Genomic DNA, 141437 nt, shown 5'->3' with positions numbered 1-141437 from the left:
CTGTGTGGCATTTGAAAGGCAATCGTTGCTAAACAGTTGGCATGAGGGTGCAATCTACACAAACGTGGAGATTTAAATGCAGATATTAACACTCAACTTTAATTTAATAAAATGCAAATTATATCGTTTCCAATTCACAAGGCTCAAACCACACTGAATTCCACAAAAAATAAACATCGCCCTTCACATTTATTATAATCTTATATGCTGAATAGGATAAACAAATATATGGTACGGTACTATAGATATTATCAACGAAAATATGAATAGGCGTACTATGTGAATTTAAGACAATATTTAGTATATGAATTGGATAACAATTTAACAATAAAGAGAGTAACGCCAGTTACAGTAAAATGATAGTGTGATTAATGCCTATCCGTTCGGGATCGAAAGGTGTCCCAAATACAAATATCCGTTTACTTAACGGTAAACCACTTTTTCATCATGTCGTTTTGCAGGCTCTAAAAGTTTCCTCTTTGAATGAAATACGAGTATGGATATCAACAGACAGTGATCACTATGCTGAGCTAGCTCCACCAGGTGTTAAAGTGCACAAGCGTTCAAAGGAAACGGCTACAGACAAATCACCGACGGAAGACGTGGTTATGGAGTTTGTCAAAACTCGTCCAGATATTGCTACAGTCGTTATTCTGCAAGCAACTTCATCGACAACTATGTCTCAAGATATAGAAGAAGCGCTGCGACTCAGTGCGTCTGGTAAAGGTTGCGTCAGTGTGCAGCCAGCGCATGTTTATTTATATCACGAAAATAAGCCGCTACGGACAAAGAGAACGCCCAGACAAGACACTGAGACATTTGCTGAAGATGGCAGTATTTATGTCATTCATGTAGCCGATTTTCTCAAAACAAAATTAAGACCAAAAATGCCGTGTCATACTATGGTAATACAGCACCCAGTGTGTGATATTGATACAGAAGAAGATTTTCAACGCGCATCGGCACTAGTTGCTCTCCTGCATACTGCTTTTATTGATATTGATGAAACCTATGTTCGATTAAAATCCAATAACCGCACCGAACAATGGAGTACTCAAACTTTGTGTGGGTCCAAAAACCAACTGAAATCATTTATTTTGGACCAGATAAAACAAATGTTTGAAAGCGAGATCATAAACACCGGTGGAAATATAATCGAAGAAGAAAATTATCTTGCTTTGGAAGCATCAGAAAAAATTCCTTTCTTGAAAGGCACCATCTTTCCCAAGTTCGTGCGACTGTGCTGTCATGGAATTGGCAAGTAAAAATAACATATAGCATAACAGGTACTTGCTTTACTCGTTGGTATTTGCGTTGTCACCGGATTATATATTAATGGAAATATTGTAAAAAAAATGCATAAATACGTTTGCTACTTACTTGAAATGAAAGTTTCAACAAATTTTGAAGTTTCGGATGCCTTCAAGTAAGTGAGAAGTCTTACAGAAATAAAAAAGGCATTGCCATTGGACGACGTGTTTGTCAGCGGCTTTATTCATAAAGTACTGCATCAAAATTTTGAAAGAGCATGGTATCAAATCAGTTTAGTCATATTTTAGCCAGATATATATCAAAAATATATTAATAAGAAATATGTAGTATTTTTTTATATAAAAAGGCTATGGCATAATTTGTTATCTGAAGCTGATTATACATGTTGCAAAAAGCGTAATCCAGTGATCATATGTAACTGTATCTAAGATTTGACTAAAGTAGGTAAAAATGACTTTGCCACGAGAATTTAAACATAAACACGAACTGACATTATTACAATGCACATCACATTACCCATTTCAAGACGACGCGAGACCCAGTTTGATGTCATTCGTACCCATCTACAAACATTTGCAACTATTAAGATAGTTTTTATGTCATAACGAGGGAATGCTGTTGCTGTTGTACTGGGATGCTTAGCGGTAGGAAAATACAAGTGAAAGATTCTTACCACGTTGCGTCATTAAGGATGAGCAAATTATCAATACCTTTTCGAGATAATCGTGAAAAAATCGCATCGATTCGGAAGTGGGATCTAGGTTAAAGTTTTCATTTTGACCTTGGATAAATGGCAAAACCTTGAAAACCTCTGGTCACAAAAGATGGTTTATTATTACACCTGAACATTTTGTGGTAAAAGTGAATTTTAAAACATCTGATGAATGTACGCAGTTGACACAGGTAAAATCTTAGCAATCAAAGCATTTATTGCTGACTTATTATTTTCTACTGATTGACATAGTTTTTGAAAAAAAGATTGTATTGTCACATAATACGAACGAATAGTTGAAATATTTTCAGCATATACGCTAGTGGTTTATTACTTGTTTAGATTAAATATCTACGAAATATGTTTTCATACGTAATAAGCTGTGGTCAGATTTGTGAAAGAATTCGAAAAGCTTGAACTAAGTTCCTTGACGGGCTCTGTTTTCACAAAGCGAATTGATTAGATAATATTGGAAATATTTGAAATCCGGGCTTTTTGTATGCTGTTTGAGGAACCACTTGCAGAGGTACTTGAACATTCCGAGGTAGTGGTCGGCTCAAGTAAACACACTGAACTGAATAACAAAGACTAGTATATTTTTTAAAGACTAGTAGAAGTTATACAAACAATAAAATTGTGTTGTGTTTTTTTGCGTGATTATAAATAACGACCACTAATTTTTCAAAAGTGATACCCAAAATAAATCGCCAGCAATGGTAGAAGGTATTTAATAAATTTGAAACAAAATCGTTAAAGAATTCAGTTGTGTGTCAATGTTGTATATCTCTTTGTGTTGCGTTTTAAACGTATTTCGGTATATTAAAAACAGACAAGTATTTTACGTTTTACAAAAAAAAAAAAAAAAATAAATAAAATAAAAACATTTCCGAGTGTTCTATCCAGCTGATAAATAAGAAATATCAAGGAATTTGTATTCGGAATACATCAATGCTATTTAAGAATAAAGTTTACTCTATATCAGAATTATCAACATAGCGTTGACATATTAAGGACTCTGCTATTCTGTATACATAGTAATACATTTATAGAATCAGTTATGATAATTATACCCCATCCCCTTTTGAAGAAGCAGGAGTAATTGCTTTGCATCTGTCGGTTGCGTCGGTCAGTGTGTCGGTCGGTTGGTCCGTCCATCTGACGGTTAAGCGAAAGATTTCCGCACAATAACTAGAGAACCACTCACCTAAAACATTAAAACTTAAGAGCATGATATGGCTTAAAAAGTAGATGACCTTATAGTTTTTTGGGTCAGTAGGTCAAAGGTCAAAACCATAGGGGCTGACCCTTGAAAACGGTATTCACCGAAGAAATTGAGAACCACTTGATCCAGGACCTTCAAACAAAGAGTCAGGAATTGCCTGAACTTATAATCGAATTCCTTGATGTTTGGTCTTTTAGGATTATGGAGTTCATTCAATAGATGTGTAATACAGTTCCGCTTAAGCCGGTGCTAGGGGGCGTGAGAGGTGTTGCACATTTCATTACCTCTCAGGAACAGACTCAATCAAACCGAGTCTGCTATTATACTGCTTGGTAGCATTCTATGATTCCAAAGGATCATTTTACAGATTTTATAACTACACATACAGAATAAGTATTGAAATAGTTCTAGATAATAATTTTAGAGTTATTGCAGTGTTACATATCACATATACTAGTTAAACTTGCTTTTTGTAATATGATATAACGATTGTAAATCTGTTTTGATTTTCAGCGGGTATGATCTGTATGTTTACATGTTCTTTTATCTATTGTCATAACATGAAAATTCAATAAAAGTTAATAATTGTAATGATAATGTGTGTAGAATTGCCAATTATCATTTATGTCCTTATTTAGTTTTAATTGCTGCGAAAATTGCCATGGCCATCAATGTGCAGTTCAAAAAAGAAATGCAGTGGCTGAAAGCTGGGTATTTGGCATCAATGTGAAATGAGCAGTTAGCAGTTACAGCAGTTCATACAAAATACAACAATGATCATGGATGATAAAATAAATCAATAACCCCAATGATAATATTGATCATTTAATTTAGATCTAGGCAAGGGAGGTATATTAGAAGGAATTTCCCTATCATCTAATTGCCTCCCCTGATATTATAGGGAATACCAGTTCCTCAAGTAGCATATAATATGATAATTGTGGTCTAGGTACAACATTTATACAAAAGTCGTAGATGGATATTTTTCAGGCATTAATATTCAAGAATTAATATATTATGATAGCTCAACTACGGAGAGCGGAAAGGATAAAAAATGTACACCAAGGCAATAGCATGGGTGTCCGGGCATATGTGTCAACCAACTGAGTAAAGGAACATTTAAGTCGGCCCTGAACGGATCTTCGCGATTTTCATAGTCCAGTCCCGTAACTGTAAAAGAACCAGGGCTGCACCGGGTGGGTGTTATAGAGAGGGTGCTGGCCACCACGCCAAAACTTCTGTTTCTTCGTGAATGACCTGAACTGATATGCTCTATGTTTTTCTTTGTCATTTCCTGTACACTACTGTCAGTAGGGGAAACTTGCCGTTCGATAAATCAATTTATGCTTTTTCCTGCTTCCCGAACGGGAAACCTGTTACTAAATATAGTAACTTGTTTCTCGTTTGGGAAGCAAAATCATCATGTTTGACTCGTTTCTTTCAAAAGGGCCGAAACATAAGAGTATAACTGAATTACGCCAAGTTAAACTTAGAACTTAGATTATCTAGATTTCTATCGTTCAATATTTTTTAATGTCCTAATAAAATTTTCATTCAACTTATATATTTCTGAATTCAAAGCTTCCCCAACAGAACACATAACTTCCCAACTGGAAAACACAGATATATACTTACATTGCATTGCATTTAAGACTGTCAGTCAACTAAATTATCCTTCCTCCCAGTATGCATATCTGATCAATAAAATCTGTAAAAAGATCCTTTGGACGAAAAGAATGCAACCAAGAAGAATAATAGCATACTCGGTTTGATTGAGTCTGTTCATGAGATGTAATGAAATATGCAACACCTTTCACGCCCCCTAGCACCGGCTTAAGCTGAACTCTATTACACGTATGTTGAATGGGCTCCCTGATCCCAAAGGACCAGAAAATATAACAACACTGAATCCAGGTACGGAGAGACTTTTTACAGCCGCCACACGGCACTTAAAGCTTGCTGTTGTGATAGTTAATAAAATCTGTAAAAAGATCCTTTGGATGCAAAGAATGCAACTAAGAAGAATAATAGCAGACCCGGTTTGATGCAGTCTGTTAAAAGCAATAAGTTTTAAACAAAACTGAAAGAAATATCATGTTTATGTGAAACATGCTTACTGAGAAGCTTAAAATAAATTTAAAACGATGTAAGGGCACTATTAATTGTATTTTCTAATAACTCCACTTAAATCACTTTGATTGGAGCATACGTATATTTTATGATAAAATACAGAATTTTGACGGGACATTGATAATTGATAATTCTTACCAAATTTAATCATATATGATAAAAATCTGTTCACTTGATTTTGGGCCAGTATTATTTTCATCATGAGCGGGCACCTGGGTAGAACCACCGACCTTCCGTAAGCCAGCTGGATGGCTTCCTCACATGAAGAACACTCTGCCACGGAGGCCCCCGTTTATTTCAAGCTTCATGTTTTGATTAATGGATACATTTTAGCAATCGTCATAGTAGACATCTGGTTGTTCCAGACTAAGGATCATGACCAATAAAATGAGTATGTGATATTGGTAATCAAGCGTAACAATCTCAGTTAATAAAAAGCTGTATTACAGATATAAGGCAGTTCATGTAATAACAAGTTCATATAAAAAATATTTTATTACAGATATCAACGAAAACGTGTGGATTTAAATGCTTGTAGCGAAAGAAGAAGACAATATTTAGTGTATGAAACAAACAATAAAGAGGGTGTACGCCATAATAACATTATATTGATAGTATCATTCACGCCTATCCGTTCGGGATCGAGAAGTGTCCCAAATAAAAATATCCGTATGCTAAACGGTAAACCCCTTTTTCATCATGTCGTTTTGCAGGCTCTAAAAGTTTCCTCTTGTAATGAAGTATGGATATCAACAGACAGTGATCATTATGCAGAGCTAGCTCCACCAGGTGTTAAAGTGCACAAGCGTTCAAAAGAAACGTCTACAGACAAATCAGTGACAGCAGACGTGGTACTGGAATTTCTAAAAAACTTGTCCAGATATTGATATAGTCGTTCTTCTACAAGTGACCTCACGCAAGATATAGAAGAAGCGCTGCGACTCAGTGCGTCTTCTAAAGGTTGCGTCAGTGTACAGCCAGCAAATGTTTATTTATATGAAGAAACCAAAAAAATACATTGAGGACAAAGAAAACGCTTAGACAAGACACCGACATTTGCTGAAGATAGCAGTATTTATGTCATTCAGGTGGCCGATTTTCTCGAAACAAAATCAATACCTACAGTGCCGTGCCATAATATGGTGATACAGCACCCGGTGTGTGATATTGATACAGAAGATTTTCGACGCGCATCAGAACTGGTTACCGCAAAAAATGTAAAATGTTTGGGATTATGGTTACCCCGAGCCTTGTTAAAATGTTGATGAGTTTTTTATTAGACCTTTCCAAAAATGCACAGGTACTTCCTAAATATATTTAAATAATACAAAAGGTTTGAAGATTTTAACAAGTGATAGTCATAAAGTATTGCACGCCAGCTTAATTCGTGTTACATCAGATAAAAGTTTTACTGAGTGACTAACGCTTTTGGCGGAGTTTCTATACAGTTGAAATACTTTAAGATCTGGCCATTGTTGTTTTTACGCTTGACTTATTTTTTTCGAAACAATTGTTATAAATCTCCTAGAGTGCCCCATTTTCATACCAACACATCATGTATATATATGGAAAGAAGGAAATTGAGTAAACATAGAATTGAGACAATTGTTTGTGTAGTATGACCACCTAAATGTCGTCTATGCGTGCAACGATTAGAAATGCTTGTTTTCCTTCAAGAGAAAATACGACTTCAAATTTCCATACACTGCCCCTGATAAGAAGAATAAGTTAATGTTTTCAATTGACATTCCAAACGACCCTTATCAAGAAAACAAGAGTTGTTATAACCTATCTTCATTCGGTAAAACAACTAAAGTCATGAACAGAAGATAAAACTTATTAATCTTTCAAGCAATAGATCCATTTATCAGAGCCTCCTGACAGGAAAAACAAGTAAATTGTCGGTGGATTGTCACGCAGCCCGTAACAACCGACAACTTATACATGTATACCTGAAAACATAGTGTTTCGCAGGCTCGGAATACTATCGTTCGTTTGTATGGGTATTATACTTACTGACAGCCAGTGCATTTGATTTATGGAGGAAGATTAACAGTTCTGGGGAGAATAAGATAAGCCCTCTACAGACGGTAAGTTTTTGTTGTACAACACCAATTAAATTCAAGATGTACAGCCAAATATTACCGTGTGTACGATGCTATTCCTTGATTTTGTAAATCTTAAGTCTTGACTTACAGATTAGGACATGTTCTATTTCGTAAGTTTTGCCTTACGTACCACCCACGTTGACAAGCAACAAATTGGTAAATAATTAGTTGATAAGAGGCAAGTGAATGAAATTCCAGAAACAATTGCCCAAAAAATAAACACAAATCTAAATATAAAATGGCTTCTAATGCATAATAGAAAAAGGATGACACTGAAAAGTTAAATGATTTGAGCCGCGCCATGAGAAAACCAACATAGTGCGTTTCCGAGTCTGGTCCATGCTGTTCCCTAACGGTTTCTCTAATTGTAATAGAGTTTGAAAGCAAACATCATTGATCATGACCAGACTGCACGGATGCAGATGCTGGTCTTCATCCATGTTGGTCGTAAAGCCACTATGTTGGTTTTCTCATGGCGTGACTCATTTGTGTCATACGTAATCAAATTTATGGAACATAAAAGGGTGAATATTATTTTTATTATTAATAGTTACATTTTTTTCAGTACCTGATGCACTATGTTAACTAGGTAAATCTCTGTGATTTTTATGGAAATGGAATACTGTCTGTATGTGAAAAATGTACACTTTCAAAATTGTACATCTTTGAGATAATTAGTGTTGTACAACAAAAACCTACCGTCTGTAGAGGGCTATAGCAATTTTTGTTGAAAATGGGACAGTAGTCATTCAAAAAAATGTGGCACTGGAAATTCAACTATACGTCGCACGCAAATTTTTGCTCACTCGTTTATTCCGTCAGCTTCTTCTTTGTGGAACGATTTAGAATCCGATATAAGAAATTTAGCCACAATCAATGTTTTTAAATCAAAACTTAAAAAACTAAAATACAAATCTCCTTTTGTATCCACATACTTTTGTATTGGCGAAAATGTGTACTCGGTTTTCCATGCTCAAATGCGTAACAAATGCAGTTAATTTAAATGCTGATTTACATAGAAATCATTTGAGAGACAATGCTGCATGTAATTGCGGTCAAACTGTTGAAGATTCTGAACATTTTCTTTTTAAGTTAACGCCAGACGTATTTTTCATCCACTGAATACGCGTACTCTTTTATTTGGAGATGAAAATTATATTGAAGAAGAAAATTCACTAATATTTCTAGAAGTACAAACATTTATCAAACATACAAATCGTTTTCGATAAGATATCTGATTGCTGCTAAATTATTAGCTTAACGCAATTTTTTTCATGACAATACAATGTAATCAATAATATAAATTTTCCTTCAAATATACCTTCAGGGACGGACCGAATTACTAATGTTAGATGAACTTGTGGCCCAACCCTTTTACCTTTCCTAAAATGTTTTGTGTATGTTATGTATATGTACATTGTATATATTGTCTTAAAAATGGAAGAAATAAAATATGTTTAAATCAAAATCCAACTACAAAAATTGTATACCCGTTTTATGAGATAGAATAATTTTACCATGAAATAAAGGTTTGTAAAGAGCCGTGTATGACATCATGCTCCGGTAATGTTCTCACTTTAATAAAAATGTAAGGTAGGTTATCAGATTCAAATACCAACTTAAGATTGTTGTTCAGCAGTCCCGAATACATTAACGCCCAAATCTTAAATTCCTCAATAATATGTCTCCAAAAGTTATATGCACTATGTCATGTCACGTATCATTAAATAAATGATGTGTAATGCACCTGAAAACGTTAAAAATCTTGAAATCAAAGAAAAGCCGCCCAGATGATTCAGCAACTGTGTGTGCTTTGAAAGTACCAATAAAGAATAAAGAAAGGCACATTCATCATTATAAACCACATAATTTGACTTTAAGAGAGTACATATTTTGTTTGATGTTTTTAGATAATATTTCATATTTTTGGTTTATTGTTTTGTGTATATTATGTCTCCTATATCGCATGACTGGCTATGTTCACATGGCATAAAAACTGATTTGCTCTTAAAGGTAATCAATGTGCGTCTTCCACTAAAATTGTTTGGTTTTTGTGGGCGGCGTAGCCGAAGGCTTAGCCACGCCCACAGATTTACCATACCATTGTGGGCGGCGTAGCCGAAGGCTTAGCCACGCCCACAGATTTACCATACCACAAATTTGAGATCGAAAATTCCTTATCCTAAACCGAACAGCATCTATAGACGCAGTTACCTACGCATGAAGTAGTTCCATGACCTCCGTAAATTAGAAATAGAACTTTTAGAAATAGCTTTTGAAATACAATTTTATAAATATTACATGCGTTTAACTTATTTTAAAACATATCTGTCTTAATCTAAGATTGTAAAGATTGTAACAAAAACAAAGTGTATGAAGATGAGCACACTTATATCACTTCGGCAGTTATCGGACGATGTCGGTGTTTTCCGGAATTTTCATTCATGAACTTCAAAAGTTAAAATGTTAGGAAAGGGCTATAACCCAAAGCATTACAATGTAAGTCTATGGGAAAACTGTTAGTTCCCTTTGACCTAAAGGGCACCCTGAATTGCTATATTGCCATGCCATGTGGGTGACTGTAAACAGAGAAATACACGATGAATGTGTTTTATTTGCATGATAGTGCCTGGTTTAAAACTTTTAAAACATAAAACGTGTCTTCACATTGATTTTTCATGAAAATTTATCATAAAAATGGGATTACTACTGGTACTGGTGTGACGGAGAGGTACTTTTCTGCCTCAGAAAGCTATATTGCAGCGTAGATGCTGTTCTATGCATATTCATGATTTCGACTGAATTTCAAGCTTATATATGCACAATTGTGAATACAGTAAGCAATAACTGGAACCAGATAGCTCTGTGTAAATCGGAAATCCGAGAAATGAATATTATTTGGCAAAAAGAATAAAAATAGCGTTCTTCTTTTATAAAAAAGTATAAGCCCAGTGAATGTCTGTAATGATACAGCTGGACCTTGATCTTGATCTTTCTCATACATATTGTGTTAATTTGTATAAAATTTAGACAAATCTGTATTTGAAACAGTCGCTGGTGTCAATTTTACTTTATTTTCTGTACTATTTTCGATAAATGAAAAAAGTATCTCTTTCAAAGGTTTATTTGAACGGTAAATAGGGGGCTTTATAGTTAAAATAACTGCTGATTTATTGAAATATTGTCACGTAATTGCGTTAGCACATCGCTAATTATGTGAGAAATGCGGAATGAACGATACTTCACACTAAAGGGAAACAATTTATCAATCGCGATTGACAATAGAGGATAATACGAATCTGAATTACCTCCCTTTAATAGCAAAATACTTATTTTTTGCCTATTTTTATGGTGTCCCGTTTATTTTGAGTGACTTAAATGACATTTTTCGTTAGATAGTGTTAACACATTGACAAAAATGCATGGTACTTCCCCTGTAATGCATTTTTTCTTTTACAGAAACTGAAAAAGGCATTAAAAATAGTGTTCATTTGAGAATTTTCTTACTTTTATCCTTAATCTTCGGGATTACATGAAGATTTTGTCAGTCTGGTAAAACGTAAATATCTAACGGTGACATTACACTTTTAACAAGTTCTGCACGTCATATTTTCTAATACAGGCTGTAGAATGTAGCATCAGCAGTCAAATTCCTACAATTTCTGGACGTCAGGTGCTTATTTTGACTGTACCCCGGGTTCCGTTTAATGTATATATAGATTTCAATTTATTAATTTTCTTGACTGTACCACTTATTGCTCACTCTTGCATCCTAAAGTTGTCTGATAGGCGCATAAGGTGCAAAATCTATGAAAACACACGATTTTGGTGGTGGGTGGGGTAAGAAAATAAAGAAATAGACCCAACGTCGACATAAATATCTGCGTATTCATAAAATATACACGCAAGCAATTAGACGGGACATATATTAGTACGCATTCCTCATTTGAACCATCTGTGTAAAATAATAGGAGTACGGTGACTGAAATATCATGGATTTCTTGATTCAAGTGAAATATTATCTCTATCTCAGAATGCAGGCAGGTCCCGCCACCAAAATTTCGTCAGCGATTTTCAGCATATGGGAATCCGAGTAAAAAGGTAATCATATCTCGATCAGTTCGTAAATGTTTATTTTATCATTCTGAGCAATACTTTGTTCATATAAAAAGAAAAAAATATCTCTTTAGGTCAAAGGGAAATAACTAACAGGGCCTTTGATTGGTTGAAAAAGTATATGGTATTCCGAGACAAATATTTAAGATGTAAAATGGTCTCTCATTGGTGAAATATCTGTTGAATATGTTTGAAAACTGTTTTATTTCTTAAATTGAAGTTCTAAGCCATGATTAATGGAGGAAAAAATATTTGAAGGTGTATTTTGTTTGAAAATTTGGCTTGTTTTAATGATATAGGGGCCTCCGTGGCCGAGTGGTTAGAGTCGTTGACTTCAAACCATTTGCCCCTCATCGATATGGGTTCGAAACCTCATTTGGGGCGTAGAATTCTTCATGTGAGGAAGCCATCCAGCTGGCTTACGGAAGGTCGGTGGTTCTACCCAGGTGCCCGCTCGTGATGAAATTGTGCACGGAGGGGCACCTGGGGTCTTCCTCCACCATTAAAGCTGGAAAGTCGCCATATGACCTAAAATTGTGTCAGTGCGACGTTAAACCCAACAAAATAAATAAATGATATAGTATTTTCATGAAATGTAAACAAAAATTAACTGCCGGACTGGGGGTTACTGACTTGCGGGTGAAAAAAGTGCACAAAAATGATGGTCAGCATGTATATTTCTAGCTGTTTTCTTTTAGGTCTTGAATAGTTCTTTCACCCTGGGTAGGTGGCATCAAAAGTTTAAATGTTAGGAAAGGGCTATAACCCAAAACATTAGGGTAAAATGTAAGTCTATGGAAAACTGTTAGTTCCCTTTGACCATATGTACAAAGCTGTTACTGCATTGGTTATAGCCCTTTGGCATTTATTCGCCATTTGTAAGCGTCAGTGTTAAATAGATAAGGTAGCAGATGCCGGTTTTTTTCTAGTATTTCGGACTTCCGAGCGATGTGGCCCAGTCAGACGGCTTCTGATATCTTACGAGATGCAGACCTGAAAATAAAAGGCCAGTAACTACAGGCCAATATCTCTCACCTGCATAGCTTCCAAATTATTGGAACACATTCTATTCTCCAACATCATGCTGTTTCCTCAACCTTCTTAATGTATGCAGATGACTCAAAACTTCTAAATGTTTATGATGAAAGTGACACTATACAGAGTGATTTGAATGTACTAAGTAAATGGTCAGAAACTTGGCTTCTGAAATTTAATGAACAAAAATGCAAAACAATACATTTTGATTTAAATAACCCAAGGAAGTCATACTTTTTAAATAATGTTGAAATATCTTCTTCTGAAAAAGAATCTGATCTAGGGGTTATGATAACTGAAGACTGTAAACCAAGTGAACAATGTGCAAAAGTTGCCAAGCAAGCATTAAGACGATTAGGTTTACTTAGACGGATTTTCAAACATATTGATGTGAACAGCTTTAAGGTCATTTATCCAACATATGTCAGACCATTAATGGAATATGCTGTACAATCATGGAATCCCTACTTTGTGAAAGATATTGAATGTCTTGAGAGAGTACAGAAATATGCAACAGGGTTAGTGCCCGAGTTGGCGGATTTAAATTATGAAAAACGTTTAGATCTTTTGAATATGTACAGTTTGAAACAAAGGTGTTTAAGAGGTGACTTGATTGAAACACACAAGTTTTTGACTGGTAAATACAATTCTTATCCTGACAAGTTTTTCAAGTTATCAGATATTTCATCTACCAGAGGACATTCACTCAAGCTTTATAAGCCAACTCTTAAGAAAGGACTCCTTCGGAAATTTTTTTTCTCCATCAGAATAGTAAATGCATGGAATGGATTGCCGGAAAGAGTCGTAAGTGCTCAGACAGTTGAAACATTCAAAAAGAGATTAGACCACCACTGGAATGTAACTAAGAGACATGGGACACAAGAGGCATTGCCTAAACCTTAAACTCCCGTCAAAACTGTAAATGTAAATCATGACATATTTTGACACTAATGACCTCCTAAACCAGTACCAGCATGGCTTCAGATCTAAGCATAGCTGTGAATCAGAACTGATCAGCTTTACACAAGAAGTTTACGACAACCTTGAGCAAGGTCAACAAACAGATGTAATAGTAATGGATTTTAGCAAAGCATTCGACAAGGTTGATCACAATAAACTGATATTTAAACTTAATGAGCTGGGTGTCCACCCTCTGGTATCACAGTGGATAGGGCCGAATCCAAAGAGTAGTTGTAGACGGCTGCACTTCTGACACCCTGCCTGTCCTGTCCGGTGTCCCTCAGGGATCTGTCCTAGGGCCCTGTCTCTTCCTGGCTTACATTAATGACCTACCAGATTCTATTAGAAGTAAGGCAAGACTGTTTGCAGATGATACCATAGTATACCTTACAGTCAAGTCCTCATCTGATGTTCAAACACTACAAAAAGACTTGTACGCCCTTGAAAAGTGGGAACGGAACTCAGGTCAATGGAATTTAATCCAGACAAGTGTGAAGTGCTGAGAATTACTTGCAAACGAAACCCTGTCATGTTTCCTTACACCCTGCATGACAAGGAACTGAAATCTACCGATACCGCTAAATACTTGGGTGTTACACTAACTAAAGACTTAAACTGGTCTGAACATATTAATACTATTTCCTCTAAAGCAAACAACTCTCTTAAATTCAACAAAAGAAATGTTCAGACAACAAACAAAAAGGTCAAAGAGAAAGCCTATAACACCTATGTTCGTCCACAACTCGAGTATTGCTCATCCATCTGGCACCCCTGGCAAAAGTCCCTCTCATACAAAGTCGAAAAAGTGCAAAGATCAGCTGCGGTTTATCTTTAACGACTATAATTATACATGCAGTGTAACCCAGATAATTAACACCCTAAACTGGCAAACTTTAGAACAACGGCGCATACAATCTTCTCTCATCTATTTTTACAAAATCCGAACGAATTATGTATGCGTTGACCATAACCATCGAACTCCGACCAGAAACCTTAACTACCTAATTCCACAGTCCCGTACTCAATGCCACATGAACTCCTTCTTCCCCCGTACAATCAGACTATGGAATGGCCTTCCTCACTATGTACAGTCCAGCCCCAGCCTCAACATATTTGCTGAGCGGCTGGCTACTGTACATCTGCAGTAACTTCCTTCACTATGTTTTTAACTTAGCACCTGTAGTAATTTTTATTCTTTGCACCTAATGAGTTTTCTCATTTTTTAACACTGCCCAGACAGGCGCCTTCCAGTCATAATCGCTAATGATTGTTGGAAGTATCATGTAGATGTAGATGTAAAAAGATACCTGTTTACATCTTACTTGAAGAAGAAATAAAATACATAGTAAACTTCATACAAAGCATAGATTTTTAAATCCACAAGCCACCTGAAAGATAATTTCAGCCCGCGAAAATACATGACATTTCAGCCCAAATTAGCCATATCTCTAACTGGCCTTAAAATGTTAGGGGAAATGATAGAGCCAAATGGCTACTTGCATTCTGCACTCAGTTTCAAGTATTACTTGCAGAGCTGCACAAATATACCTGTCAACCGATTACTTTTTTCACTATTTTCAACTGTGTGAGGCCTATATGACATTTGACAGTTCACGAGAAGCTGAATGACTTGTTGTCATAAAGTAGACTGTCTGTAAAATATTTTTAAAACCTTATATATTATCTTGTCAGTGATATGAGTGATTAAATTTAAATTTGACATAAATCAAACTGTTTGAGTGAATACTTTTTAACCCTACAAATTGCTCGTGTCAGTTTAAAAAAAAGCTGGTGTCTTTAATTACATTGTGTTGCTTGTTTGATACTTAATTGCTGAATGAGTGATTTGCGTCGAATCCAACAATTAGCGGGTGGAAAATCTCGGTTTTCATATATTCTGTTACAGATTTATTTAATAAGAAAAGTATCTATTAAAATTTAAATATGTTAAAAAGCGGTATATTTGCTTTTCGATATAATCAAAAACAACACTGCTGAAGTATCTATTAAAATTTAAATATGTTAAAAAGCGGTATATTTTGCTTTTCGATATAATCAAAAACAACACTGCGCATCCGTGACAGAAAAGGGAAGTAATAATAATAATATTACTTTTAAGTTTAAAAATTATGCGGCAGAAAAAAAATCCTAAAAATTAATTAATAAATTAATAGATTATACATAATAACTTAGTAAATATCTAACAGAATATATGACATCTGAAATGATCATAAGATATGGATAATGACAAAAACAGCAAAATATTTAAAAACATTTGGAAATAATTTCAGGTTTAGCGTCAAATACTTATTTGAGCCGCGTCATGTCAAAACCAACCTAGTGGCTTTGCGACCAGTACAGATACATGGATCTGTACTGGTCGCAAAGCCACTAGGTAGTTTTTCACATGGCGCGGCTATTTTATTGATTTATGAGTAATTCAGCGTACTTATTTACAAGGCATATTTTCTTACAGACTTGAGTCTGCTATGCAGTCAAAAAAGAAAACTGCCCTTAACAATGTCGCAAAGTCTGAAAGGAAACTGCTACAAAGTTACAACATAGCTTTTAGACAGACTGATGTTAAGTACCCATCAAGCAGCGAGGATCAAACCTCGACTGACATTCTTAGAATGTTTCATCCATCAAAAGTAGGGAACAGTGTCCCGATTAAAACCATAGGTGACGGCAATTGTCTTTATAGAGCAGTGTCTCTATGTTTAAATGGCTCAGAAGATCAACACGCATTGTTAAGATTGTTGTCTGCTTTAGAGTTGATAGAAAACAAAAGTTACTACACTTCCAATGAATTCTTGCCAGACAACAGAATAGTCAAACATGAATTTTCAAAACTCCTACATGATGTGATAGTGGTAAATAGTTTTTCTGGCATAGACCAAATATTTGTTTTAAGTGCAGTGCTAAATCAAACCATTAAATCATATTATCCACCCTAAAACTTCTCTGATTACACATCGGAACCACTGACTTGTCGGGTGATAGGTAGAGGCTGTAGAGATATGGCACCAGATTTGTGCATCATGTGGACACAGATGACAATGCCAACGTCACAGTTAGTACCAAACCACTTTGTACCGCTCGTGCCAAGTTCAAAAATAAGAACTGTTGAAAATGATGGAAGTACATGCTCGCTCAACATTAATGACGTTAATCTTTCTGAAGTTCCAATAGACGCTAGCATTATTCATGCCAATTGTAACGAATCAGAAACAGTTGAAAGGTCGTTTGATAATGTACCTCTTGACAGTTGTGATGATACAGCTGAAACTGGTACAGATACAAATAACCGTTCAACTGATTCTGCTTCGGAGGCAGACACAGAAGATCAATGTAATAATATTTTCACTGGGAAACTTGACTCGGCATTTATGGAAACACAAAAGCTGTCCATCTTTTGACAAATGTATCGGGTGAGGGGTTGGGCAAAATTCCAGGGGGCGCTAAAGAAAACTCTTATCTTTTAGTAAACAACACAAAAAATTTTGACAAGCGCTCCCGTAGCAAAAAAAGCAGTTTCTCGGACGATTGTGGCGTCTGGAACACTGAAAGTGGTACTTCTCCCAAGACAATTTATCTTTTAGGCAGTAATGGTGACCTGTCCGTCATTTACAAAAAAAGATAACGTCTTCTGTAGGTTAACACGCGTCCAGCGGAAAAGGGAATATGTACCTATGAATCCTCAACCTGACATATCTCAGGTTGTAGCGGTTCATAGGTATTATACTTCCTTGAAGTTGGACCCAAATTATAAGAAAAAGGTCCCCTGGTTGGGAGAGGGGGGCTTACAAAGTTAGTTAGCTTTAATTGAGTATGTAGGTAAATTTCCGGGTCTTGGTTCCCATGGTAATTCGAGACAGCAAACCGAGTACCTACGGACACCTGACTACGTAATGGATGAAGTCACGGATTTACTATCAAATAACAAACCCAAACAGGTCTTTGATAAAATGAAAAGTAAGCATGACGTATCTACTCGCCCCACTGGTCTTCAACAAATCCGTGACAAAAAAAAAAAAAAAAGAATATGACAAAGACTAACGGGCAACATTCATCTTCACGTAAGAATGTTGCAGACCATATACTGAACTTAGAAAACATGGTGTCAAATAATCATTCCTATGTGAGGTCAATCATCCGCAATAATGGTAAGACACCATGTATCATTCTTTACACTGATGAGCAAATGACGGACTTACAAAACATCTGTTGTCAAGGTCATACAGTCCTAGGGGTGGACAAAACTTTCAATTTATGTGACATGCACGTCACGGCACCTGTTATAAGCAATTTAGTGTTAACAGACAACGGACGGACGATCATCCCATATTCATTGGTCCAATTTATCTGCATGATAACAGTGACTTTGAGTCGTACTGCCACTTTTTTATCATTTGAAAATGAAACTCTGCAGCTCCCCCTTGGACAAATTAGTCATTGGCAGTGACGACGAACGCGCTCTTGTAAAAGCAGTTACAACAGCATTCCCTGAGGCTACCCATGTGCTTTGTACGCGACATCTGCGTCAAAACGCAAAACAAAAACTGACTGACGATGCTGTGACGTTACGGGATCGGACAGAAATTCTGGAAATGATATTTGGTGACGGTGGAATCTTAGACAGTGATGATAGTATCTGCTTTGAAGAAAAGTGTGATCGGTTAGAACGTCACTGTTTGGAAAAATCACAAAACTTTGTACGCTATTTCCAAGACAGACTTAGACCGCAGCTCAAAACGAAGGTCAATGACCCCTCGGTAAATGACAAAATTGACAGTCATTGGACGAACAATAATTGTGAATCCATGAACCATGTCCTTAAACAGGCCATTGACTGGAAGTCTCAACCATTGACAGACCTAGTCGACATTCTACATACCCTTGTTAAAGGTCAACTGGAGGACTTGCGCGGTGCCCTTATTGGGTCCGGCGAGTTCCGCTTGTCCCAAACCCATGCCCAGTTTCAGGTCACTAAAACTGAGTATGTCCAAATGACGACTCAGCAAAGACAGAAACTTTTCAATCGATTTAGGCGCCATCATATCCAAAAACAAGGTTACATGACATCGACAAATGGACAGTCTACCATTGTTGCTCCTCGCACACATGGTTACAGTTATTAGAAATAATTATGATTCTGTAATTTGGTTAAAGTTGGATAAAGTGTTTTTTCATACCGTAAATGATGTATATTTATGCGGTGTTTATATGTGGCCGGAAGAATCACCTGTATATAATATAACTAATGTAGATTTATTTGATATTATTCAAAATGATATATATGAGTATGAAAATAAAGGTACAATTTATTTAATGGGAGACTGGAATAGCCGTGTAGGCGTTAGAGATGATTTTATAGTGTATGATAGAAATATTGATCAGATTGACAATGATAATTATATTCCTGATGTACCCTTACCCAGGGCCTCATTTGATAAAACATGTAATAGTTTCGGTGTAAAACTTCTTGATCTTTGCAAATCTTCGTGCTTTCGAATAGTTAACGGTCGGCTAAGTCATGATTTTGGTAACGGTTCATATACATTCGCTTCAAGGCAAGGGGCGTCTGTTATAGATTATGTACTGGCAAAGGAATGTGATTTTGTTTATATCAATAGTTTTACGGTGCATGATTTCAATGAATGGAGTGACCACTGTCCTATATCTGTATCATTAAAGTGTAATCTAATGTTAGATGAAAATAATGATAGTAGTTACATAAAATATAAATGGTCTGATACGTTAAAAAATGACTTTAGATCTGGTTTAATTGGTAAATTACCGAGTTTCAATCGCTTAACAGAAAATATATGTCTGAATGACAGAAGCTCTATTAATAATGTTGTTTGTGCGTTCACTAATATTGTACGCGAGATAGCAGATCCGTTATTTAAACGTCATATATCAAATAATGAGTTGCCACATTTTATTGATAATCCAGTAAACGATAAAGAATGGTTTGATGATGAGTGTTTGCAAGCAAAGCAGCGGTATTTGGAGGCACAGCGCATATTTAAAAGGTGTAAATCAAATGATAGTAGACACAATTTTTGTGCACTTAAGTCTGAATATAAAAAACTTGTAAAGAAGAAACGTAGATTATTCGAGGTAATACAGTTGTCAAAAATGGAAAAACTTAAATTCTCGAAGCCAAAAGAATTTTGGAAATATTTTAAAACAAAAACGAACCGTTCCGATAATGGAATTACACTCCAGTCGTTTTTTAAACATTTCTCAGAATTAAGTAATGATGTTTCAAAGGTGAGAATCCTGAAGCTGAAAATTTTGTAGCAAATCATGATTTTAATGAAAATATTGATGCTAATGATGATAACTTATTAAATGTTCCTATCTCAGTGGAAGAAATTCTTGAAGCTGTGAAAACTCTCAAAAGAGACAAATCTTGTGGTAATGATTTTTTACTCAATGAATATTTTATGGAATCAATGGATATATTATCTTCGCATATATGCGATATTTTTAATGGAATTTTAAGTAGTGGATTTTTCCCAGAAAATGGACAGAGGGTGTAATAGTTCCTTTACATAAGAAGGGGGATAAAGGAAACGTTAAAAATTACAGGGGGATAACTCTAGTAAGTTGTATGTCTAAACTCTTCACATCTGTCTTAAATAAACGAATTGTGGATTTTTGTGATCAAAATAATACTATTTCTGATGCACAGTTTGGATTCAGGAAAGGTCGGTCTACAGTTGATGCTCTTTTTATACTTTTGAATCTAGTACAAAAATATCTGAATGAGAATAAAAGACTATACTGTGTTTTTGTGGATCTAAAAATGGCGTATGACTGTATTTATAGAAATGCACTGTGGCTTAAAGTATATAAGCTTGGTATTGATGGTAAAATATTGAGAATAATAAAAGATATGTATGAAAAGGTTAAATCATGTGTTCGATCATGTAATACATACTCTGACTTTTTTGAATACGCAGTAGGATTACGACAAGGGGAGGTAATATCACCAGTGCTTTTTTCTTTGTTTGTTGAAGATTTAGAATTATTTATCCAAAATGACATAAACTCGGGTCTTTCTTTTGATGATATTATACTTATTTTACTGTTATTTGCTGACGACATGGTTATTCTTGGCAAGTCTCCTGAAGAAATAAATACAAGTCTAGAATTGCTGTGTACTTATTGTAAAACTTGGTGTCTAGAGGTTAATGCACATAAAACTAAAGCTATGGTGTTTCGGAAACGAGGTGGTCTGCTTGAAAATGAAGTTTTTACATATAACGGAAACCGATTAGAAGTAGTTAATGATTTTAACTATCTCGGTACAGTTTTTAATTATACTGGTAGTTTTGCATTAAATCAACAGCAGTTGGCCGGTAAAGCCTTAAAAGCATTAAATGTTTTAGTAATAAATTGTAGAAAATTTAAAATGAAACCTAAAATACTGTGCCAGTTATTTGATTCCTTTGTTGGATCCATACTAAGTTATTCAACTGAGATATGGGGCTTTGGTAAATCGAAAGAAATCGAAAGAATACACCTAAAATTTTTAAAGAAAATTCTTAACGTCAAAATGAGTACATCAAATGCAGCAGTATATGGAGAATTAGGGCGATACCCACTATACATATCAAGATATCTACGTATATTAAAATACTGGTTTAAAGTACTTAAAACAGATAATATAATTTTGAAAACTGTTTATAATATGTCATATGAAGATTGTCTAAATGGAAAGAAAAATTGGGTGTCAAGTGTTAAAAAGTTGTTATGTGATTATGGATTTAACTTTGTATTTGAAAATCCATCGCTTGTGACTAAAACTTTATTTTTAGACAATTTTAAACAAAGATTGATCGATTGTTTTCTACAAGAATGGTGCAATAGTAAGTCTTCTAGCTCTGTACTTCGTTTATATGATCATTTTAAGGACACGTTTGGTTATGAAAACTATCTTGATCAACTACCTTCTGATCTTAGGAATTGTCTTGTTCGTCTACGAGTGTCATCGCATTCATTAAGAATTCAAACAGGCAGATATGGAGCAAATAGAATACCTAGAAATGAACGTCTTTGTATGTACTGCAATTTAAATGATATAGACGATGAACTACATTTTCTTTGTAAATGTCCATGCTTTGATGATCTCAGACGCATTTATATTAAACGATATTTTTATAATAGACCAAGTATGTATAAGCTTATTGAATTGTTTAAGTGCAGTGATAGAAATACTCTTGTCAAGCTAAGTAAATTCATTAAACTTTCTTTCAATCGTAGAAATTTGTTAATTCAAAGGTAATATATTATTGCAGTAACCAGTTCATCCTCTAAATATTAATATTGTGTGTGTTATTTGTTTGTTTTTTTTTTGTTTTTTTATCTATTCAAGTCGTGACCAATTGTATGTATTTGTTTATATACTGTATGTATATGTTATTTAACGATGTACATGTTGTACAAGTTAATAAAGATTCTGTTCTGTTCTGTTCTGGTAAAAAACCAGGTCAACAAAAACGAAAAATTAACACCTGTACTGTGACTGTGAAAAGAACAAAAAGGGATAATTAGCAATGTACATATTATTTAATAACTACTGATTAGGCTCTAGTGTGAATTACGATATCACTCTGGTGATCATCAGGCTACGGTATAGCCCTCACTACGGCTGAAATCAAAAATTCAGCAGAATGATTCTCGAGTGAGTATAACGATATCACTCTTGTGATCATCAGGCTACAGTATGGCCCTCACTCGAGCTCATTTCCAGCTACTTCATTGCTAGTTATTCTTTCTGTCGGATTTGAGTCCGAATTGCCAATACATAATTTGTGTACATTTTGTATATACAATGTAATATATTTAAGTAGTAATAAGGAAATGTGCTTTACACATCTATTTTAAGTCTCAATCTTATCAAGCTTATATTTAATCAAGAAGAAGGAGGCTCGAGTGTGGCCCTCACTCGAGCTGTGATATGAAAAACATTATGTGTACATGTACAAAATACACCAATGCTGATGCAAATGCTATAGATCTACCATGAAAACGGATTAAAAATGAAATAAAACCAAGCAACTCTATGAAATGGATAATGAAATGTCATTCTATTTACATAATAAATTAATAACTTTAATAACTTATCATTTTGAATAGTTAAATTAAGTCTGCCTCATATTCGATGTCTGTAATTTGTTTTGTGTACATAATTTAAGACAAATGTATTGTTTATATTGTGTGACTATTATATTTCTGACACATGTGGTTGTTTTTATTCTGTGTATAATCATTATAATCATTATAATGTGTTCTTTTATATGTATGTTTTATGTATTAACTTTATTAACTTTGTATATAGAAATTGTGATCCGGAATTACTGACACTTAAGAAAAAGAATAAAACTAATATAACATGTTATTTTTTATTCCTCTATATGTATAATTTTATATAATAAGCATAAAACGCTATATTATAAACATCTTTTAAAAGACGTGAGTAAGCAATATAAAACTACTTTAAGGAAAGCAAATAATACGTTTAATGCTTCAAGAATTGAGAAACTGAGGAAATTAAAAACTAAAGATCCCAAACAGTACTGGAACATAATAAACACGCAAACAAAACAGGTAGAACAAAGTGCTTCTTTAGCTGACTTTTATGATTTTTTCAGAAATATTAATGAAAATTTAAGTAATGAACATGTCCCAGGAAGTAGCACCACCACCACCAACAATTACAACAATGATAATATAATAATATAATAATAATAATAATGATAATAATAATGATGGTGATAATAATAATAATAATAATAATAATTATAATAATAATAATATCAATAATAACAATAATAACAATGATAATAATAATAACAATAATCATACTGATGAAATTAATTGTCCCATAACAGAATACGAAATTACGCAAGCAGTGAAAAGTTTGAAGAATAATAAATCTCCAGGAAATGATGATATCATTAACGAACAGATAAAATATTCACTGCAATATATATTGCCTATTTATATGAAACTTTTCAATATTGTCTTTGATACAGGGATAATCCCAGAAAATTGGACTGTCGGAATAATTAAGCCAATCTATAAAAATAAAGGTGACCCAAAACAACCAGAGAATTATCGACCCATTTCTTTGTTAAGCTGTTTTGGTAAACTATTTACATGTATTTTGAACAATCGTCTAAACAAATATGCTGAAAAAACAAATCTGATAAATGAAACACAAGCGGGTTTTCGAAAACATTTTTCTACTGTTGATAATATTTTTATCCTTAAAAGCCTTATAGATATTGTACATTCTGAAAAGAAAAAATTATATTGTTGTTTTATTGACTTCAAACAAGCTTTTGATTCAGTCTGGCGTGTCGGTCTCTGGCAAAAACTTAGAAACGAAAGTATCAATGGTAAATGTTTTCAAGTAATCTACAGTTTATACAATAATATAAAGTCAAAAGTTTCAACTTCAGAAGGATCAACACCATATTTTGATTGTTTAGTTGGTGTACGCCAGGGCGAGAACCTTTCCCCCTTTTTATTCTCTATATTTTTAAACGATCTGGAACAATTTTTGAATGATAGAAATGTATCTGGTGTCTCTAAGGATTATATAAAAGAGGGTACACGTAAATTCCTGAAACTTTTTATTCTACTTTATGCTGACGACACTGTATTATTTAGTGATAACCATAACGACTTGCAACATGCTTTAAATAATTTTAAGGAATACTGTGACCATTGGAAACTCCAAATTAACACCAGTAAAACAAAAGTTCTGATATTTAATAAAGGGAGACAGTATCACAATGCTAATTTTAAAATCGGTGACACAGAATTAGAAACAGTAACTGAATATAAGTATCTTGGATTATTCTTCACAAAAAATGGCAGTTTCAATAAAACAAAACAATATATAGCAGATCAAGCTACAAAAGCAATGTTTTCTTTGCTAAGAAAAATAAAATCCCTTTCTCTCCCTTATGATATGCAAATAGAGCTATTTGAAAAAACAGTAAAACCAGTACTTCTATATGGAAGTGAAATATGGGGGTATGGAAATATAGATATATTAGAAAAAGTACAACTTAAGTTTTATAAGTATATATTTAATTTAAAGAAATCGACCCCATCGTACTTGATATACGGAGAACTAGAGATTACCCCACTTTCAATTAACATTAAAAACAGAATTATTGCATACTGGGCAAGACTCATTGAAAATATTGAGAGCGACAGAACTACTAAATTAGCAGCAAAAATTTACAATCTTATATACGAACTACACACACAAAATAGTATTAAGTCACAATGGCTAGACAATGTTAAACACAACTTATGTAGTCTTGGGTTTTCGGGAATATGGTACAGTCAGAGCTTTATCAATAGTAAATGGCTTATTAGGGCGACTTTTCAAAAACTGAAAGATACGTTTATTCAAAACTGGTTTTCACAAATAAATAATACTTCAGCAACCAACATTTACAAATATTATAAAACAAGTTTCTCTCGTAGCCCATATATTAGTAAACTATCACCTTACTTCAGTAAAACTTTGGTCAGATTTATAACTAGAAATCATCGTTTACCAATAGAAACTGGTCGGTGGAGAAATATACCACAAAACGAAAGAAAATGTAGAAATTGTCACGAAATAGGAGATGAGTACCATTATCTTTTAATTTGTCCATTGTTTAATATTGATCGAGATAAATATATTGATAGACATATAAGAACAAGACCTAATATGATAAAGTTTATTGACTTGTTTACGACAGATAACCATATCAAACTGAAAAAACTTAGTATAATGTGTGACAAGATAATGAAATATCTAATTAATTTTCAAACATACCTGTGACCAATTGACTTCACACATATATATATCTCATCAGTTAAGTATATATTATTTAGCGCTTTTTAAAAATATACATGTAGAAAATAACTGACTACATCAGCAGTCTAGCCTGACTTTCGATTGTACAGTTAGACTGCTTTCACAGTTGGTCAAGTTATTTCAGACTATTCTCTTGTATTTAACTTTCTTGCTCGTCTAAAGCTTTCGTCTCTTCATTTTTAGGCAGCTAGGAGTTCAATACATATTTATAATAAAGCATATTTATAATACAGTAAACATTTAAATAATAATAATAATGATACGCACAACAACAATAATAATAAGAAGAAACACATACGGATTCTTTCTTAGAGAAACAATTATTTTTCATAGAGCAAAGAAGATATTTTACTGTAAAGTATATTATTGTGTATACATATAAGAAATCAATCATTGTATATAGCCCTATATATGAACAATTTGTAGCCGTTTTCCTTTTTGTCATGTGATATATTACTGAATGTATGTATTATAGAAATGTATATGCTGATGCTGCCCACATAAAGTGGGATTCATGCTTATTTGTAAATAAACTTGAATAAACTATTTTCCGATAAGACCACCGTGATGATTGGATTAACGCCTATTAATTATCGCTAATATACAATCGCTGTGATTAAATTAGCACCTCGTTAACTATAGATGTACAATACACGATGTGACAAGTGCTTTCCGGTAACCTTGAATTTGCTTTTCGGTACACAAATACATATAATATTGAACGTAAACAAATGTAAACATGTCATATCATAAAATAGTTAAAGAAAAAACTGTTTAGTAATTCTGGATCATCGTATTTTTAATGTTTTTATATGTAAGTCTTGTCTTCAATTTGTGATCATAAAAGTTCAACAACTACGATGAATTTTACAGACCGTCATCTGCTTTACGTTTGTATGTATATTATAATATATGTCGTATGTGCTTGTACATGTTTGTATGTTATTTTGACAGTTGTCACAAAAATAAATATGAAAATTGTTTTCAGATATGCTTTGATTCTCTTTATCTGTTTAACAAGTTTATTTATTTTAACACAGTTTTCTCAAAACCAGAAAGCACCATTGAAATAAATATGATCAAATGAACGTAATTATGAGACTTAATTTGACCAAATATTTATCAGTTTTTATTACTTTTTCAATCATTACAAGTTAAACAGATTCAACGCTATGATTAAAGATTGCTTTCCGGTCGTGTTGATATATTCACGAAGTGAATGGACATGTGCGTCGGACATTTAGTTTTCATGTAGACATTGATAAATTCGCTTATAATCAATTAATATAATAAAACTTTAAATAATTATCTGAATTTCTGCTGCTCTTATACATTCGAATTTCCTTCAAATATTATTAATCTCTCATAATTTAACAGGATCGCAGAACCGGAAAGCACTCGCGAAATGTCAATTATCATACTATCCTGATACAAACAAGTTAATTGGTCAACATTTCATCAAATTATATCTTTTTTTCAATAATAAATCGATTTAAACCATTGAAAACTCGCCCAGAACATCCCTTATATGTTTTTTATAAGAAATTTGAGTGCTTTCCGGTATTTCGGTGCTATCCGGTGCTTTCCGGTCATTTTATTTACCCAATGCTGATAGTGGTATATACGCATTTCAAGCAGTTATATGAAAATATTGCCATCAAGCTTACATTCGCATCTGCCAGAATTTCTGCAACATACCATTCTTAAACTTGTTAATCACAAACTCACATCAGCAAATATTTCAAACATCAAAACAGCCTTCACTTCAAGGTTTTATCTCAAATGACAGATTTTGAATCTGTGGCTGGAAACTACCAACTGCTACCTAAGTTGTACTTGCGAAAGTAGTTATTTTAGACCTCAAAAGGTTTGTTAATTTGATTTATTACATGACTGTATTCTATTGTTTCTCTGATTGGGTGAAAACGGTTCGAAAAGTAATGAGTACATATCATATCAACTTACCTTGGGTTATAAATAGTACGAAAATAAAAATAGATCGAAGTAGGTGCTTGGAAAGGAAGTGTCTAGCCGTCCGGTAACCGGACGCCTAGCCTGCGTTCTAGTCGTCCGGTTACCGGACGGCTAGCAAATCCTCGGGATTTTCTAGTTGTCCGGTAATTGATTTCCTAATGAATAAGACATGATATTATATAGTTTTAATGTTATTTACTTGAGATATCGATACTTATCTGTAAACAAAAGTTTGTGTAAATACATACAATAAACAGTTACGATAAATAACTGCATTATCACACTGGCCATAGCTTTCGCAGAAGCGGTGGTTCCAACGCAGCGGCGGTGGAGGATTCGTCGCAGAAGCGGTGGAGAAATATGGCCGACTGACTATATTTACGCTCTCATCGGTGCATTTTCTAACGAGTATTTCACGTTTGACTGAAAACAACCAGTGAGACAGGAGCCCACATGTGTATTCTTCCAGCCACAAGCACTTGTTCAGTGCAATTCTTTGTCATTAATGTAACCACTTCTGTACAGTTTGACGAGGGACTGCCGTTTTTGTAGAATTTCTATTAGAAATGGTAAAATCTTGTACAAAACGACCTCTGACAACGTTTGCATCAAAATGTAAGTCTGACACTGTCAAGCAAAAACTTTTTCTCCGTAATCGGAGATTTTTCATTGCAAGCATACAAAATAATCAACCAAAAATCATCCCAACGCAATGTGCGGTGGATACATTTGCAACGCATTACGGTGGATCTTGTTTCTTTAATGTTCGCTATTGACTTTAAATTGGAGTAAACAGCATTTTCCAAGAATTTTGGTAGGGCCATGAAATCTCTTTGACATTAGATAGCGACAGAAACTGTAAAGAAAAAATATGACATTGATTTGCACATCCGTAAATACATAATGTCAAGTGACAATATTAATTTTCTGATTTGATCACATGTGACTTTTGCATCGTATGATAAACTAACTTGACTAAAGTACAATACTATTACTAATAGGTAGCATACCTTAACAAAATGCCATTGAGCAGCTGTGTTACTGTAGTTAGGACTTTTTACAAGTAGGCAAATCACCTCTTCTTCAACAATATCCTTTTATTTTTAGACGTTTACCACAGACTCTTAGTGACAAGATGAGATTATTTGATTGCCCTTTGTCCGTCGTCCGTCCACAATTTCTTTTGAACACGATAGAGACCTCATTTTCAACAGATTTTAATCCCCGAAAGAGCCTAAATGTTCACCTTATGAACATGATAGCAGTGATATTTTACTTTCGACTTTAACTACATTTACACACAAATTAAGTCACAATAAGATCTCGGTTCCTATTAAAAAAGCCCGATTCCATCATATGTTCAAGAGATACAATCTGACTAAAGTAATTGATCTTGTAAACGAAGATCTGAGAACGACCCATTCACATTCGTCTTCTGTATATTTTGGATTTCCAATATTGCTTTTTATTTTCGCAAATCTGTTTTTATTTGAACCAATCAGACGACTTGTTCGAATGTCAAAGAGTAAGAAAAATTTACAGTTAGTCCAAGGTTCGAACCCAGGACCCCTCGCTAACAGAGCAACTGCCCTACTGACTTAGCTAACTGGCTATCTGACCTCTTACGACATAAGAATTGTAAATATAAACAAGAGCACCGCCTTGCGGGTGCTGACGCTCATCTGATTTTTTTTTTATAATAGAAATATTGTCCTACCCATGATTTTGTAAGTCTAAAAAGGGCCATCACTCTTGCAAAAAGCAGGATAGAGTTATGTTTCTTGATGTACAGTGTCTACTTATGATGGTGAAAAACTGTTGCAAGTTTTAAAGCAATAGCTTTGATAGTTTATGAGAAAAGTTGACTTAAACATAATATTCAACCAAGAAAATGATTTTTCTAAGTCCAAAAGGGGCAATAATTATTGCAAAAAGCAGGATGGAGTTATGTTGCTTGCTGTACAGGGTCAGCTTATGATGGTGAACAAGAGTTGCAAGTTTCAAAGCAATAGCTTTGATAGTTTAAGAGAAAAAGTTGACCTAAACATAAAACTTAACCAAGAAATCTGATATTTTCTAAGTCCAAAAGGGGCCATAAATCTTGCAAAAAGCAGGATGGAGTTATGTTTCTTGCTGTACAGGGTCAGCTTATGATGGTGAACACGTGTTGCAAGTTTTAAAGGAATAGCTTTGATAGTTTAGGATAAAAGCTGACCTAAACATAAAACTTAACCAAGAAAACTGATTTTCTAAGTCCAAAAGGGGCAATAATTCTTGCAAAAAGCAAGATGGAGTTATGTTTCTTGATGTACAGGGTCAGCTTATGATGGTGAACAAGTATTCCAAGTTTCAAAGCAAAAGCTTTGATAGTTTAGGAGAAAAGTTGACCTAAACATAAAACTTAACCAAGAAATCTGATATTTTCTAAGTACAAAAGGGACCATAAATCTTGCAAAAAGCAAGATGGAGTTATGTTTCTTGCTATACAGGGTCAGCTTATGATGGTGAGCAAGTATTCTAAGTTTCAAAGCAATAGCTTTGATAGTTTAGGAGAAAAGCTGACCTTAACATAAAACTTAACCAGGCAACGCCGACGCCGACGCCGACGCCGACGCCGACAACCGCTCAAGTGATGACAATAACTCATCATTTTTTTTCAAAAAATCAGATGAGCTAAAAACCAAGGCTTTTTAAGCGTGCAGAATGTTGTAAGGCTAGCGGAAGGGTCGTCATAACGAGGTTATCAATAGCTCGTGTTCAGATCCTAAGCGTAGCGTAATAGGATATGTATTGTGCTATTTTTTAACCTGTCAAATGTGCATACATTACACGCTCTATGCATTCGATATTATAATATTCGGCCCACCTTCGGTGCTATCCGTATGTTTTACAGAAAGAAATTTTGGTTAGGTGTCCACATTTCATCATTAGTATTGTAAGTGAAACACGTACTGGTCGTTCTTTCTTTCCGTATACTGTACGGAATGTACCGAGTATGAACCGAAGATTAAAATATTCTGTGCACCTCCCATGTAATCAATATGCATTTGACAGTTCAATAAAATAGTACAATACTTTAGTCAGATTGCAAGAGATACTACCCCTGAAAGGGGCAAATTTTCTGTTCTGGCCCTCTCAGCCATATAAGGTTTCATTTATGCTTGGATTTGATACAAACTTGCATATGTGTGCCCAATCACATGATCGCGCTATGTCATTTAAATTTGAGCCCCAAAGTGAAAGTGGAAACGTAAACAAAAATTATAAATCAGGGCGTAAGTTTATTATTCAATATATTGTGTTAATATCATGTACATCGTCCGAAACCTATTTGAAAGTGCTAGCCCCGTTACTACAATCGTCCCGCCAAAACTTTCTCGTTTTTATTCCTGTTCAACCACTTTCGGCAGTATGCACTCAATGTGCAAGTCAATTGAACAGGAATAGCATTAAAACGAAAAGCTTTTGGTGGGGAACTCGCGGGGATAGCACTTTCAAATAGGTTTCGAATCATATGCACGATATAAACTCAATATATAGATTAAAAAATACGCCCTGATTTTCAATTTTTGTTTACCTTTCTACTTTCACTTTCGAGCTCAAAATAACGTAGCGCGATCACGTGATTAGATACACTGTGCATGGAATTTTTATCTTAATAATCTCTAGGTCAAGTTCGAAACTTTGTTATGTGGGGTCAAAAATTAGGTCACCAGGTCAAATCAAAAGAAAAGCCTGTTAACGCCATACGCCACATCCATGGTCTTATTTTTAGTAATCTTTATCTTGATGATTGAAAGATAAACGAAGAAACGGAGTACAAATCACTAACAACGGATAAGCAGAAAGAAATGTTACAAAAAATGAAAGACAAAAACTTCATTTTCCTCTGAAAACTGTCACAGGGCCAATAAAATATATTAAGAGACCTTTAACTCCTTGTTCTAGTGCCAAGAGGACGACAAGGAATCAACTCATTTGAGTTATTCTCATTATAACAACTGAAGAGAAACTACAGCTTGGAATATACTTAAATATGCTAAAACATGATTAAAAAAAACCCTAAAAAAATGACAAATGGTTGCAGCATGCGCAGTGTGTTGGAGAATACTCCCCCGCCCCCACCCCAATGCGAACCTGACTTCGATATTATATGGCCAAAACAAACAAAGGGACAGCAGAAACCCTGTCAGTTTGTATATTAGATAAGTTGGTCTGTTCTATGATGTAAAAGTCGCATGTGGTAAGCATTTAATCAAACAATCGATATTGTCAATTGATATTTTATATATAATAAGGGAATGGAAGAAAACCTTCATGCTTTAATATTAATAATCATAATTTCGTGTGTGCATTCAACAGAACGGAAGTGAAAATCAATAGTATATTATTATTAAACATTAAGTTTCTGTTGCTGTCCTGATGTCAAAGTGATTTCATGGACCTACCCATATCAAAATCCCAGGAAATGCTGTTTACTTAAGTTAAAAGTCCATAACAAACATTAAAGAAACAAGATCCACCGTAATGCGTTGCAATTGTATCCACCGCACACTGCGTTGGAATCATTTTTGGTCGATTTTTTCATATGTTTGTAATGACAATTCACCTATTACAAAGAAATTGTTTTTGCTTGATAGGGCCGTACTTACGATTTGCTGCAAACGTGCTCAGGGGTCGTTTTGTACAAGATTTTACCATTTTTAATGGGAATTCTACAAAAACGGCAGTCCCTCGTCAAACTGTACAGAAGTGTTTACATTAATGACAAAGAATTGAACTGAACAAGTGTTTCTGGTTGGAAGAGTACACATGTGGGCTCCTGTCTCACTGGTTGTTTTCAGTCAAACGTGAAAAGGTCATTAGAAAACGTACCGATGACAGCATAAATGTAGTCAGTCGGCCATATTTCTCCACCGCTTCTGCGACGAATCCTCCACAGCCGCTGCGTTGGAACCACCGCTTCTGCGAAAGCTATGGCCAGTGTGATTATTCAGCTGATAAAATGGAAGTTTGCCGATCTCAATAATGGCGAAATCGACGTGACGTCACTTATTAAAATTTGTTCATCTTGAGGCTTTAATGGGATCGGAATTTTTAAAGTTTAATAACTTTTTCACTGGATTTTCAAAATTAAAACAGTTTTGAAGAACTTTCAATTTTCATATTTTAGTATTCAAATATTTTTTAATGAATTACAGTTTTAAATGACATCTAATTTCAAAAGCGGCAGCGTGATGTTCAAAACTTTAAGAAAAACAGTAGTTCAGCGTTCATAATTAATCCATTTTAATTTGAAATAATCATAGTCAAAATTAATGAATGCATTGCCCTTTTTTAAGCTTTCCATTCTTCAAAAAAAAAATAAAGTTTAGGCCGTTAGAAAAAAAACAATAGCATATGGACGTTCGGCGATCAATTTTTTATCATTTCTAAAAATAGAATATCAACGGATTTGTAAACAAACACGATCTCTTGCGTTTAATTGACTTAAAAATCAGATAAGTATTGATATTTTAAGTAAATAACATTTAAAACTATATAAAATCATTACTTATTCATTAAGGACTATGCTATTTCGACAATGCAAAATTCGTATGTAAAACTGAGATTGTCGTAACAACGCGAGAAATGCACGGGGATCAAAAAGAAACTAATAATTATAAGAAAATGTATCTCCGAATAAATTATAAAGTATCAATGACACTCAAAAACATGTCCCAACAGTGCACTAGAAGAAAATGCATAGAAATTTTCGGGGTAAGTATTTGGTACCGTAAGTCTCTCATATATATACAATATATATATTCTTCAATCAAGGATATGTCAGTGTAAATGAGCTGAGCGTTAGTTTTCTAAGAAAACGCCGTTAAACTATGTTACACGAATCACACGTTCACCGCTCTTTTACAAAACTGTGTCCGCCATGTTTTCTTCAGTGAACGAAATAAAAGGAGTATTTTACCTTAGATTTCCTTATTGTAGAGTACGATTGACTTTCTAATCTAAATAAAACATCACTTTTTTATAACATCCCACTGTCCGATCTTTCTGATCACTTAACGATCACTCACAATTACAAATAAAACCAACGTGTCATCAAAATTATCACTTTACACGGCTTCATGGACATCACGGCCTACTAACATTAAATTTGTAATCATGCGCCAACCAAACAAATGATGAAAGATCGGTACTTTTTCAAAGACATGTTTTATTTCCTGTAATTTTCTGATATTCTAACCTTCAAACAACCGAATTGTATGCACAGAAATAACGAAACATTTATGCAATATAGCTTTTAGTATAAATTTAAGATCTATCTTTGTCCAGCCCAACAACAGACATGTATATGTCACAAACCCGGTCTGTCCTCGAAATCAGTGTCAAAGGTTACTAGAACATAAATACAATAAATAAACAACCGCTTACTATGTTCTTGTAAGTCCTGTAAGATGAAACGGCTCGTGTTTATACATTCATATATATTCCGTATCGGGAACATTGACAATCACAAGTCGATCCTTACCACAAACTTGAAAACAGTTACTTTTATGCCTTTGTTTACATTTCAAAAGTAACTATTCACATATACGTTCAAGAACGTAAATTTCATGCTTTCAGACCCACATCGTGTGTAAACTTCTGTATTTAAAAGTATGGTGTATTCGGCAAACCATTTGTAATTTCCGACGTGGTAAATGTCATTGTCAGTTATGTTTACGAAATTTAATTGAATATTTATGTTTTATACTTGCAAAAGAAAAACTTGATGGTCATGGTCGCTGGCTTCGAATTCCTCGCCCATCACCGACGTGGGATGAAAAACCCACTTGAGGTATGAAACTTTTCACGTAAGGAAGCCATCCAACTGAGGTTAGTGTCTCGATCTAGGTACTAGTCTGAGCCTCAAAAAATGTCTGGAGGGACCCCTGGAGCCTTTCACCACCAACAAAACCTGGGAAAAGTTCATTGTGTCGTTTCGGTGTTACTCACAATCAAACAAAATAAACATTGTTCCCGTTTTTGTTTGTTTGTTTTATATAAATGAATATGCAAAAAGGGTTTCAGTGTAACGTCAAAATATAATATTACAATTATATATCAACAGTGAACGCCACATGCATTATTTGTTCACGAGGGGTTATGCTTTAATCTTACAGGTAAAACAAATATATTCCTATTGTATAAAGGGTAAAGGTAAATATATATATGTATATGTGTGTGTACTCGTGGAATTAAATGTTAAGTGTAAAAAGTATATATTCACAGTTCAAATCATCCATGCTAAATAATACGTACGATATGTTTGCTTTCTCACTGTTTTACATGTTCGAAATGATTTATTCGATTTTTATCACAGAGTTCTAGTTTATTTTTCACCTTAAATTAAAGCAAACGTGTTCAATATAATTTTAAACAAACTCTGAAGTTTAGTAGGTTGTAGCATTCTCTAGGTCAATGGTATTTTTATTACCTTCTGTAGTCAGTCATTATCTATTGTGAAAAAAACTATTTTTAACCAAAGTGGAAAAATTCAGGTACTTGAAAATGCAGCTTTCTAAAGTTAGAATTCTCGATGTCATTTGTCAGACATACCTTGTAAATAAATAATATTATTACAAAATTAATACTGCTATTTCTTTTGTTGCACTTTGCGGACTTATGATAAAGTTATTTATGTGCATCTGTTCACAACGAAGCACTGACCCTGAGGACTATGTATGGGAAAATATAAGAGTGAACTAAGTGTTGACTGAAAAAGGGCAATATTTATTTTTCCGAACAATACCTTAACAAATATATATTTTCACATATCTGGGCGAAAAAATACCGCTTAACAAATATATATTTTCACATATCTGGGCGAAAAATACCGCCATTGCAAAACAATACATTAAAAAATATATATATATTTTCACATGTCTGGGCAGAAAATACCGCCGAAAAATACCTTAACAAATTTATATTTTCACATATCTGGGCGAAACATACCGTCCTTAACAAATAGATATGTTCTCATATCTGAATGGAGTTACAATCCAATACCATAACAAATATATATTTTCACATATTAGGGCGGATATAACCGCCGAAAGCATATCAAGAAATGTAGATGAATTTGCATATTAAGAGAAATCTTTCAAAATTAGAAAATTGTCACTTGAAAGAGGAGGCGGAATGGCATGTGGTGGTAAGATAAAACCAGAAATTAGCCAAAATAAAATTAAAGAAAGAAGCGTGCTATTCACTCTTGAATGCTGACGAAGAAGGAAGATGCCGTTTCACGATTGGTTCAACGGTATAAAAGGAATTCATTGATTGGCTTTTTACCGTAGTATATAAATAACATATTTCAGAATAGGACCGATTTGCTCCAAATGTACAACAATGACATAAATAATTTTATCTACCTATAAAATTCATATATATATGAGCAGTACAATTCCTGTAAATGAGCACTACGTAAGCGCTCAGGCCCCTCTCGCACCCCATACCTATAGTTCGGACTTCTTTAATGTATAAAGGCATGTGCACAAAAATGACAAATTTTGCCAACACCTGGTAAATTGTAATGTGTTTTTTTTAGAAAAGTAATAAACGGAAATAGAAAAATAGCTCTCAGCTCATTTACACGGATAGTTTAGCTTTATTATGTATGTTATAGTTTTTCGCAGTTATGCACGATGACATAGAATACTTACCCCGAAAATTGTGACACGAACATACTGATAACTTTTCCCACTTTACTTTTTAAATTAAAGTAAGAGTTCAGCACTTCATGGTTTTGATGTATTGTCACATTGGAATAACGTTTGTTTTACAGTAACTTCGAAATTAATCAGAAATGATATCATGTACCCCACCCACCTAATTCATAATTTCAAAATAGCATAGGCCTTAATGGTGAGTTGTCGACGCCTGTATTGATGAAATACAGTGTGCCCCGGGGATCAGTACTTGGTTCAAAGAACTATATCATGTACAATAAAGCCTTGGGTGCCATATGCAGACGCCATTTCTACGCCGATCAACTATACCTGTCCTTTAAGTCGATAGAAGCTGTGGCAAGAAGTGAGGCTGTGTGCCGCATTAAGATCTGTTTGACTGAAATTGTCTCGTGGATGCATTGCAACATGTTGAAGCTCAATGCTGATAAAACGGTGGTAATGTTATTCACATCAAAGCATTACTCCAAGTACATTAATGACGTCTCGGTGAAGATCGATTACTCTGTGATAAAATCCACAAAATGTGTTAGGAATCCTGGTGAAGTATTTGACAACATTATGGATATGGAACAGCAAGTCAACTCTGTGTGCCGGGCTGGATACACAACTACGCAGAATAGATCACACCAGACGGTATTTTACCAGTGATGCCACAAAGACCCTAGTTACCTCACGGTTAGACTACTGCCTTGTTAAGTGGTATTCCAAACAGCACACTTAACAAGTTGCAACATGTCCAGAACACAGCAGCTCATGTCCTCACTAAGACGCCCCGTCGCAATCATATAACACCGGTTCTGAAGGAGCTCCATTGGTTGCCAGTAAATTACATGGTGCAGTACAAGGCTCTGGCCAACACCTTTAAGGCATTACACAATCAGTCTCCTACATATATAAGGGATATGATAGAAGTGTATAAACCCGTCAGAAGCGGTTTTGCCAAAATCTAAAACCATGATGTATGGCAATCGCAGCTTTTCATTTACTGCTTCAAAGCTTTGGAACTCCCTTCCCGTCAAGATCAGGGAAACTCACACGCGAGCTGCTTTCAAAAGTCCGCTAAAACCCTTAGAAAATGGGATATTTATTTTTAAAAGGTAAATTGCTCCATGAATAATGATAAATTTACATTAGGAAAAGCCACATTCCTAGAACAAAGCCACCATCCATCCTCTAAAACCGCAACATCATGACTATCACAACAGCAGTCTTTAAGTATGGCGGCTGCGTACTTGGATACGGTGTTGTTATATTTTCTGGTCCTTTTAAATCATAGAAGCTATTAAATTTTCACTGTTTAAACCTTGGGGGTCTTGTATATTTCATTACCTTTCATAAACACGAAAACCACAGGCGCTTGAAGCTCTGTCAATAAATACATATATATGCATTATCACATCCCGCCAACTTAATATACTATGAGATCTAAGCTGCATATATATTTTACTTATTAAGCTTCAAACACCTGAGTCCAAACCGAGTCTGCTAGTATTTTTCTTGCTGGTTACATGGGTTTTGACCAAGCTATACTTCGCTTTTTTGTGATTTTAGTGTTTTGCCATGTTTTGAGGGTCGTGAGGTGGAAAGCATCTTTTTATGCAACTGTTGTGGAAGTTTCAAGGTTTCAAGTTAGTTGTTCTGATATTGTTAAAGTTGTGAGCAATTAGCTATTTGCATATTTTTCTGGACTTGAATTACAGTTGCTGTAAAAACAAATGCCTGCTCCTAAATTTATTTCTATATCTCGAAAATAAAATTTGACAATTAATATTGAGTCCGTTTGATTTGAAAAGATCAATATCCGACACTTATGTTCTGATACTCATGAAAGGCAAATTACTTTTTTTGTAGCAAGCAACTGTTAAAAATGTAAATATAAGAATTGCGTGTTATTTCTTTAGGCGGATATAACCTATGCTTGAACCACATTTAGTCAAAACCATAAATCGCTAAAGTCCCAATGAGGTTATTACATATCTAAAAGCATAAATCTTAAGTGACTACATCGTATTAAATTTTACCGCCGTGCTGACTTTCATTTACACCTTGAAGTTTTTATTGAATATCACCACAGGCGTAACTTTATTCGCATTATGTTAACTTTAGATTTTACAACTGATATGCGATATCCTCCGCCAAACGCTGTAAAATACTTTGTTACACCCAATACACGTAAAAATGAAGAACATTTAGTTATTCATTGGGGTACAATAATAGGACATGATATGACGTGTTTCATTGAGGAATGGGTATATTCAAAATATTGAATTGCTGTTCGTGAAATGAGCTTCGGAATGCTTTTTAAAAACTTTTTATGATTATGCAAACCACACAAAACGAAATGGGTAAAAAACTAAAACCACAATAAGCGCTATAATTTACTATTGTTGCAATTTCAATATTGAAACAAATCATTATTCCTTATAACCCACAGCGGCAAGTAAAATGGTCCAGACTAACACCTGACACGAGTTGACGACACATGAGAGAGTAACACGCAAAAGAAATCACATTAATAAAAAAGAAGAGAGGTATAAGCACTGGGTGCTGAGGAACACCAGCTGAAACATATTTTATCAGAGAAAGAAGATCCAATAAATACTCTTTTGATTACGTTCTTTAAGATGGTTTTTATCCACAGCAAAAGATTACCATCAACTTAATTTTGCTTAAGTTAAAATATCTGTATAGAGATTCCGTCTGATCAAGGGAAACAACTTGGAACATTATTGGAAAAACATCGTCCGCAATTGTCGTTACTTTTATTCAAAGAGAATAAGGCAATGGTACGGGTTTCCATGGTGTTCCGTTTGGACCATTGATATTTTTATTACTGAATCCCATAACTCGAAAGTGGAAATAACGAAACTGCGATGATGAAAGTCGAAAACACTATGTTGAAAACTCGAAACTACGATGGTGAAAGTCGAAATCACGAAACCACGAAACCACGATGATGAAAACGCGATATCGATTTTTTACCATCGTGATTTCTTGTTTTCATAATCGTGCTTTCCACTTTCGACTTTCGTCATCGTAGGTTAAAGTTTCAACGTCGTTGTTCCGACTTTCATCATCGTGGTTTCGCTATCGAAAGTCGAAGATCGAAAACACGATGATGAAAGTGGAAAGCACGATGATAAAAGTCGAAAGAACGATGGTGAAAGTCTGAACTATGATGAACAAAGTGGAAAGTCGAAAGTTCGATGGTGAAAATCGAAATTACGATGATGAAAACACGAAACCACGATGGTGAAAATGCGAAATGATATCGCGTATTCATTATCGTTCTTTCGTGATTTCGTCTTTCACCATCGTAGTATTGTGTTTTCGCCATCGTGATTTCGACTTTCACCTTTCATCATCGTTTTGTGAATTCGACTTTCGAGATATGGGGTTCGGGAATAGAAATCTCAATGGTCCAAGCGGAAAACTGTACACTAGAATGAAAACGAAATCAAATAAAAGAAAACAAAGTAAAGAAAATTAATTAATATGTTTTTCCAAATGCTTCTCTTTTAAATTTTAAATGACAGTCTTGCTTGTACTAGTTTATTTTGTATGTATAGGTAGAAACAAAGTACCCACCCATGCTTGAGGTAATGCTCAATCGGAGTCCTCCTTACAGATTTCATCAGTGACAGCACCCGCTCAGAACAAATCTTATAGGGGGACGTAAATCTTGTTCTTAATATCAAACATATCACCTTACAATCTTCCACTTTATGATATTTTTGAAAGTTTTTCTTACGTACGTTAAAATTTGAGATAGGGGACTCTTACATGTGATACAGAGTCTTGTAATTTCGAACGTCAGTACAGTTTATTTTAATACCAGTCCATGCGACAAGACATACAGAACATTACTTCCAAGTATGACCTTCAATTTTAGCTAGGGGTCTGAGTTGTGCACGAAACATGTTTTCATTTTACCAAGTCTTGTTTACACCCGTCCATGCATGACATTAACTCTTTCACCTCTGGAGGTGACCTTGACCTTACACTTAGGAGTCTGAGTATTGCACGCGGCAGTTCGTCTTTTTACAATGGATGTGTATACCAACTTCCTCCAAGTATGGTAAACTTATTGACGGACGGAATGACAGACTGGCCGACACAGCGAAAACAACTGTATAAAAATCTCGAGGCGCTGTCTCCTCAGTTCAAAGACATTGAATTGAGGGCATGTTTGTTTTACTGAGGGAACTTTCAAAACAGTTCTGAGTTGTTGCAAAAATGAAAACAAAATTGCTGAAATTTTCTGGAAGAAATAACTGTAACTGTAACTGTTGTGCAAGTTTGTTTATTTTACTTGTTGTCATTTGTACATAAAATTAAGTTTCATGCAAAAGCTTTGTAATAGTGATTTTGTTATTTCTTGTATAGTAAATTAAGTAAGCTTTTCACCAAAACTCGATTTAAATAAAACAAAATGAGCCGCACCATGAGAAAACCAACATAATGCATTTGCGACCAGCATGGATCCAGACCAGCCTGCGCTACCGCGCAGTCTGGTCAGGATCCATGCAGTTCGCTTTAAAAGCCTATTGCAATTAGAGAAACCGTTAGCGAACAACACGGATCCTGACCAGACTGCGCGGATCCGCAGGCTGTTCTGGATCTATGCTGGTCGCAAATGCACTTTGTTGGTTTTCTCATGACGCGGCTCAAATTAAGAGAATATTAGTCTAAAGTCATCTGAGATTCATTGTACGAGTTCGGACTGCTTTGTTGTAAATAATTGTCATTTATAAAAAAAATGGTATTTGCAGTAGTTTGTTTAAACACGAATTATCACAAATTAAAGAATACATCAGGTAATGATTTCCTTTGTACGATTTAATCTAACTACTATGGTGTGAATTTGCAATAGAATATAAGTAAAAAAGGACTCTATACCTAAGGTGGAAACACTTAATGTATTTATTTGTAAACGTTCCTTCTTCTTTAAAATGTTCCTTAACAATGTTACCGATCCATGATTTCTAATCAAATACTATATACATCCGAGTCAGAAGACTATATCAATTGTAAATAAAAAGTAATTTTAAAACAAACGGGTATTTAGTTCTGGTTGAATTATAACATATTGTCAAATAACATGGTGAAGTCCTTATACTTTGACGAATAGATTAGATATTCTAGAGGTAATTGAGGTCTGTCATTATGTCTCTAATATTCTAGAGGTAATCGAGGTCAGTCATAATAGCTCTAATATTCTACAAACCGTTAATATCAAACATACACAGTTGTTGGTAATCTGCTAATGTAATTGTATCACTTCCAAATCAGAATCTGAAGAAAAAATTCTGTTACGTACATCTTTGTTCCATAAGAAATATGTCTGTTTCAAATATGAATCTGATGTAATACTTTATAGAAACACAACTATCATATACACAGGATTTGGTTATGTAATCAAGTCTCCTTTAGATCACAAGGTAGAGTAAAACTTTATACAACATAATGGGGATGCAAAGATAATAGGTAAATGTCATTTTGACACTTATCAGCGAAGGTCAAAGTAGTAACTATTTCATGTATACGGGCGCGGGTGTTCGAGAAGAAAATCGAGTAATGCAAGTAATTAAGGCTGTTTCAAGTAGTCTAAAGTGATATATTACAAAAATGAATTCCTATGTACACAGGCGTTCCTTATATAACATGATTGTGGCAACGTTAAATGTCGCAACGCCGCTAAATGTCGCAACAACCGTTATGAAATGTCGCAAGGTTGACGTTAAATGTCGCAACCACCGCTAAATGTCGCAAAATCGTCTGCCGCTAAATGTCGCACCTTTAACGTTAAAAGTCACAAAAATTTGCTCACCGTTATATGTCGCAACACCAACGCTAAATGTCGCACTTCCTATTTGACACTATGGTTATCAATTCCTTGTGTATATTTACTTTTTTGAGGGAAGAAAAATTAACAGGTTTATGTAATACAAATAATTATCTTAATGGTAAGTGTTGTTATGTATAACAACAAGAGGGCCTTATGTGTGGGTAGGCGGAAAAGTAGGATAATGAGGGGAATGAGACTAAACCAAACAATTTTAAGAGATTAAATGTAAAATAATATCAAAATTCCCGCTTTACCTGAAAGAATGTACAGAGGGCCACATAGGATCTTTCTCTGCCATTGAAGCTTGATAGTTACCTTATGACTCTAAATGTAAACCTCCAAACAAAGAAATAGAACCCATGGCTGATTAATAGAAAATCTTCGTTTTCTACAGCTGGTACAACACACAGTCTTCGTGTCGCGTAGTTGAACATCCAGTTGTATAACAGGCCTGGATTGTTGCCCGAGCCGATTACCCCACCCCAAACCCCACCCTTGTTGGCTTACTAGTGACTTATACTCATCAAAGTTGCACCCAGCTATTTTGGAAACTCATATTTTCTCAAAATGTAGACCCAGAACGCCCCAGAGGCGAACATTTTATACTTATATTTCAAATTTCCCCAGGGGGAAGAACCATTGACCCTTTAAAATGGTGGGGAGTACCCCTCCAGTACCTTAAAATTAAGAAAAAAAAATGCACCAGAGACAACCATTTTATACCTGTTTTTCAAACTTTCCCGGGGAGGGACCCTGAGCCCTCGAAAATGACAGGGATAACCCCTCCCATACACCGAAATTTTGAACAAAAAATGCAATTAAAGTCCAGCATTCCATACTTGTATTTCAAAATTGTCAATGGGAAAAGACCCTAACCACCTAAAAAAAGGGGAGTGCCCCTTTACTTATAGACAAAAATGCACCACAGGCCAACATTTCATACCTGTATATAAAAAACTCCCACAAATACGGACAGTGGTACCCCGTACCTACCGCACGTCGCCGGTGACGCTTTTGTTTTAAACTGGTGCCCCCCACCCCCCACACCAGCCCCCCATCAACAATTTCTTGCCCCCGGCCTGTTGTTAACGAAATTCAAGTCGACTAAAGACATGCGATACAACGCGCGACAATACGGAGCGCGAGCTTAATGTCTCATGAGCTAAACAGGACTCCAGAGAATTACATAGTTCTGTCCTGAAATAAATCTAGTACTGTGGCGAGTACCACGTTAGTGCTCAAACCTTTAGATATGATATATATAACGTATGTATGATGCGGAACCACTGAAAAGCAAACGTGCAGATTAGAATGAAAGGTCAATTCAGCCCTTCCCAAATCAAGCATGCATTATCCAGTCTTATCTCTAAGTTTTAAAGACTGTTTAACTTACCTTATTTTGCTGTGCGACATTTAGCGTTGGTGTTGCGACATATAACGATGGGCAAATGTTTGCGACATTTAACGTTAAAGGTGCTACATTTAGCGGCAGACGATTTTGCGACATTTAGCGGTGGTTGCGACATTTAACGTCAACCTTGCGACATTTAACGGTGATTGCGACATTTAGCGGCGTTGCGACATTTAACGTTGTCACAACGTATATTCAACATTGTTACTTACGTGTGCGCAATTTAAGTGAGTCGTTACGCAAAAATAGCTCTTTATTTTAAAATAATAATAACTAGAATGTGTCTGTAGGACACAGGGTGTGCCCCCCACTGGTACATTTGTCACAAATAAGGGGCAATAATTCAAATGTTTGCAGTCTTAATGGGGTATAGCCTCAACAAACATTTTATGAAAAGGATTCATTATTCTAGGTCCTATACTTTTTGAGCTACGAGCATCAAAACAAAAAATCCACTATTTTGGCTATTTCAAGAGCCACAACTCTGTAATAAGAGCTAAGATTCTCAAGAAGAATGCCAAGTGTGCAAGGTCACATGATGATAAAGACTCCAGCAAGGTTTCCTGAATTTACATCTAACACTTTTTGAGCTAGGCACATAATTAGGTGAAAAAGTGCATTTTTTTACTATTTCAGGGGCCATAACTTTAAAAATAGGAGGTGGAGCCAGCCAAAAAATTAGAGGTGTGCAAGTTTATATCATGAGAAAGACTTATGCAAGTTTTCAACCATTTATATTAAATACTTTTGAGCTAGGAGCGTCACAAGGTGAAAATGTGCATTTTTTACTATTTCAGGGGCCATAACTCTCAAAATAGGGGGCGGAGCCAAACGAAAAATAGGGGGTGCGCAAGTTCATATCATGATTAAGACTCATGCAAGGTTTCATGAATCTATATCAAATACTTTTCGAGCTAGACGTGTCACAAGGTGAAAAAGTGCATTTTTGACTATTTCAGGGGCCATAACTCTGAAAATAGGGGGCGGCGTCAGATTAAAAGTAGGAGGTGCGCAAGTTCATATCATGATTAAGACTCATGCAAGGTTTCATGAATCTATATCAAATAATTTTTGAGCTAGGCATATCACAAGGTGAAAATGTGCATTTTTGACTATTTCAGGGGCCATAACTCTGAAAATAGGGGGCGGAGCCAAATAAAAAATAGGAGGTGCGCAAGTTCATATCATGATTAAGACTCATGCAAGGTTTTATGGATCTATATCAAATATTTTTGTGCCAGGCGTGTCACAAGGTGAAAATGTGCATTTTTGACTATTTCAGGGACCATAACTCTGAAAGAAGGGGGGCGGAGCAAGACGAAAAATAGGAGGTGCGCAAGTTCATATCATGATAAAGACTCATGCAAGGTTTCATCAATTTATATCAAATACTTTTCGAGCTAGGCGCGTCACGAACTTCGGACAGACGGACGGACGCACGCACGGACGCACGGATGCACGGACATTTATTTATTTATTTTGTTGGGTTTAACGTCGCACCGACACAATTTTAGGTCATATGGCGTCTTTCCAGCTTTAATGGTGGAGGAAGACCCCAGGTGCCCCTCCGTGCACAATTTCATCACGAGCGGGCACCTGGGTAGAACCACCGACCTTCCGTAAGCCAGCTGGATGGCTTCCTCACGTGAAGAATTCTACGCCTCAAATGAGGTTTCGAACCCACATTGATGAGGAGCAAATGGTTTGATGTCAACGACTGGATGCACGGACAAGACCAAATCTATATGCCCCCACCACTCATGGGGGCACAATAATAATATAAAAAACAGTTGTATAATTATAAGTATAATACCTATCTAATATCAGAATTTCTGGAGAAAATCATATTACAACAACTTGTGTTTAGGTGAGCATGCAAGTTACCATCCTAAAAGCTAAATGAAATGACGTAAATATAGTGGCCGATGTGATATATTTTAATCAATTTACCTCGGCAACGAAACTGCTGGAGACGTAAAGATTTCGAATTGAATATAAGATAACTGTATGTTTGCTACAAAGATGCTGTGAAGTGACGCTTAAATGACGGTCAAAAAGTAGATGCACAGACAATTGCAACAACAAAAGTGGACAGCAGGCAATGGAACCCGTCGCTGGAGATTAAAAGTTTGATAATGACAGCCATACCCCCTGTCACCTTTTCCATTTTGAACGAGGCGATTAAGTAACTATTCATGATAAAATAATGAGTTTTGCGCTCTACAGTTCTTTTATGTCAATAGTCAATATATTCCAGTTTCATTAAATTCATTTCAGTAGTACGGATAAAAAAGAAATGATTGTTCCTTAGGCTATTTGTAGTCTATTACCATGCCAGTTGTTACCAAATTCTTTAAGCTTCATTAATGTTTGATGTAATGTAATGTACAAAATGTATTCTAAAAAAACTATAAAAGAATAAATAAATAAATAACAAAAAATGGACAGTAGAGGAGATATAAAGCATCATTTCTTTTTCAGATTGGGTCAGGGTTCTTATGCTTCTGATGCTACTGCTGTGTAAATGTATCAAGTGTAATAAGATTTAGAAAGTTCTCGGTGAAAGAGGCGATAAACTAAGTTGTCCTCCGTTCGGAAGCTCCCAGTGGTGTTTTGCCACTGACCGTTCCAATGCGGTGCCCTACTGTTTTGTTCCTTCTACATGAATGTGTGTGTGTGTGTGTGTGTGCGCGCGTGCGTGCGTGCGTGCGTGCGTGCGTGTGTGTGTGTGTGTGTGTTTGTTACTTCTTTGTTATTAATGCGTTCTTTTGTTTTAGTAGATATGCTCAGTAACTGTGTGCCTGTATACATTTGCACATACACATATTTCCATGTGCAGTGCAGTATGGGCGGCTGCGCTCTTTGCGTGTGGCTGTTCCTGTTGGACTTTTGTCCTTGTTGTTTTTTTCTTTAAATTATTGTCCATTCATGTTCTCACAAGAAAGGAGATACATCACTCATTACACAATTATGAGTTAAAGATCTTACATCCTGTAATTTCTGTTGTTACAATCTACCATTATGTGAACGCCTCTTGCTGCTGTGTGACAGAACATGCATGCTGTCAGCTTATTTTCCTGTAGAGGGGTACAACCCTCTCGAAAATTGGGGGGGGGGGGGGGGGGGGGTAGTACTGTTTGCCCTGGGTGGTGGCCCATAAGCCGGCGAGTTGGGTTTATCAATGTTTAAGTGTCCCATAGAAACCGGGAAAGGTAATGCTTATTTGCTTATTATGTACAGACGTTTTGCGGTTATATTTGCACGATAAGATCAACCAGTTCTGCTGTAACATGCCCTGTTGAGGTTCATGAACAGATCTGCGTTAGCTAGATAAATATCGAGATAATTATCTTGTTCTATAGTTAATCCGAAACTTTACTGGAAAATCATAAATCATAAAGTTCAGACAGCAGGCAGAAACAAGTGCAAGTTAAATAACATTTTTTTAGTTTTACAGCAATTTTAATACAAATAATTTTGAAAACGAAACTGATTGTCCGTTCATTATTGAAATCAATGACATTTTAACAGAAGAGACTAATTTGGCAATTACTAAAGCTGAAATATCAAAAGGTATTAAATCACTTAAAAACAGCAAAGCTCCAGGTATTGACAATATTGTTAATGAACAGATTAAAGCATCATCTAATATTATGCTTTCATTATATTACAAATTGTTACTTTTATTTAAATTTGTTTTTGATGCTCAAGTAATTCCAGATTCTTGGAGTATTTTTATAGTTAAATCAATATACAGAAACAAAAGTGACCCTTACCTATCTGCAAATTATAGACCTATATCATTCCTAAGTATTTTTGGAAAACTATCCACATGTATCCTGAACAACAGGTCAAATCTATATGCTGAAAATGTACGGCTTACAAAGTCACCACATGCAGGTTTAAGAAAATATCACTCAACTTGGTATAATCTATTTATACATAAGAGATTGTATAGCCTGGTAAACAGAAATTGTATTGTTGTTTTGGAGATTTTTTGCAGGCATTTGACTCTGGTTGTGGTATACATTGCATAAATTGCAACAGGAATAGATAAATGGAAAACGTTTTAATGTCGTACATAACTTACATACATTGTAGTAATATTAAATCGAAGGTTGAAATTGACGAACAACACTATGAAAAGGGAGCTTATTCTGTTAAAGCGAAACCAAGAGTTATGGAATCTATGCAGTTCTATTGTAGTTATGAAAACGAGGAAATGTGTAATTTTCCTTCAGTTGTAATTTGTAACTAATGAGATATTAACTTGGTATATAAAAAGGGCCAAAATTTATTCAAAATTATATAATCTACGTTATACTCTTTGAACTCTGACGATAAATCTGTGTTTGAAGTTTCCGTCAGTTTCGACTTGTACTTAATGAGACACAAGTTTACTAACAGAATGTGGAAACTGGTTAGTTTCTTGGTATGATAATGGACAATGCATGCCTTGTTATCTGCAGTCAATGAGATACTTACTCGCTCTCAAAAGCAAACAGAATGTAGAAAGAGCAATGGAATTTATGTTTGTCTTATGATATGATAATTGGCAAGGAATACTTATACCCTGCCAGTCACGAACAAATATACTTGAAAACGATGTCTAAAATCATAAAAGACACAGTTTCATCACAAAAAACAGCAAGGGTGATGGAGCCTTTGCCATTCCCTTGATCATTGATTGGTATATGAATAAACACAAGTTTGCATGTAATCTTAAAATGTTGTCTGCATCCGACGCTGACGTCGAGAATATAGCAATATCTCCCCAGGCTTCGTGACGGCGAGCTAAAAATTACCAACATTTGTTACATTTCACACAATACTTCCGCAAGAACGACGGGAATATTTTGATTATACACGAAGAATGTGAAAGCCTGGTGTGCATTGTATTAAAATATTGTAATGGATTTTGACATCAAGCTGCCGAAGTAGTGTCTCAAGCTGTTATCACATCACCTCTATGGTCGCAGTTTATATTAAAGATAAAAAAATAGAACAATTAATTAATAATATTGTGCCCTTTTTCACTTGAGCTACCACTGAAGGAAAAACGAGCCTTCACTCAAAGGCTTATTTGAAAAAGCTGTGTTTGTAAAAAATAAAATTTTATAATTCAGTCAGCGTTCATTCCTGATATTGTAATGTTGACATGTTATTTAGGTACAAATAGCTTTATGTAGACTGTGCGTCATTGACTCTCCTGGTTCTCAAACAACGTTGCAATACACCACATTTCCCAGACCACACTTAGTTTTACACAAAATCATCCGTATTATCATATGGAGTCCAAGTTTAACATCATTGTCTGGTCTTTGGGATTTGACTCTGAATTTCTTTGAAAAAGGCAGAATTGTTAAAAATTAATTATTTCACTAAATTGTTGAAACGAGAAGTTTTCATAATGTTTTAGTAATTCTCTAATATTTTATTCTTTGTATAACAGAAAACAATTTGACCAGTCAGTAGTCCTGACAAACATACTATCCTGTTAAGTCCAGATATATATACTATCCTCTTAAATCTGGATATACATACTATCCTCTTAATCCAAAGTCCAGGCATAATATCCTCTTAAAGGCCTAGATTCACTACTATGTAAGTGCCCCCCCCCCCCACAATCCAATATACAACTCCCATCTTATCTGCTGCTTATCAGCGATTATGTAATAGCAACTGATTAGAGGGCAATTAGCACAGCAGGGACCCCAACTAGACCATGAAGATATGTGCAGTGGAGTTGAAAGAAATTAATTTTTCTTCAGTAAATGTGGAATGACAATTATAATAATTATTATTTTGATATTATGTAGATGATAATAACTGTTACTTTAATGTTATAATAATGATATTAATAATAATAGAAAATCATAAAATTTTATTATTATTATCATTATATTATCACTGGTATATTATTATCATTAATTATTATTATATTACATATAGGATGATAAAAGATACAGTAATAATATTGAAAATAATAATGATAATAAAACACAAGTATAGCGAAAACTTCCTGAGTTCTTTGAATATAAAATTATTGTGTTCCATCTATACTCAATTTTCATTTTCAGTATGTTGCCAAAAGGGACTTTTTTCATGCTTTGCTTTGTAACTTTGAAATTCACATTCTGTTTTCAATTTAGACAAATGTTATTTACAGTATTCTGTAAGCTTTAGATGAGTGAAAGTCACATTTTTCAGAAATATCACAATTCTCCAGACAGAATTTGAAATAATAAAAACTTGCATGTTTCTTTATGTAAGTTTCTCATTATTTCATTATTGTGAAAATAAGTTTCTGATTATTTTATTATTGTGTTTGATCAACAAATATTTTTTACATAGAAATGCCAAAAAAAAAACTAGACTAAATAAGTATAACTCTAAAAGTTATCAATTATTCATTAATTCAAAATAAATTACACCGTTTCCCCTTCTCACTAATAGATACACTTGTAAGGTAGACTGACTCTCCAATAAACAATGACCCTTGTTTATTGGAGCCATACTGTGATGGTCATTAGCCCCCAACTGTGCTGGTGAAGACAGAAATCCCTTGACCCACTGCCAAAATCTAGGCCTTTAAAGTAAAATTTTGGGCAATATTAATAAGTCAGTGAATTAATAATGTAGCATGATGTTCCAGAATCACTCCTGAGAAAGAAAACTTTCTTTTTTAGGTTTCAGACGTGATATTCATCATTGATCCCTGTAAGCTGCAAGGTCTCATATTTGTGACGGACTGGATGAAAATCATAATTTAAATCAAAGGCCTGAATGGCCTGAGTCGGCTAATGATTGATGTACTGACAGTATAGTCTACCAGTTTCAGATTGTTTTTAGTTTTTTTCTTAAAATTTCATAACACAGCTCGATATTTACCCAAAATATTATATCCGGATACGATTACACTTTTCTCCAGTTTGAACAATATATTTTACAAATTGTGATGATACGAAGACATTTAGCAGCAATTGGCAGTATCTGACACTGAAGTTTACGGTTAAATTACCTCTTATTTAAATCTTTTCATAAAACAGTTGTTTCGTTTCGCCAAACTTTCGATTTCAAAAACTACAAGAAAATACAATTTAATGTTTCGCCGATTTGTTTATTTCTCGAAAAATAAGAATTAAAATCATTTTTAATATCAGTAGTAACTAAACAAACCAGTAAGAGCTTCTTCTTCCGATAATTTATCCGTTCACTGACTGCAAATTTCAACCCACGCAAAGTTTATAGAAATCATACGATGCGTGTTTACGTTCAGTGTGGGAGAATTAAGGCTGATCGGCTATGTTACCTAACGCATCCAGACGATTCAGATTTTGTTTTTAAAAAAGCATTGTGTGCGTTTCTGTAATTTTATATACGTTATTATACGCTTAGAAATTATTAGACATGCGTATTTGCATTATTTCTATACGTAATTTACGCTAATACGCATCTTATCTGGAGCCCTGCTGGAACTATTTTTTGTCTTTCGCTGGATGTTACCCAAGCTTTGTAAGCCTGCGCAATTCTTAAAATGCACATTTATGCTTAACGAGTTACATTCGAGAATTGCACAATTACAAGTCATAAATATGACAGATTACATCGTATATTGGTCATTGCAAAGGGAATTGACACAACTTAACTTCATTCATGCAGTGAACTGTTTGAAGTTTGAGAAATCTAATGGAACTACATCCCTTCACTGTGTTATTTGGTCCATTTAGAGAATCGTTGGATAGCAAGGACTCGTCAAAAGGCTTTCAGCCTTTAGCCGACTCAAAAATCGGAGGTCTTTTAAAAATAAACAAAATAGAGAATCTAGCTCACCTAATTAGGTTTCTCCATTTTTTCACTTTTCTCGTTCTATTTTGTAGCCTGCCATTAGTTCTGAAAGCCAGATAGCTTAAACTGTGGTGTCAAAAGTGATTCAGTCACGCCAAATTTAATTAAATCAACAGCTCTTACCTAAATTCTGATTCGTGTGAGATTTAATGAGGGGTGTCATAATTTAAAGCTTAATGGTACATTATGCGTAAATACTGGAGAAGGGATTTTTTCTTCCTCGAAACGTATCAGGATTACAATAAAAGATCTGTATCTGCATTTACAACACAAAGGGATTTTTTTATATGTTACAATCGTTTTAAATGTCATACGACATCTAGAGCTGCTGTGTTACACGTAGAGATAAAATGATATATAATAACAGCATGCTAGCTTCTTTTTTACGAAAAGCCAGGACGTATAAATAAATTGATGACTTCATGCATACTTTTATTTTATAATTATACAAGAAGTACATCGGTACGAAGTCACAGACAGTATTGTTTCGCACGCTTTTAACATTCAATGAATGTGCACATTGTATCCTTTATATAGTATCTCATATTGTACAAATAGCTACAAAGATTATCCTTGAGGGAATATTATTTAGAAAATTCTGCATTTATGCCTTTGATTCTCAGGGCAGGTCACACTGCAAATAATATTGATTGAATCTTAACTGAATGATAATTCTTTTGTTTTGTTCACTCTCGCATTGCTATGCATGTTTAGTATGTTCTGTTCTATTTACGAAAATACTGATCTCTGCTTTGTAGTAAATTGTCAATTATTTAAAACTGTGAACGATAATTTGCATCCATATTTTTTGTTAATTGTTAGACTGTCACAATTTGACGCTAAAGCTTCCAAACCACCCCCAGTACGAAATCTGTGTCGTACAGGAAATTACGTTCGATCGACATTGACTCATTTCGAGAAGACATACGAAGAAAGATTTCTTTAACACACAATGCACTCCATCTGATACCGATATCGATGAATTTGTGGAGGAATATTCAAATCAGCTAATTCTATAGTAGACAAACACGCCCCTTTAACTACCAAGACTATTGTGTTAAGACCTTCATTTCCTTGGTATACCGAGCAACTCCACAAAGCAAAACATCAGATACGAAAATTAGAACGGAAATGGCGTGAAAGTAAGCTCACAATCGATCACCAAATTTACCGAATACAGTGTGCTGAAGTGAATAAGATGCTAAAACAAGCTCGTGTTGAATACTATACAGGCAAAATTGACTCATGTGGGAGTGATCATAAGAGTTTATCAAAGATTACCAAAAATCTTCTTGGCGATACAAATGAGGTGATTTTACCATCACATTCATCTCCACAGCATCTCGCACAAGATTTCAGTGACTTCTTTACTGGAAAGATCGAAACAATCAGAAACGATATAGCATCGCAAACACAATCTGTATCTGATTTAGATGGCATAGAAACTGAATACACAGGTGTCAGTTATGTAGAGTTTACTCAAACCTCAGAAGACGAAGTGAAAACAATTATCAAAAAGTCAGCGAACAAATCATGTGAACTAGATCCTATCCCAACATGGTTATTAAAAGAATGTCTTGGCGAACTAACACCAGTGATAACAAAAATTATGAATGCATCTGTAGATGCTGCGTATGTGCCCAAAGCGTTAAAACATTCACGAATAAGACCTCTTCTAAAAAAGCCAAGCCTAGATTCTAATGTCCTAAAAAACTATAGACCTGTGTCAAACTTGCCGTTTCTGTCTAAAATCTTAGAAAAAGTGGTAGATGTTCGAATTGAAAATCATCTGAGGAACAATGAACTCCATGAAGTTAATCAATCTGCTTATAAAAAATTCCACTCAACCGAAACCGCCCTTTTAAAAGTCCAAAATGACATTCTTCAGTCGTTGGATAAGAACAATGTGACTATTCTTGTGATGCTTGATCTCTCTGCAGCATTTGACACTATTGACCACGGGACGTTGATTCATCGCCTTGAACGTCAATTTGGTGTTACAGGCAAGCCACTCGCATGGATGATATCATACGTTAGTGACCGCTACCAGACCGTATGCATAGATGGCGAGCTATCACAACCAGTGCTAATGAAGTACAGTGTACCCCAAGGGTCTGTCCTGGGGCCAAAGAACTACACAATGTATACAAAACCAGTCGGAGCTATCTGCAGAAAACACGGACTGAACAATCATTTCTATGCGGACGATTCGCAGTTATATCAATCCTTCAAACCAATAAACAAAATGGCTACTGAAGAGACCATTCATCGCGTTGAAAGTTGTTTAAAGGATATAGTAAGTTGGATGAATACTAACATGTTGAAACTCAATGCTGAAAAAACAGAATTAATCATATTTTCATCTGAACACAAGACACAATTTGTTTCAAACATATCTGTGAAAGTGGACGGCTCTGAAATCAAACAATCAGGCAGTTTCAGGAACCTCGGTGCTTTCCTGGATTCGAACATGAGGATGGAGCAACATGTGAATAGTGTGTGTAGAAATTCCTATGCACAGTTGCGGCAAATTAGTCACATCAGACAATATATAACCGCAAACGCAACCAAATCTCTAATCAACTCTCTTGTTACATCACGTTCGGATTATTGCAACTCTCATCTATATGGAATTCCAAAACAGTCAATGAACAAACTGCAATATGTTCAAAACACGGCAGCTAGAATCGTAACCAAAACATCCAGATACGACCATATAACGCCTGTTCTGCGTGAACTCCATTGGCTTCCTGTGCAATGTAGGGTAGAATACAAAATTATAACACATACATATAAGGCACTCAAAGATCGTCACAGCTATGTAGCGAACATGCTAGAGTTAAACACCATCAAGAAATCTGAGATCGCGAATAATGCATTTAAAACTAGTGGTTGCCCAAATGTCGAACATACGATAATGGTGACGGTGCTTTTCAGACAGCTGCTGCGAGGTTATGGAATGCCCTCCCATCTGGCATAAGAGAGCGCAAGACCGTGCAAAGTTTCAAAAAAGCGCTAAAGACGCATTATTTCATACAATTCTTTGGGAACTAACATCTCACTGATTACCTGATTTATAATGTAGGTACTTTGCCGGCCAATTAATTACTTTAATTAAGAACTCCAGTGTGACAGGATAATGTTGGCGGTGTTTTTTCTGTGGGATGTATCATGGATGTTCTCCGGACCGTTTAGGTGGGGATTGACCCAATCATCCGGGACGGTTTGCATGCTGTGATGCATTTCGCAGACATCATACCGTTTAATTCTGTCTGTTCAAAATGTAAGATATCTTCTGTTCTATTCTGCTGTGACCTGTATCTTTGATAGGTCAGTTAATGTTTTATGATATTGTATTTTTGTTTCATGTTTTGATCTGCCTACCTTCCAATTTAAAATGCTTTGTATCTTATTACCGTAATGTAATTTTAAGTTCTTCTATAATAGTTCAATTGCCATTTTTTATTGAACATTATATAAATGTTTTTATGTAAAGCACTTTTGAACGTATTTTTACGAGGAGTGTTCGATATGAATTGCTTATTGTCCTCTAGCTCGATATCCTCGTGGGGCACGATAAAAACCAATACCTACCTGTATAGGTTATTCAATACCTACACAACGGGGTATAAATGTACATGTTAGACTAAATGTAAGACATAAAATTTGCCATTTGAATACACGCAATCATTGACCACTGTAGTAAAAATGGTTGGTAGAAGCGTCGACAAGAAAGATGAAATACGGGCTTACATCAAAGCTCGCTCAAAACTTGGTTGTTCTTTGAAGCAGCTGATGACTGAACTTTCTACTGCTTATGGACCTTCTTGTGTGTCTTATGACACAGTTCGGCGGTGGAAAAACAAATTTGAGTCTGGTGTAGAGTCCATCGAAAATGCACCGAAATCAGGTAGGCCAAAATCTGCATCTCGTATAGAAATCGTTTCCAAATCATTGAAAGAGATGCCAGATTTACAGTTCGAGATATTGCACGAAAGGTAGGCATATCACTATCAACGGTTCACCTTATTTTGAAGAAGCATTTGAAAGTCAGAAAGATTTCTGCTATATGGGTGCCACATCTGTTGACTGATGAGCAAAAGAGGCAACGGGTTAAAGTGGCAAAAAAGCTGCTTCAAATGTTTCCAAAATATGACAAAAAGCAGTTTGCCAATGTCGTCACAGGTGATGAAACCTGGGTCCATTATTTTGAGCCCATCAGAAAGGTAAGCAATAAGATCTGGGCCACTAAACACAGCAAACGCCCAATAATTGCCAAACGTTCTTTGAGTGCAAAAAAAGGTTTTGTATGCAATCTTCTTCTCTGGTGAAGGAGTCGCAATAAAAGTGCCGGTGAAAAAGGGCAAAAGCATCACCGGAAAGTACTACAAAGACGCAGTACTGAAGAAACTGAAAAAGTATTATCAGAAACGACGCCCTGCCACTGGTTTTAAACATGTCCATCTTCTACATGACAATGCCCCACTTCATACCTCCGCAATAGTTACGGCGTTTTTGAAGAAAGAAAAAGTAACTGTTTTGCCTTACCCCCCGTATTCCCTAGACCTTGCCCCATGTGATTTCTTTTTGTTTCCGAAATTGAAATCATTCCTTGCTGGGCGGAAATACCAGTCCCGACAGGCACTTGGATCTGCCATTCATCAGTACCTTATTACTGTGCCCAAATCAGCGTACCGTGACGCCTTCAAGAAGTGGATACATCGGCTAAAACTTTGCATTTCTAGCCACGGGGAGTACTTCGAGGGCATGAAATGAGCCCTTTTGGGCTAACTTGAAATTTGAAGTCTCCAGATAGAAATAAGCAATTCATTTCGAACATCCTTCGTATATGAAAAGAGTGCTATATAAATGTGGTATATAATAATAATAATAATTGACTGCTACCATATACCACAAATTTAAAGCATTCATTCCAGTCATAAGTCATAAATCACTATGGAAACCAATCGGTATGTGGTATATTAATGAAAATCAGTTTTGACCAGTTCCTAATGACTATCACTAATTAATAGATTGATTTCCTGTTTGTTTTATCCCTCTGATGTACGTCTTCGGGGCCTTCTGGTAATTTCCTGTCTTATCCGTTTGATGTATGCCTTCAGGGTCTTATGATATTTGGAAGATGCACATTATTGTTAATTGCGTGTCAGTTGACAAAGGGATTAATAGAGCTACTACATAAAATAACATTAATTAATACACATGCCCGAGCATATAGTTCATTTGAAATTTTAAAATCAATTCACCAAACTATTTTTTGACTGAAATTAAGGACATTTCTTCAAAAAAAAAAATGACTGCAATAAGATTACATAGAATAAAGTATAAGTTTTCAACTTTATTTAAATGACTTTCATACTTAATGTACTTCGACATTATAGCATTTTACATAAAACTAAATAAAATATATCGCACAAAGTACATTTCAGAAAATGGCATCAATATAATTATTTCAGAGCATTTAAAAATTTAGAAAGTTGAATAAAAAAACTGTTATGTTCTCAGATATTTAGTTTAGTTTAATATTTTATATATGCAAACTGAAAAAATGTTTAATAAGCTTGGAAACTTGTTTTAATTATAACTTATCCGTAGCGCCGAAGAGCTGACAATACATAATGTGTCACTTTTTCCAGACCGTTTTAAAATGCCACATAAACGATTATTACAAAAACCTTACTTTTTTGAAAAATATATCTTCTTCTCTTCTTCCAATACTGTACATGGCCCACTCTGGAGCATTGTCGTACAAGTGCAACTTTACAAGGTGGATGTGAGGCGCAAAACAAGTGCAGGTTAAAAAAAATGGTAAATTCGCAGGAGTACGTATTTACAGTGGATTACAGACAATGCCCGCCTTGAAAGCCTCTATGGTAGTGGCTCCTGTCAGGTGAGATGGCAGAGTGTTCCATAACCGTATACTGGATGGAAAGAAGGAGTGCCGGTATGAATCTGTTCTGCAGAAGGGGACCATGAATCTTGTGGTGGTAGCCCTATTGATGGCAGCTGAAATGTGGTAGTGGGAGGCAGGGTCTATGTCCACAAGGCCGTACACAATACGGTATACCATAAAGGCCTTTGCGTACCGTCAACGCTGCAGCAATGTCTGGCAACCTAGTTGGTTGATCATGTTGCTGGTGCTGCTGGTAGTGTGGTAATCCCCAGTTACAAAGCGCGCAGCTCTTCGCTGCACAGCTTCAAGTGACTGAATACACATCTGAGTGTGGGGATCCCAGGATGGGGCAGCATATTCCAGTATGGGCCGGACCAGGGACAAATAACATCTATCCTTGATGTTACTTGGGCAGCTTTGTAAGTTGCGGCGTAGAAAAGCTAAGCTGTTGTTTGCTTTCTTGACCACTGTCTCAACATGTGGTTTCCAGGAAAGGTCCTCAGAAAGGGTTACCCCCAAGTATCTCCCAGTCCTTGCAACCGCTAGTGTGTGACCGCGAATCGTGTAGTCTGCGCACAGTGGGTTTCTCTTGCGAGAGAACCTGATGACTTCACATTTGCTGGGATTGAAAGACATTTGCCAGTCCTCTTCCCATTTTTGGAGTCGGTCAAGGTCCTTCTGTAAGGTCAAGGAATCCTGCGAAGTTTTAATCTTTCTGTACAGTAGACTGTCATCAGCAAAGAGTCTAGTGATGGAGGAAACTGTTGCTGGCATGTCGTTAATGTACAACAGAAAAAGGAGAGGACCGATCATGGACCCCTAAGGGACACCGGAGGTAACAGGTGCAGATGCGGATGACTGGTTCTCAACAACCACTTGTTGGCTCCTGTCTGACAGAAAACTTTGTATCCACTGGAGAACGTTACCCCGGATGCCATAGTGATGTAGTTTGTACAGTAACCGCCCATGGGGTACTTTGTCAAATGCCTTGCTAAAATCGAGCAGGATGGCGTCTATCTGCTCCCCGTCATCTAGGGCTGCAGATTGTACCATATCCAAAGGACTGTAGATAATAAAAAAGTAACTCTTGATATGTTTTATTTGAAAATAAAAACATCACAACCCACACCGCTAGTTAATTCGCTACGAATTGCCGGGTCCTGCTTTCACCTCCAAGGTGATTTGCATAATCGATTGCTCCGGATGTGACGTCATGCCGACCTGATCAATTGAAATCGGCATGTTCCTATCGCATGCTAGGTAAAAATGGCAGCGTAAGAATTTAATGTATCGAAAAGAGAAATTGAAAGAAGCGTAAAGTAGTAAATTCAGCGGGTTGTATTTAACGAACTGTAGTTTTCTTATATAAAAGTTAACAAAGTAGCGATCTACTTTTTTATGGGAATATATAACGGTTTTTCGTCATTTTCTAGCATATCTGATTTTCAGAAAATCTGATATGCTAGAAAATGTCGAAAAACCGTTATGAAGTAAGTGGATTTTATATGAAACAAAGAACAGCTGGATTTAGTGGTGTTCAGCCTAGAAACGGAAGCAATTTGGAGTTACCTCTCTTACACGGAAGTAGAATTCAAAGTTGCCACTAAAAATAAAAACAAACCAAAACATGTTGTTTATTCATAATTTACCAAGTAATCGGTTGCTTTAATTATGGATAGCAGCTTAGATTTGCAATACGATCGCCTTCTTGGTGAAGGTTCCTATGGGAAAGTGTTCTTGGTCAAACAGCAAGACGGACAGCAGGTATAAATCTGATACAGTCTACAGACCAGGGCCAAATTATACCGTTTTAGATATTTGTTAATTTATAAATGATATTCTCGATATCGACATTATAGGATAAATCCCATTTTCCTGTATTAACCACCAATAAATGCCCGTTCCCGGTTTTACGGTGAGGGGGGTATCGGCCATTACGCCATATGATTACGCTATATGGCGGTAGTCCAGTAACGTCCGGAGTCCCACAGGGCCCCCTTCTATTCTTACTCTACATTAATGACCTGCCTGAAAATCTGATTTCACAGGTTCGTTTATTCGCCGATGACACTGCTGTCTATTTAGCTGTAAATAGCTCTGCCCAAGAAAACATCCTCAGCAAGACTTAAATAGGTTACAGCTATGGGAAAGTAAGTGGGACATGGAGTTCAACCCCTCAAAATGCACTGTTATGAACATAACAAGGTCAAAAAACCCTTTTAAATCAAAGTACACACTCCATGGCCAAGTCTTGGAAACAGTTCCTGATGCAAAGTACCTTGGGGGTCACTATATCCTCAGATCTAAATTGGAATAAACACATCAATTTAGTCACGTCCAAAGCTACCCGAACACTAAACTTCATCAAACGAAATATCCCATGCAAGAACCCAAAAGTTCGAGATGTAGCTTATAAAGCCCTAGTCAGGCCACAGCTAGAATATGCTAGCTGTGTTTGGAACCCTTACACCCACTGTCCCAACAAAACATCCACCAGATCGAAATGATTCAGCGGAGGGCAGCGCGATGGGTTAATCATGACTACTCCCCTTACAGCAGTGTCACAAACATGCTATGTCAGCTGAGATGGCGTACCCTTGAAGATAGGAGATCTGATTCACGACTCCTTATGTTCTACAAGATAGTGAATGGTTTGGTTGCTGTGCCACTCCCCCCTATGTCAGCCCCCCATCCCGTCTAACAAGACATATGCATCCTCACTCCTATACTCAGATCCTCACTCACTGTAATTACTATAAGTACTCTTTCTTTCCAGCCACCATAGTGCTTTGGAATTCCCTTCCAGTACAGCTTGTGCAAGCCCCCACCCTGAATCAGTTTAAGCAGGGTGTGACCAAACTTGTACACAATGCTTAACATGATAGACCTGTTTTTAAACTGCTTTTATCTGTAAATCCTTCTTGTTTTTAACACTATCAACTGTATTCATACTGCAATACACACCGTGTATTACTTTTATCCTCCTGTCCAATCTACTTTTAACTTCTTGTACAGGCGCGCAGCTGCACATAATACTCGCAGAGAGGAGCGCTGTGCACAGTATAAATAGATAGATAGATAGATAGATAGATAGATAGTGTTTAGATTATCCTTTTTTGAAGTTTTAAACAAAGGAAATGAATAAAAGAGTATCACAGGTTATCATTAAACATTGTTGTAATTAAGATGTAGCAAAAATATCCTCAAAGTTTACTTTATTTTTGAAATTTTATCTTTTATTCTATACTGTCGCTTCCGTGGCTTGATTGACTATATCAACATTAAGGATAAATCCCGTTTTCCGGTATTTCCGTAAATAGGGTCAGGGGGGCTGGCGAGATTAACCGATATAAAGACCGTGTACAATATCAGCGATTATTTTTGCTAGACGATAAGGATTTAGGAAAGTTCTTACTTTCTCACAATGGAAATACTATTCTACGACCTCACTCCTCAGCAACATTTTTTTTTCAAAAATAATCTGTTTACCTTGAAAAATGCGAATAATTTCACACCTTCGGTATCGAGCCACGGAAGCGGCAGTGTAGAATAAAAGATAAAATTTCAAAAATAAAGTAAACTTTGAGAATATTTTTGCTACATCTTAATTACATCAATGCTTAATGATAATCTGCAATGCTTTTTTTATTCATTTTCTTTGTTTAAAACTTGAAAAAAGGATAATCTAAACACTTATTAACGACATGTAGCGTAATGGTCGATACCCCCCTCACCGTAAAACTGGGAACGGGCGTTTATTAGCAGTCAGGGGTGTAACTGTTTCAAGTTATGTAACTTATTTCAGTTATTTTTGCAAGCATTTTATAACCTGTATTAGTTATAAAAGTATAGTTAACTCAGGTAAGTTATTCAAAAAAAGTTGTTTTGCTGTTCTCACAAAGTGACCTTTACTGTGTAATTAGTAGCAAACTGTGGCAAATCAAATTCTCTTTTAGTGTGATCATGACCTGATAAAGATAAAAGGATGTTAAGAGTTTTATAGCTTTAAAACTTCTGTGTAAAACTTTATCAGCCTTGCGTAAACAAATTTATTGCATAGCTGGAAAGATAAAAGTTCAAGGGTTCAGGAAATAATTGCATTAGTCTCATTCATAATGAGGAATTGGCACAGGAGGGCTTTGTAATATTTTATGATAACTGAAACAAGTTATGAAAGTATAAGCAGTAACTCAAATGGGTTATAAACTGCGATAACTTTAAACAGTTACACCCCTGACTGACTAGTGGTTAATACCGGAAAACGGGATTTTATCTATAATGTTGATATCGAGAATACCGAAGGTGTGAAATTATTCGCAAACTTCAAGGTAAGCAGATTATTTTTGCAAAAAAAAATAGTTGCCGAGGTCGTAGAATAGTAATTCCATTGTGAGAAAGTAAGAATTTTCCTAAATCCTTATCTTCTGGCAAAAATAATCGCTAATATTGTACAAGGTCTTTATATTGGTTAATCTCGCCAGCCCCCTTGACCCTATTTATGGAAATACCGGAAAACGGGATTTATGCATAATGTCGATATGGTCAATATAAATTATATTAAAGATGGCATTACAAGTACAATTTGTATGTTCGCAAAGTGTTTGTAGACCACCCCTCAGGTGAATTTTAATTTTTGGAAATTTATAGAGTAGGTGCATGTATTATCGTCAGTCTACAGTTATCGACAGTTCTTTAGATCTTAATTGATTTTTAAATGAAAATAACGTTGCGGAAACCCTATAATATCACAATGTACCAGAAATATGTTTTATGTGTTTGTTTCGTTGTTTTTAAAAGCTGTGTGCCATATTTTTGACTGATCAGGGACAATTTCGTTAGGCACTGTTTGTTATTGTTTCTAAAACTAGAAGCGCTTACGTCACGCAGTAAGAGCACTGGTGTCCTAAATCTTGTTACTTGTAATTTTCGCTGTAGTTTTGGCTGGTTATTTATCATGTTTCTGTTAATTTGACCTTATGACGTATATTTGTAGGTTGCATACCACTAAATATTAAATGCATCCATTGCGGGTGTCATACTGGGGGGGGTGTTGATAACTATCTCCAAATTTCAGTGATGTCTACAGTTATCGACGTGGTCCCTAATAATATTTTATAAATGTTACAAAGTGAATATTTGAGTCGTCAAACCTCTTTTCTTATTTAAATTGAGTATAGGAAAATGGTTAATCTATAGCATCTGAATGCTACAAACCATTTTATCCCAGATTTTAGATGTCATTTCAAAATAACAAGAGGTTGAAATATTCTCCCTCAAAAATGAGGGCAGCCATTGAAATATTGCAAGATGGTTTCGCTGCTTAAGTGCCTTTGCTGTGGCCAAGTCGTAATCGTATGCTGTGCCCTGCACAACTTTACTAGTAAAATAGCAGGTCGGGTACCAGAAGAGCCGACACGACTGGGACCACCATCATTTTTGACACCCGCATAGGAAAAACTGCTGTTCCGTTACGCAGACTTAATGGCGAAAACGGTACATAGACAAATTCATCTAAATGAATGAAAGCTATATTTTCTTTTGCAAGTTTTGAAGGAAATGAAAATGTCATGATTGGTAATTTTCCAATCTAAGACGCCTGACCTATCTATTATTATTCACTTATGGAAAAATATCATTTAGACTCTTCACTGATAGTATTTCTGCTTAATACTCTCGGCGATCCGATAACATTTATTTCAGTGTCATTAATTGAATCAATTAAACAATTAGTGTTCGATTAATTTGTATATGTTGTTGTCGTAACCATCTTATTTGAAATAGAGGCTAGGTGGCATGTCGTCTGCACCTTTTTTTTTTATTAAGTGAATAAGACCTTTAGTATATTTATTTATAAAACACTGCATAAAATATTTAGAAAATCAAATGGTCATATATAGCTGTCGATAACTATATCCAGATGTAGATAGCTATGTCAACAGAGGAGATAGAATTTTTGATTATCGTAACATGATTTGTAATAATATCAACAATGGGAGTGCCTGGAGAAATATGTTAGGCACACAGTAATTATAGACATAATGTCAAATTTTTTTTTTAAATGAAGTTTGATATTTTCTACAAAACAGAATGAGGACAAGCAGTGTACATGTGATGCACATTTGTAAGAGAAACTTTATTATTCCAAACAGAACAGCATCTCTTGAAAGACACTTCTACTTATTCTGAACAGTTCGGTATACGTTTTATGAAAAACAAAGGGCTTAAGGCCTATATGGCCTAAAAAACAAAACAAAATTTCACAAGAGGGGCAGTTTCAAAACACTTTACATTTTGTTTTGTTTTTGGTTTAACATCATTTTTCAACAGTATTTCAGTCATGTAATGGCAGGCAGTTAGCCTAACCAGAGTTCCAGGATTCTGTACCAGTACAAACCTGTTCTCTGGAAGTAACTGCCAACTTCCCCACATGAATTATCAGAGGTAGAGGACGAATGATTTCAGACACAATGTCTTTTATCAAATCGTCATGGAGAACATAAGCTCCGCCCGGTGATCGAACTCGCAACCCCTCGATCTGTAGACCAACGCTCACCCTACTCAGTGCTGAGCTAAGCAGGCATGCTTCAAAACACTTTACATGAACCTTAATATCATAAATGATGAAAATAAATGCACAGCATTATACTCTAACTCCATATTATAGGTGCATCCATATTATGCGCCGGCAGAAAGTCCTGAGTGACTGCCAAGTCGGACATAGGAATTCCACACCACTGTCACATTTTGTTTTGAAGAAAATATCTAAATTCTTTTTCTAAAATATTTTAACATTATATGTATACTGGTACTTTTTTTGTGCCTGATTTATTTTTCCAGGCCACAACACATTTTCAGTCTCAGCTGAGTTTGATAATGAAACTTTATTAGTCATTTATATCTAAATAGCATGTTTAAAACTGAATTTTAAATTAATAAGTATTTTCAAGTAGCTATTCGGTATTGATGGTCAGTCTCAGTTGAAATTGAACCTAGAAGTTTTAGTAAAATTGATATTAAAATTTCAAACTCAGCTGAGACTGAAAACTGTTTTGTGAACAAGGGGCCTGCATACTCCCAGTGTTGAAAATGCAACAAAACATGTACATTTCAAATTGTTGCAAAACTGAAAAAAAAATTATGAAAGTGAAAGTAGAACTGTCAAAATGACAAAATACTGCTATGTTTTACTTTAAGAAAATGTATAACTTAAAAACATTTTCTTACTTAAAAGGTGTACCATGATAGATACAATGTATGTTATACACACTACCAAAGTTAAGAAAAAATACTTTTGAAAAAAAAAGAGTTTGATATTTTCTTAGATAGAAAGTTGACTGTCTAAGTACATGTAATATTAGATTTAGACAAAATATAAAAAGGTACTGGTACGGATGATAAACTCGAACAGAAAATGAGTTTTTTTACCTGTAACTTTTTTATTTCTTTTTTATTTCTGCAATCTGTAAGCAATGGTCAGTATCAAAATAAAGCTTAACATTTGCTGAAAACTTTACATAATTCCAATTTATATTTAGTTAGCAAACTCAAACGAAGTGAGGCCCTGAAAGAGGTTTGTAAAATGGGGACTGTACGAAGGTTGACTGATGATAAATTCATCCACTTTGTCATTTACAAAATTTCCTTCGTAGTATTATATTGAAACTTTCCCCAAAAGGCTGCAATAGTCATTTCTGATCAAGTAATGAAAAGGAACCCAATGTCAGGCCTTCATGTGGCGACAGTGAGCATGCGGAAAAAACACCCTCTTCCCCAGTAATTTTGTATAAATATTTTTTATACAGATAAATGTAAGTCATTTATTTATACAGAATATTTACCAATTTTGTTTTTATTTACACCAGTTGGTATTGTAAGTGAAAACTACTTGATGGTGTGTTCAATTTTATAAATAACCGATTGCAGTCGAGTATTTCCAAGGTGGTCAACTTTATCATCTGTCCATGTTTACGTGTTTATCATCAGTACCAGTAAGCACTTTGGGAATATATATACATATATATATATATATATTATATTCCCAAAGAAGCGTACCTTTTTATAGTGTTTCCTGCTTCCTCTGAACAATTCAGTATATTTATTATAAATAGTAATTGTCTATGAGGTACAAATTCAAATTTTCAGAAATAAAATTCACCTGAGAGGTGCTCTCCAAAACTCTTTTGATGAACCTTAATTTCTAATATCACTCGTTTTTAATTTTCCAAAACAATTGAAACACAACAAAGTCTACTTTACAAGTATATTTTCAGAATAAGTGAAAATTATATTTATATCACTTTCATTAATTTAAACAAAATCCAAACTTCAGTGTTTCTAATTATGATTGCAGTACATTAGATTGATATGCAGTGCAGCTCTGCATTGACCAACCCTGGTATTAACTTTCACTGTTATTTAATTTAAAAACAAATTTCATTACAAATGTACTATAATCAAAATGTCACGCATCTCATTTGTATGTTTATTACTTTCCATATAAATATGGTACATTTGTCTGTGGCAGTTTATCTGTTGTACTGAACAATGTCTTGTTGCAGGAATCTAAAAAGTAATACAAAGTTTGAAATGTAGATAGATCTTCATTTTTGTAACATTCATCTTAGTTTAAATAGTGGCAGTCATTTTAGTGTTAATTGTCTTTAATAAAATAGGTAACAAAAACAAGGAAACTTTGGGAATTTAGTGTTTAAGAATACAAGTTTGTCAATTTATTTTACAGATGTAGAGAATACGCAGTTAGCAACAATACAAGAACCATGACTTTCAAAGCATTGTGAAAAATTCTTGCCTTGTTTGTAGCAGATTTTATATCAGGCATGAACTTAAGAATGGGGGTCAGGGACAGAATGATGCTGTGCTTATGTGAAAAGCATCTGTACAGGTCACTTTCTTGTCTATTTTTAGTTTGCTGTCAAAGAGATTGATTTGGCAAAATGTGACGAAAGTGGACGTGATCAGGCTCACGGCGAGGCTAATCTTCTATCACGTATCAAACAAGACAATATTCTGATCTATGTAGAGTCTGTGATCTGTGACGAATGCCTTTACATTGTGACAGAATATTGTGAAGGTGGGGATTTAGAGGACTACCTGCAAGTTGTCTCCAAAAAAGGGGCCAGTATCCCAGAATCCCTTGTCTCTGACTGGATCTTGCAGCTTGGTGGAGCTCTTAAGGTTTGTATTTTCAATAAACACTAGCTTATAGAAAATGAATGAATAATTGAAAAAGATTTTGATATCTAAGATAATTTATGGTATGCCTTAGGTTTTATCATTTAGTAAATTAATACCTGTCATAGTTTATTTGAAACTAAATCATTCATGTTTAGTTTTCCTGTCATTTCAGTTTCACACATGTCTGCCTTTATGTTTTTTCACTTTGAAAATGTCATTCCTTATTTACAGTGTCATTGAATATTTTTATGCCCCGAAGGGAGGCATATTAGTTTTCAACTGTCCGTCCGTTCGTCACAATGTTAACTTTTTGCATGAAGGCAACATTAACTTTTTGCATGAAGGCACTTCACTCGCGAACCACTGCACCCAGGACCTTCAGACTTCACATGCTAATAGTAGTTATTGAGTACACAACCCCTATTGACGTTGGGGTCACCAGGTCAAAGGTCAAGGCGCTGCGGGGGAATTTGTCACCATTAGTGACAACTCTTTGTTTTAAATTGGTTATTTATGAAGTGAAAACATCTGCTGCATGTATATACATGTAGCACATGGAGCCTGGCAGTATTTAAGGTGATAAAACTGTTTTTTGTGTTCAGTCTTTTTTTGTGTTCAGTCTTAGAATGCAGTCTTGCCATTGGTCAGTTTAAAAATTAACCTTTACCCTGCTAAATTTCTGGTCCATCATCAGTTTGGGCAGTACCATTTAATATTTGAAGGGATGTTCAATGAAATTTTACTGACTGAATAGGGAACAGTGCAGACCATGATCAAGTGCAGGCTGATCTTGGTCTGCACTGGCCACTTACAGACAGCAGGCTAAAGGTTAAGGTCATAATACACTAATCAGGGTTTTTGAGACTGGTCTCTGGTTTTATTTTACTTCAAACCCATGTTAACCCAGTAGAAAGAACAGAAGCCATCCACAGTTGAAATGTTCTTGATGACAATTTGAGTAAAGACAGTTAGTAATTTTCCCATCACCTCTTGTTCATATGGGGGAATGCTGTTTGTAACCAGTAGAAAACAAGATAGTGCTGTCCTGGTAAGTAATGTCCCGGTAAGAAATGGGAGAATGATGTGTAAGGTAACTTGACCATGGAAGCTATAAAGAATATATTGTGTTAAGTGAGGCTACACCCAACAAAGCCATAGCAACTGTAATCTGTGTACACAACTTGACGAAATATGACCATCTTAACTGGCAGGGTACTAGATTTTCCGTTTCTTGAGCTCCGCACAACCAAAAGGTTAAGTGCATGGTCTGTTATCCATTTCTTGTCATCCACAATATTACTGAAACAAAATTATAATTCAGATGTACACCACACTTGATCTGTAGATCAGGTGAGCATCTTAGAGTCATGTCCCTCCTATATAGTGTCCAGTATTTAGCTTGACTATACCAAGTATATGGAGAGCTATACTCACTCTGGCGTAGGCGTTTTTCCGCATCCCCACCTTGGTTATAGTATTTTAGCTCACCTGAGCTTTTATGACCGCTCAATGTCCGTCATCCGTAGTGCGTCATCAGTCGTGCATCGTCCGTCTGTCAACAATTTCTAAAAAAATCTTCTTGAAAACCACTAGGAAGAATTACACCAAACTTTACAGGAATGATCCTTGGGTGGTCCCCTTCCAAAATTGTTCAGAGAATTGAATTCCATGCAGATGGCTTACAGAGGCTGTAAACCATTTTGAAATGTCCAACAAGCTTCTAGTTTAATAACCGTTCTTGAAAACAAAAATGTGTGCAGAAAAACTTTGAAAATCTTCTTGTCCAAAACCGCAAGGCCTAGAGCCTTGATATTTGGCATGTGACATCATCTAATGGTTCTCTATGAAACTTGTTCAAATTCTGCCCCTGGGGTGAAAAGAGGCCCCGCCCCGGGGGTCCCAAATTTTGCATAAACTTATATAGGAAAAAAACTTTAAACTCTAAAACCACAAGACCTAGGCCTTTGATATTTAGTATGTAGCATTGTCTTGTGGTCCTCTACCAAAATTGTTCAAATTATTACCCTGGGGTGAAAAGAGGCCCTGCCCTTGGGGGGTCTCAAGTTTTACATAGACTTATATAGGAAATTTAAAAAAAAAATCTTCTTGTCTGAAACTGCAAGGCCTAGGCTTTTGATATTTGGTATGTTGCATTGCCTTGTGGTCGTCCACCAAAATTGTTCAAATTATTACCCTGGGGTGAAAAGAGGCCCTGCCCTGAGGGTCTTAAGTTTTACATAAACTTTATATAGGAAAAATGTTTAAAAATCTTAATGCTTGAATTTCTTTACTGCAAGGCATAGGCTTTTGATATTTGGTATGTTGCCTTGCCTAGTGTTCCTCTACCAAAATTATTCAAATTATGCCAATGTGATGAAAAGAGGCCCTGCCCCGGGGGGGTCCCAAGTTTCAACATGAATGTGACCTACTGACCTACTTCCTTTAATTTTAGCATCAGTTTGCAATTTGAAACATGTGGACCCTTATTACTCAGGTGAGCGATCCAGAGTCATCATGACCGTCTTGTTTACACTTTCTCTTTTACCTCCTTATCTCTGTAATTATTTGATGGATTTTATTCAAACTGAAAGTAGTTGTTCCACATCATCTCAGACATCATATTACACAAGGCCCATAACTCTGGTACCAGTATTTAATGAATTATACCCACTTTTACTTAGAATTTAAGGTTAAAGTTTTGGCTTTCACTATATCCCAGTTATTACTAAATGGATTTGATTCAAACTTAAAATAGTTCAACATCATCACCCACATCATATGACACAAAGGCCATAACTCTTGCACCAATATTTTATGAATTACTCCCCCTTTTTACTTAGAATTTCAGGTTAAAGTTTTGATACACTTTCACTTTATCTCAGTTATAACTAAATAGATTTGATTCAAACTTAAAATAGTTGTTCACCTTTATCATGCACATCATGCAACACAAGGTGCATAACTCTGGCACCATTTTTTCATGAATTATGCCGCCTTTTACTTAGAATTTAAGGTTAATTTTGATGCAAATGCATTTGATTCAAACTTGAATTAGTTTTTCCACATCATCACCCACATCACATGACCTAAGGTGCATAACTCTTGCAGCAATATTTTATGAATTATGCCCCCTTTTTGATACACTTTATCTGTACCTCTCTTATTACTTAATATTTTTGACACAGACTCGAGCTATTGTGCAATATCTTCATCCACCATTGGGGTCATTAAACACTCCAATGACAGCTCCAGTTTCCTCAGTTGTGCCCAGTTTCACTATCCAGCGTCGAAATAGATGTAGTTGAGCGTGCTGTCTCCTGTGAAGCTCTTGTTGATTGATTTCAGTGAAATCACAATTGTTTTTTTCAAAATTGAGCTCCATGTTTTATAGATCACTGCATCATGTGTGCATGATATTTAGACACAGTTTTTCACATGTATGTTTATATATTGCATGTTACTTACAGTATTTGCATGATCAGAAGATTCTGCACAGGGATATGAAGACAAAAAACATTTTCCTGAAGGAAGATTTGGCTGTAAAGCTAGGAGATCTGGGGATTGCAAAGTATGTGTTTTGTAGAGAAATTAGTGCTTTATATTTAATCATTTATTTTGTAATTTCTTTTTATGCATGAAATAAGCTATGGTTTATTTTATAATATCTTTTTAATAATGTTAGTTACTGGATGTAGAAAGATCCAAATATGGAAAGATTATTACTACAGGTCCTTCTTTCTTGTATGGAACAGAGACCCTAGCTTAATTATTTTTTTGAAATATTAGTGCAGTTAATGCCTATAAAATAATACTTCTGAAATTGGTATTTAAAAACTAGCAGTTGGTTCACTAATATCTTAATTAAGTGATTTACCTTGTGTTTTGATAAAGGGAGTGTTTTGACTGAAATATTAATAAAAAAGATCGGGAATTATAATTGAGCCACGCCATGGGAAAACCAACATAGTGGCTTTGCGACCAGCATGGATCCAGACCAGCCTGCGCATCTGCGCAGTCTGATCAGGATCCATGCTGTTTACTTTCAAAGCCTATAGCAATTAGAGAAACCATTAGCGAACAGCATGGATCCTGACCAGACTGCGTGGATGCGCAGGCTGGTCTGGATTCATGCTGGTCGCAAAACCACTGTGTTGGTTTTCTCATGGCGCGGCTCATATTTTCTGTTATACATTGATTTAGGATTAGGAAGCATCTGTTAAAGAAGAAAAATACAGAAACACAGAAAAAGTAAAAAAAAATTTTAAAAGGTTACAATAAATCCCAATCTACATCGTCTTACAAAAACATGTTTCTAAAAACAGATATAATTTTTTTTTTATTATTATAATTGAGCATGGAGTTATAGCCCCATTGTATGTCTATCATGTGCATGGGAGATGTCTAAATATAAGTATGTTCTTTTAATGAATGCAATTTGTTATGTTTTATTCATTTATTCAGTAACAGGTATTTTTTTCAAATCAACAGTGAAACCTTTATTAACCTTTTAATTTTAGCCCTTGGTGGCTAGTGATTCTGCTTTTGCAACCAGTGCAGACCAAAATCAGCCTGCACATCCGTACAGGCTTATCATGGTCTGCACTGTTCGCTGTTCAGTCAGTAAATTTAAGTAAACACCCCTTCAAGTAATAAATGGTATTGCCCAAATTGGACGATTGACCAGTCCATTTTAGAAATTCAGCAGGGTGAAGGTAAAGCTGCCAGCCAAGGGTGTGACATAGTCTGACTGCTTAAGACAGGAAGCTGCTTAAGTCACGTTAAAATTAGAACAAAAAGTCAATTTGGGAAGCTAACTGTTCAGTTTGCTTAAGGCATACATATGTGGTTGTTTAATACAGATGGCTGGTAAAGAAGGTTCATTATAAAACTGCTGTTCTTGTCACTTTTCGGGGATGTTTTAACAGGAGAGAAAACATGTGTTAACAGAGAGATTCTCACACTCAAGTGCTGTTAAAACACCTTTTATATAATAATTTTTATGTGTGTTCCATGAAAAAGCGTAAACATATTTCATGGAAATTGCTGAAAATGATGGATAATGCATTCATTTTTTTTAGATTTTTACAGATTTTGTGCTAGAATAGCGTTAGCGCATGTTCATTTTGTGTTATAACATTTTCAGAATCACTTGGATACGTTGGTACCCTCGCCCTGCCGGGATACGGCAGCCAAAAATCCCTTGGTATTCTGCAGATGTTATAACACAAAAAAACATGCGTTATCCCTACATTTGTATGTTTTTTTTACACCAGTAAATTCTAATCTTGAAGAGAACATTTGTGTTGTGCATCATTGTAAAGAACACTATGCTGTTAATCAAAGTTTTTTCAGGGGAGTGGGGATGCACATAGAGTATCCCTTGTTCATACAATTCAAATTTTTGTTATTCAGTCTCAAAAAGTATTGAACCCAGAGTCATCAGACCTGGACATAGGATTGTCATTCAGCATGTGGTATTTTAATTTGGAGTAAAATGCCTAAAGTTTGTGTTGCATGTATCTCAAAAAGTATTTGACCTTATAGTACAAACAAACATCATATGAATGTTATTTAGCTTGTGAAGTTACTAGTGCACCAATCCTGGGGTTCTGTTTGAGATTTCACATGGCCAGACCAGAGTATGGCCTGTGACATAGTCAAAAATATACATTGAAAGGGCATAAAAGTTTGTGTTGCCTGTATCTTAAAAAGTATTTGACTCAGAGTCATAAAACCTAAAAGGGTTGTTATAAAGCATGACATGCTTCACTTTGTGAAGTTGTGCACCTGGAGTTCAATTTAAGATTTCACTGAGCCAGACGGCAGTTATGGTCCTTGACTACACAGTAAGTCATTAGAAGTTTGTGTTGCATATATCTTAAACAAGAAGTATCTCTAAAAAAGATACACAGCCGCATAAGTCAATGCACACTTTAAGCTACGAAACGTGCACTTTTACATACGATCGGGTATTTATAAAGCAAAACAAAATGTAGATTTTAATGTAAAATTTTCATGTTTTTTATGTAGAACATATTTTACAGAACACATATTTTACATAATAATTATATAAATCATAATCTAGGATACTTTGACAAAAAATTAAGACTAAAAAGGCGGGGCCGAAAAGTGGGGGACGAAATGACCATTTTTGAAATCGTCAAGGGATACAAAATGACCTAAATGGAGAGGAGTTGACTGGGGGACAAGTTGACTAGGTGACGAGTTGATTGTAAATCATTTATTTGAGAGCACTCCGTATCAGAGTGGCAGAGTTGGCAGGTTTGTAGTCGAACTCTGCCGCAGTTTCACTACTGAGGGGATTCAGGTTTATGATGTAAGCTATTTCCACAGGAGTCTTGCAACGGATTATACTGTCTAACAATACAGCTCAGAGCACCTGCACACCCCTTAAGAAAATATCATCTATTCCATTTGAAAACCTGTGGAATTTTTCATCCACCAATTAAAATGTACAGTTTTAATCAGACCTTCACCCCAGATATTTACAGGAAGTAATGATGAAATCAAAACCGGCCAAATATTTGACTTTGAGTCATGAAACCATGTAGAAATATTACTCAGCATATAAATTTCTGCACTTGAGTTTTGTTTTAGATTTCACCCTACAAAACCATAGTTATGGACTTTAACTTTGTCAAAAATATGTGTTACAGGCATAAAAGTTTGTGTCACATGTATCTCAAAAAGTATTTGACCTGGAGTCTGAAAGCATTAGAGGGTTGTTATTTAGCATGTGGTGGTGCACCTGGTGTTGTTTGGGATTGCACTTAGCCACACTTATGGCCCTTGACTTAGTTAAAAATACACCTGAAGTGCTTCAGAGTTTATTGTCCCCCACATTTTTTGACGAAAAAAAGGGGGACATAGAAATAGGCTGTGTCCTTCTGTCCATCCGTCCTTCTGTCCGTCAGTCCATCCATCACACTTTGTGTCCGGTCCATAACTCTGCCATCCATGTAGGGATTTTGAAATAACTTGGTTTAAATGTTCCCCATAATAAGACGACATGCCATGTCTAAGACCCATACCCCTAACTCCAAGGTCACACTTTGAGGTCATTGGTTGACAGTGTCTGTTTTGTGTCCGGTCCATTATAAACTCTGCCATTCATCAAGGGATTTTGAAATTACTTGGCACAAATGTTCTCAATAAGAGGACAACATGTCATGGTTCTCAATAAGAGGACAACATGTCATAGTTCTCAATAAGAGGACAACATGTCATAGTTCTCAATAAGAGGACAACATGTCATAGTTCTCAATAAGAGGACAACATGTCATGGTTCTCAATAAGAGGACAACATGTCATAGTTCTCAATAAGAGGACAACATGTCATGGTTCTCAATAAGAGGACAACATGTCATAGTTCTCAATAAGAGGACAACATGTCATGGTTCTCAATAAGAGGACAACATGTCATGGTTCTCAATAAGAGGACAACATGTCATAGTTCTCAATAAGAGGACAACATGTCATAGTTCTCAATAAGAGGACAACATGTCATAGTTCTCAATAAGAGGACAACATGTCATAGTTCTCAATAAGAGGACAACATGTCATAGTTCTCAATAAGAGGACAACATGTCATGCACAAGACCCAGACCCCAAGCTCTAAGGTGAAGATCACACTTAGAGGTTAAAGGTTAACATGGTCTTTTTCTTGTCCGGTCAATAACTCTACTATTCATCGAGGGATTTTAAAATTACTAGGCACAAATGTTCCCTAAAATTAGTTGCTGTATCATGTGCAGGACCCAGACCTCTAGCTCGAAGGTCATGGTCACCTTTGGAGATACAACTTTTTTTGTAGACTTTTTTATGCATTGGTGTATATTCAAATAACTTGGCATAATTATATTCACCATTACAAGACATTGTGTCATATGCAAAGGTCAAGGTCATAGGCACCCAAGTTAACTTTCTTTTTTTTTGTTCATTAGATTAGCTCCCTTTTATATGATAACATATAATACATGTGTTTTTATATCAGTTTCCCCACTATTTTAAAGGTGACATTATATTTTAAGTAAGATTTTTGAGATTGATAGCTATAATAAAAAGCTGTTATCAATTGTAGACTTGTAGAATGCAAGCCCAGATTCAGGTTATAAGTTAGTGGTAAATTCTTCTGTGAAAACCCTTTTTTTGCCACAAAATCAAAAGGGAAGACAACATTGTTAAGATATTGTTAAGGAATTTGTGAACAAACATTATCATTTTCATGAAGCCAGAAGCTGTAATTCAACCTCTTGGTATTTATTGGGTCATTATATTTTATACCTGAATGAAAAAGTGACATGTATGTAATTGTAAATTATTTGGTAGTAAAAACATAGGTACAGGTGTCTGAATTTCACCTATTACTAGAATCATAAATCTGACATTAAAGAGCTATAAAATCTATAGGTTTTTATATTTTATAGCCACCTTTTCTTACATGAATTTTACATGTGTCTTAACAGCTGTTGTTCCTAAAGAGCGTTATAAATCAAAATTACTGCACTTTCCCTTCAATTTGAAGGTCTTTGCCAGTGAAAATAACTTTAACAATGAAAAAGTTTCAAAAATGTAAATGTTTCACATAAGAAATTTAGGGTCTCTAAATGTGCCAATAGTTGAGCATACATGTATTCACACATTGGATTATAATTCAGCCTTACGGTAGTTGACCCATAAATAACACTCAGCAAATTTTGCCCAATTTGGTATTCTCGTCTTGTTATTGCAGTATTCTTCAGCTTATATAGCTCATTCAAGCAGTGATTTTCGTACCAAAAGTAGAATGCTGAAATCACACACTGAGATAAGGGTTTTCTTGACAACCGGAAAATACTGAAATCAAGTATGAAGAATACGTACTGTGGTAATCAAACAAAAAATAATGATTGTCATAAAGGGGCATCTACATTAAAACCTGGTTAACAGTTGCAGTAGTTTATTAATGTCCTTCCTATATGCAGTAACAACTAACAAGAATCATTCCGACTATGCCCACCCTGCCATCAGTAAACAACTCAAAATTTTATGTTTTAACATGACGAAAAATGTATTTGTAGCTGCAGTCAAAATATATTGAGCTAACTTATATAATACTCTGATTATGAATTATTAGGGGGCTTGAATTCAAGGAAAACACATTTTGGAACTGTTCATTGTATGCATTGAAAGGTTGGTTTTTTTCTGCAGATTTTTGTCTATTTTTCTTTTTTTTTTTTTTACAGGACTTTTGAAATTGTGAAAAATACATACATGGCACCTAAAAATAAGTCAGTAAACTATGTGGAAGTCACTCAGCAGTGAGTTGATATAAAGTTATGAAAAAACTAGCTGCTTCTTATTAGTTCACCTAAACTGTTGTCTATCGTTTTTCGTCTTGCATCAACATTTTTACTTAAACATCTTCTCCTCTGAAACTACTGCCAGTACTGGTCAGATTTACATCAAACTTTGTCAGTAGCATCCTAGCATAGACCTCTATCAAGTTCGTTCAAATGGTGCTGGAGGTAAAAACAGAAATACCTCCAATGAACCGCTTGATGGATCTTCATCAAACTTGGTCTGTACTGCCATTGTAAGGTCCTCTCCCAAATCTGTTCAAATGGTTCTGCTTGGTGCCTTTAGGGGACACCAGAACTAAAAAATAGAAAAAAAATAACTTTGTTCTAATGGTAATTAATTGGTTGTCACAGCAAAATATAGAAAAAAACTGTAAATAAATTTTATTTTACTGAACTTTGTAAAGGATGTTCACCAAACTTGGTCAAAAGCAAGGTCAGGTGATCAGGTCCTCTTCAGGTGAGTGTCTTGGGCCCATTGCAATAGGCCTTTTATACTTATACACTTTAAGGTAATTTATTACACTGTTATATACAATACAGTGATCTGTTTGGGTGAATTCAATGAGTTTCCAAGTTTATGTATAGTTCAGTATAGAATATACTCAGTATCCAATATGAAAATATATTGGACAGTCACAAGGTACAAATACAAATTGCTGATTGGAAGAGAAAAATATGTAAAGAATGATAATTGAATAACAGGCTAAGTAAAACAAGATTTATGATTTACAAGTGGGGGCATGCCCCTTCCACAAATATTAATACTTGAAGTTAGATTTTGTGTGTTAATCTCTTTTTCTGCTCCTGTGTTATGAAATATGTCTATTCTGTGTGTTTCAGAGTGTTGGATTTGAATCAGAGTAAAGCTGACACATTTATAGGAACGCCGTCATACATGAGCCCAGAATTGTTCTCTGGACAGTCCTATAATCATAAGGTAATGTGTCTTGTCATGAGGTTTTTGCAGTATTCATTTGGGATAAACTCATACAATCATGCCACATGAGGCATATAGAGAACCAGTGTTTTTTCCAACCAACTTGGGAATGGGGCGGGGGCCTTTACAATTGGGAAAAATGCGTCGGAAAATGCCTAATTTAAGAATTGTTAAAACTAATATCTTCTGTTAAAATGTCACATTTAAATGAGAAAATGGCTACAATTTATCATTATGCATTAATTTAGCAAACTGTCTGTGTTTCAAATTGTTTATAGTTTTAGTCTTATTTGAAAAAGTTGGAAATAAAGAAAATATAATTAACTTTGGGTGTTTTAGCCTTGAAATTGGGAAAAAAACATACTATTTTCCTTTAGGATTAGGGCCCTATTTCGGCCCCAAACTGGCTAGAAAAAAAACCACTGAAAACTGTTACTCAGCTGTTTTATAATGTTAAGACTTTCACTACCAATGAAAACAACCTCTAAGAATTGATCAGGGCCTCCATGGCCAAGTGGTTATGGTTGCTGACTTGAATCTCTTACCCCATGCTGCTGTGTGATCATGGTTTTGGATGTAGAATTAAGGAAAAGAATGGTGGTTCTACTACCAGCATGTGCCTGAATAATGCTAATAGAGGACTCCGGTCTTCTTCCACTACTATCATTAATATTCAGCATGCGAAGTTGTGCACCTGGATTTTTGTTGGTCAGACCAGAGCTATGGCCCTTTATTAAGTCAGAAATATGCATAATCTTAGTGCTGATAGGTTTCTGTTGCATGTATCTCAAAAGCGTCCATTCTTGCATATAAGACACACTCGCTTATAAAATGCACCCCGACATTGGACACACAATCTGGGGTCTTTTGAACTGACACTTGTTTTAGACGCGGTAATATTTTGACATCAACAATGTCAAAAATTTGTAGAAATGCATTATTTTCTCATACATTGTATGTTTTTTAAAATGAAATGGCAGACAGTCTTCGATTTTATTGTTATAAAATGCAGACTTCTTTCGTAAAATGTTAAAACAGACTTAGTTTTTACTTAAAGTGTTATTTTCAACAATAAAACACATTTAAATGATTTAGAAACGTTGAATTTAGGTATATATAATGTCCGAATATTTTTTACATTATTTCACGATATTACTCAACAAAATAGAACAAATTATTTTAAAAGACAGTTTTCTAGTGTAGATATTTTTTACCAGAATTCCCATCTTGGAAGATATTATTTTATGAATTTTTGAGCAATGTTATTTTTCAAAAGGCTATTGATTTTTTTGAAGCTTTTTGACACACATGGCTTCCCAAAGCAGGGTCATCTTATTTGAGGATGACACTGTGGCATGTGCGATTTCCATGTTTGTAGTTGTAGATAGGATAAGTTCCTTCAAAAGTTTGGAGAGAGCACAAAAGTTAGCATCCAATTGCTTTAGATGAGGACAGCAAAGAAATAAAATGTAATTCTAATATTGAAACATTTGATACTAATAAATTATTTTTTAGACTGATATCTGGGGATTGGGATGCTGTGCCTATGAAATGATGACATTAAAACGAGCATTTCAAGGGAAAGCATTGTGGACTCTAATACGAGAAATAAAGAATGGGCGAGTGCTTCATCTGCCAGACACATACAGTTTAGAGATTCGCACACTTATACAGGAGATGATGTCACAGAAACCAGAAGACAGGCCAAGTGCCAAGGAAATTGTGCAGAATGATTTATTGTCGTATCATATGGTAATTGTTGTAAAGTTCTTGTTAATTATGTCTCCTGCATATAGTGGGGAGAGACATATTGATTTAATGCTGTCTGTCTGTTCATCTGTCACAAAGTTTGTCCATGCAACTCCTCCGACACCACTGGGCAGATTTACACCAAACTTCACAGAAGTGAACATTGCCAAGCCTAATTGTGCATATTATCAGCATTTTCTAGTTTGATGATTTTCAGCAGAGTTATGGCCCATGATTTTTCATATTTTACCTTGTCCCGGAAACTGCTCTGATACCACTAGGAGAAATAACATGAAACTTCAAAAAAGTGAACATTGCCAAGCTTTTTTTTTGCATACCTTCAGCATGTTTCAGTTTGATGTTTTGCAACAGAATTATTGATTCATCAAATTTTATGATGTTTTAGCCACTTCTCTTATATTAATTTGAAAGGCCCCTGATTTATCATATTTTACAGTGTTTACACTTCTTGCTATTTACAATTAGGCTGAATTTCACCAAACCTCATGAGTGGTTGGTGTGAAGCATTGTTGTTCATATCGTCATGATCTGATTAAAATTGAGCCATACCATGAGAAAACCAACATAGTGGCTTTGCGACCAGCATGGATCCAGACCAGCCTGCGCATCCGCGCAGTCTGGTCAGGATCCATGCTGTTCGCTAACAGTTTCTCTAATTGTAATAGGCTTTGAAAGCGAACAGCATGGATCCTGACCAGACTGCGCGGATGCGATGGTTGGTCTGGATCCATGATGGTCGCAAAGTCACTATGTTGGTTTTCTCATGGTGCGGCTCAGATGACTTTCAGCAGAGTCTTGACCCTTGATTTGTCAAATTTTTGATCTGTGCTACTTCTGCTATATATCACTGGTTGGAATATCACCAAACTTCACAGGAGTTACCGCTGCTAGTTGTGTATATCGTTGGAATGTTATGATTCAGTGATTTTCTCTGGAGTTATGGCCCTTACTCTGTGGCATTTTATGGTTTTAGCTCACCAGTCAGGTAGTGACAGGGTGAGCTTTTGTGATCGCCCCTTCGTCCGTCGTCTGTTGTCCGTCGGCATCCGTCGTCTTTCACAATTTCTTGTGAACACAGTAGAGACCACATTTTGCAATTGATTTTAATCAAACTTGCACACAACTTGTATTGGCATAATATCCCGGATCCTTTCGAAAACTGGCCAGATTCCTTCATAAGTTCCAGAGTTATGGCCCCTTAAAGGGCCAAAATTTGCTATTTTGGCTTGTGAACATGATAGAGACCACATTTGAGTCGGCATTCGTCGTCTTTCACAATTTCTTGTGAACACAGTAGAGACCACATTTTGCAATTGATTTTAATCAAACTTGCACACAACTTGTATTGGCATAATATCTCGGTTCCTTTCGAAAACTGGCCAGATCACATCATGGGTTCCAGAGTTATGGCCCCTTAAAGGGCCAAAATTTCCTATATTGGCTTCCGAAGTCATAGAGAGACTTCATTGTGCCCCCCATGAGTGGTGGGGGCATATAGATCTGGTCTTGTCCGTGTGTGCGTCAGTGCGTCCATCCGAAGTTGGTGATGCACCTAGCTCAAAAAGTATTTGATATAGATTCATGAAACCTTGCATGAGTCATGATATGAACTTGTGCACCTCCTATTTTTCATCTTGGTCCGCCTCCGATTTCCAGAGTTATCGCCCCTGAAATAGCCAAAAATGCTCAGTTTCACCTTGTGATGCGCCTAGCTCAAAAAGTATTTAATATAAATTTATTAAACCTTGCATAAGTCTTTATCATGATATAAACTTGCATACTTCTTATTTTTCATCTAGGTCCTCCCCCTACTTCCAAAGTTATGGCCCCTGAAATAGTCAAAAATGCACATTTTCACCTCAAAAAAGTATTACATATAAATTGATTAAACTTGCATGAGTCTTTATCATGATATGAACTTGTGCACCTCCTATTTTTTTGTCTGCCTCTGCCCCATATTTGCAGAGTTATGGCCCCTGAAATAGTTAAAAATGCACATATTCACCTTGTGACACACCTAGTTCAAAAAGTATATGATACAAATGGTTGAAAACTTGCTTGAGTCTTTATCATGATATAAACATGCACACCTCTTATTTTTTGGCTGGCTCCACCCCCCATTTTTAAAGTTATGGCCCCTGAAATAGTCAAAAATGTACATTTTCACCTAATTATGTGCCTAGCTCAAAAAGTATTTGATGTAAATTAATGAAACCTTGCTTGAGTCTTCATCATGATGTGTCCTTGCAAACTTGGCATTCTTCTTGAGAATCTTAGTGCTATTACAGAGTTATGGCCTTTGAAATAGCCAAAATAAAGGATTTTTTGTTTGTGATGCTCATAGCTCATAGCTCAAAAAGTATATGGCCTAGAATAATGAATCCTTTTCATAAAATGTTTGTTGAGACTATACCCGCTTAAGAATTCAAAATTTAGAATTATTGCCCCTTATTTGTGACAAATGTACCAGTGGGGGCGCACCCTGTGTCCTACAGACACATTCTAGTTTATGGTTTGATTTGATACAAACTTGCAAGATATCTTTAGCAACAATAGATCTTGGATTCCATGATAAATCCTTCAGATCCAGTCATAGGTTCCGGAGTGATGGCCCCTAATTGACCCCTGAAAAAGCCAGAATTTGTTAATTTTTACCTTGTGAAAAACTGGTTTTTCTAGGGTCAAAAACTAGGTCACCAGGTCAAATCATAGAAAAACTGTGAACACTGTAGAGGTCACATTTTTAGTCTGGTTGTCATGAAACTTGGTCATGATGTTTGCCTTGATGATTTCTTGCATGGGTTCGCAACTGTGGTCAAAAACTAGGTCACCCTTTCAAATCAAAGGAAAACCTTGTGAACACACTAAAAGCCACATTTTGAGTCTAATTGTCAAGGGAAATTGTTAGAATGGTTGTCTTGATGATATCTCCATCGAGTTCCAAACTGGATCATCAGGGTTCAAAAACTAGGTCACCCTCTCAAATCAAAGAAAAAGCTTGTGAACACGCTAGAGGTCACATTTAAAGTCCAATAGTTGTGAAAACATGTCATTATGTTTTCATTGATAATTTCTCGGTCAAGTTCAAAACTGGGTCATCTAGGGTCAAAAACTAGGTCACCCAAATAAATCAAAGAAAAACCTTGTGTACACTATATAAGCCACAATTTAAGTGTAATTATCATGAGAACTTGTTAGAATGTTTGTCTTGATAATATATCTCCGTCAGTTTCGAAAATGGGTTTTCTGGGGTCAAAAACTAGGTCACCCAGACAAATCAATTAAAACATTGTGAATACTCTAGAGGCCACATTTTAAGTTCAGTCATCATGAAACTTGGTCATAATGTTTGCCTTGATGATTTCTTGGTTGAGTTTGAAACTGGGTCATTACTCTCCACTTTAACTAGGAAGCAGTTATCTTTGTTGGCCATGACTCTCAGGTGAGTGGTGTAGGGCCACTTTTGCCCTCTTATTTAATGGAAAATAGTGGGAGAGACATTATGTTTTTCTTGAAAAACAACCGTTAGTTTTTCTCTCATATTTTATTCTTCACCCTAGAATCATTGAACTAGTGACATAAACATATTTTATTGAAAGTAGACATTTGATTTAAACAGTTCATACAGAGAATATTTGTTTGATTTTTTGTTGATACAGACTACAGAATTAATTTCTTTATAATCATGAATGCTAAGTGCCAGGGTCAGTGTAGAAATTGTTGTGGAGACAAAATTACATGTTCACAAAGTACAAGATCTCTTTGATGAAAAACAAGCTGAGTAATAAACAGAAAATATATTATTCTGAGTGACCTAGATTACATTTCACTGATAAAACTACGCATTTTATCAGTGTGCATGAATTTATTTGTTTTATTGTACCTTTTCAAAGATTAAGAAATATAGATAATAAAATTTGATGTAGAAAACTCATTTACTTTTTTTCTGTTGTAGGGTACTGCACATGATGTGATAAAAACCTTACCACGTCCGCACGAGCAGGTTGAAAAGAAACGGCGGACTCGCTCTTCACGTGCAATAGGTGGCTCAGGGTCAGGGTCATTAAAACAGGTGCTTCTACAAATGAACCAATCGCAAGAGGAAAAGTTTAAAAATACTATTGAAAATGTGTGCGAAAAAATTAACACATTAAGACTATCCGAAAAGGGTACAATGAATGACGAAGCATTTGATACTTTTGTTTATAAAGGTGATAGTGATAGTGAGGAAGAATTAGAAGCTGCCGGTACAATACTCGATAAAAGTTTGTTAAAACAGTATACAGAACAGCTAGATACGTTTGTGTTCAAGGGAGAGGGGATTCTAGATTCAGACAGTGATTATTCTACTGGAGGGTCGGTCAAAAATAAAAGTTCAAAAGACCATATAGAAGACGATGAGGATGATGTTAGTCGGACTTTATTGAAACAGTATTCTCAAACGTTAGAAGAAGATGGTGAGGTGGAGGCGGAGGTGGAAAAGGTTTCTGAGGGTGAGGGTAATGGACAGGTGGAGGATGAGGATTCAGGTTGGGGGCGTTCAAAGTCCCCAGCGACTAGTACAAATTTTGAAGAAACCTTTGTCAGTAAATATCAGTATAAAGGGCTTAAAGATACACTTGCTATAAGACCTGACAAGAGATGGTCTAAGTATCAAAGCGATTCGAGAGATGTGTTTTCTCCTAACCGCATTGTAGAGGAGAAAAGTTCAAAGAAAAATGTTCAAAAATATGAAAGTGATACTGTCAGAAAATCTCCGGGTATACCAAAAGGAATTTCGTTGTCGGCATCAATGTCGAGTACTGACTCATTAAGTGCATCTAGGCAGAAAGTAGCAGACCCTAGATTGAATAGAACTCTTAGTTTAGAAAATAAATCTTCAAAGTCAAAAACAGGAAAAATGAGAACTTGTGACAGAATTGAACAGTCTGCTAAAAGTACTGCAGTAAAACAAAAATCTCCAAAAACAGCTTTTGTAGATATTGAACCCATTTTGTCTGATGATTATGTTGATGAACCGGATGTTAATGTTAAAGATGTTGTTGCACATTTACGTGAAAATATAACACCATATACCTCCGTGGACTTACATTCTGAGACAATCCGGTCACATGGTTCTGATGATATGATGCATAGCCAGGTAGGTTGATCTGAGATTTATTTATTAGGGTCATTGATATGAGAAATTTGCAGTTTCATTGTCTTTTATCTTTATATCCCTGGAAGGAAGCATTTAGTAATCACAATGTCTGGCTGGGAAAACAACTTAACAGTTGAACATATTATTTGCCATTGGGATTAGAACCAAACTGATCTGAAAAAAAAGAAAAAAACCCACTGCACAGACATTGGCACTCGGGGTTATTCTTCAAAGAAACGAGAATTATACAAGACATATGTCAGCTAACAGACAAAACCGCTGTCGAGTAAAGGATAAAGATATAGATAGGGGCTAGTAGTCGAGTAAAGGATAGAGATATAGGTAGGGGCTAGTAGTCGAGTAAAGGATAGAGATATAGGAAGGGGCTAGTAGTCGAGTAAAGGATAGAGATATAGGAAGGGGCTAGTAGTCGAGTAAAGGATAGAGATATAGGTAGGGGCTAGTAGTCGAGTAAAGGATAGAGATATAGGAAGGGGCTAGTAGTCGAGTAAAGGATAGAGATATAGGTAGGGGCTAGTAGTCAAGTAAAGGATAGAGATATAGGTAGGGGCTAGTAGTCGAGTAAAGGATAGAGATATAGGTAGGGGCTAGTAGTCGAGTAAAGGATAGAGATATAGGTAGGGGCTAGTAGTCGAGTAAAGGGTAGAGATATAGGTAGGGGCTAGTAGTCGAGTAAAGGGTAGAGATATAGGTAGGGGCTAGTAGTCGAGTAAAGGATAGAGATATAGTTAGGGGCTAGTAGTCAAGTAAAGGATAGAGATATAGGTAGGGGCTAGTAGTCGAGTAAAGGGTAGAGATATAGGTAGGGGCTAGTAGTCGAGTAAAGGATTGAGATATAGGTAGGGGCTAGTAGTCGAGTAAAGGGTAGAGATATAGGTAGGGGCTAGTAGTCGAGTAAAGGATTGAGATATAGGTAGGGGCTAGTAGTCGAGTAAAGGATAGAGATATAGGAAGGGGCTAGTAGTCGAGTAAAGGATAGAGATATAGGAAGGGGCTAGTAGTCGAGTAAAGGATTGAGATATAGGTAGGGGCTAGTAGTCGAGTAAAGGATTGAGATATAGGTAGGGGCTAGTAGTCGAGTAAAGGGTAGAGATATAGGTAGGGGCTAGTAGTCGAGTAAAGGATTGAGATATAGGTAGGGGCTAGTAGTCGAGTAAAGGGTAGAGATATAGGTAAGGGCTAGTAGTCGAGTAAAGGACTTAGATATAGGAAGGGGCTAGTAGTCGAGTAAAGGGTAGAGATATAGGTAAGGGCTAGTAGTTAGAGTAAAGGATAGAGATATAGATAGGGGCTAGTAGTCGAGTAAAGGGTAGAGATATAGGTAGGGGCTAGTAGTCGAGTAAAGGACTGAGATATAGGAAGGGGCTAGTAGTCGAGTAAAGGATAGAGATATAGGTAGGGGCTAGTAGTCGAGTAAAGGATAGAGATTTAGGTAGGGGCTAGTAGTCGAGTAAAGGATAGAGATATAGGTAGGGGCTAGTAGGTAGATACATGTTGAGGACTTAGTATCACCGCCAAGCAAAAATTACATATAAAACATACTGATTCAGTTATGTAACACCTTCTTTTCAAGGAAAAGATACTTAATTGTGTATTGTGTCATACGTAAATGACTCCCTGTTTTTGTGTAAGTTTAAAGGTTGCAATTTGTCTCTTGGTTAGTTTAAATCTTGTTTTACAGGAACTTTCTCCAAGTAAAGGAAAGAAGAAAAAAGCCAATTATCTTAAGAAACAATCAGAAGGTAAGTCATTTATAGGTAAACAACTTTTTTATCAATAAATATTTGTATGTGTACAGGTTTAGTGTTTTTCTCAACAATTTTTCAGTCATATAAGTGATGGTGTCTACATGTAGCAGTGAGCGCAATGCCCACCTTTATAGTGCTGCCTTACTGGAATATCATGCCGTACACATGCACACACTCTAAATCCTAAATGCAAAGCGAAGAAGTTACTAGAACCATCTCTTACATATTTGATATGACACAGTCAGGGAGCGAAACCTGCAACTTCCAGCACTCAAAGTGGATATTACGAAATATATGCAAGTTGGACTTTTGGAGCGAAATGTTTATACAAGAAGGAAGAAGCGCATATTTCTAGATGCATAGCTAATAATCTTAATATTACATAATATCATTGACATTTGCCCTTATGATGAATAGAACACTACATGAGCCGTGCCATGAGAAAACCAACATAGTGGGTTTGCGACCAGCATGGATCCAGACCAGCCTGCGCATCCACGCAGTCTGGTCAGGATCCATGCTGCGCGGATGCGCAGGCTGGTCTGGATCCATGCTGGTCGCAAAGCCACTATGTTGGTTTTCTCATGGCGCGGCTCACATGCCTTTGTTCTTTAGACAAAGATAAATTGATTACTTCTATAATTGGCATGACAAATGATCTCTTGAAATTTCTGAATATTTGTCTTTCAAAAATGTAAGATTTCATTCCCACTTGAGTAAAGCATGCCACAGATTTTTTAAAACAAAAATTGTTTTTAATTTTATGACCTATTTTGTATTGTAAGTGGCTATAATCCTATGTCACTGCACATATAAGGACATAAAATGAATTTAAAAACAGATAGCAAAGTTTCGTATCAGTTACAAGTATAGGGGATGAAAATCCCCGAGACGGTAACGTCCGTATATAGTTATTTGTCTTTGTTGTCTGCATATACTGAGGCAATGTTTTTGATGTTTTCCGGTTCCAGTTTATGTACACGCCGCAGACTGGTTGTCTGCATGAACATCCGAGCACCCCGAATCAGTCACAGAAATGCGTAAACCGCGTCAACATGCATCTTTTACTTCTTTTTTGTAATGAAAACTGTACATGCAACTGAAAAACACTTTTAAAACAGCAAGGAAGTGTAAAGGTCGTCAAGTTTCTGCGAGAAGTGCAAACAAACAAAAAAATTCTTAAAGCCAGTGCGAGAACGCAATGAATGACGTCACCGTCATGGCTTCCCATAAATTTTACAAGATATGATATATGATGACACTAAATGTAAACTTAAGAGCGAGGTTTTACTTTCTTTTGAGTGTTAAATATTTCTTTGTAAGTTGATATATAAAAGATAAATCCACATGCTAGGCGGTGCCTTAATTCATATTAGTTCTAAATAGGTAATCAAGTAGCACTTTAGGGCTAGTCGGATAATATCCTAATTTTTTCCCAGTTTAAAGTGGCATTTTCATGGTTCCTGTTTTTGTTTCATTGTGGACCTATACTTGACATTTTGGTAACATTTTCAAGTAGATTTTTTGCATTTATAGACATTTAAACAAACCTTATTACACTTGTATTCATACCCACATTTTAGCTCTCAGTTTGGAAGATATTCCATAGTGTTGACCTGTCGGATGAAAAATCTTTCTTGGAAGATACATGACCCCTACTTTTCGTCATGTTTTTATATGCCCGTTTGAAAAACGGGACGTATTATGGGAACGTCCCTGGAGGGCGGGCGGGCGAGCGGGCGGCGTCCACAGACTTTGTCCGGAGCATATCTTCTACATGCATGAAGGGATTTTGATGAGACTTGGCACAGTTGTTCACCATCATGAGACGGAGTGTCATGCGCAAAAACCAGGTCCCTAGGTCTAAGGTCAAGGTTACACTTAGGGGTCAAAGGTCAAATTCAGGAATGACTTTGTCCGGAGCATATCTTCTTCATGCATGGAGGGATTTTGATGAAAGTTGGCACAATTGTTCATCATCATGAGACAGAGTGTCATGCGCAAGAACCAGGTCCCTAGGTCTAAGGTCAAGGTCACTCTTAGAGGTCAAAGGATACAAGAAAGAAAATTTTGTCCGGAGCATATCTTCTTCATGCATGGAGGGATTTTGTTATAACTTGGCACAAATGTTCACCACCATGAGGCGGAGTGTCATGCACAAGAACCAGGTCCCTAGGTCTAAGGTCAAGGTCACTCTTAGAGGTCAAAGGATACAAGAATGAAAACCTTGTCCGGAGCGATTTCTTCTTCATGCATAGAGGGATTTTGATACAACATGCATGCTACATCCAATTATGAGGTGTATTTTGACCAATCTCTACCTGGTAAAGATTTTTGTGTGGACTTACAATTTTTTTTTGGACTTTTTTTTTTTTTTTTTTTTTTTTTTTTTAATATTATCTTCCCTTAGTTGTTACTATAAATAACTTATATTGTAACTTTTTTATAATTGACCGTAGGGAAAAAACAAGACCACTTTTCTGTGGTACAACATAGATGCTACTTTCAAATTTTAGGTGTATTTTAAGGTATCTCTACCTGGTAAGGAGTTTTTTTTGGACTTAGAAAAACAAATGACTTACAATGATTACTAAACAACCACACAATTAAAATTTCATTTGCAAATACAGGTGCTAGAGTAAAGAAATTTGCTGTGACGGGCGTATATTGTGACATTCTGGCACTCTTGTTTAAATTTTTTTTTGTATTTTTTAGGCCATTTAAGAACATAAGATTTGAAAATGACCCAGGCTATGTGTTACTGCTTTCAAAAATTGTTAATTTATAGCTAATTTATTTGCTATTGTCTACTCATCATTTGGGTAAAGGGAGGGCACCCTTAGCATTGTTAAAAATTGATAGTGGGTAAGATTCAATTCCCTTAAGGACTATGATCTGCAGATTGTCCCAAAACTGTATAGCTTTATAATACGCTTTCTAAATATACTGAAATAGATAAAATCGATTGAAATTTGTTGTGAATAAAAATTTATTAATAGGGTTATCATAACAGACACTTTTTATTATGTACCGCTGCATATTTCTAGTTTGTTTTTTTTAGTTTTTTTTTATTTCTAGTTTTATTTTAGTCAAAATTAACTGTAATTTTTGGCAAATAAGACTTGTTCTTAACGGTGAAGTTCTTGACGCCTGAAAGGTCGAGAAGCCATCTTTATTATCCTCTGACAAAAGTGGATTGATACAGATTTGGCATTGTCAGTATGGCTGTTTGTCTGTCCATGCATGCATGTGTGTCTGTCCGGCTTATTATTAAAAAGTATTTTAGCTAGAATAACCAAACGATACATAATTGTTTATTATCACATTACCTTCAGTTAGTATTATCCTCATTGAGCTACAAAAATAGAGTTTGTCCCCTTGATTTGGTAAAAAGTAGGGATTTTTGACAGTATGTAGAGAAGCTATTGATAGATATTCATAAGACATTACACAAATGTAGATCACTACAGGGCTTTTGTGCACATGCAATTTTTGTCAGGTTCTCTTCAGTAAATGCAGAGGTATTGCCTTTTAATTGTTATATCTTTCAAAATATAATTCCCTCATTTGCAAACAACCTATTTGCATGGGAAATTTGCTTGACAACGTCATATTTGTTGTCACAATTTATTTTACTAATGCAAGTAATCCCACCATTTGTTTATTTTTCCATATGATATGGGAGTTGAATACAAGGTTTTATATTTGTTTTTATATCAGGCAGAAATTATAAGTTACTATAATATAATAGACAAATCCAGCAACTTTAAGACTGGTTTTTTATTTCTTTCAGCAAAGAGACAGACACAGGATACTGTACCAACACAGGTATCTCATTTCACTGTGAAATTGTTTATATTAGTTGCAGGACTACTTTTGGTGGATTTTTATGCCCCCGGCATCTACTGATGCGGGAGGCATATAGTGATTGTTCTGTCCGTCCTTCCGTTCGTCCATCCGTCTTTTCGTCCATCTGTGCGAGGTTAACCAAATGGAACCGTTTCATCAGGCATCAATACCCCTTACTAGAATGACTTGATACTAATGCAGATGTAACCTGTGACCATTCCTCATCTTCAAACATCACCTGACCTCAGTTTCACCTTGACCTTGACCTTGTTTTGGGCTTGGGTTGCTTTGTATGGGCCATCTCTTGGTTAACCAGATGGGACCGTTTCGTCTAGCATCAATACCCCTTACTAGAATGACTTGATACTAATGCAGATGTAACCTATGACCATTCCTCATCTTCAAACATCACCTGACCTCAGTTTGACCTTGACCTCGTTTTGGACTTAGGTTGCTTTGTATGGGCCATCTCTTGTTTAACCAAATGGGACCGTTTTTTCTAGCATCAATACCCCTTACTAGAATGACTTGATACTAATGCAGATGTAACCTGTGACCATTCCTCATCTTCAAACATCACCTGACCTCAGTTTGACCTTGAACTTGACCTCATTTTGGACTTAGGTTGCTTTGTATCGACAAGGATGCCACCGGGGGCATCAAGCGTTTATTGAACGCAGCTTCTTGTTTGTGATTGTGTCAATACCAGATTAATTCCTAATGAACTTGTAAAATTTCCATTGATTTTAATTTCAAAAATTGAAATCCAAAAAAGTCATATCCTAATGAAATAACCATTTTGATAAAAAACCATGAAATTTCGTGTCCATGAAATTAAAGGATTTCGCAGTATATCTTGAAAATTAATAAAACCATGACTCACTTAGTTAATACTTTAAAAGATCCTTGAAATAGCAATAGGGGTAGAATGACATCGAGGGGAGGGGTGCGGTCATGACTGTTTGTTATAATAAGGCTGTTATTATTATTATTGTCATTATTAATATTGTTATGAAAACTATTATTATTATTATGTACAATGCCATTGAATATATCATTGTATAAAAATAGGCATTTAATCAAATTATTCAGTTTCAGTTTCAGAAATTACAGATTAAGTTGTTATTTTCAATATTATTTTAGATCCACTTGTTTTGAAAAAGGAAATGACAGATTGATTTGGTATAATTAATCAAATTAAATGTTGAAGAGCTGAAGGAGTGTGCCATTGTTACAGTTGTCATTAACTATGAAATATTATACAATTATTTACTCTTGAGCCATTGGATATGATGTGATATTCGGTGGAAGAGGGCTATCGCCTCGGTCAGTATTACCCTCTTCCAGTGAATATCACATCATAATCAATGGCTCAAGAGTCAATAACTGTTTTATTATATGGGTTCAGGTTTATGAATAAGTAACAAATTTTTGTTGCAACATAGCAACTGTTTGAAAGTAACAATAAATAATTTCCATTCTATTTGTAGAAAGTCATGTTTAATGGGGAAAACCCACTAACCATTAAACATGAAATATATTTTGAAAGATGATGAGTGGTTTCAGCCAATGAAATTTGGGTTATTTTTAGAACATATAATAACAAGATTTATGTCCATGCAGTCATGCAATAACAGATTCATTTGTAAAGAACTAGAAATGATACAGTAGAACAGTTAATACAAACTATAATTACTGATTTATATGTTTGGAATCAAGTTATTATAGATTTAGTTGAGGTATAATCTATGAAATTAAAAATTTACCAGTCTTGAACCAAGTTATTATAAAAACATGCAAATATTTGGTTGGTATCATCAAGGATGAAGATAGTAATTAAAATGATATACTATGAAATCATTAATTTCGTCGGCACAAAATTTTGTGGTTTTGGCCAAAACAGCTGTTTCGTGGGGATGTAAATTCGTGGATTTTCAGTATTTCAAGAAAAAAAAAAATCATAATTTCTACAGTGATTATATCATTTTGATCTTACATATGAAACCTACACGTGTCAAACAACGCTACCATGGTTAGCGAATTTGCAATCTACGCTGCGGAGATTAGCGAGTGATCATGTGCCAATTAACGACTGCGTTATCTTTAATTATACGACCCCTAATTTGCAAAATGTAATGAAACTCTGAAATATTCAATATGAAAAGTCGGCGCCAATTAAAAAGTGTCAAAACTAGACTTTCATCTGATTTTTTTTTTTGCAAAATGAATGCGCGTCTGCATCTAAAATTACAAGCTGTTGAACTTACGCTGTGGTATTTCTTGCCGAGAAACGTGTAATGTGAATAGGGTAATAATGTATCGGACGCAAATCTAGTTATTAATTTATAATATTTAATAGTCCCAAAGTAATAGTAGTTTACTACGTGTCAGTAAAACTAAAGGCTTGTGTAAAACATTGCAGAGCGGGCCTGAAAAAAAATCAAATAACAGCTGCAGAATAGTGCGGTTGGCACGTAACGCTACGTCAAACTTGTTAATTTTTACTAGCTACTTTTACTTTGACAAGCATGTTGTAAACAAACCACGGGTAAATGTCTGAATGAAAGTCGGTTTTGTTCCGACGCATACCTATGTTTATCGTAGATGGAGCTTCCATAAACTACACAAAAGCTGCAGGTCAGTACTGCCGCATGCACACAACTATGAATTAGATCGAATGGCTATGGTGTCTTTTTTGTTGCGTACAACTACTGTAAACCTAGAAATGTTCGCGGATACAATATTTCGCGTTTTTCAAAACATGAACATTTTCGCGGATACTAATCTCCGCGGAATCACATCCATCGCGGATCCCGCGAATATGAAGTCGCAAGTGAACATATTTAGTATAATAAGGTAAGTATCACTGCATAGTTGCATTTATACTATTCTCGAAAACATTCAGTTTTATTGTACCCATCAATTATAAATGCACCCTAATCATTTTCATTCATATCAATGGTTATTCACACCTCCAATTATTGACAGTCAGTAAATTGCTGTTACATGTGTTATTACACTGTCATTTGTTTGCCATTTAAATAGGCGATTAATCCACACTTAGCAGAAATAGACACAATATTTTACTTACAAATAATATATCGTATTGGCTGCCGACTGCAAATTGCATGTATATGTCGTTCGATAGATGCATATCGTTTTTGTTTTTATCTCCTGTTTGCCTTACGGATTGATATTGAAAATGCTGTTGCTTCATAAATAAGTAAATTGTTAATCAGTTGAAATAATGTGGATTTGTGCACTCATGTTATACAATTATGGTACTAGAATATGAATTATAAATATCCAGGTATGTGTAAGCACAGAACCATTTTAAAGCGATCTATATAAGCTGAAGCTAGAATCTTTCACGTTTTTGTTAGAACAGAGTTTTTCGCGGCTATTTAATTTCACGGAAATATACTACCCGCGAAAGGCACTAATTTAAAAAGCGTGAAAACAATTCTAGGTTTACAGTAACATTATCGTGGGCACAATTTGTTCATTGGGACTTAATTTCGTGGTTGAGCTGAACCACGAAATCCACGAAAATTAGTCCCCCATGAATAATAATGATTTCAGAGTATGTCAGATAGTGATTTTTAAAAAAAGAAAATTGTTTCTCGTTCAGAAGCGTATTATTACGCAACTTCGGCTGTGCCCTCATAATATAATTCCTGTGCATCGTAACTTCAAACAATGACTTTACTCAGTGACAAATCACTGTTTGAGATATAGCATTTTTAGTTCGACTTTTTGAAGAACAGTCCTTTTAAACATAAAAACTTCTGGTTAAAGTTTTGCAAGTTCTCCAAAACTAATGCAGATACTGGATTGAAACTCTATAGATATTTTAACATTTAGAGTAATATTCCTACTTCTGGGACAATTTGAATAGTTGAGGATTGGCTGTCTTACAGACAGCTCTTGTGTAAATAAACTTGAACATTTTGTTTATAGGAGAATGGTAGTGGAGATAAGAATGTTCAGTTGTTCACTCGAGCACAGTCGGCGAGGTTCAGCAAATCTAACAGTGCAGAAGACGAAGAATCTGTGTATGTGTTAACAGATCTTGAAATGAGCCGTGCCATGGGAAAACCAACATAGTGGGTGTGCGACCAGCATGGATCCAGACCAGCCTGCGCATCCGCGCAGTCTGGTCAGGATCCATGCTGTTCGCTAACAGTTTCTCCAATTCCAATAGGCTTTAAAAGCGAACAGCATGGAGCCTGACCAGACTGCACGGATGCGCAGGCTGGTCTGGATCCATGCTGGTCGCACACCCACTATGTTGGCTTTCCCATGGCACGGCTCAAATCTTCTTTTATTCTTTATTTCACTTCCTCTTTGTTTTTCCCACATGTTTTAGAAAACACATGCTTTTTTGTTATTGGTTTTTGTCACTGAAGTATAGAACCTTTTGTTGTGTAGCATAATACATGTAGTTAGTTTTGTATATTCCCCCTTCTATGAATATGTATATTTCACTTATGTAGTTGTCTTTCTTCTTTTTAAACTGTGAATATTTTCTTTAACATTAACATACAACAACCCCATTCCTTTTTAAACAAACTTCACCACCAAAAATATTATGCAGTGTTGGCTAGGAACCAGAAGTCAGACAGGACTTTTTAGCTTGACTATTTGAAGAACAGTTCGAGCTATTCTACTCACCCTGGCAATGGCATTGGTGTCACACCCCATGGTTAAAGTTTGCATGCAACTATGTATAGCTATCATATAAAGGCTTATAGCTTTGAAACTTATTTTTTCTTTTTCTAGGTCTATTATCAACCTCACTGGGTCAGGTCCCATAACTCTGAATCCTGGCTAAAGTTTTGCATGCAAGTAATTACCTCCAGAACTAATGCAGATATTGAATTGAAACTTCACATGTGTTTACTGGGTTAAAAAGGCACAGTAATACTAAATAGGTAATCAAGCAGCACTTCTGGACAAGTCGGATAATGGCAGACAGAAGACAATCCTCATTTTACAGGTGTTCATACCCACATTTTAGCTGTCAGTTTGGAAGATATTCCATAGTGTTGACCTGTCAGACAAAAAAATCTCTTTTAGAAGATATATGGCCCCTACTTTTCTTCGTGTTTTTTTGGCAGTTTGTAGGTTATTTAAGAACATAAGGCTAGTAGTTCTTTTTAAAATGGGCCTGGCTATGTGTTACAACTCTCAGAAGATTGTTAATTTTATATAAAACATGCAGATTTATTTACTACTGTACAGCCTAAAACTAGGTGATGGCATCAAGTCCCAGAACTTTGACATGCATTTTGTCCAAATTATTCCCCCATTTTGGACTTAGAAAATCCCGGTTAAAGTTTTGCATGCAAGTACATATAGCTATTATTTAAAGGCATTATTTTTTCTTTTTCTAGGTCAATAACAAACCTTACTGGATCAAGTCCCATAACTCTGACATGTATTTTGGGCAAATTATGCCCCCTTTTGGACTTAGAAAATCCTGGTTAAAGATTTACATGCAAGTTCCTATTTCCAAAACTAATGCAGAAACCGGATTGAAACTCTGTAGATATTTTAACATTTAGGGTAATATTCCTGCTTCTTGGACAACATTGACTATCTTACGGACAGCTCTTGTTCATTGGAATCATTGCAGTTCATTGCAGTTCTTGATTTAGATCATTCTGATATTTGCTTTTTCATATGTAGAAGGAAACTTCAAACAGTTTTTCATAAATCATTTTTGTGCCCTTGTCTGTCCGTCTGTGCTTTGGTCTGTCTGCCCCTCTGTCTGTCTGAATTTGTGTGATGCATATCTCAATAAATATTTGACCCAGAATCACAGGATTGTTATTCAGCATTGGAAGTTGTGCACCAGTCCTTGTGTTTTAATTGGGATCTCCAACAGCCATACCAGAGTTATGGCCCTTGTCTTAGTCAAAAATATGTAAAAAAGAGCCTAAATTTGTGTCACATGTATCTCAAAAAGTATTTCACCCAGGATTAAGAAACATTACAGGAATATTATTCAGCATGTGAAGTTGTGCACCTGGGGTTTTGTTAGAGGTATCACTCAGTCAGACCAGAGTTATTGCCCTTGGCATACTAAAAATGTGCATAAAAGGGCATAAAAGTTTGTGTCACACATATGTCACACATATCTCAAAATGTATTTAAACAGCTCATGAATATAATTCAGCATGTGAAGTTGTGCGCCTGGAATTTTGTTCTGGACCTGTCAGTCAGACGAAAGTTATAGCCCTTGATTGTCAAAAATAAGCAGAGAGGTCATACAAGTTTGTGTCACACGTATCTCAAAAATTATTTGACTTAAAACACTAGGGGATTTATGGGCGGCAGTTACTGCCAAAATTAGTATATATACAATCGATTCATTATCAAGTCAGTCAGTGCAGTGCATTTCAACACCGTCCTGTCTAAAACTCGATCTTGTCCAATAAATTTTAGTCAACGCATTTTATTTTGAAACCATTAATACAAAACTTCATGCTTCTCATTGAAACATGAAACATGCATTGAAAAACTTGTTGCGATGCACTGTAATATGAAATCACTCGACTAAACATGATACCATGCAGTTCAATGTGAAACCGTTTTAACCAACATGAGAACATGCAGTGTGAAATGAAATGATTTATTACACTTGATGCTGTCTAAAACATATTGACACCGCTTTGTGTAATTCGGAGTGGCAAATAAAAACCTGATGCCATGCAGTTTGATGTGAAGACGTTTAACGCAACATGAGTTGCAGTGTAATATGAAACGATTCATTAAGACTTGGCACCGTCTAATGCTTACTGAAATCGTTTTGTGTAATTTGGTGCTGCATATAAAAATTTGATGCCAAGCAGCCCAGTGTGAAGCCTTTTTAATGAAACATTGTAAAATGAAATGGTTCATTACATCTAACGCATCTTGAAACCATTTTATGTGATTTGGAGTGGCATATAAAAAATTGATGCCATGCACAATGTTAGTACATGCAAGTCGGCAAAAGGTTGAAAATATGATTTCTATTGTAAATGTAGTAAAACAGGTTGGGTATATACAGGGTATATTACCTTGATCGGTGGTGTCTTACCAGGGGGTCATACCCTGATCGAGATAATACTATATTTCTATTTACGAGCAAAACCTAGTTCACAACCATACCAACTACATCCACATAGATAAGTATTACATTACAAATGCATTGAATCATACCGCGGATGCATAAAATTACAGTCAACGGATAATACCAAAACGTCACCAATATTCCACCAGTCCTTGGTTTCACAGACAATGGATCGATTGGCAGATCAGTTAGAACCAGCCACATTGTGCAAGTGGACGATTCCTCATGAACATGGATTTAATTATAAAGTCAGTCAATCAATCGCTGATTGACTAGAACAAGCCACACTGACACAGTGCAAGTGGCTGATTCCTCATGAACATGGAAATATACAGTAAACCAACCTACTGACACGATAACAAGTACGTCCACTTTATAACATGATTGAAAATATTAATAATGATATATTAGCAAGTGGAAAATGGCATTGGGCTACCCAGAATCTGTGTCCCAAAGTGAAAGCCACAAGCTGCAACTCACTTGCTGAAAATTAAGACTAATGCTTAACTACAGGTACTTGAATCTCTATCAATAAATGTATGCATTATCATATCCCACCCACTTAATATACCATGAAATGGCAGATCTCTTCAAGAGATATTACCTGCATATATACATTTTTATTGATTGAGCTTCAAACACCTGTGGCTAGCTACCTGTGGCTAAATAACCCATCAACCAAACCACACACACTTGCCTGCTCAAGTAAAAATTATCACAGGTCTAGATAATAACATCATAAGATTTAGAGAAATTACACACTGCATTTAACTAATCTCATGAATTAAAGATACTTAATTAAATATTCATTATTCACACAGTTTGTCAGGTTCATATACTTGAGGCACCTGTATAGCTTGAACTAACAGTGTAAATTTCCAGCAGATTATGTCACGGTATAGGACTTGAATATTAAAATGGGGAGAAAATGTGTAGGCGGCTGGGTAGCTCAGTCGGTAGAGCATCGGAACAGTATTCCGAGGCCCAAGGTTCGAGTCCTGGTCTGGCTGCACATTTTTCTCACCCTGTGACATTTGGCGCCCATATAGTCCAAACCAACACTTCAGTGACATACAATACAAGCACCATTTGGACCAACAGACCATATTTGTCTATCACATAAACTTGACCCACAGGTCATATATCAATCTACTAGTCTTGGTCAATAGTTTGTATAGTTTAAGCACATAATCTGGACCAAGGTATGGTTCATACTTCAAGCACATAATATTGACCAACAGTTCATATATTTCAAGCATCTAGTGTGGACCTGTTGTTTGTATATTTCAAACAACTAGACTGGACCAACAGTGCATAAATTTCAGCATATTTAGACATTTTAGCCCAACATCATCAGATGGTGGGCTATTCAAATCACTCTGCGTCCGTGGTCCGTCCATCCGTCATTCCGTCCGTCCGTTAACAATTTCTCGTTTTCGCATATCCTCAGAAACTACTTGGGGGATTTTGACCAAACTTTGTCAGAATGATGTATTGGTACCCTAGTTGTGTCCCCCTGAAAATCAGACTGGTTCAACAATTATTGAGTGAGTTATGGCCCTTTGTTTATTTTTATAATTTATATAGATTTATATAGGGAAATTTTTTGAAAATCTTCTTGTCCAAAACCACAGAGCCTAGGGCTTTGATATTTGGTATGAAGCATCATCTAGTGGTCCTCTACCAAGTTGATTCAAATTATATCCCTGGGGTCAAATATGGCCCCGCCCCGGGGTCACATGTTTTATATAGACTTATATAGGGAAAAACTTTGAAAAACCTCTTGTCCAAAACCACAGGGCCTAGGGCTTTGATATTTTACATGTGACATCATCTAGTGGTCCTCTACTAAGATTGTTCAAATTATCCCCCTAGGGTCAAATATGGCCCCGCCCTGGGGGTCACATGGTTTATATAGACTTATATAGGGAAAAACTTTGAAAATCTTCTTGTCCAAACCACAAAGCCTAGGGCTTTGATATTTGTTATGTAGCATCATCTAGTGGTTCTCTACCAAGTTTGTTCAAATTATCCCCCTAGGGTCAAATATCGCCCCGCCCCCGGGGGTCACATGGTTTATATAGACTTATATAGGGAAAAGCTTTTAAAATCTTCTTGTCTTTACCCTACAACATACAGATTTGGACCACATGTATAGTTTTGAGCGGCAAGATAAACATTAAGATGAGTTGACCTTGATTTTGACCTAGTGACCTACTTTCACATTTCTGTAGCTACAGCCTTCAAATTTGGACCACATGCATAGTTTTGTGCACCGGAAAAAACTTTGACCTTGACATTGACCTAGTGACCTACTTTCACATTTTTGAAGGTACAGGCTTCAAATTTGGACCACATGCATAGTTCAGTGTTCCGAAATAAAATTTGACCTTGATTTTGACCTAGTGACCTACTTTCACATTTCTCAAGCTACAGCCTTCAAATTTGGACCACTTGCATAGTTTTGTGTACCAAAATAAACTTTGACCTTAAGATTGACCTAGTGACCTACTTTCACATTTCTGTAGCTACAGGCTTCAAATTTAGACCACATGCATAGGATTGTGTACTGAAACAAACTTTGACCTTAAGATTGACCTAGTGACCTACTTTCACATTTCTGTAGCTACAGTCTTAAAATTTAGACCACATGCATAGGATTGTGTACCGAAACAAACTTTGACCCTGACATTGACCTAGTGACCTACTTTCACATATTTTGATGCTACAGGCTTCAAATTTGGACCACATGCATAGATTTGTGTTCTGAAGTGAAATTTGACCTTGACTTTGACCTAGTGACCTACTTTCACATTTCGCAAGCTACAGCCTTCAAATTTGGACCACTTGCATAGTTTTGTATACTGAAATGAACTTTGACCTTAAGATTGACCTAGTGGCCTACTTTCAAATTTCTCAAACTACAGCCTTCAAACTTGATGCACATGCATAGTTTTGTGTACAAAGAACTTTGTCCTTGAATTTGATCTTAAGTGACCTACTTTCACATTTCTCAAGCTACAGCTTTCAAATTTGGACCACATGCATGGACCACATGCACAGTGTTGTGTACGGAAATGAAATTTGACCTTGAGCTAGTCAGTAAGTCTTGAAATTTGGAACACTCAAAAATGGTACATTGGTGGGCGCCAAGATCACTCTGTGATCTCTTGTATTGTTGACAGGAGCTTTCAGACAGCAGCTGTGAGGTTATGGAATGCCCTACCATCTGGCATAAGAGACTGCAAGACCTTGCAAAGTTTCAAAAAAGCGCCAAAGTTGCATTATTTCATACAACTCTTTTGGAACTAATCTCACTAATGACCTGGTAGAATAATGTACTGTAGGTACCAATGGCCAGCCAATCATTGAAAACACTAGTGTGACAGAATAATATAAACAGCGTTTTTTCTGTGGGATGTATCATAGATGTTCTCCAGACCGTTTTATGGGGATTGACCCAATCATTCGGGACGGTTTGCATGCTTTGATGCATTTCACAGGCATCATGCTGGTTAATTCTGTCTTTTCAAATTATAGGATATCTTCTGTTCTATTCTGTTTTAAAGTGAAACTTTGATAGATCAATTAATTTTTTACGCTATTGTATTTTGTTTCATGTTTTGATCTGCTTACCTTTAATTTAAAAAGCTATGTATCTTATTACCGTAATGTAATTAAATTCATTCTATAATAGTTCAATTACCATTTTCTTATTGAACATTATATAGATGCTTTTATGTAAAACACTTTTGAACATATTTTTATATGAAAAGAGTGCTATATGAATGTGGTATATAATAATAATGTTAACTGGATTGTCTGAATGTTATATACATGTACATACAACAATATGGACCACTTGAACAGTTGAACACACATCTCAAAACTGACTTTCAGTGAAGAAATCTTCCCACCAGTAACAAGGTTACAAGGTAATTTCAAAATACAGGGTAAACACAACAATTTACACTATTTGTGCATCTTTGCACATTTTCTCCCTATACAATATACAAATGCAATGTATCATATTTTCAACACCCACGTTCCTCTGACAATAAGCTGCTGTCTGGGGGTATTCTTCACCATTAGTGATAGATCTTGTTACTCCATAATCAAAAATAATAAGTCTTCTATTGCATGACAAAAGCTTGTTATAACACTGCAATGTAATTATTTTTCTTTTAATATGTCCAAGTTAAGAAAGGACTAACCTGAATAATTAAACGCAATTTTCTCTCTTCTGTTTTAATTAGTAGATAATTACTTAATATATAACTTCATAATTATACCTTTATGTAAGGAAAGTCACGTAAATATAATTACTTTCATAGCATGTTAAATATACGTTACTAGTAAATTTGTGCACATAATTACTTAAATCACGTAATATTCCATGTTGCTAAACAAAATATCGGCAAATGCAGGAAACCATCAGGACAAAATTGATGTTTACATGTCTTAATGATAATGTCTAACAGCCTGCAGTGGCCGTTATCAAAATGTAAAACTTATTCACTTTAAGACATCTGAAAAAAGAAATCCAAGAATTTCATTCTTAATATGTTTTAGTTCTAGCAGACAAGGCAGCTAACAATGTTATCATCATTTGACGCCTACATTATATAAATGTTTTACGATACAAACTGAATGGTAATAAAGCTTATACACTGAGTACTTTTTTTGAACAACATTTGATCACTAATCACATCACTGAAGTTTCCAATTTGAAAGTTCGTATAGATAGCCAGCAAATTAAACTTCCTACAATGTATTGGATTCCAAAATTACATAAACAACCTTATTAAGCTAGTTTTATCGGTAATCAAACTCGTGTCATCACAAGTATTTTCAAGTTATTAACATCATGACTTACTGCTGTAAAAGCCCGCATGAAAAGATATTGTGACAAAGTATACGAAAACTCTGGTAAAATCTTTTTTTGGTCGGTAAAAAATTCTGGCGAAATCAAGGATAAGTTTAGAATTAACATTCAGTCAGTACATACGATTTTTTCTACTTTATATACGACTTTACCACATAACTTAATAAATAAAAAACTAACTGCCCTAATTCAAGAGACTTTTGCCAGGGAAAATACTACTTTTCTAGCTTGCAATTTTGATGAAGCACTTATTACTAGTTGCATTGTAAAAATTATACTTTGTAAACCTGCGACAAAGTTTGTAAAGCCCTTTCCTTTTTAGCTCACCTGAGCAATGCTCAGATGAGTTTTTCTGATCGCTCGATGTCCGGTGTCCGTCGTCCGTCGTCTGGCGTCCGTCGTCTGTCGTCCGTCGTCTGTCAACATTTAGCTTGTGTATACGATAGAGGCTGTATTTTTCAATTAATCTTCATGAATATTGGTCAGAATGATAACCTTGATGAAATCTAGGCCGAGTTCGAAAATGGGTCATCTCGGGTCAAAAACTAGGTCACTAGGTCAAATCAAAGAAAAACCTTGTGTATGCGATAGAGGCTGTATTTTTCATTTAATCTTCATGAATATTGGTCAGAATGATAACCTTGATGAAATCTAGGCCGAGTTCGAAAATGGGTCATCTCGGGTCAAAAACTAGGTCACTAGGTCAAATCAAAGAAAAACCTTGTGTATGCGATAGAGGCGGTATTTTTCAATTAATCTTCATGAATATTGGTCAGAATGATAACCTTGATGAAATATAAGCCGAGTTCGAAAATGGGTCATTTCGGGTCAAAAACTAGGTCAAATCAAAGAAAAACCTTGTGTATGCGATAGAGGCTGTACTTTTCAATTGATCTTCATGAATATTAGTCAGAATGATAACCTTGATGAATTCTAGGCAGAGTTCGAAAATGGGTCATCTCGGGTCAAAAACTAGGTCACTAGGTCAAATCAAAGAAAAACCTTGTGTATGCGATAGAGGCTGTATTTTTCAATTGATCTTCATGAATTTTGGTCAGAATGATTGCCTTGATGAAATCTAGGATGAGTTCGAAAATGGGTCATCTCAGGTCAAAAACTAGGTCACTAGGTCAAATCAAAGAAAAACCTTGTGTATGCGATAGAGGCTGTATTTTTCAATTGATCTTCATGAATTTTGGTCAGAATGATTACCTTGATGAAATTTAGACCAAGTTCGAAAATGGGTCATCTCGGGTCAAAAACTAGGTCACTAGGTCAAATCTAAGAAAAACCTTGTGTATGCAATAGAGGTGGTATTTTTCAACTGATCTTCATGAAATTTAGCCAGAATGATTACCTTGATGAAATCTAGGTCGATTTTGAATATGGGTTATCTGAGGTCAAAAACTAGGTCACTAGGTCAAATTAAAGAAAAATCTTGTGTATGCGATAGAGGATGTATTTTTCAATTGATTTTTATGAAATTTGGTCAGGTTGATTGCCTTAATGAAATCTAGGTTGAATTTGAATATGGGTCATCTGAGGTCAAAAACTAGGTCACTTGGTCAAATCAAAGAAAAAACTTCCGTATGTGATAGAGGCTGTATTTTTCAGTTGATCTTCATGAATATTGGTCAGAATGATTGCCTTGATAAAATCTAGGTCGAGTTTGAACATGGGTCATCTAGGGTCAAAAACTAGGTCATATCTAAGAAAATGCTTGTTTTATCGCAAGAGACCAATTTTTTGGTCCAATCTTAATGAAAATTGGTCAGAATATTTGTTTTCATGAAATCACTAGGTCAAACATGTTTTACACTGTTATGGAGTGTTTCTTAGGTGAGCGACCTAGGGCCATCTTGGCCCTCTTGTTATTGAAAAATATTTACCGGGTATGCAACCTTTATTAAGTAATATTAAAAAAAAACAAAAAACGTGTATATATAGTCTGGGGCACAACTGTTTGATACAACTTCTGTATTTCATCGGAAATTGGTGTTTCAGATACCACCAATTGGCTATTTTAGTGCTGCTAATACAAGTACACGCTAATAAGTTGAAACTAATCAATTTAAGGCGTTTGCGCTAAAATTTAGCTGTGCTAATATAAGTACACTTACAGTACTTACAGTATGTTCCTGGCAACAACAATAAACCTTCAGTATTTCCTGAGTTTTAAAAAGTTTCAGTATCTCTAGAAAAGTGCTAATATCTACATTTTTAATATAGCTAATATTTTTTGTATACCTATTTATCACCTGAGAACAATTTTGTCTACTTTGCTATTGTTAAAAAGAATTTGAATTTTAACAACCAACATCAAGATAATCTCACTATATTGTTGATTCTTTATATCTTAAAACATTGTTAAAGTAAGTAAAAAAGTTATCCAACTTTTGTATTTTCCTATTGTTCTTATATTACACGGGTATATACTCCGATCGAGGCAATGTGCCCCGATTGGGAGATGGAATTATCAGATTATTTTGCTAAAACAATTTTACAATAGCTTGAGCGATTTATATGTCATGTGATCCAGATGATCTTATTATAATGTAATGATAAATCTATATAAATACATGTACATACTACTCCTGCATGATAATATAAACGACAGCATGTTTATATTATTGTTTTTGTTATGATTGTCATGCATCGTTGAACTCAAAAAGGTTGTCTATGATAGAAGTTAAGTGCATACAGCATCAATGTTATACAAAAATATTTTCTGTATTGAAACGTTCTAATGATGAAAAATCATAATTATCAAACAATAATAAACATGTTTAGAATATCGTTTGTGTTATCTTGCGGGATTTACATATCAGACAAAGTAGCAAATAAATAAACTTATAGTTACTTCAAAGGTGTTCAAAAACTGCAATAAAATGACATCGGTGTCATATCCTGATGATCCTGTATTATGAAAGGATGTGTTTGAACAAACATTGCAAGCCTATAATTATCACAATGTTTACCAAATATGCACAGATGTTTCATGCAATTCAAATGTCGTATATTTATAGATGTGTAGGAAGTCAGGCATTGTTTAGTACCCAGCCATTTTTAGCAGTAATGTTTTTCCTATTTTTAGCTCACCTGTCACAAAGTGACAAGGTGAGCTTTTGTGATCGCGCGGTGTCCATCGTCCGTACGTGCGTCCGTAAACTTTTGCTTGTGACCACTCTAGAGGTCACATTTTTCATGGGATCTTTATGAAAGTTGGCCAGAATGTTCATCTTGATGATATCTAGGTCAAGTTCGAAACTGGGTCACATGCCATCAAAAACTAGGTCAGTAGGTCTAAAAATAGAAAAACCTTGTGACCTCTCTAGAGGCCATATATTTCACAAGATCTTCATGAAAATTGGTCAGAATGTTTATCTTGATGATATCTAGGTCAAGTTTGAAACTGGGTCACGTGCCTTCAAAAACTAGGTCAGTAGGTCTAAAAATAGAAAAACCTTGTGACCTCTCTAGATGCCATATATTTCATGAGATCTTCATGAAAATTGGTCAGAACGTTCACCTTGATGATATCTAGGTCAAGTTCAAAACTGGGTCACATGCCTTCAAAAACTAGGTCAGTAGGTCAAATAATAGAAAAACCTTTCGACCTCTCTAAAGGCCATATTTATGTCTCCCCCAGGAGACATATTGTTTTTGCCCTGTCCGTCCGTACGTCACACTTCATTTCCGAGCAATAACTGGAGAACCATTTGACCTAGAACCTTCAAACTTCATAGGGTTGTAGGGCTGCTGGAGTAGACGGCCCCTATTGTTTTTGGGGTCACTCAGTCAAAGGTCAAGGTCACAGGGACCTGAACATTGAAAACCATTTCCAATCAATAACTAGAGAACCACTTGACCCAGAATGTTGAAACTTCATAGGATGATTGGCCATGAAGAGTAGATGACCCCTTTTGATTTTGGGGTCACTCCGTCAAAGGTCAAGGTCACAGGGGCCTGAACATTGAAAACCATTTCCGATCAATAACTAGAGAACCACTTGACCCAGAATGTTGAAACTTCATAGGATGATTGGTCATGAAGAGTAGATGACCCCTATTGATTTTGGGGTCACTCCATCAAAGGTCAAGGTCACAGGACCCTGAACATGGAAAACTATTTCCGATCAATAACTAGAGAACCACGTGACCCAGAATGTTGAAACTTAATAGGATGATTGGTCATGCAGAGTAGATGACCCCTAACGATTTTAGGGTCACTCCATTAAAGGTCAAGGTCACAGGGGCCTGAACATTGAAAACCATTTCCGGTCAGTAACTTGAGAACCACTTGACCCAGAATGTTGAAACTTAATAGGGTGATTGATCATGCAGAGTAGATGACCCCTAACGATTTTAGGGTCACTCTGTGAAAGGTCAAGGTCACAGGGGCCTGAACATTGAAAACCATTTCCAATCAATAACTTGAGAACCACTTGACCCAGAATGATGAAACTTCATAGGATGATTGTTCATGCAGAGTAGATGACCCCTAACGATTTTAGAGTCACTCTGTTAAAGGTCAAGGCCACAGGGGCCTGAACATGGAAAACCATTTCCGATCAATAACTTGAGAACCTCTCGACCCAGAATGTTGAAACTTCATAGGATGATTGTTCATGCAGAGTAAATGACCCCTATTGTTTTTGGGGTCACTCCGTTAAAGGTCAAGGTCACAGAGGCCTTAACATTGATAACAAGTTCTGATCAATAACTAGAGAACCACTTGACCCAGAATGTTGAAACTTCATAGGATGATTGAACACGCAGAGTAGATGACCCCTATTGATTTTGGGGTCAGTCTATTAAAGGTCAAGGTCACAGGAGCCTGTTCATGTAAAATCATTTTTTGGAAATAACTTGAGAACCACTTGACCTACAATGTTGAAACTTCATAGGATGATTGAACACGCAGAGTAGATGACCCCTATTGATTTTGAGGTCACTTGATCAAAGGTCAAGGTCACAGGAGCCTGAACAGTGACTTGAGAACCACTAGGCCAAGAGTGTTGAAATTTAGCGGGATGACTGGACATGCCAAGTAGATGATCCCTATTGCAGTCAACCATCAGTGTCTCTTTGACTTTCGCTCCTGACCCCTATTGACTTCTTGCCTATAGGACTTTGCATTGGGGGAGACAGGCGCTTTTTTACAAAAGCATTTTCTAGTTTTCATGGGATCTGTATGAAAGTTGGTCTGAATGTTCATCTTGATGATATCTAAGTCAGGTTCGAAAGTGGGTCACGTGCGGTCAAAAACTAGGTCAGTAGGTCTAAAAATAGAAAAACTTTGTGACCTCTCTAGAGGCCATATATTTCTTGAGATCTTCATGAAAATTGGTCAGAATGTTCATCTTGATGATATCTAGGTCAAGTTCGAAAGTGGGTCACGTGCCGTCAAAAACTAGGTCAGTAGGTCAAATAATAGAAAAACCTTGTGACCTCTCTAAAGGCCATATTTTTCATGGGATCTGTATGAAAATTAGTCTGAATGTTCATCTTGATGATATCTAGGTCGAGTTCAAAAGTGGGTCACGTACCTTCAAAAAACTAGGTCAGTAGGTCAAATAATAGAAAAACCTTGTGATCTCTCTAAAGGCCATATTTTTCATGGGATCTGTAAGAAAATTGGTCTGAATGTTCATCTTGATGATATCTAGGTCAAGATCAAAACTGGGTCAACTGCGATCAAAAACTAGGTCAGTAGGTCTAAAAATAGAAAAACCTTGTGACCTCTCTTGAGGCCATACTTGTGAATGGATCTTCATGAAAATTGGTCAGAATGTTCACCTTGATGATATCTAGGTCAGTTTTGAAACTGGGTCACGTGCCTTAAAAAACTAGGTCAGTAGGTCAAATAATAAAAAAACCGTGTGACCTCTCTAGAGGCCATACTTTTCATGGGATCTGTATGAAAGTTGGTCTGAATGTTCATCTTGATGATATCTAGGTCAAATTTGAAACTGGGTCAACTGCGGTCAAAAACTAGGTCAGTAGGTCTAAAAATAGAAAAACCTTTTGACCTCTCTAGAGGCCATATTTTTCAATGGATCTTCATGAAAATTGATCTGATGTTCACCTTGATGATATCTAGGTCAGTTTCGAAACTGGGTCACGTGCGGTCAAAAACTAGGCCAGTAGGTATAAAAATAGAAAAACCTTGTGACCTCTCTAGAGGCCATATTTTTCATGAGATCTTCATGAAAATTAGTGAGAATGTTCACCTTGATGATATCTAGATAAAGTTCAAAACAGGGTCACGTACCTTCGAAAATTAGGTCAATAGGTCAAATAATAGAAAAACCTTGTGACTTCTCTAGAGACCATATTTTTCAATGGATCTTCATGAAAATTGGTCAGAATTTTTATCTTGATAATACCTAGGTCATGTTCAAAACTAGGTCACTATGTCAAACAAGAGGACCATGATGGTCCTGAATCGCTCACCTATCCCCACATGACCCAGTGTTGAACTGAGTATGACGTCGTTATTTCTATTATTTGACATAGTGACCTAGTTTTTGAGCACATGTGACCTAGATATCATCAAGATAAAAAATTCTGACCAATTTTCATGAAGATCCATTGAAAAATATGGCCTCTAGAGAGGTCACAAGGTTTTTCTATTATTTGACCTAATGACCTAGTTTTTGAAGGCATGTAACCCACTTTTAAACTTGACCTAGATATCATCAAGGTCAACATTCTCACCAATTTTCAAGAAGATTTTGTGAAAAATATGGCCTCTAGAGAGGTCACAAGGTTTTCTATTTTTCGACCTACTGACCTATTTTTTGACCGCACGTGACCCAGTTACGAACCTGACCTAGATATCATCAAGCTGAACATTCTCACCAATTTTCATGAAGATCCATTGAGAAATATGGCCTCTAGAGAGGTCACAAGGTTTTTCTATTTTAGACCTACTGACCTAGTTTTTGACCCCACGTGACCCAGTTTCAAACTTGACCTAGATATCATCAAGGTGAACATTCTGACCAATATTCATGAAGATCTCATGAAAAATATGGCCTTTAGAGAGGTCACAAGGTTTTTCTATTTTTAGATCTACTGACCTAGTTTTTAACCCCACGTGATCCAGTTTCAAACTTGACTTAGATATCATCAAGGTAAACATTCTGACTAATTTTTCATGAAGATCCATTGAAAAATATGGCCTCTAGAGAGGTCACAACGTTTTTCTTTTTTTAGACCTACTGACCTAGTTTTTGACCGCACGTGACCCAGTTTCGAACTTTACCTAGATATCATCAAGGTGAACATTCTGACCAATTTTCATGAAGATCCATTGAGAAATATGGCCTCTAGAGAGGTCACAAGGTTTTTCTATTTTTAGACCTACTGACCTAGTTTTTGACCCCACATGACCCAGTTTCGAACTTGACCTAGATATCATCAAGGTGAACATTCTGACCAATACTCATGAAGATCTCATGAAAAATATGGCCTCTAGAGAGGTCACAAGGTTTTTCTATTTTTAGATCTACTGACCTAGTTTTTAACCCCACGTGACCCAGTTTCGAAATTGACCTAGATATCATCAAGGTGAACATTCTGACCAATTTTCATGAAGATCCATTGAGAAATATGGCCTCTAGAGAGGTCACAAGGTTTTTCTATTTTTAGACCTAATGACCTAGTTTTTGACCCCACGTGACCCAGTTTCGAACTTGACCTAGATATCATCAAGGTGAACATTCTGACCAATATTCATGAAGATCTCATGAAAAATATGGCCTCTAGAGAAGTCACAGGTTTTTCTGTTTTTAGACCTACTGACCTAGTTTTTGACCCCACGTGACCCAGTTTCGAATTTGACCTAGATATCATCAAGGTGAACATTCTGACCAATTTTCATGAAGATCCATTGAAAATTATGGCCTTTAGAGAGGTCACAAGGTTTTTCTATTTTTAGACCTACTGACCTAGTTTTTGATGGCACGTGACCCAGTTTCGAACTTGACCTAGAATTTACCAAGATGAACATTCTGACCCATTTTCATAAAGATCCCATGAAAAATGTGACCTCTAGAGATGTCACATGGAAAAGTTTACGGACGCACGCACGCACGGACGACGGACGCCGCGCGATCACAAAAGCTCACCTTGTCACTTTGTGACAGGTGAGCTAATAATAGAAAAAACGACGTCATACTCAAAACTGGGTCATGTGGGAAGAGGTGAGCGATTCAGGACCATCATGGTCCTCTTGTTATGTATTTGTTACAGTTGTACTTAAAACAAATGTTTTACAAGCCTGAAACCTGAGCCTGGGCTATTTAAAATAAAGGAGCACGTTGGTAAATCAGTTATCATTCTCTGAATAGGTCTGTATTTTGTTTGTACGCTGGCTTGGTTCACATATTCCCTCACAGGTCTATAACCACCATGCAGACCTATTCCTCGAACAATTATAAACTTTAACTTAATCACCACTTTGTTTTATACAAAATGGCTACAATATGCATTAGATGGCATCAAGTTGCAGTGCGTCATTCTGTTTTGCACCGTTGTTGTGTCGGACGGGCATCAAGATTTTATACATGTTACAGGAAGCATTTTCAAGATGCATTAGACGGTGTCAGGATGTGATAAATCATTTCATTTTACACTGCACAAACTCATGTTGCATCGATCGTCTTCACATTGGGCTGCATGGCACCATAACTTGTTGGACAGTTTTTCATTTTAAGGCATCACATTAAGATTCTGGGTCACTAGGTCAGACATGTTTACATGTTATGGTGTGTTACTCAGGTGAGCCATTTAGGACCATCTTGGCCCTCTTGTTGATATAACGTTTCATGTTTAAATGGATAGAAGTTTTGTATTAAATGGTATCTAAATACAATGCACTGAATGACAAGTTATTGAACAGGATGGAATTTTAGACTAGATGGTGTAAAATGCACTGCACCGATTGGCTTGTTAATGAATGGGTTGACTGTTTACTAATTTTGGCAGTATTAATCATCATATTTTATGTTTTGTTTATAAAATGAATTACTTTTAATTCTACACTATTGGTTTCTGTAATTGCAGGATATTTAAAATTTCCCCTCAATGTACTATTACATGTATATCTTTTGAACTTATCAAGTATTTGTATAAGAAAAAATCTGACTTCTGCTTCTTTTGTAGGTGTTTTGACTGTTAAGTTGCCTTTAATATTTATTTTTGAAAAAAAGTTAGAAAAAGGTGAAAACTACATAGTTACATACAACTATGTTTACCTCAAAATTGTAGCCAAACTTAAAATACTTGTGCATCCACTGGTTTACAACACATGGAAAAATACTTCTTTTTATAACCTATTTAAGCCCCTTAGAAAACACACAATCTATGTCTTAATGTTGTTCCTACCAAATGATTTCAAATGGGAAATATTAAATTTAAATTCTGTCTGACTACTGGTTCGTAGCCTTTGTGCACCTTTCCATGCTATTACAGGCATGTCTGAAGTTTTTAGAGACATAAATTGGAATGGTATTGTCTCTTTTTATACCCCCACAAACAAAGTTTGGGGAGTATACAGGAGTGAGCTTGTCGGTTGGTCTGTCAGTCCGTTGGTTTTCATGGTTTCCGGACAATAACTCATGAAAGGCTTGACAGATTTAAGTAATTTTTAGAACACACATGTAACATCATAAAATACAGGTCAAGTTCGACTTTGAGATCAGTAGGTCAAAGGTCAAGGACACAGTGACCCTGAAAAGTTAAACAGTTTCCAGATGATTACTTGAGAACACTTTGGCCTAGGATCATAAATTTTCTTAAACAGGTGTAACATCATAAAATACAGGTCAGATTTGACTTTCAGGTCAGTAGGTCAAAGGTCAAGGTCACAAGGACCCGGAACAGTTAAACAGTTTCCAGATGATTACTTGAGAATGCTTGGGCCAGGGATCATGAAAGTTGATAGGGATGTTGGTCATGCCAAGCAAATGACCCCTATTGATTTTGAGGTCAGTAGGTCAAAGGTCACTTTGACCTGGAAGAGTTAAACCATTTCCGGATGATAACTTGAAAACTCTTGGGCCTAGGATCATGAAATTTGATAGGGAGGTTGGTCATGAACAGCAGATGACCTCTATTGATTTTGAGACCAGTAGGTCAAAGGTCAGGGTCACAATTGACACAGAACAGTAGAACCTTTTTTTTGCAGGGTTGACAGATTTAAATTATTTTTTATACAAAGGTGTAACGTCATCAAATAATTATAGGACTTTGACATTGGCTTACTTCTGTGACATGGCAGTATTGTGGGGGTATAATTCATCACTCCTGTGACAGCTCTAGTTCAACCATCTCTAGATGTAGTTATTTAGTTGTTTTGAAAGTTTATGCAAAATCCCCTCTTCATAGTAAAAAAAACAGACATAAATGAATACAGGTTCCATAAAGTTGTCTAGTCTAAAATGTAAAGAGAACAGTATGTGTCTTTCCAGTTCTGTTTAATTTTTAGTTCAAGTATGTATTTACAGTCGAGTTCAGTTCAAGTGTGTGCAAAGTCTCTGTAATTTCTGCTTTTTTTGCTTAGTACAGTTATTTCTGGAATTGTGTTTAAGTTTTTTGCTGGTCTTTTCTTTCCTTCTGGACCTTTGGATTAAAAGATTTTATAAATTACAATTAACCCTCAATAAATAAAAAAAAATGAAGATAGGTATAACAAGATTATAGTGCAGGATATTCAGTTGCTTCTTTAACAGTCAGTAAATGACAAAAATTGAGCGACATAGAGCTCCTCAAATATGTTCTCCCATTACCTCTGGTAATTGCCTTTTTGGGCCAAAATTGGCAGAAAATCATCAAAAAGGTTACAAAACGAAAATATTTAAAATTTTATAGTCCTCCTTCAGAGATATGTAAGTAAGAAATTGTTTACTTTTCCTGATGAAGAATTTAAATCCTTTTTCTACGCCCGTCTATGAAAGAGCAGGGCGTATTATGTGAACACCTGCGGCGGGTGGGTGGTCCACGTCCAAAAGCATGTCCGCTCTCTAAGTCGAACAGTTTTCATCCGATCTTCACCAGACTTGGTGACAATGTTTGTTGGCATAATATCTCGGCAAGTTCAATAACCAGCCAAATTGTCCCAGGCACTCTTGGATTATGGCCCTTGAATTACTCGAAATGGGTGAATTTAGCTTGTCCACCCACTAAGTTGAACAGTTTTCATCTGATCTTCATCAGACTTGGTGACAATGTTTGTGCGCATAATATCTCAGCCAAGTTCGATAACCATCCAAATCGCCTGAGGCACTCTTGGATTATAGCTCTTGAATTACTCTAATTCTTTTTATGATACGTAACTGAATATTTAGATGTGCGTATTTTGTGACAGTCTGGCACTCTTGTTTATAATAATTTGCAGATTTTCAGCTGAAATTGTCATACCAGGGATATTTCTGCAATTTTCATGTTGAAGATTTAAACTAACATACTGTAGCCAATTTTGTTCTCTTCTTGAATCACATGTACCCCTTTTATGTCACTTGTAATATAAATAAACAATAATACAATTTCACTGTAATAATATAATAAAAATATCTGTCATATAGAATATGCTAGCCTTTGTGATAACATGTAAAAAAACCTCTTCAAATATAATTATCTTCCCTGCGCTATATGACCTGTTTGTGCAGATTTGCCACAAGATCCAACACACTCATTTAAATTTATATCTGAAGGATGCTTCAACCTCATTTCCCTGACTTTTATGTCACTAACAGAAAAATTAGAAAAGAACTAAAAATAGATTTTTTTACAAGTTATCACGTGTGTATATTTTTCTAACTGTCACTACAGTAACTGTATATAGTTCCTGCATGCTTATTTTTGTTTTGTATAGTGTGATATCTGGTCAGAATGGTAAACACTCGATCCAGGATATTATCAGTAAGTTGATCAACACCCTCATTTATAAATATATATCAATATTTTACCACAGACACTTGGGGTTCGGACCTCCACACAACCCATTCTCCTCTGCCCCTGGTTAAGTTTAGCCAATATATTTTAGCATTTTACCATGTATTGAGAATAGGTGACGATCATAAAACGAATTTTGTAACATTTCAGCGTGTTTTTAAAAAATGTATTTTTACCATCAATGCTCTCAATACTGCAAGATATGAAACATCGCACGAACAATGGGAACACTTGCTTGCACTGGACCCTCGCTTTGTGTAGCGCATGTCATAAACCGGGTACCAAAATTGATACTCTTACGGCTGTGTTAAACCAGATCATCACTTCTTTATGTAAACAAACCTCGTGTAACACGTGCTGAAGCGATAATCTGGTATAATGTAGTCGAAACGGTATCAATTTTGGTACCCTGCAACGATATGCGCAGTTCAAAGCAGGGGTCAATTCGCAAGGAAGTGTTCCATAGAATTTAGATTGATTGATTTATCCCTAGTGAAAATGAACATCTGGAATACCACTGGAACGTCAACTGGAATTCCATCTCAGTTCCACTGGTATTTTTCAACGGAATAGTGTTGGTATTCCACTGGAATAGCAATTATTTTCCAGTGGAATTCATTTGGGATACCAGTGGAATCCCACCAAAATACCATTGAAAAATACCAGTGGAATTCCACCAGAATACCAGTGGTATACCATGAAGGTTCCAGTTGAATTCCGTCAAGTTTCCAGTGGAATTCCACTTAAAATACCAGGGGTATACCATCAAGATTCCAGTTGAATTCAATCAAGTTTCCAGTGGAATTCCATTTGAAATACTAGCGGTATACCATCAAGATTCCAGTAGAATTCCATCAGGTTTCCAGTGGAATTCCACTTAAGATACTAGTGGTATACCATCAAGACTCCAGTAGAATTCCATCAAGTTTCCAGTGGAATTCCATCTGAATACAAGCAGAATATCATCTCAATACCAGTGAAATGCTGATGACCCCCACCCCTAAAGGCAGTGGAAATCCTTTTTGTTCTAATTAAATTACATCCACAACTCTCACCTGGAAGAATTCTAATGGAAAATAAATGGTATTTCAATGGTAAGTCAATGAAAAAAAATGGTACTTTAATGATATCTAATGAAAATCAATGGTAAATCAATGAATATAAATGGTACTAATGATATCTAATGAAATTCATTGGTAAAAAATGCACTGCATGGACAGCATTTTTCCCACTGCAACTGGCGGGCATTCAAGGGACACTGGACAGATGACGATTCTGACAGATGGCCCTGTCTGTCAGTGGATATTCATTTATCATGTGACTTAAATCCTTGCGTTAGGTAAATATATATCTTGCAAATGCTTTTAATTGGATGTTGGTGTCATCATCATGTGTAAAATAGGAGATGTGCAAGTTTACATCATGATAAAGACTCATGCTAGTTTTTACCAATTTATATCAAATACATTATAGCCAGGTGAGTCACTAGGTGAAAGTGTGCATTTTGTCACTATTTTAGTGGCCATAGCTCTAGAAATAGGCGATGGCCATGAAACGTAGGAGGTGCCCGGAAGTTCATACCATGTTATAGACTCGTGCAAGGTTTCATTAATCTATATGAAATTCTTTTTGAGGTAGGTGCATCATCACAAGATGAAAATGTGCATTTTTCACTATTTCAGGGGCCATAACTCTGGACTTTGGGAGAGGGGTGCATTGCCAGCTGGAAAATAGAAATAGGAGGTGCACAAGGTCATATCATAATAATTTAGACTCATCAATTTATACCAACTACTTTTTGAGCTTGGTGAAAATGTGCTTTTTTGACTATTTCAGGGGCCATAACTCTAGAAATAGTGAGCAGAGACAGACGAAAAATAGGAGGTGCACACGTTCATATCATGTTAAAGACTTATGGGATATTTCATCAATTTTTATGCCCCCGAAGGGAGGCATATAGTTTTTGAACCGTCTGTCTGTCTGTCGGTCTGTCAGTCTGTCAATCTGTCAGTCTGTCGGTCTGTCCGCAATTTTCGTGTCCGGTCCATATCTTTGTCATCGATGGATGGATTTTCAAATAACTTGGCATGAATGTGTAACACAGTAAGACGACGTGCAGTGCGCAAGACCCAGGTTCGTAGCTCAAAGGTCAAGGTCACACTTAGACATTAAAGGATAGTGCATTGATGGGCGTGTCCGGTCCATATCTTTGTCATCGATGGATGGATTTTCAAATAACTTGGCATAAATGTGTACCACAGTAAGACAACGTGCAGTGCGCAAGACCCAGGTCCGTAGCTCAAAGGTCAAGGTCACACTTAGACGTTAAAGGATAGTGCATTGATGGGCGTGTCCGGTCCATATCTTTGTCATCGATGGATGGATTTTCAAATAACTTGGCATGAATGTGTACCACAGTAAGACCACGTGCAGTGGGCAAGACCCAGGTCCGTAGCTCAAAGGTCAAGGTCACACTTAGACGTTAAAGATCATTTTTCATGATAGTGCATTGATGGGCATGTCCGGTCCATATCTTTGTCATTCATGCATGGATTTTAAAATAACTATGCATGAATGTGTGACACAGTAAGACGATGTGTCGCGCACAAGACCCAGCTCCGTAGGTCAAAGGTCCTAAACTCTAACATCGGCCATAACTATTCATTCAAAGTGCCATCGGGGGCATGTGTCATCCTACGGAGACAGCTCTTGTTATTAAATACTTTTTGAGCTAGGCGTGTCACATTTTTTTTTCCTACACACATATACACAAACTGATGGACGTACAGATGCATGGACGACACTAGACTAAAATTATATGCCCCCACCACTCATAGTGGGGGCACAAAAACACATATTTTGACAAAGTAAGAAGCATGGAAATCAAGAACTGATCAAAATATTTACATGTATAAGAATAAAAGTCATGAAAACCAATGACAAAAATATGACTACATCTGACTAGAATTATATGAATAAAAGAAACAGAAAAAATATCACATTTTATAATTGATTTAAACTTCTTTTGTTTTCAACATATATAAGGCACTTACTGTAGCTGATACCATGCTATTCACATAAATCTGGTCCAGAATTTCAAACTATATAAAAACCATCATTTTTCCGCCAAAACTGGTGCTATTTTATTCACAAATCATGAAATTCAGTTAAGTGGAATTCCACTTGTACTGGTATTCCAAATTCAAATTCCAGTGGAATTCCACCTGTACTGGTATTTCAAATTCAAATTCCAGTGGAGTTCCACCTCTACTGGTATTTCAAATTCCAGTTCCAGTGGTATAGTGGGTAATTTCACTGGTATTCCAGTAACATAGCAGATTCCAGTGGAATTTATGTAGCATTCCACTGGAATTCCATTGATTTTTTCACTAGGGATATTATTTATTGATTTCTCGTCGGAATACAAATGACAGTTGTCGGGACCGGTGTCATTTGACAGAATGGTAACAGATCTGACGATTGATACCAGTGATTCATTGGTAGGGTTTCATTTAAAAGTTTAACTGGCTATTGTTTCCCTAGTGTTTGTGCGATGTTTCAAATCTTGTAATATTGAGAGCATTGATGGTAAAAATACATTTTTTAAAAACACGCTGAAATGTTACAAAATGCGTTTTATGATCATCACCTATGCTCAATACATGGTAAAATGCTAAAATATATTGGCTAAACTTAACCAGGGGCGGAGGAGAATGGGTTGTGTAGAGGTCCGAACCCCAAGTGTCTGTGTATTTTACAGGTATTCTAATTGCTGTATGCTGTAGATATACTGTAAAACCCCAATATAAATGCACCCCCACCCCCTCTCCTTTCAACTCCAGGGCATTGCATGTACAGCATTTTAAGATTTTATTTTCTAAGTGAATAGATAGAGTATAAATTCAACTTCTAATGAATAAATTGTAAAAGTCATTAAATACTGGTAGTTACAGTAATTGTAATTTATACAAAAATAGAAGAAGGCATTTATATGGTGGTATACAGTACCTATAAATATAGTTAAGGAGTGATTTGCACTATGAACAGGCTCAGTCAAACCCAATCTGATTACAGTACTTGATCTTCTAAACGAAGATGTGAGAATGACCCATTCACCTTCGTCTTCTATATATTTTGGATTTCCGATACTGCTATTTTTATTTTCGCAAATCCATTTTTATTTGAATCATTTCAACAAGCATTTGGCTGAAACGTCAAAATAGCGTAGAATGTCACAGGGTGAGAAAAATGTGCATTTAGTCCGGAGCTCGAACCCGGGACCCCTCGCTTATAGGGCGAGTGCTCTACCGACTGAGCTAACTGGCTGCCTTACACATTTTCTCCCCTTACGTGACCCAAGTCCGTACCGTGACATATGATACCTCTCAAAACACGACGGCGCAGTCATGATGTGGCCGTCATAATAAACATGAAAAACCCTGGAGGCTAAATATAGATTTTTTAAACTTCCACTTTCACATACAAAATGTTGTAAGTAAGGCTCTGATTGGCTAGCGGAAGGGTCATCAGAAGGACACTATCAATAGCACGTCTTCAGATCCAATGTGCGTAGCGTTAATTGGAGATGTACTTTAGTCAGATTGAGTCAAACCGAGTCTACTATTACTTTTACATGGTTGCATTCTATGCTTCCTAGTGATCTTTTGTCAGATTTTATTAACCTTTTCAATGCAAAATGTTTGTTGTAGTGTTAATTGAGACCTAATTATTGACTGTTTAAAGTAGTCTTGTTTTGCTTTTATTGAATTGAATTTGAAACATTGCAAACAAAAATCAAGTTCAGTTCTTTGCATTACTGCACCAACATGATTATATAACTGAAAACTTTGTTGTGAGTTTAATCGCAATTTAAGGTCATGGAAAATGTGTATCTGCCGGATTTAAAGGGGGCATACACAGGCCCAGTTTTTAGCTCCACTATTCGGAGAATAGGGGTGCTATTCTACTCGCCCAGGCGTCGGCATGAGCTTTCTTGATTAAAGTTTTTCGGCAACCTTTGTTTTTCTTTGTTACTATTGCATATTTCTTACTGTAACTTCACATTAACATTGTCCAGCATACAAACAAAGTATGTGCAGGGGCTGGGCTCATTATACCCAAGTTCAAGGTCATCAAGGTGTTATACTTAGGTTATTTTTAAGGTTAAAGTTTTTCGGCAACCTTTGTTTTTCTTTCATATCTTTGTTACTATTGCTTATATCTTACTGTAACTTCACATAAACGTTGTCCAGCATACAAACAAAGTATGTGCAGGGGCTGGGCCCATTATACATAAGGACAACTGGTTACCAAGGTGTTATACTTAGGTTATTTTTAAGGTTTTTCTGTCATATCTTTGTTACTATTGCTTACATCTTACTGTAACTTCACATAAACATTGTTCAGCGTACAAACAAAGTATGTGCAGGGGCTGGGCCCATTATACCCAAGGTCAAGGTCACCAAGTTGTTATACTTGGAATTATTTTCATGTTTAATTTTTTCGAAAGCTTCATTTGTGACCGCTAAATGTCCATCGTGTGTCATGTGTCCGTCAACATTTTCTAAAAAAATCATCTTCTTGAAAACCACTGGGCAGAATTACACCAAACTTCACAGGAATGGTCTTTGGATGGTCCCCTTTCAAAATCATTAAAAAAATTCAATTCCATGCAGAACTCTGGTTGCCATGGCAACCGAAAGGAAAAACTTTAAAAATCTTCTTGTCCAAATCAGCTAGACGTAGAACCTTGATATTTGGCTTGTGACATCTTATAGTCCTCTATCAAGATTGTTCAAATTGTGCCCCTTGGGTGAAAAGAGGCCCCGCCCCGGGGGTCACAAATTTTACATTAACTTATATAGGAAAAAACTTTAAAAATCTTCTCGTCTAAAACAACAAGACCTAGACCTTTGATATTTGGTATGTAGCATTGCCTTTACTATTACTTTGGGGTGAAAAGAGGCCCGGCCTTGGGGTCCTCAAGTTTTACATAGACTTATATAGGAAAAAACCTTAAAAATCTTCTTGTCTGAAACTACAAGACAAGTAAGGCTCGAGATCTGATTGGCTAGGGGAAGTGTCATCAGGAGGACGCTATCAATAGCACGTCTTCAGATTAAAAATCTTCTTGTCTGAAACTACAAGACCTGAGCCTTTGATATTTTGTGTGTAGCATTGCCTTGTGGTCCTCTATGAAGATTGTTCAGATTGTGCCCTGGGATGAAAAGAGACCCCGCATCGGGTGTCCCAAGTTTTACATAGACTTACATAGGAGAAAACTTTAAAAATCTTCTTGTCTGAAACTGCAAGGCCTAGGCTTTTGATATTTGGTGTGTTGCATTGCCTTGTGGTCCTCTACCAAAATTAATCAAACTATTACCCTGGGGTGAAAAGAGGCCCTGCCCCGGGGATCCCAAGTTTAACATAGACTTATATAGGGAAAAAATAAAAACCTTCTTGTCTGAAAGTTCAAGGCCTAGGCCTTTGATATTTGGTATGCATCATTGCCTAGTAGACCTTTAACAGGATTGTTCAAATTATTCCCCTGGGGTGAAAAGAGGCCCCACCCTGGTGGCCACTTGTTATATGAGTTAAATAGGAAAAAATACTTCAAAAATTATCAGATTATATTTCCTAGACTGTTTAAGTATATTTACCTGATGTACCTAAGTGATTACGTGTTACCTTACTGTGACCTTGACCTACTGACCTACTTTCTTTTTTTTTGAAAAACAGCCTTGAAATTTGGATGACATGTACAATTTTGCATACCAATCTTAAAACTGACTTTCAGTGACCATGAATGTGACCTACTGACCTACTTTCTAATATTTTAGCATCAGTTTGCCATTTGAAACATGTGGCTCATATTACTCAGGTGAGCGATTTAGGGTCATCATGACCCTCTTGTAGACATATCTTTGGTACTTTAAAAGATAGACTTGAAATTAAAGATATTTCATCATAATCATCATCTGCCTGTGTGGTTACAATCCCCATAACTCTAATTGTATTTTTGACAGAATTATGCCCCTTTCATACTTAAAGTTGTTTTTTTGCAATCTTTGTTTTCTGGTAATAACGTATAGGTCTCTTACTGAGACATAAATTCTTTTTATTGTCAAATTGCCGAATAGTTGAGCGCGCTGTCTTACGGACAGGCTTTCTTGATTTTCCTATTTAGATAGTAATTATGTCTCCCACACTACTGTGGTAGAAGACATTGATTTACTCCTATCTGTGTGTCTGTCTGTCTGTCACAAATCTTGTCCGCTCTCTAAGTTGAACAGTTCTGATCCGATCTTCACCAAACTTGAACAAAATGTGTTTGCCGATAAGTCCTCAGCCAAGTTTGATGACTAGCCAAATCGGCCCAGGCACTTCGGAATTATGGCCCTTGAATTACTGAAAACACAGATGCCAGTGATACAGGGTTTGGTGCATGGTTGACTCAGATACATAATGGAGAAGAAATGCTAATCTAGATGATTAGGCAGTTGTGGGACACTTTTCTCAAAAATTTCTGTTTTCATTCTGTTATATAATATGGAGATATTTTGAGGAATTTACTTATTCAGGTGTGTTTTATCGCTAAATTACTAATTCACCTTAGTTAGAAGTTACACTTATAGATATCTGAACTGTTTTACTCATACCAGTACCAAAGACTTAATTTAGTACATAAAACATTACATACAGTGTCGTAGACAGCAAAAATCTCATGGACTTGTCATGTCTCTATGTCTTTATATTTCAGACTGTATTCAGAAAGGTTGTAGTGATACATTAAGGAATGAACAGATTTTGGTTGTACAACAGTAAGTTACATAATTTCTTAATTATTCCCCCACTGTCTGTCGGTTCACAAATCTGGATCTTCAATTACTCAGAAAGTATTTAAGCTCAGGTTCATAAAGCTTGGTATGTGAATAGAGGGCAATACTGTGAAATCATTAATATTCGTGGGGGACTAATTTTTGTGGATTTCGCGGTTGAGTCAAGCCACGAAATTTAATTCCAACAAACAAGTAAAATTCCCATTCATTTTATGTTCAAAAGTTGAAATCCACTAATTCATATCCCCATGAAATTGCCGTTTTGACCAAAACCATGAAAATTCATGCCCACGAAATTAAATGATTTTACAGTATGTGGATTATGCACATACATTAATTATGCTTTTAAGTCAAAGGTCAAGGTCACAATTGAAGGTCAAGTAACAACTTTTATATGTATAGATGGATTATCTTAGTGCTACCACAAACATTCCCCATGATGAGACAATTTGTCAACGCATGATCTATACTTGTCGGTTAAAGGTCAAGGTCACTGTTTAAGGTCAAGTAAAAATTTGTTTCCTCTCCATAACTTTAATATGTATTGAAGGTTTTAGTGCTCAAAGGTGAGCTTTAGTGATCGCCCTGTGTCCGTCGTCTGTCCGTCCGTCCGTCGTCGTCAACAATTTGACTGTTAACACTCTAGAGGTCACATTTTTGGCTCAATCTTGATGAAACTTGGTCAGAATGTTACCCTCAATAAAATCTTGGACGAGTTCGATATTGGGTCATCAGGGGTCAAAAACTAGGACACCAGGTCAAATCAAAGGAAAAGCATGTAAACACTCTAGAGGTCACAATTTTGCCCAATCTTAATGAAACTTGGTCAGAATGTTACCCTCAATAAAATCTTGGATGAGTTCGATATTGGGTCATCTGGGGTCAAAAAGTAGGTCACTAGGTCAAATCAAAGGAAAAGCTTGTTAACATTCTAGAGGTCACATTTTTGGCCCATTCTTAATGAAACTTGGTCAGAATGTTACCCTTAATAAAATCTTGGACGAGTTTGATATTGGGTCATCTTGGATCAGAAACTAGGTCACCAGGTCAAATCAAAGGAAAAACTTGTTAACACTCTAGAGGTCATAATTTTGGCCCAATCCTAATGAAACTTGATCAGAATGTTATCCTTAATAAAATCTTGGCCGAGTTCGATATTCGGTCATCTGGGGTTAAAAACTAGGTCACCAGGTCAAATCAAAGGAAAAGCTTGTTAACACTGTAGAGGCCGCATTTATGACTGTATCTTCATGAAACTTGGTCAGAATGTTAATATTGATGATCTTAAGGTCCGTTTCTATGTTGTAATAAACAAGAGGGCCATGAAGACCCTGTATCGCTCACCTGACCTATTGACCTTGAGATCATCAAGATTAACATTCTGACCAAGTTTCATTAAGATATGGTCATAAATGTGACCTCTAAAGTGTTAATGTGTACATGACCCAGATTCATGTAGGATCAGAAACTAGGTCACCAGGTCAAATCAAAGGGAAAGCTAATTTACACTGTATAGGCCACATTTATGACCATACCTTTATGAAACTTGGTCAAAATGTTAATCCTGATAATCTATAGCTCAAGTTCAAATCTAGGTTAGGTGGGGTCAAAAACTAGGTCACCAGGTCAAATCAAAGGAAAAGCTTGTTAACACTCTAGAGGCCATATTTATGACTGTATTTTCATGAAACTTGGTCAGAATGTTAAACTTGATAATCTATAGGACAAATTTGAATCTGGGTTAGGTGAGGTCAAAAACTAGGTCACTAGGTCATATCAAAGGAAAAGCTTGTTAACACTCTAGAGGCCACATTTATGACTGTATCTTCATGAAACTTAGTCAGAATGTTAAACTTGATGATCTTTAGATCAAGTTCGAATCTGGGTTATGTCAGATCAGAAACTAGGTCACGGGGTCAAATCGAAGGAATAGCTAGTTAACACTTTAGAGGTCACATTTATGACCGTATCTTAATGAAACTTGGTCAGAATGTTAATCTTGATGATCTCAAGGTCAATAGGTCAGGTGAGCGATACAGGGCCTTTATGGCCGTCTTGTTTATTACAACACAGAAATGTCGACCATGATTAGACTGTCGTGCACATGACCCATGGCTGTTGGTCAAAGGTCAAGGTCACTATTGAAGGTCAAGTAATATTGTTTCTGCTCCATAACTTTTATGTGCATTGATGGAATGTCTTAATATTGCTTACAAATGTTCCCCTTGATTTGACAATGTGTTGTGTACATGATCTATGCATGTAGGTCAAGGTCACTATTGAAATTTAAGTAATAATAGTGTTTGTTTCTTAGCTCCTAAATGCCTTGAAGCATTTTTAGTCCTAACACTGTTGCCAAAAACCACAAGGGATGAACACTAACATAATTTTCCATGGGTAGGGGACTTCTGTATTGCCACTACAATACTCGTTCACTTGTTCTGTTTATCTTAGCTTGAAACACCTTGCCTCTAGATCTATGTCTTTTACCTTTTACTTGAAAATATAGAGAAATCTCTTTTGACTTGGGGTATAAAAGTAAGAAAAATGAAAAATGTTCTTTTCAGTGTGGTTCATTTATTTCAGTTTATTTCATAACATCCTGACATAGCAAGATACTCTGCTTAAAATATGAGCTGGTAAGACAATGTAGTAAGAAGAAAAGTTTACAAAACAAGTTTGGCTGTTTGGTTATCATGTTTGTATTGAGCTTGATTTTTCGAAGGGCAATTTAAAGCTGTTGTAATATTTTCAGTGAATTGACTTCTGGAGTTGGCTATGACAATCTTAGAAAGGTGCTAGATATTATGAGCATGATCAGAGACGAGCAAGAAATGCAGGTATTATTTCTAAATTCAAATTGATTTGGGTCTGTCTGAATGTATTAGCATAATTGATGTTATCCCCAAAATTTTTTATAGCCTGTGAAATGGAATCACCTATAGTAGATGGTCAAGCGGCCTCCAGGCGGGCAGCAACCACTTATGTTGTCTGCTCTCTAACTTAAGCGATTCTTATCCTGATGCTCACAAAACTTGGTCAATATGTTTATGGACATAATAACTCTGCCAAGGGTTATACCTAGCTGGATTGTTCCACAGACTCCGGAGGTAAGGCCCTTGAAATACTCATGTTGAAAGTTGGCAGTGTCCACAATATAACTGGAGTAGTTTTTATCCAGTATTCACCAAACTTAGTCATAATGTTTATGGGTATAATATCTCGGCAAAGTTCGATAACCAGCTGAATTCTCGATGTCTCTGGAGTTGCGGCCCTTGAATTACTCAAAATTGCTAAAATTGACAGTGTCCGCTTGCAGACTTGAGCAGTTCTTATCCAGTGTTCAACAAACTAGGTCCTGAAGTTTATCAGCATAATATCTCAGCCAAGGTTGATAACCAGCTGGATCATACATGAACATCAGGAATAGTGGCCCTTGAATTACTCAAAATTGAAAAAACTGACAGTATCCACAGGCTAACTTGAACAGTTCAGGCATAATTTAGGGCCATAACTCAGGAATGACTGAGAGTATCCAGCTGGTTATCAATTTCATCATGTAATCATCCCCATTGAGTTCCAAGCTTATGAGTATGATGTACAGTTGAAGCTTCCTTAGTCGCCACCTGTGTTTACAGCCACTTGCCTTATGCATCCAGTCAGCTTACTTCCAAAATCAACATTTTGTTCTAATTTTAACTTGGCTTAAGCAGCCAGATTGTGTTGCTTCCTTTGCTGGCTGCTTAATACAGGCCTGGCTGTATACCATGACATATGATAATCAAGGAAAAATACATGTTCTAAAGAAATATGATTGGCTAAATATTTAACTTCAGGAAAGGTGTGTACCATTGTTAAGCCCCGAAGGTGGGCATTTTAAAATTGCACTGTCCGTCTGTCTGTGTAAATTCTTGTCCGGGCTGTAACTCTGCCATCCGTAAAGGGATTTTGAAATAATTTGGCATAGATGTTCAACATAATGAGACAATATGTCATGTACAAGACCCAGACCCCTAGCTCCAAGGTCAAGGTCACACTTAGAGGTCAAAGCTTAAAACAGGGTCTGTTTTGTAACTGCCATCCATGAAGGGATTTTGAAATTACTTGGCATAAATGTTCACCATAATGAGACGACATGTCATGCACAAGATCCAGACCCTAGCTCCAAGAACAAGGTCACACTTAGAGGTTGAAGGTTGACAGGGTCTATTTTGTGTCCGGTTCATAACTCTGCCATAACTCTGTGTAAATTTTTGTCCGGGCTGTAACTCTGCTATTCGTCAAGGGATTTTGAAATTACTTGGCATAGATGTTCCCCGTAATGAGACAACCTGTCTTGATCCAGACCCATAGCTATAAGGTAAGGTCACACTTAGATCGAGGGTTCAACGCAATAAGGGCGTATCTACATATAATTATTATATGTAGATACGCCCTTATTGCGTTGAACCCTCGAGATGTCAGAGGTTAACATGGTCTGTTTCTTGTCCGGTCCATAACTGCCATTGATGAAGGGATTTTAGAATTACTTGGCATAAATGCTCAGGGCAATTTGTCATTAATAGTGACAGCTTTGTTTTAATCAATATATGCCTGCCATTGATAGAGAAGGGATGACCATGTTTTTAAGCATTATTTTTAGCTCATCTGATTTTTTGAAAAAAAATGATGAGTTATTGTCATCACTTGAGCGGTGTCGGCGTCGGCATTGCCTGGTTAAGTTTTATGTTTAGGTCAACTTTTCTCCTAAACTATCAAAGCTATTGCTTTGAAACTTGCAACACTTGTTCACCATCATAAGCTGACCCTGTACAGCAAGAAACATAACTCCATCCTGCTTTTTGCAAGATTTATTGCCCCTTTTGGACCAAGAAAATATCAGATTTCTTGGTTAAGTTTTATGTTTAGGTCAACTTTTTCTCTTAAACTATCAAAGCTATTGCTTTGAAACTTGCAACACTTGTTCACCATCATAAGCTGACCCTGTACAGCAAGAAACATAACTCCATCCTGCTTTTTGCAATAATTATTGCCCCTTTTGGACTTACAAAATCATTTTTCTTGGTTAAGTTTTATGTTTAGGTCAGCTTTTCTCCTAAACTATCAAAGCTATTGCTTTAAAACTTGCAACTCTTGTTCACCATCATAAGCTGACCATGTACAGCAAGAAACATAACTCCATCCTGCTTTTTGCAAGATTTATTGCCCCTTTTGGACCAAGAAAATATCAGATTTCTTGGTTAAGTTTTATGTTTAGGTCAACTTTTTCTCTTAAACTATCAAAGCTATTGCTTTGAAACTTGCAGTACTTGTTCACCATCATAAGCTGACCCTGTACAGCAAGAAATATAACTCCGTCCTGCTTTTTGCAATAATTATTGCCCCTTTTGGACTTAGAAAATCAGTTTTCTTGGCTGAGTATTATGTTTAAGTCAGCTTTTCTCATAAACTGTCAAAGCTATTGCTTTAAAACTTGCAACAGTTTTTCACTATCATAAGCCGACACTGTACATCAAGAAACATAATTCTATCCTGCTTTTTGCAAGAATGGTGGCCCTTTTTAGACTTAGAAAATCATGGGTAGGACAATATTTCTATTATACAAAAAAGATCAGATGAGCGTCAGCACCCGCAAAGCGGTGCTTTTGTTTAAACTTTTTTTTAAGATGGTTAGGGGAGGGTCATTGATTGACAATACAGTTGGTTTACTGTCATATTTGTTGTAAATAGGTGCTGTCATCATGTTCATGTAGGTTTAAATTTTGGCACCAGCTAAAATAATGTTATTTGATCTACTGTGATTTGTTTTTCAGATGCACATCACCCATGTTCTTGGGCCTAAACTGTATGAAGATTATAAACATCATCTGACAGTATTACGCCTTCTAGAAGGTCAAGGTTAAGCAGCATCTGGTAGTCATAATTTCTCGGGTTATGTGTAAATCATTACCTTTCAGTCAAATATTGTCATGGTCACTGCCAAATGTCTAAATGCATTTATTAGGGAATAGCAATAAAACTTCTTAGGTCTTAGTTTATAAAATAGAGTTTTGAAACCAGTCTCAAAATTGCAGCATCTGATTGGTTGTGTTAATTAACAATCTCGAGATTGGCCAATGGCAAGGCTGCATTTTTAGACTGGTCTCAATGCTCACTTCGATTGTAGTTGGAGCTGTGCAATCTGTATAGTGGCCAGTTCTCTGTATAAAACATGTCACAATAAAAGAAATGCTTGTGTCATTCATTTCAACTTTTCAGTATCATACTGAAATTATGTTTTTGAAAAAGGCAATAATAATACAGATTTAAAGACTTTCAATTCTCCCCTTTTACAAAGTATCAAAAAATGAAATATGCAGATGAAGGCTTTTTTTTTTTTACATGAGTCCTTATAAATTACCAATTCATAGTTTGTGCTTTATGAATGGTCTATATTCAACACTTGCCTGCTGGTATATTGTCAAAAATTGGAAAATAATCAATATGTGAAAAATTATTCCTGATAAAATGCAATAAAACACATGTATTGAATGGCCTCTGGGCAGTAGTCAAAACTATTTTCCCTTGGTCCCTTCACAACTCTAGCAATATTTCTTGCTATTGACCAGAAAGTCATTCAGTATATATACTGAAAAAGGAGTATGATAATTAACTTTAATATACCATAATATCTTTTGTTGTGACTGTCGGTAGTGTGTAGAGTCATAAGTTGTCATAAAGTGTTGGACAAGCAAAATCTGTGATTAGTAGAATTGTAGTTAGTGCATTTTTATGAAGGATTTTAATAGAAGAGTTTCATTTCTACCTTCTTGAAGAGGGACATACGAATCATATCATTAGAAAGATTTCAACACTTGTATGTGATAGTCCATTAGTCCCGAAACATAACGATATAAGCATCTACTGAAAATTTCCATACGTGTATCCAGTCATTTACTACACAATATTGTACATGGTTTTGAATGGTGGAATAAGGTTTAACCTTTAGCCTGCTTGTGGTAAGTGATTCTGCCTTTGCGACCAGTGCAGACCAAGATCAGCCGGCTGATCATGGTCTGCACAATTCGCTATTTGGTCAGTAAATTTTCAGTGAACACCCCTTCGAATAATAAATGGTATTGCCCAAATTGAATGATGGATCCATCCAAGTGTTAAATCTGAACAGCTATAGTAAATTGTTCAAACATGTGAAGTTAACATGAAGGTGCTTTTTTCTAGAAAGTGGACATACTGGTGCTTTGATGGTTTTGCACTTAAGACATTTGTCCAGCTTCAGAAAAGATCGTTTGTGTAGCATAGTTTAGCGTTCAGATATACAATGTAACTTAATTAAAGACTTGTAGAATTTTTAACTTATCTCAGTGTTGGCATGTCTGATTTTTAAAACAAATCTCTTAGTTGTTGTTGTCACTTGACCATCAATGTCAGTGTCGGCATTGGTTAAGAATTTTGTTAAGGTTCATGTTTTTTTGAAAACCATAAGTCGCGAAACTTTACAGAAAGGGAAAATTGTATTAGTGTGTTGATCCAAGTATTTGTATCATGTCGAGCTGGTTATGTTAAATTTCTATCTCTCACATCAGAATTGTCCTTTTGACTCCGATGACAGGAAAATCAACACTACCAATTAGATTTGATACAGACACCCAGATCAACATACGTAAATTTCCGTTTTATTACCTACCTGTACATTTTCTACCCCGAAGAAAAGTATGCACATTTCATAAATAACATGTTTTTATTGACAAAAGCAGTCCTATACAAAAGTCGTCAGTTGTGTATGGATACATCATGCAGATCAGCATACAATTAAGAAATAAGGTATCTTTGTGGTGTATGTGTTTCCATTTAAAATACAACTGTATCAAACAAGTTCTACAACATTTCATTTCAACATTGTCAAACCAAATAATGACTTTTTTTAGAAAATAATGTTAATTAATCTTTAGCCTGCCGGTGGCAAGTGATTTTGCCTTTGTGACCAGTGCAGACCAAGATCAGCCTGCACATCTGTGCATGCTGATCGTGGTCTGCACTGTTTGCTATTCAGTCAGGAAGTTTTCAGTGAACACCCCTTTGAATAATAAGTGGTACTGCCCAAATTGAACGATGGACCAGTCCATTTTAGACATTTAGCAGGGTAAAGGTTAATAGCATAATGGAAAACCTGTAAATGAAACCAGGACAAAACATGATTGTCGAACAAACCAACTAGGGAGATACTTGTTCAGAGGACACCTGATGGATTATAAAAGTAGTTTCAGATTGTTAAAGCCTTATTTTGAACAGAAAATGTATAGGTAGGCAATAAATTTGTTTATTATCATTTGATGAGTAAACAGCGAAGAACCATAACTTACCTATTGCATTTTGCCAGAAATGTGACTATTTTTAACATAGAAAATTTGTATTTGTTACTTAAATGTTGTCTTTAGGTCACCACTTTTCTTGAATACTGTAAGATTGGTAGCCGTAAATTTTTATGTTAATTTTCCTGAGCTTAAGCTTTGAATCTTTGTACATAAGATTAAAGTACATTTGCCAAGAAGAAAAACTTGTAAATAATGGCCCTTTTTGTACTTTGTATTTCTTAGTTATTATGTTTTGTCCAGGTTTTTTGTTGTTGAGTAAGAAGGTCAAGAACTGTAACTCTTGTTTTACATATTGCTTTCTAACATCTGTAACAGATACAGGTGATGTTAATGTTTGATTTGTTTAACATTTGTGGCTGATTTCAAACACATTTAATCAAGTTTGAAACTGGAAGAGGCAGACTGCATTACACACACAATAAGAGTTAATAATTTAATACAGATATTATCATTTAAGCAATTTGTCTGCTGTATAGCTTTTTTCTCAAATGTATAAAAAATTGAGAGAAAAAACTTTTAATTTTGTTAATAATTGTAAATATTTATGTAATGTATTTTGTATAGAAAGAAAAAAATGTTTATTTTTGTATAAACAAAATTGGTGCAGTAGATTAAATAGCAAGGGCAACTGAAACAAACAGAATTTGACAGCATTTACAAAAATGTTAACAAAATGGCATTGTTGGAAAATAATCTTTCAGAACCGGAAACCAGAATTTCAAAATGAACTTCTGATTTTTGCTTAAACTAATTTTTCTGATGGTAAAGATCAAAACTGAATCAATGTGATTGTTTGTTGTTATTTATTGTCTTGAAGCATATTTTAAATTAAAATCAGGAACAGTATTTTTACCAGATTTAACATAGACATGTAATTTTGGATGTTGTAAAAACATTAGCCTGACATTTATTATGATTTTCAGATGATCATGGAAAGAAACTATTTTATTTTTGTAGCAAAATTATGTAAAACTGTAAATTATTATCATATTATACCAGATTTATATAACGTTCAGACACGTTTAAAGGCGCTGTACCTAGCTCAAAGGCAGCCACGCTGAGGGTGCCAAATTCATTCTCTGCTAGTACAGACACAGAGGGATAGAGTGAGACAAAACCCCTAGAACAGAGAGAGAGAGAAATCCTTTTTAGATATAGGCCTGTCCGGTTAACTTAGCCTAGCTCTTTGCAAATAGACAGTCTGATTCTTTAACATGCCTGCTGTATAGCACTGATACATGTGAAGCCATCTTACCTGGAAAGAACCAGTACTGACCTCTTAGTTAGGTGGGAGACACTCGAGCATCTCAGAAATTTTATATAATGGTGCCTGGACTGGGATTCGAACCTGGGACTTCTAGATTGACAGTCAAGCATGTCAAGTATGTTACCAAGAGACCACGACGGGCCACCTCATTTCCCCACAAATAAAAAATAATTCCCCATGAATAAAAAATTAGTTCACCAAAAATAAAAAATTAGTTCACCAAAAATAAAAAATTAGTTCCACACAAATAAGAAAATAGTTCCCCACAAAAAGTAATGATTTCACAGTAGTTTAATAAGTTCTTGTATTTTAAATTACCACTGGAAGGTTCTCCAATACAGTGTTTCAGTTGGCATTGTTATGATGTTAGTCTCTTACAGGCTTCATTTGTTATGCAGTATTATTTATTAAAATGGCATGTTCTGAAGATGTAATGAATATTTGATTCACATGTTCTTTGACAAACAAAATTCAAATTTTCTTTAAAATTATCTGCTGAAGATCATATTGACATTTTACACCATTCTGAAGAGGTTGGAAAAATTTACCACTCAGAATAACGTGATGAATTTGTGCTCTCGTTTGAAGATTTCATTTTTGTTAGTCTCTACGCTAATTTAAACTATATTATGACTCTTAAGAACAAGTAAATGCCTCTCCAAATTTTGTTTTGATGAGACATGTATTACACAGGTCCCATAACTCCACTTTCTTTTAGCTCCACTACGGTATACGAAATATATGGAGAGTATCCTACTTGACCAAGCATCGGCCTCCTTGCACATCCACATCTTGGAAAAAGTGATGATGCACTCTCATTTTATCTATGCTATTACTTGAAGGATTTGCTTCAAACTTAAAGTATTTATTTCTCATCATCACCAACATCATATGACTCAGGGGTGATAAATATATCATACATTATGCCCCCTTTTTACTTGTATAATTTCAGGTTTAAATTTTGGTGCACTTTCACTCTGCCTCTGTTTTATCCAAACGGATTGTATTCAGATTTAAAATATTTGTTCCTCATCATCACCCACATCATAGACAGATGGGCCATCACTCTTGCACCAATATTTAATAAATTATGCCCCCTCTTTTACTTAAAATTTCAGGTTACTTTTATGCACTTTCTCTATTTCCGTTATTACATAATGGATTTGATTCAAACTTAAAATAGTTCTAAATCATTGTCCTATTAAATAAGGGCAATAATTATTTAAAAACTTAAGTTTAGTTTATACAAATTTGTTTTAGCTGTGCTGAAAGCTTCAAGCTGATTTGAACTACTCTGGAGTCTGCTTCCGGGAAAAAAATCAGTACTGGTACCATATGTGAGGTGTGGTCTTGACCCACCCCCCAATCCAACCTGCCTGCTTAGCTCAATAGAGAGAGCGCCATTCTGCGGATCACGGGGTCATGAGTTAGATCCTCGGGCGGGCCGTATATTCTCCGTGATGATTTGATATAAGACATTGTGTGTGCAATCATTCGTCCTCCACCTCTGATTCATGCAGGGAAGTTGGTAGTTACTTGCGGAGAACAGGTTTGTACTAGTACAGAATCCAGGAACACTGGTTAGGTTAACTGCCCGCCGTTACATAACTGAAATACTGTTGAAAAACAACGTTAAACCCAAAACAAACAAACACCCCCACCCACCCCCCTTAGTTGAGCAGCCAACTGAAAAACTAAGTTACAGTATCAACAGTTTAATGGTAGCTAGTCAACTATGGCTGAGTGGTTAGAAACTAGGAAATTGCTTTATTTATTTATTTTGTTGGGTTTAATGTGGCACTGACACAACTATAGGTATATTAGTTAATATGGTGACTTTCCTGCTTTGATGATGGAGAAAGACCCCTCCGGGGAAATTGCTATAATACCGATAATTGATGTGATAACCTGACCAAACAAACATTCTGCATTCTTGATTATGTGGTTCTTTATTGGAAAACTATTTTACATATATTATTTAGAACAATTTCAATATTACTTGCTCTGGAACAAATGACTTGCAAGTTCAGTTAAATACATTTTAATTATTTTTACAATACATGAATAGTTACCAGTAAATCATTTTCATAGGACACTAGGGATTGCTTACCTTACAGAAAACTAGCTACTTCATACGGAATTGATTATGCTTTAAAATGGCAAAATACATGTTGATGAAGATTTTGGTCTTAAATTATAATATTTTTTGAACTGAATGACTTTTTAGCGGCATCTGAACATGTTGTTGTAAGTATATCTGAATAGAGTAAAAATTTATCACCGTTCTACAGGCAGTTTGTCTGCCATTTTTTAATATTGTTAAATCAGAAATGTTTGAGAGTGGTTAATATTTTTGTTAATCTATTTTTGTTATTTTGCCAAAAAAAAAAAAAAAAATCCAGGTGAAATGCAGACTTCTATTAAGGTATGACCCATGTATTTGTGTAACTCCTTTTGAAGAGTATTCAATTCCTCTAATAAACCCACTTTGACTTAAATTTTGAGATGTGGAACCAAAATTTGTAGTCCTGTTTGGCGCCATATAACCTATACTGTGTTGGTGCGCCGTAAAACCCAAATAAATAAATAAATAAATAAATGACTTAAATTTTTCAGGGGGCATAGTTTCAAGCCCCACATTATTTCCCCTGATATTCCTTTTTTTGTAGCTCACCTGTCACATAGTGACAGGGTGAGCTTTTGTGATCACCCTTCGTGAGGCATCCATCCATCCATCCGTCCTTTCCTTGTGAAAACGATAGAGACCACATTTTGTATTTGATTTTAATCAAACTTGCACTCAGCTTGTATGGGCATAATATCCCGGTTCCTTACAAAAACTGCCCAGATCCCATCATGGGTTCCAGAGTTATGGCCCCTTAAAGGGCCACAATTTGCTATTTTTGGCTTGTGCAGTCATATAGAGACTTCATTTATGATTTAATTTGATACAAACTTGCAAAATATCTTCAACAATAATAAATTTTGGATTCCATGATGAATCTGTCAGATCCAGTCATAGGTTCTGGAGTTATTTTATATCTGATTACCTCCTCTGATTTTAATCGAAATGAATTTGTATCAGTAAGTACTTATAGGACTCATTTCAGTGAAGATACATATTGACTGAATTTATGACAAATTACCTCCCTTTATCTTTTTATGTAAATGAATTATCACTTTTAAGCCAAGCTTCTTTTGAGATTGGTTTGAAACATTATTTATGTCTTCCTTGGTAAGGAATTTCTACTTTATCTTACTTTTCTAATATATTGCTGTAAAGGCTTGTACTCTGTATCTTCTACATGCATATATACCAATGCATGATTACCTCCCCTGATTTTAATAAAAATGGATTTATCTCGGTAAGTATTTATAGGACTTATTTGAAATTTCATTATCATCATTAGTTGGACTGAGACAATCAGGGTAGGTAACTATGGACGGATTTTATGTCAAATTACCTCCCTTTGTTTCAAATTAAAATGGGTGTATCTCAGTAACCAATGTAGGTACTGATTTGAAATGTCATTTATGCCATCAGATTGACTCTGACAATCAGGGTAGATAACTTTTGACTTAATTTATGACAAATTACCTCTCTTTATTTTATGTTAATGAATATACCTCAGCAGCATCTAATGCGATTGGTTTTAAATGTTATTTAAGTCTTCCAGGGTAAGGAATAGTCATGCTAGTACAAAAATGCAGCATTTGGGCCAAGGACCCGCAAACTTGGTATGGAGATTGGCTATGACTAGTATGTGACCCATAGGTCAAAAGGGACTGTTACAAGAAAATATTTATCCTGATGATATTTAAAGTGTATGCCTATGTGATCAATGTCAAAACATTTCTTATCATTAAGAGCAATGGTATTCAGGTGAGCGATATAGGGCCATCATGGCCCTCTTGTCTAGCAAGTTTTTACTTTTTTTAAGACTTATTATTGATTTATTGTACGAAATTGAAATTTTCCTCTGAAACAGAAGGGGGCAGAGTTAGACATCCTTAAAAAGACATGCAGTAAAAGTTCTCTGTTTTGCCTTTACTCTTCAGATTACATATTGTGGAAGAAATGTAGGTAGGTTTTACTTCTGCCTAAAGGTTATTTTTGAATGAAGTGAGCGAAATTTAAAGCAGTCCCTCAGGACTCAACCTAATTTTTTCAATGTTGGAGTTAGAATTCTGTCTCATTAAATCCTTTTACTTGAGGCATCCTAGAAAAAAATCATATTCACAGTTTTATTTTGTGTTTTATAATTGTTTACCAATAGTTTCACGTTTCATTTGTCAAAATTAATGTTATAATGAATTCTCTGAAAACGTTTTGGACAGTGGCCATCGCTTTGAAATTTGTCTCTACTTGAGCTTGAGGAAATATCATGAATTATACAAATTAAACAATGGCAGGGTAAAAGTTGTTTAAATTTTGCATACAAGTCTCTCACTTGATACATTATATTGCTGTAACATTGTTTTGAACATTTGAAATATTCACCATTAGGTGGGTCATACCTTAATTAAAGGGATAAATTCAGAGCATTATGTGAAGGTTTAACCATGCATATTTGGACTGTTTTGAAATTTTGCAAATTGTGGGTTCTCCATGGCTGAGTGGTTAAATTAACTGACTTTAAGATCACTTGCCATTACTGCTATTGGTCTGAAACCTCACTCACATAGCATAATTTTGGTCAGGTGATATTTCAGTACTGTACTTATACATATATTTATTCCTGGATATAGATCTGAATACTGTTATGTGTATTTGTATAAATTTGTTGTGTAATATCATTATGCAGTTTGTGTAAACACCGACGTGGTAACTGTAATAATTATTAGGGTTATTAAGTTCTTAGTATAAATCATGATAGGTTAGTAGAATTTTATACATAGAGGATATTACATGAATGGCTTTTCATATAGTGAATTTATTAAAGGTCCATTACTAAGGGAAAGTGAGTTGGCAATTTTTTTCATAGCCAGTGCATAGACTTCTGCAAGACACTAAATAATGAAGATTGGCAGGTCAAAATTTACAGAAGGTCTTTGGAACTCAAAGAAATGTATGTGTATTATGTTGAAATTTCAATGAATCGACAGAATGACCCCCCCCCCAGGTCTTTTTAACTTTCTTCATACTTCATAGAAAAATAATTGTACATATACTGCGATTTATTTCGAATTTTTACATACCAACTTTCATTTTCCAATAAAATGAAATAGTTTCTGTGCTTTTTAAAAGAAATTAAAATGTTCACTTTCCTTAGTATTGGACCTTTAAATCAGTTGAATGAAATAATCAAATATGAGGCTCTGCAGAGCATTTTTATCATATTAGATTTTAATTCAACAAGATTAATAAATTCAGTGTGGAAAGACATAAATGTAATACTGTTTTTATCACATGTTAGCTTTTTTGATGTAACATTAAACTTTTTTATGTATCGGAAACCAAGTCAGTTTGATAGTGTCTTTTATACATAAATTAATGTTAACATCACAATTATATTACACTAGTGTAATACAAAGGTCTTTTAATGCCGTAGACGTCAAACATGTGATATATACATTTATAATGTTAATGTAACTAGCAAAACTTGTAACAGTGTTATATTTTTACTCATTAAGAAGAAATAAAAATGACTATTTAAAACTATTACTGTGTTAATATTCAACTTTCTTACTAACACTTGAACAAGATTTAGAAATATTTTTTATGACTCCTTGGTAATAACAGGTAATTGAAGGAATGTTATTTTACCTCTGTTAGACAAGTTAATGTTTGAGGGGCCTCTGGGCCGAGTGGTTAATGTCACTGACTAGAATCACTTGCTCCTCACCAATATTTCTTCGAGCCTCCCTCAGGGCATTGAATTCTTCATATGAGGAAGCCATCCAACCGGCTGACGGAAAGTCGGTGGTTCTAGATAAGTGAATGCCTGTGATGAAATAATGCACGGGGGGTACCTAGGGCTTTTCTACACCAATAAAGGTGGAAAGTCACCATATGACTTGTAACTGTGTTGGTGGGATGTTAAGTTTCTAATTATACTTCCTAATTCAGATCATGGTAAATTATCAATGACGTTCATATTTATATGAAAATAGGACTACAGTGGCACAATTTTAGGCCGAATATGAATTGTCAGGCCTGAGTCACCTTCATAGGATTAGACTTTAAGTTTCCCCCTAAAGTATCTGTTTGTATCTGTCTGTCCATAGAATTGATAAAACATATTTATTAGTTATTCTATCTGGCCTTCTATGTGTCAAACCGTTCAACAATATTGGTCATTTGTAAAAAATTGATATGGCTTCGTCGTATATCTAGTATACACTTTCCAGCCCTAACTTGAAGAAGTCCAGGGTCTGAACAGTGGCTACGTGTTGTGGACACTGATACCAGAGTCGGTTGCCATATGGGAAGAAAGAATTTCTTTACTGCACTTGATAGTTGAAACAGTTAAATGTAGAAAAAAACAACAACAACATTTAATGACTTCTTCTTGTGAACTGCTTGATTTTGCCCACCATATATGCAAAGAAGCATCCTAACATGTACTGTTCCCTTTTGAATGATTATTGTTAAGAAATAAGCAAACATTTTGAACTGACCTATTCATCAAATGGCGCAAAGACCTAATTATTAACCGTGTTAAAGTAGTGTGTTGCTATATTTCTATACAGCTATAAATGGGTCAGCCTCTTGATAACACTCTGCCTGGTGAAGTGGCTGATACTTCTCTGATAGAATAAATAACCTTTGAAAATTTCTGCTGTGACTGGTTGAAAAAAGTATGATAAACACTTAGTCTAAGTTAATTGAATATTTAAAGTTATGCCATAACATCTGCCTGAAGTTGAAAACAATAAAATTAGATTATAATAATTCATTTTAGCTCGGTTGTGATGAAAGCGTGAAGCTTATTTGAACCATTCTCAAGTCCGCTTCCGGTAAAAACCAGTAATAGTGTCATATGAGAAGGGTTGGTCGTCGTGACTACAATAAGGCTCGAAACCAACGATCCTTTGGTTGAGCGGCTGATACCTAAACCACGAGACCACCGCTCCATTTTGATTGAATCTATATATTTAACAACTTTTCTGACTTCATGCCAAATGTTTTGTTTTCGTCACAGATTTGAATAAGATATGACACAATGCTCCATGGCTACATTATTTAAATAAAGGAAGTGTCTAGGGGTACGGATCCGTACCTCTAGACAAGCCTGTTAGGGGTTTTCTAGGGGTACGGACCTCCTTTTTCTAGAGATTTAGGGTTATTTACATCTTAAATTTTGTTGAAAATGAAATAACAAATAAAACTTAACTAGTGTTTACTTAAAACTTGGATTTAAATGGTGTACAGATACCAGCCATTACCAACTTTTAGTAACATCTCTAAACCGATAAAGCGGGGCAGATCTACCTATCATAAAAATCAATAAAACCAGTAATCCAATATCATCGCTACCGGACGGATTCGTTAATTTCCGTACTAATTGTTGTTGTTGTAGTAACACGGGGGCAAAAATCGATAATTAACAGCTTTGGTCATTATCTGATGCATTTACAGGCGGGCGGTTTTCTATATGATATATCTGAATGAAGTTTTAATAATTATTAAAGTGAAAATCATTATAATTATTATAATACTTTATTAATTGTCAAATAAAAGTAATATTTAAGAATATGAATATGTTATCTGAAATATTTAGAAATCGTTACATTTTATACATCGAACACAGATTTATTTTCTTTTTAATGCATGAAACATCATGCTAACATATATCTATTGACAGAAAAGAAATATTTACGCACAAGAAACTGTCTCTAAATAAAATAAATATTCATGAATATGAATATGTTATCTAAAATATTTAGAAAGCGTATATACTTCCTCTATACGCGCTTTCTTTCACATATTATGAACATTAGAGTATGAGCTTTTGTTTCTAAAATATTTTCAAAATTCTAAATCACTAACGCTTTTCGATTTTTATCGTAAAGGGTAGTAAAACAGCAAGTTCTCATGTATTTCCGTAACAAAAAGTTTGTCAGTAATTAAGTTTTGAAGCCTTCATAAGAAATATAGCTTTTTTTTCAAGATATCTAAAAAGTATTTTTGTTGTCGAACGATTTGGAGACCAGTCGCTTTAAAGAAAAAGAAGTATAGAAATAAGACTTATACTTTTAAAAGGAAATACTTAACCCTTACCATGCTGGACACGATTTGTTCTTCCTTTGCGATCGGTGCAGATCATGATTAGTCTGCACGGATGTGCAGACTGATCATCATCTGCACTGTCTGCCATTCAGCCAGTAACTTTTTAGTATGCACCCTTTTCACAGTACTGTCCAAATTGAAAGATTGACAAGTTTATTATTGTAATTTAGCATGGTAAGGATTAAGCTTCTTATATCGTGCCTAAATAGAAATATCATATTTGCGTGACTTGAATAGGTACTGCTGACAAATACTACTACCATAGTATACTTTAACTATAAATATATCGTTACAGGAAAAAATCAACATTAAATAACAATAACTTAATCAATATCTCAATTTTAGAATAGCAGACTTACTAAACTATAATTTTAGAATAAATAAGTTTTTTCGTGAAATTTGGGCCAAGATCTTTACTCAGTAAATATTTACGGAACAACGACGTGAATTCTAAATTTGTACTGTCATACGATTCATGAAATAAGTGTAAAAATCGTAAAAACAAAGTTCCTGAAAGAAAGGGAAAAGACTATATAAAGACAGAAGAAAGTGAAATAAATATATTAAAACGCAAAAACCATAAAACCATAAAAATACCTATCACTTGTAGTAAGTGGGGTAACATATTTTTTATGACCCGGCTTGAAACAACACTGAACGGATACTGTTTACCCCTAGGCAATATTGTAATACACAATAAAAGTCAAAGGGTAATTTTAAGATATTTGTTACAATTAAATTATTTTATGCTTGATGTGATTGTGTGCAATCTTGGGACTAAAACAAATAATAGATATCGCATGATTTAAGAATGTACCAAAACATGCATTAATTTAAGAATACGTCTATACAAAGAAGTATAAAATACATTATAGCTCTTTGATCTATAATACATACAAAGTAGATTCGGAAAGAAGCAGAATTATCAGTTCATCAAGGCTATCTTTCAAATTAAAGTTTGGTCATATTATGAATAATAGAAAATGATTTTTTTGTTTCAAAATTATTAAAAAAATCCCATATGTAGAAAAAAAGTTGACCGCGTTGGAGATCGGACCCTGACCGCCGCGGCAATAAAAAAGTCACCAGCGGCAAAAAATAATATAGGTACTATAGGTATCTGGAAATTAATTATCGCTATATTTCTTAAGAATGCTTTGAAACTCAATTACTGACAGACTATATTTTACGGAAACACATGAGAATTAGTTGCTTTAAGTATCTTTTTTTTTTTTGCGGTGAAAATTAAAAGCATTTGTATATTTTATAAATGCGAATTGAACACTTAATCCTCCATAGCGTTATTTTAAACGACAGCAGATCTAGGTTTCGGAGTTTCTGAGTTCAACAATTAATTTGTTTTAATTTGTCTTATTACAATCTCAGTTTTTTGTTGTTGTTTTTTTTTGTCAATGTGAAGCTGCCTACAATTTATAGGCTTTGAGCTATAACAACTTGAACCGACAAAGTCAGGCTAGCAGACGACAATATTTTCCGTAACAGCTTCCGAGTACTTACGGATAACGGCGGAAAAAGCCGGATTTTTAAAGAAATGTTCACTGTACACACTAAAATGCAAAAAGGACCAAACAAACCATTATCAAATTTAAAACAAATTACACATAACGAAAATTGAATAATTTTTCTACATTTTTAGGGGTATCGAATTTTTGATTATTTGCGGAAAATATCTCATTTTATCTGTTATATTTGAAAAAGTCAAATTTTTTAACCCGTTTCCTACAGAGTCTATATGAACTGAGGTGGGTCTATCTAAAGTAAAAAAGGACCAACCAAATATTAAAATATTTTTTAAAATAAATATTCATAATATCCGGAATAAATTAAACTTTAATTTGTGGGGTATCGAATTTTTGATTTCCAAATAGAACTTTTTCTATTTAAGTTTAAGTGATTTTTTCCTTCTTTGTTTATATAGGCAAATTTATCGATTTTCCGATAGATCGATGTTACTAAAAGTTGGTAATGGTTCACCCGATTGTTTATCTTCTCTTCAAATGATAATTTTACACACTTCATTTTTTATTTAGATCTAGTTCATGTAGTTGGAATCGAACATTCGTCATGTAAATTTCGTATCAAGTGTCTGACGTCACTAATGAAGTTATATTATATGAACGACAAATACCACAGTGTATAGACTCTCTGTACGCCCGACCGGAAGTCGCCAAAAACTAGGCGTTCAGAAATCAAAACACAAATTTTTGCTGTCGCGGATGGCTTGGATTTTCGTTGTTTATTTCGTTAATATCGCATAAAGTAAGTGTATTTTTTATCTACATATTGTTTAAGAGCTACTGTTTACGTATATACCAAACACGCCTATTAAAACTCTTAATATACTTCATTTCAAGTCAAATCACGTGTGGGTATTTGTTCGATTTTGTAATAAAACTATCAATTCTTTGAAATACATGTATATTGAGCTTTTGCAAAGAATTGAAACCTTTGCTACTTCGTAGATAAATATCTTACGCATCAATAAATACTAGCATGGCTCTATGGTAACGAATGCGTTTTCAGGAAAATGTG

General features: G+C 35.6%; 1 protein-coding gene and 1 non-coding gene across 3 annotated transcripts; both read left to right on the top strand.

Moving 5' to 3' along the window:
* The first annotated feature begins 58766 nt into the window (after positions 1-58766).
* LOC123529521 (serine/threonine-protein kinase 4-like) lies at positions 58767-132345 on the top strand. Of its 2 annotated transcripts, XM_045309888.2 has the most exons (13): positions 58767-58951; positions 66113-66382; positions 69850-69950; positions 76585-76681; positions 78197-78433; positions 82407-83591; positions 85294-85354; positions 89154-89188; positions 93170-93264; positions 113095-113141; positions 120934-120994; positions 123768-123852; positions 126826-132345. In XM_045309888.2, exons 1-13 carry the CDS (start codon positions 58859-58861, stop codon positions 126913-126915), a joined length of 2457 nt encoding a protein of 818 aa, XP_045165823.2. In that variant the 5' UTR covers positions 58767-58858; the 3' UTR covers positions 126916-132345. The 2 variants fall into 2 exon arrangements, 1 of the variants encoding a protein (XP_045165823.2); XR_008366682.1 differs by lacking the exon at positions 113095-113141 and having other exon boundaries at positions 126826-126879.
* Positions 97268-97339, top strand: Trnat-agu (transfer RNA threonine (anticodon AGU)). The gene has a single exon. It is a non-coding gene; the product is annotated as a tRNA-Thr (tRNA).
* Positions 132346-141437: the final 9092 nt, after the last annotated feature.

The sequence above is a fragment of the Mercenaria mercenaria genome, chromosome 13, assembly GCF_021730395.1.
Source record: "Mercenaria mercenaria strain notata chromosome 13, MADL_Memer_1, whole genome shotgun sequence".
NCBI classification, from domain to species: Eukaryota; Metazoa; Mollusca; class Bivalvia; order Venerida; family Veneridae; genus Mercenaria; species Mercenaria mercenaria.
This window is presented reverse-complemented; position numbering and strand designations above follow the sequence as displayed.

Coding starts and splice junctions, on each gene's coding strand:
- LOC123529521 (XM_045309888.2), top strand. CDS start 58,859: ATGGATAGCAGCTTAGATTTGCAATACGATCGCCTTCTTGGTGAAGGT. Junction 78,434..82,406: donor ATTTATTGTCGTATCATATG/GTAATTGTTGTA, acceptor TTTCTGTTGTAG/GGTACTGCACATGATGTGAT. Junction 83,592..85,293: donor ATGATATGATGCATAGCCAG/GTAGGTTGATCT, acceptor CTTGTTTTACAG/GAACTTTCTCCAAGTAAAGG.